General features: G+C 37.5%; 1 protein-coding gene and 1 pseudogene across 5 annotated transcripts; both read left to right on the top strand.

Moving 5' to 3' along the window:
- Positions 1-43,320: 43,320 nt before the first annotated feature.
- On the top strand, positions 43,321-133,508 carry LEPR (leptin receptor). Of its 5 annotated transcripts, XM_043461059.1 has the most exons (21): positions 43,321-43,763; positions 44,076-44,120; positions 54,976-54,984; positions 63,750-63,805; positions 67,379-67,708; positions 69,887-70,010; positions 88,027-88,235; positions 93,353-93,498; positions 97,020-97,164; positions 103,901-104,191; positions 104,350-104,467; positions 107,184-107,383; positions 110,209-110,357; positions 111,444-111,603; positions 111,721-111,803; positions 115,483-115,699; positions 117,425-117,607; positions 119,013-119,108; positions 120,902-121,004; positions 121,866-121,941; positions 130,976-133,508. In XM_043461059.1, exons 4-21 carry the CDS (start codon positions 63,766-63,768, stop codon positions 130,991-130,993), a joined length of 2,688 nt encoding a protein of 895 aa, XP_043316994.1. In that variant the 5' UTR covers positions 43,321-43,763; positions 44,076-44,120; positions 54,976-54,984; positions 63,750-63,765; the 3' UTR covers positions 130,994-133,508. The 5 variants fall into 5 exon arrangements, with proteins under 5 accessions (XP_043316994.1, XP_043316991.1, XP_043316993.1 ...); XM_043461056.1 differs by lacking the exon at positions 54,976-54,984; XM_043461058.1 differs by lacking the exon at positions 54,976-54,984 and having other exon boundaries at positions 63,734-63,805.
- Positions 58,131-58,248, top strand: LOC122437580 (annotated as a pseudogene).
- Positions 133,509-144,179: the final 10,671 nt, after the last annotated feature.

Below are 144,179 nucleotides of genomic sequence, written 5' to 3'. Positions count from 1 at the left end.
CATCTGGTTTGATCCCTAGATTGGGAAGATTCCCTGGAGAAGGGAAAGGTTACCCACTTCTGTATTCTGGCCTGGAGAATTCCATGTACTGTATAGTCCATGGGGTTGCAAACAGTCAGACACAACTGGACAACTTTCACTCATACCCATCCTTATCCCATTCTTTTTTCAAAGTCTGGGTCAAATAGCTTATTCTCCATTAAGAGTCATACACTAATAACAACTGAACATTTATTGAGGAGGCTGTCAACCTCTTCATATCATTTATTTGTCACAGTGCATTATGAGATATTTATATGACTCTTTAGAACACTATTTTATGGGAGTATCAGAAAGATTTAAAGTATCTAAAATTAATTTAAAATATTGAATTCAGTATGCTCAGAATTATTGAGATCTTCATTTAGAATTACCTAGAATCTAATTATCTAGAATCTAAAATGTAAGGTGAAAAAGAAACAGTTCTATATTTGACTGTGCATCAGAATTGTCTTGGAGGGCTTTTCAAAAAGAGAGTTATCTGATATTCTTAAAAATTCCGATTAAAAAACATACAAGCACACAGACATAGAATATAGCACACAAAAAATTCACCCTAAATCCCATCTTCTTTTTTAAAAAAAGCATTTATTTATTTATTTATTTGACTGCTTTGGGTCTCAGTTGCAGCGTGCAGGATCTGTGTTGCATAATGAGGGATCTTCCGTTGAGGGTTTCAGAAGTTGCAGAACATGAGCTCTGGAGCATTTAGGCTTAGTTGCTCTGAGGCATGTGGCATCTTAGTTCCTGGACTAAGGATCAAACTCAAGTTCCCTGCATTGCAAGGTGGATCCTTAACCACTGAACCACCAAGGAAGTCCTCTATCTTCTACTCCCCTCCCCCTCATCTTAGTGATAATCACAAAGAGCACTTGTTGTGTTTCCATTAGGTCTTTCTTTCCTTTGTAATTATAACCGTTTAAACATAATTTGGGGATAAATGTTACCTTATCCTTGAGATCGCCCCTGACTTTCTTATGTTTAAAACTATAACCTACTTTCATTCCTTCTCCATGATGTTTATTTTTTTTATAGAATTTCTCAGTTTCTACTTATTAATGACAATTTAATTCATTTGTTTTTCTCCCCTAAAGTGTCTTACTTCCCACTGGCCCTCTCATCTCTGCCACTAGAATGTCAGCTCCAACAGAGCAGAGAGTTTTGTATGATTTGTTCACTGCAGTATCTACAGCCCCTAGAAGAGTGGCTGGCATGAAGACAGGGCTTAATAGTCTTCGTCAAATGATAGATAGATGAATGAATGAAATTGCCAAATTGTTCTTCAGAAATGCCACGCTATTTCCACTCCTGCAAGAAGTACAAGGCAGTGTCCACGTTAGATATTTTTGTTGGGTAGGACCATGAGGCCTTGCTGGAATCCTTCCTAGGAACTCTGTGGAGAGTATTAGGAGTCAGGAGCTTTGCAATCCTAAAGCAGCTTGCAGTGCCTGGAAACACTTGGCCAACAGCAGGTGAGGGCAATGCCCTGCAGGAGACTACCTGCCCTCAAACAAGTTCAATAGGAATATTTTAAAAACATGCCCAGCCAGCTATTGGTTTCAGCATTTGGGCACATAACTTGTCCACGTAAGTTTGGAAACTTGTTTAGGACTGTGTCCTGGTTCCTTCAGTTTACGTCTTTCTACCACCACCCAGACTGACTAATTTTTGAACTTTGATGAGTAGAGTACTGCTTTCAGTGCTATTTAGTCATTTCCCACGGCTCTCTATCCCTTTAGAATAGCTTTTAGAGTAACTTGGACCATTTTGGGTAGAGTACATTGGATGACTATTTTCGTGCAACTAAGTAAATGGAAGGCTTCTTGGTATTAGTAATGTTCAAAACATGCAATTCACATTCATATTATGCAACTGCAGGTTGTTTTGAAGTCATTCTTTAATTACAGAATTTCCAAATCAGGACCAATATCTGAAAATAGATATTTGGAACTCATTACACAAAAGATCATGAAGGGCTTTTTATAAAAATGAGGAGGGGAAGCAAAATTGAGTGGAAAAGCACCAAGGCTAGGACTCAGGAGATCCGAGTCCCACAGGCATCTCTGCCCATTATTAGCCCTGTAAATCCACCTATTTGGTTGGGAAATGGGGTTCATCCTATTTCACAAGCTTTGTTGTGAGGAACTTTATAGTTTCCCACATGCATATTTTATACATGTGAATCACATGTATATTAGATGTAAAATTATATTACATCTAAAAGGCTGCAAAAATTTTCTTAAACACTGGAGAATGATGGTAGGCCAGTAGAGAAAGAGAATTTGAAGGGTGTTAGAGCTCATTTTCTCAAACTGTTTTGCATAACACACTACTTTGACCCTATGAACGGCAGCCTGCCAGGCTCCTCTGTCCACAGAATTTTCCAGGCAAGAATACTGTAGTGGTTTACCATTTCCTCCTCCAGGGAATCTTCCCAACCCAGGGATCGAGCCCATGTCTCCTGTGTCTCCTGCATTGGCAGGTGAATTCTTTACCACTGAGCCACCTGGGTGGAGATCTCAGACATCATTAAATAGGTGTGAAAAATATTTGGGAATGGAAAGAGGTTAAAAATAAATCTTACAGATCACACATTTGTAATGTCTCCCACCAAGATGAGTCTTTATCCTCTACGTTATCTAAGTCAGGACCTAACCCCATGATGGCAGAATATTCTTTTTGACTAGGTTTGTGCAGAACCTGTCATGAAAACAGTCAGCGACACTCTGGTCTAACCTACCAGAGCTCACGTCTTTTCTTTTTCATCATGTTAGCATAGGTTACACAGCCATCTTCACTTCCCAAAATCAAACTTAACTCTACTCCCTCACTTTGCCTGTAAGAATGCTTTGCTGAAACCCTTCAGGGAGTTTAGGATTTTTCTGAGCAAAAATTATCCATTCTCTGTGCATGGCTCTGCAATAAATCATTCTCTGTTCTGAAACAAAAACAAAACCCTCAAGTCTACTACAACCTACTGTCTACCACAAGAATTCCAGATAGTTGAAATAATTTCAAAGCCAGGAGTCAAAGGAAGATCTATCTGATCCAAAGCTAGTGTACTTGACAATTGTTTAATTGCATACATGGCAAATAGATGGGGAAACAACGGAAACAGTAACAGACTTTATTTTGGGGGGCTGCAGATGGTGACGGCAGCCATGAAATTAAAAGACACTTGCTCCTTGAAAGAAAAGCTATGACTAACCTAGACAGCATATTAAAAAGCAGAGGCATTACTTTACCAACAAAGGTCTGTCTGGTCAAAGCTATGATTTTTCCAGTAGTCATGTATGGATTTGAGAGTTGGACAATAAAGAACGCTGAGCGCCAAAGAGTTGATGCTTTTGAACTGTGGTGTTGGAGAAGACTCTTGAGAGTCCCTTGGACTGCAAGGAGATAAAACCAGTCAATGCTAAAGGAAATCAGTCCTGAATATTCTTTGTAAGGACTGATGCTGAAGCTGAAACTCCAATACTTTGGCCACCTAATACTTTGGCGAAGTATTGGCCACTCCAATACTTTGGCGAAGAACTGACTCATTGGAAAAGACCCTGATACTGGGAAAGATTGAAGGCAGGAGGAGAAGGGGACAACAGAGGATGAGATGGTTGGATGGCATCACCAGCTCCATGGACATGAGTCTGAGTAAGCTCTAGGAGTTGGTGATGGACCGGTTAAGTCTGGAGTGCTGCAGTCCATGGGGTCACAAAGAGTCGGACACGACTGAGTGACTGAACTGATGATATTGATACTTGGGAATAGCTTTTTCCAAAGTGCATTCAGCAAGCATCTAGCCCATGAAATATAAATAGGCTTTATGAAGTGCAGGTGAAAGATACTATGGCCAGATAAATTTAGGATCCACTACGCAAAGCAAAAACAAGTTTGTTTAGTCCAGAATATCTAAGAAATTCCCAAGCTCTTTTAAATATGCTCCATTTTTTCCAAAGGACATCTGTGAAAGTTTGGGTTAATATATAGGAAAGAGTCACTCCCTCTCTATTTACTGTAGATGAAATGTACTTTCCAAATCTTGATGTTGGGCTTAGAGATATGACTTGCTTTGGTCAATGCAATGTTAAGGATATGACTAGAACAAAGATCTTAGATATTCTTGAACAGATCAATTTCTGTCTTTCACTTCTTTCTTTGCCTTGAGGACCTGTCCTGGTTAGCCACTTCTCCAGTATGATGACAAACAGAGGAGATCTGAGCCCAACCAGTCAGTAACTTGGAATGAACTCTTGGTGATCAGAACTTCGAAATAGACCACCCACTGCAGCCTGGTCCAGGTCAGCCTAACTGTTTTTGAACTGCAGGCCTTAAGCAGTTGGACATGATTTAGTGACTGAGCACACACACACAAGGTTCTTTCACCAGGAAACAATGCTCTACATTGTATAGTGACTAAGGAAAATTTGATTTACTAGTATGACTAAAACATTCATACAATATACAAAAGTCTAGTCAATGAATCAATTGGTACAGGGATTAGCTCAATTTGGAGAAGAAGAGTAGGATATTGATAAGAAAACGGACCCAGGAATCTGAAATAGAGTGTGGTATGGAGTAAGTGTTTAGGTGCCCCTGAAATCACTAAGTTAAAACCCTATGTCCCTGATGTGATGGTATGATGGGGTGGAGACTTAGGTAGGTAATTAGTATTTGCTGAGATCATGAGAGTAGAACCTTAGTGAATGGGCTTAGTGTCCTTTTAAGAGTCCTAAGAGAGCTTGATTCTCTGCTGTCTTCCATGTAAGGATACAAGGAGAAGTTGATCGTCTGTTATCCAGAAGGCCCTCACCAGAACCTGACTGTACTGACACCTGATCCCATGCTTCCAGCCTCCAGAACTGCGAAAAATAAATTTTTATTGTTTAAAAGCCACCCACTTTATGGTATTTTGTTACAGTGCCCCAAGCTGACTAAGACAGTGGGAAAAAAAACCTCAGACAGAGAGCATAAGATAAAAGAAACACACACTGAAAGAGCAACATGTTTGCAGGGCCAGTTGAAGACAAATAGAACTTTGTATTAAGGTGCTTGTCCCAGGCCCAGGCCTGCTTCATGGGATTTAAAGACTTATGTTGTTTAATACTGACTTCTTTTAAAGGTTCTCTGTTTCCAGAGGATGCATGATGCAGAGAGTTGCTATAGCTTCATAGGATCTTAGTATGTCGGAATAGGCAGGATTTTGAAGACTCTATCCCAACACCATAATTTTACAAATGAGAAAATTAAGACACAGAGAAGGAAATAAAGCTCAAAACAATAAGGTACGAATTTCTACTTATAAAATAAATTTAAGTACTAGGGATGTAATGTACAACATGACAAATATAAGTGTATATTTGTAATTATGATCAACCTAGATAGCATATTAAAAAGCAGAGACATTACTTTGCCAACAAAGGTCTGTCTGGTCAAGGCTCTGGTTTTTCCAGTGGTCATGTATGCATGTGAGTTGGACTATGAAGAAAGCTGAGCGCTGAAAAATTGATGCTTTTGAACTGTGGTGTTGAAAAGACTCTTGAGAGTGCCTTGGATGGTAAGGAGATCCAACCAGTCCATCCTAAAGGAGATCAGTCCTGGGTGTTCATTGGAAGGACTGATGCTGAAGCTGAAACTACAGTACTTTGGCCACCTCATGAGAAGAGTTGACTCGTTTGAAAAGACCCTGATGCTCAGAGGGATTGGGGCAGGAGGAGAAGAGGACAACAGAGAATGAGATGGGTGGATGGCATCACCAACCTGATGGACATGAGTTCGAGTAAACTCCGGGAGTTGGTGATGGACAGGGAGGCCTGGTGTGCTGAGATTCATGGGGTTGCAAAGAGTCGGACATGACTGAGTGACTGCACTGAACTGACTGAACTGTAGACATATTATTTTTCAGATATGTATCTTTCAAAATAATTCTACAAATAAAACTAATAGAATAAAATATACTAACAAGAAAAAGAAATAGAATTAGAAGGAAAGATGAAATTATAATTAGGAGGAATTTATGATAATTTGTATGGAATACAAATTCATTGCTAAAATTGATTACAAGTTTAGATAAGTTTGGCAAAAATCAATATGTAACAATCTATTGTATTGTATTGTACAATAATCTATTGTATTGTACAATAGCAACAAAAACTTAGAAAATGGGCTGAAATTAAGAGGTACAATTCTATCTACAATAGCAATTTTATACACAAACACACTCCTGGGAACTATAAACAACTACTTACAGCATTTAATTCCTTTATAAAAGAATTGATACAATATTATTTGTCTCATAAAATCACACTGACACCAACTGTTATGGCAAATGTTGTACATAATGTCATATGTTATATTAATGTGTGGGACTTCCCAGGTGGCTCAGTGGTAAAGAAACTGCTTGCCAATGCAGAAGATGTAGGACATGCAGATTTGATCGCTGGGTCAGGAAGAGCCCCTGGAAGAGGAAATGACAACCCATTCTGGTATTCTTGCCTGGGAAATCCCATGGACAAAGGATCCTGGCGGGCTATAGTCCTTGGGGTTGCAAGAGTTGGACAGGACTGAACAACTGTGCATGCATATTAATGTGTAACTTCATCATATATATATATATATTATATCATGCCAGGTCTCCCTGTCCATCACCAACTCCCGGAGTTTACTCAAACTCATCTGCATTGGGTCAGTGATGCCATCCAACCATGTCATCCTCTGTCGTCCCCTTCTCCTCTTGCCTTCAGTCTTTCCCAGCATCGGGGTCTTTTCAAATGAGTCACTTCTTCACATCAGGTGGGCCAAAGTATTGGAGTTTCAGCTTCAACATCAGTCCTTCCAATGAACACCCAGGACTGATCTTCTTTAGGATGGACTGGTTGGATCTCCCTGCAGTTCAAGGGACTCCCAAGAATCTTCCCCAACACCACAGTTCAAAAGCATCAGTTCTTTGGCACTCAGCTTTCTTTATAGTCCAACTCTCACATCCATACATGACCACCAGAAAAACCATAGCCTTGACTAGATGGACCTTCTTTTGGCAAAGTAATGTCTCTGCTTTTTAATATGCTGTCTAGGTTGGTCATGACTTTCCACAGTCCATGAGGTTGCAAAGAGTTGGACATGAATGAGCGACTGAACTGAACTGAACTGATACATATTCACACATATTTTCAAATGTATTTGTGTGTGTGTGTATCTGGCAATTAATTGCATGATTGATGTTCAGAATACACACTATTTCTACAAATCAATGAGGGAAAGACAAAAACCATGAAAATGAAGTCAAACTCATTAGCAATTTGGGGAATGCAAATTAAAACAACAATGAGGTACTAGTTCAGTCTCAAGTTTGGTGTTAAAGATGCCAGGCAGAGGATACACTTGAGGTGGAGCTGTATTCGTTAGTTAGAATACAGAATTAGTTAGAATACTAATTACTAATTAGTAGTTTGTTGAGTTTAAACTCTTGGTTTAAAACTCCTTGGGTTGAAATTCCAGTTCTGTTACTCCCCATCTGTCTTTGAACAATTTACTTAACTCCTAATTCTCAAGGTTCTTATCTATAAAACAGAGAAAAGAAATGAGAAAATGGAGGCAAAGCAGTCAGTACATTGCCTGGCACATAGAAAGAACACTGACTGCATGTTCACTGTTGCATAAATTTTGTAACTAGAGTATTTTGAGTGCTTACTATGGTTCAGGCACCGAACTGGGCTAAGTGCTGTAGGTGTATTATCTTTCTTAATCATCTGTGTCGTGATTATATTCATTTTACAAATGAGGAAATAGGCATGGAATAAGAGATGAGGAAACCAGGACTCAGACTCACATCTGGTGGAACTGAAGTCTGCATGTAAAAGTCTTGGATTTATTGCCTCCCACTGTTGCCATAGGAGAGCATTGCACCTTCGGGGGACGTAGATGATCTCCGAGGTTGCTTACGTAAATCCTTTATTGCCATTGCAGGCACACACACACACACACACACACACACACACACACACAGAGCCTATTTCCCTTTCTGGTTAGAAATTGCGTCATTTTGCATGTTTTCTAAAGAACAGATTAGTGTCAATAGATCCTATAGTGCTTCTATTACCAGTTTGTACAGTCAGCCTACAACATTACTCATAAAAATGTTCTTTTGGAGCCACTGTGGGTCATTGAGAATATCTGTAATTCTGTCTGTACAGAGAGTACCTCAGAGAGGAATGAGGATGGGGAAAAAACATAATTAAGCCTGTTGGGAAGCCCTCTCTATGAGAGAAACTGGAGGTTCAGATGTGGGTATTATGATTTTGAACTCTGTTCCCTGATGCTCTATTTTGGAATCTCAGAGTTGTAAAGGTCCTTAGCCAGCATCTTGTTTCAACTTTTCTCCTCTGCCAGCATCACTTTGACAGTATTCCTGATAGTTATTACCACTTGTGAGAGTTGGGGAGGGAGGTGCAAGCACATGTATTTTTCATTTCAGTTTTTGAACTCCACTAACAGTTATTTCCTGACCTCGAACGTGGAGTAGCTCCTCTTCGGCCCTCTGCACAGCAGCCTCTTCTTGGAGGTGGAGTAGCTCCTCTTGGCTGCCGCCCCTGACCTCCAGCATGGGGTAGTTCCTCTCAGCTGCCGCCCCTGACCTCGGACCATCCTAAAGGAGATCAGTCCTGGGTGTTCGTTGGAAGGACTGATGCTGAAGCTGAAACTCCAGTACTTTGGCCACCTCATGCGAAGAGTTGACACATTGGAAAAGACTCTGATGCTGGGAGGGATTGGGGGCAGAAGGAGAAGGGGACGACCGAGGATGAGATGGCTGGATGGCATCACTGACTCGATGGGCATGGGTTTGGGTAGACTCCAACAGTTGGTGATGGACAGCGAGGCCTGGCGTGCTGCGATTCATGGGGTCGCAAAGAATCGGACACGACTGAGCGACTGAACTGAACTGAACAGTTATTTCATTCTTCTGTCTTTGTTTCTGTAGCTTTCACTTTCTGATGAGTTCTGACTTGTAAAGCAGCATAGAATAAATATGTCTTTTATACATGACATATCTTTAATCTTTGAAGAGAGCAATCAGGTTTCTATCCTGAGGCAGGTTTCCTATGGGAGAAATTGGGTCTCATTTTGTGTTCCAGTATCCCTGGAGGAGGGAATGGCAACCCACTCCAGTGTTCTTTCCTGGAGAATCCCACAGATTGAGGAGCCTGGCAGGCTATAGTCCATGGGATCACAAAGAGTCAGACACAACTGAGAGACTAACACTTTGTGATCTGGTATAACCACAGCATCTAGAATGGTGTGGGAAATAAAGTAGGTACTCATGTCATTTCCTGGTGAATAACTGCATGTTTTTCTACACTAACAGCTTCAAAATCTTGAATAATTCTTCATGAGATATGGCTTCTAAATTTCTCATGGACTTAGTGATCCGTCTATGAACATGGTCTACTTTCTTGAAATCTATTTCTTTGAGTGTGAAACATGACATATGACTATTAACTCTTCCTAAATGTGATCTCTAGGTGGTCATGGACCACATATTATCTGTAGACAGGTAAATGAGTGATTGAATAAATAAATGCTAAGGGTTGCTTTTGGCAGTTATGGGGAAACATTTGACCCCATCACACTTGGCTACAACTGGTTGGAATAATGGTAAATATTTGATTTCATTTGGGCCAATTAGATTCCTCTCCTGGGGATATGGAATAAAAACCTAAATCTAGGGAGAGGACTTGAAAGGTCTAGCACTGAGGCTAGTTACCACCTCATGGAGCAGAACCAGGAGCAACAGTGCAGTTCCACGGGGAGAAACACAATCCAATTGAGAAAGGACCACATAGCTGCCTACAAACCACGTGGCTCCCCAGTGACAGGCTCCAGTTTCCATAAGGGTTGGCTGTCTCCACTTTGTGAGATCTCTGAATCCTTACAGTAATCACTGTCCCACTCTGACAGAGGGACACGCACGCGCGCACACACACACACACACACACACACACACCTACCTTTATTAAAGGTTGCTTAGGTTAGTTCTATTCCTTCCAAACCATCACTGCATAGAACAGTTTATTCAAGCTAATATAACACTAATTCTTTTTTTAAAAATTTTTATTGGAGTATAGCTGACTTACAATGTTGCATTAGTTTCAGGTATATGGCAAAGTGAATGGGTTATATATATACATATGTCCCTCTTTTTAAGATTTTTTTCCCATATAGGTCATTGAAGAGTATTGAGTATAGTTCCCTATGCTATACAGTTGGTCCTCATTAGCTACCAATTTTATGTATAGTAGTATGTATGTGTGCATGCTAAGTCACTCAGTCGTGTCCAACTCTTGGTGACTCCATGGACTGTAGCCTGCCAGGCTCTTCTGTCCATGGGATTCTCCAGGCAGGAATACTGGAGTGGATAACCATTTCCTTTTCCAGGGGATCTTCCCAATCCAGGGATCAAACCCAGGTCTCTTACATTTCCTGTATTGGCAGGTAGGTTCTTTACCACCAGTGCCACCTGGGAAGCCCACGGTAGTGTGTACATGTCAATCCCAATTTCCCAGTTTATTCCTCCCCCTCCGCCCCACTCTGGTAACCATTGTTGTCGTTGTTCAGTCGCTAAGCTGTGTCTGACTTTATGAACCCATGGGCTGCAGCATGCCAGCCTTCCCTGTTCTTTGCTATCTCCCCGAATTTGCTCAAATTTATTTTCATTGAGTCAGTAACCATAGGTTTCTGTAATACTAGTTCTTGAGCCATATTTTGCACACAGATAACTAAAAGGCCCAGGTGTTTTCACTTGAAGTGCTTCTAAAATGACTGTGTATTTGATCATTTGGGAAAGTTTGGTCATTCACCCATTCTTTCAGCAATAGTGTATTAAGTAACTACTATATGCAAATATGGAGAAGGGAATGGCAACCCACTTTAGTATTCTGGCCTGGAGAATCCCATGGACAGAGGAGCCTGACAGGCCAAAGTCCATGGGGTTGCAAAGAGTCGGACACAACTGAGTGACTAACAAACACACATACACACACACACACACATGTGAATATACTCTTTATAGTTCAGCTATTTCCCTGTCGGTTGTCATTTCTTGTTGCTGACAAGGATCGTTGCCTCTAATAATCTTCCCTTTCTATTCACTTCTTATCAGCAGTGGAAAAACAAACAAACAGGTTACCAAATACCAGGATCGCGAGCAGTAACCAGAAGGATAAGAGTTCTTAAGCTCTTAGTGTGGGCATGTACAGGGATAACGCAGTGCTCAAAGTACATGATGTTTACTCGATCTATTTTGGGTACAATGAGAACATTTTGCCTACTTCCTGTTTTTCTCTTAGATTTTGGCTGTTGAAGGTGTAGTAAATAAATAGTGGATAACAGAGGGTTATGTGTGATTATATATATGTGTGTGTGTATGTATATATATTTATTTATGTACAGACACACACACACACACACACACACACACACACACACACACACAGGCTTTCCAGGTAACTCAGTGGTAAAGAACCCACTTGCCAAGGCAGGAGCTGTGGGAGACTGGGGTTGGATCCCTGGGTAGGGAGGATCCCCTGGAGGAGGAAATGGCAACCCACTCCTGTATTCTTGCCTGGAAAATTCCACGGACAGAGGAGTCTGGCAGGCTATAGACCGTGGAGTCAGTTCAGTTCAGTACAGTTGCTCAGTCGTATCTGACTTTTGCGACCCCATGGACTGCAGCACACCAGGCTTCTCTGTCCATCACCAATTCTTGGAGCTTGCTCAAACTCCTTTCTACCAAGTCGGTGATGCCATCCAACCATCTCATCATCTGTCAGTCCCTTCTCCTCCCACCTTCACTCTCTCCCAGCATTAGGGTCTTTTCCAATGAGTCAGTTCTTTGCATCAAGTGGCCAAAGTATTGGAGTTTCAGCTTCATATGTCAGTCTTTCCAATGAATATTCAGGACTGATCTTCTTTAGGATTGACTGGTTTTGTCTCCTTGCAGTCCGAGAGACTCTCAAGAGTCTTCTCCAACACCACAGTTCCAAAGCATCAATTCTTTGGCACTCAAGCTTTCCTTATGGTCCAGCTCTCAATTCATACATGACTACTGGAAAAACCATAACTTTGACTAGACGAACCTTTTTTAGCAAAGTAATGTCTCTGCTTTTTATTATACTATCTAGGTTGGTCATAGCTTGTCTTCCAAGGAGCAAGCACCTTTTAATTTCACGGCTGCAGCCACCATCTGCAGTGATTTGGGAGCCCAAAAAAATAAAGTGTGTCACCGTTTCCGTTGTTTCTCCATCTATTTGCCATGAAGTGATGGGACCAGATGCTACGATCTTAGTTTTCTGAATGTTGAGTTTTAAGCCAAATTTTTCACTCTCCTCTTTCACTTTCATCAAGAGGCTCTTTAGTTTTTTTTTTTGCTTTCTGCCATGAGGGTGGTATCATCTGCATGTCTGAGGTTATTGATATTTCTCCTGGCAATCTTGATTCCAGCTTGTGCTTCATCCAGCCAAGTATTTCGCATGATGTACTCTGCATATAAGTTAAATAACTAAGGTGACAATACACAGCCTTGATGTACTCTTTCCCAGTTTGGAACCAGTATGTTGTTCCATGTCCGGTTCTAACTGCTGCCTCTTGACCCACATACAGATTTCTCAGGAGACAGGTAAGGTGGTCTGGTATTCTCATCTCTTGAAGAATTTTCCACAGTTTGTTGTGATCCACACCATCAAAGGCTTTGGTGTAGTCAATAAAACATAAGTAGATGCTTTTCTGAAATACTCTTGCTTTTTTGATAATCAATGGATGTTGGCAATTTGATCCCACAGCTACAAGCTTGTCAATGTCTTGGGCTTTCCTCATAGCTCAGTTGGTAAAGAATCCACCTGCAATGCAGGAGACCCCAGTTTGATTCCTGGGTTGGGATGATCTGCTGGAGAAGGGATAGGCTACCCACTTCAGTATTCTTGGGCTTCCCTTGTGGCTCAGCTGGTAAAGAATCCACCTGCAATGCGGGAGACCTGGGTTAGACCCCTGGGTTGGAAAGATCCTCTGGAAAAGGGAAAGGCTCCCCACTCTAGTATTCTGGCCTGGAGAATTCCACAGTCCATGGGGTCACAAAGACTCAGACATTACTGTGCAACTGAGCACACACACATGCATGCAGGTAACTACCACTAAGTGCTGTGGCCTATTGCCTATCTCCATATATTAATATATATAAATACATATTTCATATAAATTTCTGGGTAAATACATATACAAAGCTAAGGAAAAACTCAGTAAGGTTTCTATTATACCAGAAATTACCAGTGAGGAAACTTCAGTTACATTTAGGGAAATTAATCTGGTTACATTTATGGACTAGCAGCTGTAGTACTGAAGACTTTTTCCTCTCTGATTGTGCATCATGAATAAAACCGAAGATTAAACTTGGCCCTCCATCTCATTATTTATTTTAGCTGAATTAACCAATACCCATATCCAAGTTGTTTTTCTGAAATTTCAATCTGTATCGGACTCTCTTGGCCCCCATCACTGGTAGATTCAGTTTTAGGGGTAAGAGGGGACGTGAAGAAGAAAACATTTTGTAGTCCAAATGGTAGTGTGGTGTTCAAGTTTGTGCTTGGTTCATCCTCCATTTTCATTAGCAATGAAAGCAGTTAGGTCTCTGGGATAAGAGATTTGAATCCTGCCTTTGTCACCTCTTAGCCATACTGCCTTTCTGAAATTCTATTCCCTTTGCATTTCAGTTTCTTTATATCTAAAATGAGATTAACACTACCAACTTATAGTTGGTAGCAAATAGTAGCAACCCTCAATTGCTGTGAGGGTTAAAAGATTTCATATTTCTAAAATAGTTAGCATACTGCCTGGCACCAGCAAGTCTTGAATAGATCACAAGTGTCCGCAGTCAATGCTCCTAAAGAGAAATATAGAAAACATTGTGTGAGATAGAGGACTGAGAGAAGCATTTCATAAGAGCATGGCACATTTTCTGACAGTTCTTATGTTACTTTAAAAATTCTTAAAAATTTGTCAATGGTCATATAATTTATTCAGAGGCCTATTCTTGGGATAATATGAATTCTCCTATGAGGACTATCCCAGGCTTCTTCTGTGAGAAAAAATTCCCTTGTGCTTCTTAAATTTCTGTTTTCTTGGTAGAGAAACTGTTTTTCCTAATGTACCATGGGTTTTCCCAAAGTTTCTACTTTCAGTCTTAGTAGTTTTAATCTGAGATGTGGCCAGAATGGTATTTACAGGAAAGAGAAAAGAGAGATAGCAGTTCTTAACAATGAACAGTTTGAAGACCCCAGATCATTCTACAATAATCTTTTTGTAGAAAATGGCCCATCCTGTTTATTTTAAATCCTTGGATCTAAGAAAAAAGTTATTACTAGCCAACTGCTAAGTCTTTCAAGGTTGAAATGCTTGTATTTAGGTTTGCACCCTCTTGGATGCAGAGATACTTTGACAACAAATGTCTATATAGTCAAAGCTATGGTTTTTTCAGTAGTCATTTACAGATGTGAGAGTTGGACCGAAGAAGGCTGAGCACCAAAGAACTGAGACTTTCAAATATTGGTGCTAGAAAAGACTGTCAAGGGTCCCTTGGACTGCAAAGAGATCAAAGCAGTCAATCCTAAAGGAAGTCAATCCTGCAAATTCATTGTAAGAACTGATGCTAAAGCTGAAGCTCCAACACTTTGACCACCTGATGTGAAGAACTGACTCATTGGAAAAGACTCTGATGCTGGGAAAGATTGAAGAAGGAGGCAGCAGAGGATGAGATGGTTAGGTAGCATCATTGACTCAATGGACGTGAGTTTGAGCAAACTCCGGAAGATAATGGACGACAGAGGAGCCTGACGTGCTGTAGCTCATGGGATCACAAAGAGTCAGACATGACAGCGACTGAACAAGAGCAATAAAACAACAAACTCTAGGATGACTTGTGTAAGTACTTTCCAACCTCCCCCCTGAGTGAGTTTCCTCAGGTTTAAACTAAGAATCAGAAAGGACTGTGATGATACAGTTGATTTCAGAAGTCTAAATAATTGATCAAGTTCTTGAAATACTGGGCTGAAGTTGTAGAAGAGGCTGAGGAATCTGGACGCCCATCAGTTTTTTTTTTTCCCCCATCAGTTTTTAATAATAAAGATCAAAACAGGGAATTGGATAGACCGGATAATCACAAAGTTACCGTTCCAAGATAAAAACTGTTGACTGAGCAATATACATTTGTACACAGGGGTATGTGATATACTTGTGTTTCCTTACTCCAAATAAGTCTCACTGCTGGTAGTGAGATCAGCCTGGCTTTCATAATTTGCTGCTGCTTGTTCAGATGTTAAGTGGTTAATGTTTGCTAGGTACTTAAAATATCTTTATGGTACTTCCCTGGCAGTTCACATGTTAAGACTCTGTGCTTCCGATGCAGGGTATGTGGGTTCGATCCCTGGTTGGAGAACTATTAATAAGATCCCACATGCCAGCCTGGTGCAGCCAAAAAAAAAAAAAAAAAAAAAACAACAAAATCTCTTTATGGTAAATGGTACAAGCAATTAATTTCCAAGTAACACAGAATGTATCAAGAGAAGACTTTAGAAGAGGTCCCATTTCCTAATGGGCCTGTGTCTGTTTGAGCTTGTAAAAGTTCAGGAAAACCTCAAATTCTCATGTTACTCTGGAGCAAGAAATGCAATTTCTTGGTGAATATTTCACTAAGCAACTCACTTTTGCTATTAATAAGTAATAGACTATTAAGATAACCAAATATCATCCTTTACCTGTCCTTTAGTTTAAGATTTCAAAGAGAACTGTTGTCAGATTTATCAATGTGATTCATTCTCTAACATTTTCTCTGCTAGGAGAGAGTCCCTTTCTTTTCTGATTGATCGCCTAGGGGAATCTCGGGTAAAAAGAACAAGCATCCTTTTTAATAAATAGCCAGATATGACAGTAGGCATATGTAGATCATCTTGCTTATTTTACCATCCCTCAGGATGGGAACATTGTGAGCTGGGAACTTTGAGTTTCAGTTTTACCAGCATTTTACCTTTTAGAAGGTATCTCTTAGGAGCAAAGTCAAATGGATAGCTTCTAAAATTGTGAGATGAGCTATAAGGCCGCATTTCTATTTAATTAGCTTTTTTTTTCTTTTTTTTCTATTTTCTGTTGAGAGAAAAGGAGTGGGATCTAAACTGTCTATTCGTTGATGCATTCAGGTTGCTTAGAATCCTTTTAGGTTAAAAGGATAGGTTCTTAGGGAAGCTATGAACACTGTTTATGGGCACTCGACAAAGTCCAACTAGACAATCTGTAAATTCAATTTCATGTCAATTATAATCTACTTTTATGCTCCTTTCTGTGCTGTTGGTGTTTACCAAGCTCAACAATAGTTTCTACCTTTAATAAGAAAGACTGGCAATAAAATCTTTTCTACTCACAGGTGGAGGTGGGAGACACTATCTTCTTCCTTCCTTCTCAAAGCATCCATACTCCTAATTTCAAAATCATATATTTTTTCCTCCACTTCTAATCTAATATCAAATTATATTGATTTTGTCAGTATTTTTTCTATTTGTTCCCCACTTTCCATTACCGTTGTCGTTATCTTAGCCCAAGCTCTCTTACTTCATTCATTCAATGTTTGCCATTGAATTAGTGCTGAGCCCCTGATGTGCTCAGTCTCCCAGCTGTCCAATTCTGTGACCCTATGGGCTGTAACCCACCAGGCTCCTCTGTTCATGAAATTTTCCAGGGAAGAGTATTGGAGTGGGTTGCCATTTCCTACTCCACGGAATCCTTCTGTCCCAGGGACTGAACCAGGGTCTGTTGTGTCCCCTGCACTGGCAGGGGGATTCTTTACCACTGCACCACCTGGGAAGCCCTGATTAAATTTACTTTGGAAAAAAAAAGTTTACTCTGCATTAATTTATTCATTCAACAATATTTATTATTTATGTACTATGTATTAGGGATCAGCAGATGGAAATACCAGCAATAATCAAGGCGAAACTTTGTCAGGTACAATCTTCTTAACTGAGTTACTGCAAAATCCTTCAAATAGGTTTTTTATGTTGTCTTTCTTCCTACATTACATTAAAAACACTACTGCCAGTTTAATCTTGTATAATGCTTCATTCTGGCTTGCAAGACTGAGTGTGTGGCCCTAGTCTTCTTTCCAGGGTCATCTCATATTATTCTCTTCATTTTCCTACATTTTGGATAAATTCATTCATCTGCTAGGTATGCTACCATCATCCCTGGCCTTTCCTGGTTTCAGCGGCTCCATTGTTTTTTTTCATATGGATTCACCTGCTCTCCCCCTACCCTCCTAACCCTGAATCCCATATGACAAACTCCATTTACTTTTAAAGCTCACTTTGATGATCATTTTCTTCAGGAAGATTTTCCTGATCTTCCTCCTTCCTCTTTAGCTGATCTTTGGGATTTGTTCTCCAGCATTTATTTTTATTACATAGTTACCCAGACTCCCTCTTGACACATTCTGAATTGCTTACCTAACAACATAGAAAGGGAGCTAGACCTGCCCTAAGCAGTTGTTAGCAACTGCCCCAGCATTTTTTCTCTCATTTCTGGTACACTCTTGTTCTCTGCCAATTCTCCTTGGACTCTGCCAGTTCTTTGCCCATCTCTGTCCTCGTTTCTCTGCACTGCCACACCAATTCTGGTTTTTAGGTATTCCTACGTGTTTTTTTTGCATGTGATAATTGATTCTTCTTGGTGGAACTTGAATTAGTTTGTGTGTCATGTTTTTCTTAAAGTGGATATTCATAGGTAGCAGTGGTGGTTTAGTTGCTAAATTGTGTCTTTAGTTGAAGCTTGTGACTCCATGGACTATAGCCCACCAGGCTCTTCTGTCCATGGAATTTTCCAGACAAGAATAATGGAGTAGATTGCCATTTTCTCCTCCAGGGGATCTTCCCAACCCAGGGATTGAATCCATATCTTCTGCATTGCAAGCAGGTTCTTTACTGCTGAGCCACAAGGGAAACACTATTCATGGTAAAGATTCTGCTTTTATTCTAATTCCTTCAAAATCCAATCTTGCCTGGAGCCAAACCAATGCCGACCTTCCACTTTCTATTTCCCCAAGGTGAGGAAGTGGTCAATAAGTTATCTTTTCCTCACACTCATTTTTCTTTTTCTTAATTGTGAGAAAAAGCATGTAACATAAAATTTACCATCTTTATCATTTTAAGTGTACAGTTCAGCAGTGTTAAATATACTCATATTGTTGTGCAACCAATCTTCAGACCCTTCATCTTGCAAACTTTATATTTTTGTATGGCTATTTATTTGCTTGCCTTACCTTGCTTATTAGACCGAAAATTTCTTGAAAACAAGGCTGTGTTACTGATTTTCGTATTCCTTATCAAACTGTCTATTATAATCAATGAATAATTGCTTCATGAAGTTGAATTGACCCAAGTTTTCCCCATGTTCTCATCTAATGTGCTCTCCAAGGAAACTCTGACAAACCCTGCTAACAGATCTGGATTCTGCCATAATGAAATAGAGTGCATCTTGAAAACATTTCCTCTTATGTAAGCCAGGGAGATGAACATCAACAGTCTGAAGTTGGCCTAAGCAGTATTGCATCTGCTTAGGAGGTTTTGCTTTTTGGCTTAACGGTTACAGGGCACTGTTGTTTTTCTTCTGGGAGGTGGGAGAGCTGTTTTATTTATTTTAAGAAGGAAGAAAGCCAGGAACACATAATTGAAAGGAAGTTTCTGTGCTGGCATATTATTATTGTAACTAAGATGGTAACATAAATTGCAACTTCCTTTTGTTTGAAGTGGTTGATGTGAACTGGAGCTTGATGTTTCCTACTCATAAATTTGCCAAGTGACAAATACTTTCATGATCCCCGTTTCCTAAAAAAAAAGTCTCTGAATTTACACTGTATTAGGAATGTGTTTCTTTCCATAGTAGCCTCACAGATTTATACTGTACAGGTCACTCAGGTTCTCCAGACTTAGGGAAATCTGTTATCTCTCTGCTCCCCATCCATATCTCTGAAGGCACTCAGAGGGCTTATGTCTCATAGATAGCTCTACTTTCTGATTTCCTGCTTCTGGAATTCTTTTTCTTGTTTGCATTTTGCTTCTTGTGGTTGTTTTCGATCTTCTATCCAACATGTGCCTCAAAGCGTTCCATTTTCCTTGATTTCTCAAAAATACCACTTATGTAAGACAGCTGTCCAGGAGAGATATTTGAATGGAGAAAGAGATAGCACAGAGGCAGAGGTTACTTTACATAATAATGGTACAAAATTTTTAAAAATCAGATTTAGGTACCTTGTCTTTTAACTTACTTAACCATTTTTCACCACTGGAAATATTCGGGGGACTGACTTCACTCTTCAGTTTCCGGTCTCCTGGAGTATCGCTGATTTCTTTTCTCTGTCTTTATTGCTCATCTCTGGGCCCTAACTCTGCTTCTGCATGTTGGTTCTTGGCATATCACAATCCCTCCCAATTTTGTCCTCTGTTGCATCTTTTCCAAACTTTTATCTATCATGCCCTGGGACTATCATTCCATAATTAGAATGGCAAATAGCTTTTGTTTGTTTTTACTAAAAAGGTAATTATCTTCCTGAAAGGAATTTAGTTTTTTAAAAACCTTTTGTTTTAGAACAGTTTTAGGTCCAAAGGAAAATTACAAAGATAGTACATAGAGTTTCCATGTACCTTGTACCCTGTTTCCTTCATTAATAAGATCTTACATTAGTATGGTTCCTTTGTCACAATTGATACACTGATATTGATACATGATTATAATTAAGTCCATACTTTATTCAAATTTCCTTAATATTTTTCTAGTGTCCCTTTTCTGTTACAGAATACCATCAGGATACCACATTACATTTAATTGTCACGTGTCCTTAGACTTCATAGCTGTGATAGTTTCTAAGACTATTTTTGACGATCTTGCCAGTTAAGAGAAGTACTGGATAAGTATTTTGTAGAATGTGCCTCAATTGAGATTGTGTGATGTTTTTCTCATGATTACACTGGAGGTATGTGTGTTTTGGGGGAAGACCATAAAGGTGAAGCATGATTTTCCAACACATGACTTATCAGTGTGGATGTTGACCCTGATCATTAGGCTGACATAGTTTTTATTAGGTTTCTCCAAAGTGAAATTATTCTCTTTTCCCCCTTTCCATATTGTACTCTTTGGAAGGAAGTTACTATGTGCAGCCTACACTTAAGAAGTGGGGAATTACACACCATCTCTACATAAATTATTAGAGTCCTTTTGCAGGGTAGATTTGTCTCTTCTCCCTCATTGATTTATTTGTTCAATCATTTATTTTTATCAGTATGGACTCATGGATATTTATTTTGTGCTCTGATTTATAATTCAATACTACTTTACTTATTTTGTTGCTTAAAGTTTTCCATTTTTGGCCACCGGGAGCTTTTTTCATTGACTTCTGGGCTCCTGGTTCTCTTTGACTTGCTCCTATCATTGTGGGATTTGTGGTTTATTTGTTTTAGAACTTCTTTACTCTCTGGCACTATAAAATATTCTGGAATGTCTTATACATTTCCCACTCTAGCTCTGGAATTATTCATTTCTCCAAGGATTCTTGGTTCTTTTTAGGTGGTGCAGTGGTAAACAATCCCTCTGTCAATGCAGGAGTTGAAGGAGATGCAGGTTCAATCCTTGGGTTGGGAAGATCCCTTGGAGGAGGAAATGTTAACCCACTCCAGTATTCTTGCCTGGGAAATTCCATGGACAGAGGAACCTGGTGAGCTCCATCGGGTCACAATGAATTGGACATGACTGAGTGACTGGGCTTGCACGCATGCATTAGAAACCAAGATCTAGGTGCCAGGTGTGTTCATTGCTACTGGATTATCATGGCTTCTAGGCCGTTTCAGCTGACAGAGCAAGGAAATATATGTGTGTGTGCCAACATTGTGTATTGCTGTCGATGTTCAGTCGCTAAGTCATGTCCAACTCTGTGATCCCATAAACTGAATCATGCCAGGCTTCCCTGTCCTTCACTATCTCCAAGAGTTTGCTCAAACTCATGTCCCCTGAGTCAGTGATGCGGTCTGACCATCTCATCCTCTGTCTCCCCCTTCTCCTCTTGCCCTCAGTCTTTCCCAGCATCAGAGTCTTTTCCAATGAGTTGGCTCTTCATATTAGATGGCCAAAGTATTGGAACTTCAGCTTCAGCATCAGTCCAGTATACTTATATCTATAATATTTCTGTTTGTATCCACCTATATGTGTATTAAGCTAAACATGAGTTCATACTAATGTCTCCAGCTCTAATCCATTACCACATGGATCATCCTAGTCTTCTCCCCTTTATTGTCTGTTACTTCCCACTCAGACATCGAGAAGCCTGGCTCTCAGCATCTTCTGTATATTTACTTAATTGTTCAGTTTCAGTATGCATGTAGAGTAGACTTCTCTGGTGGCTCAGATAGTAAAGAGTCTGCCTGCAATGCGGGAGACCCAGGTTTGATCCCTGGGTCAGGAAGATCCCCTGGAGAAGGCAATGGCACCGCACTCCAGTACTCTTGCCTGGAAAATCCCATGGATGGAGGAGCCTGGTAGGCTGCAGTCCATGGGGTTGCTAAGAGTTGGACACGACTGAGTGACTTCACTTTCACTTTTCACTTTCATGCATTGGAGAAGGAAATGGCAACTTACTCCAGTGTTCCTGCCTGGAGAATCCCAGGGGCGGTGGAGCCTGGTGGGCTGCCGTCTAAGGGGTCGCACAGAGTCGGACACGACTGAAGCGACTTAGCAGCAGCAGCAGCAGCAACATTCTCCTTAATTCCCTTCAGGGAGATTGTTTCATATGTCTGTAATGTAGTTAGATTGTTTTTGTTCTAAATTTATTTCTGAGATTCCCTAAATGATTTTCTAAGATTTGCATACATAAAGGCTCATTTATCATGCTTAAACTTCTAAGGATTTTGACAAACACATAACACAAATGATATTCACAAGAACAATATTGTGAAGGATAATTTTAATGTCCTAAAAAAGTCCTTGTGCTTCACCTGTTCATTTCTTCCCTCTTTGCCTCTGAATCCTAGGAACTAATGATCTTTTTAATGATCTTTATACTTTCACTTTTTCCAGATGTCATATAATTAGAATATAGTATATAAAATTTTCAGACTGCCTTGTACTGAACAATATACACTTAACATTAATCTATGTTCTTTTCGTGACTTTATAGCTCATTCTTTTTTTACTGTTGAGTAGTATTCTACTGAATGGAGGTACCTATATGATTTTCCTTTTCCCTTAAAGGACTTGTTACAACATTGTTTTGCATCTCCCGTTCTACTGGAGATGAATTCATTCAGTTTTGTTCATTTGAAGTCTTTATTTCTCTTTCACTTTTGAAGTATAATTCCATTGGATATAGAATTCTAGGTTTTTGGTTTTTTATTTTCAACACTGAAATATTTCATTTCATTCTTGGTTGCATGATTTCTGGTGAGAAGTCAGTCTTAACTTTTGTTTCCCTGTCTAGGTAGATTGTTTTTTCTCTTTTGGCTTTTAAAAAAATTTTGTCTTTGTCTTCACTTGTCTGTAGTTTGAATATGATCTGCCCCCCCCCCCACTTTTTTTTTTAAAGAAAAATGTTTTCTTTTTGATATTCACCCCAAGTTTCCTGTGTTTTGGTCTGATGACTTTCATTACTTTTGGAAAATTTTTACCCTTTAGTAATGTCTTCTGTTCCAGTATTTCTTTCTTCTCTATCCCCTATTACAGCTTCACAATTATTACCCTTTTGAAGTTGTCCCACAGAAGATCTCAAATATTCTAGTTTTTCATTCTTTTATCTCTTTGAATTTCGGTTTAGGGAGTTTTTATTGACCTGTATACAAGCTCATTCTTTGCCTGGCTAAGTCTGTTGGTGTGCCCTTTGAAGGCATTCTTCATTTTTATTACAGTGTTTTTGGTTTCTAGCCTTTAAAAAAATTCTTAGAGTTTCCATCTCCCTACTTACATTAGTGACCTCTTACAAGTTTTCTGCTTTTCTTTTTCCTTTATTGCCCTTAATATATTATTCACAGTTGTTTTAAATTCTTCTCTAATAATTTTAAAATTTGTGTCATATCTGAGTCTGGTTCTGATAATTGTTTTCTCTCTTTAGACTGTGTTTTTCTTGCTATTTGTCATGTAATTTTTTTCTTGAACACTGGGCATGTTATATTCAGTTCAGTTCAGTTCGGTCGTTCAGTCATGTCCAACTCTTTGTGACCCCATGAACTGCAGCAGGCCAGGCCTCCCTGTCCATCACCAACTCCCGGAGTCCACCCGAATCCACGTCCATTGAGTCGGTGATGCCATCCACCCATCTCATTCTCTGTCGTCCCCTCCTCCTCCTGCCCTCAATCTTTCCCAGCATCAGGGTCTTTTCAAATGAGTCAGCTCTTCGCATCAGGTGGCCAAAATATTGGAGTTTCAGCTTCAACATCAGTCCCTCCAATGAACACCTAGGACTGATCTCCTTTGGGATGGACTGGTTGGATCTCCTTGCAGTCCAAGGGACTCTCAAGAATCTTCTCCAACACCACAGTTCAAAACATCAATTCTTTGGCACTCAGCTTTCTTTATAGTCCAACTCTCACATCCATACATGACCACTGGAAAAACCATAGCCTTGACTAGACAGACCTTTGTTGACAAAGTAATGGCTCTGCTTTTTCATATGCTGTCTAGGTTGGTCATAACTTTCCTTCCAAAGAGTAAGCGTCTTTTAATTTCATGGCTGGGCAACAGCAACTATAATAAGTAGGCCTTCAGTGTGAGGGTTTATATTGATCTGGCTAATATTTGGGCTGTTTTTATTTATTTATTTAAATTAATTTGGAGGGGGGGCTGTTTTTTATATTTTCCACAGCACCATGTACCAGAAACTTCAAATTCCTCTAGTATTTTCATTTTTGTCTCTACACTCAATTTAGGGCTTCTCTAAACACTGCTTTTCATAAAGAGTGTGCTGTGTAGCCATGCCTCTGTGAGACCAACCATAGACTTGAAGGTTAGTTCATTATATCATAGTTCTTTCACCTTAGAAGGATAACAGCTACATATTTACTGTAGCCGACATATAGTGGTACTGGCTGACACCCTATAGGCAGGTGTTGGTCTGTTTTTCCTGCCCATAGTGAGGCACTCTATGAAGGCTTAGAGAGTTTTTGATACGCTGACACAGCAGCTGATAAAACACTACGTTGGACGAATAGATGCACTTTACGGTAAACAAGATGTGCAGGTGGGCGTGTAACCATGGGAGCCTTAGTTCTTTCACATTTTGTGCCATTCAGAGGCTGCTGGCCTGATGAAGTGATGCAGTGGCCTTGCAAGGGGCAGGGGTGGTGACAGTTTAGAGATGATACTTTGCAAGGATCGAGTGCTATCCTCTGGGATATACCCTGGATAGCCTCCAGTGATCACTGATATAGCCCCTGCACTAATGGCTTCCCGGGTGGCTCAGTGGGTAAAGAACCTGCTTGCAGTTCAAGAGACATGGGTTTGATTCCTGGATCAGGAAGATCCCCTGGAGAAGGAAATGGCAACCCACTCCACTATTCTTGCCTGGGCTATCCCATGGACAGAAGAGTCTGGTGGGCTACAGCCCATGGGGTCACAAGAATTGGACACGACTTGATGACTAAATCACCACCAACCACCACACCACTGTACTAATGATTGTTATATAGTGCTGTGTCTCCAAATGGTAGAAGACATGAGATGCAAAAGATAGAAGCAGGGATTTCCCAGTTTCCTGTCGCTCCCAGTAATTGATTTGGTAAATTTATGCTTTTACAGGGCTAGAGTTCCTGTATGTCATGTGTGGAACAATTTTTCAGCAAATCCCACTAAATGTTATGCTTCAGTTAGCTCTGGCTACTTTAGGCTCCTCCTACCAGGAGACAAGCAACAAAAACAAGACACTGTCCTGGTAGGGATGATTAATGCCTGGAAATGGTGGGACTTTTGATATTGACATCAGGGAAAAATAAATTTAGCACCCAGATAATCCACTAAGTAGTCTTCTGATGCTCTCCTGCCTAAGTTCACAGTAAATGTCAACTGAAATATCCATGGCCTGAGAAGCAAGGGCATGGTAACCAGGGGCTCATACATAAGAATACAAGTCTGGGTCACTCATAAGTTTAGCTACATTGATTAGCAGAGATGCTAGTTGAGTAAAGAAATTGAGAATAAGTAGAGGAGGGTACAGAGAAGGCAATGGCACCCCACTCCAGTACTCTTGCCTGGAAAATCCCATGGACAGAGGAGCCTGGTAGACTGCAGTCCACGGGGTCGCTAAGAGTTGGGCACCACTGAGCGACTTCACTTTCACTTTTCACTTTCATGCACTGGAGAAGGAAATGGCAACCCACTCCAGTGCTCTTGCCTGGAGAATCCCAGGGACAGAGGAGCCTGGTGGGCTGCCGTCTATGGGGTCGAACAGAGTCGGACACGACTGAAGTGACTTAGCAGCAGCAGCAGCAGCAGCAGAGGAGGGTAATGATAAGAATCAGCTGTGGTCCAGAGACCAGCTGCAGTGGTTAGAGCTATAGTTTGTCCCACCACCCTTCATCTTGAAAGTTTTTCCTAAAGAAAGGACTAACCAGAATCCTGGAAGAGTTCTTCCCAGGTGAGGTAAATTTATTACATGAAGCAAATAGATTCAAGCAGCACAATATGTGGATTGTAGTAGATGCTGTGGTACATTGCTCAGATTATACCTTGATAAACAAGACTCTCATCTCTCCAGGTGCCAGGAGTGTTGACATCCCACAGCTAAGTCCAACCTGAAGACTAGACATTGTAGAGAGAAAGCCACTCACCCAAAACTATGCCTCCACCTCAGGAGCAGCCCGCATCCCATGACTGATCACCATGGGCAGTCCCCTCCCCTTGCCTCTGTTAGGGACATCTCATATGGATCATCCCAGCTTCAGAGTTCTTTATGAAGTTGTCTTGGGCATCTGTGGCAGCTGAATTGCCTTTCTTCTTTCCCAGCTGTCTAACCCGGTTTCCCTCCTTGCTTTACAGGTGATGGTCTGTGGATCACTCCCCAGTAAACCGCCTACATGTCAGTCTCCACCTCTGTGTCTATTTCCCAGGAATCTCAGTCTTTAACACACAATGAGGGGACCTGAGAATATATAATGATATTTCATCTTATCTCAGTCTTTTCGTTAATTAGTGAGCTTAAATCTTAAAGGGACAGAATGGTGAGTTGAAGGACAGAAAATCAAGATGATACAGGGAAATGATCAAAGTATCAGAACCTGTGGTAAGAATGAGACAAAAGTAAGAGGACGTTAATCCAACATGGGTCCAGCAGTACTGAGTCCAGACAGATAAAGTATGATGCAGGTCAACCAGGAAATTATTAAGGGTACTGAAAGAGAGTAACAGTGAGGTGAAATATGGACTAGATTGTTGAAAGAAATTTCTGGATTAACTTTACACCAAAACTGAACATGCAAGTGATATCAGCCTGCAATGTCTTGGTGGGTATTTATTTTCCCCAAGGTCTCTGTCTGCCTACTTCTGCTATATAAAGAATTCTAAAGGGGTATAATGGGAAGCCTCTGTTCCATCCTACATTACTGGGGATAGAAAGGGTAAGTCAACTGGTGAGGAAGTGAGTAGTGGGGTTTGGAGAGTTTCTACTTTGTTTGTAGACACTGGAGTGATTTAATCCTTGCTAATATCATGCTTTCTTGGAATGGGGTGAAAAGCTGGCTCGTCAAAGATTCAGGGTCATGCTGTCCATCTTAATAGAGCCAGAAGTGCTTGGAGAAATCAGCAGTGCTTTCTTCTCTGGCACTTGACACTTTAAATGATGGATTGTCTCCCCTACCTTTTTTTTTCCATTTATTTTTATTAGTTGGAGGCTAATTACTTTACAATATTATAGTGGTTTTTGTCATACATTGACATGAATCAGCCATGGATTTACATGTATTCCCCATCCCAATCCCCCCTCCCACTTCCCTCTCCACCCGATTCCTCTGGGTCTTCCCAGGGCACCAGGCCCGAGCACTTGTCTCATGCATCCAGCCTGGGCTGGTGATCTGTTTCACCCTGGATAATATACATGTTTCAATGCTATTCTCTCGAAACACTACCTTTTTAATCTCACTATCATTGTAATCAGTTTCTCCTGCTCTTAGAGTCTTTGTCTGACAACTCAATAGGCTAATAGAAAATGAGATTTATCACATGGGTGTGTTTTGTGTTATTCAGTTTGACTGTAACCTTCAGAGGGCAGGAATCATTTCTGTTTTGTTCATTGTTGATTGTCCAGCCCTGTGCCAGACTTGGCTATGAGGAAGTGGTCAATAAATTCATTATAAGACACAAAGAATTTTAGGCAAGTCATTTAATGTCTAAGATCTTCTGTTTCCACATCTATTGAAGTGGGAGGAAAAGAATTATTTTAACTTCTTCATTATCTATGTGCAGTGTTTTAATATTTGGAAGAAATAATCACATGTAAAATTAATTCTTTTATAAAAAACCTGAATCAAACCATTTAGATTTGAAAGGAAATACCTAGCTCACTCTCGCATGTGGAACAACAATCTCTTCTGTTGTATTCCTGACAAATAGCTATTCAACTTCTCCTTATATAGTTGCAGTGTTTGGCAACCCAGTCTGTTTTAATGAGCTCCCCTGTCAGAGAACTCCAGAGCAGTGATAGATGAGATGTGGTCTTAGGACCAGGAGCATCAGCACAACTTGGGATCTAGTTAGAAATGAAGAATCTTGGATCTCACACCAGGCGTGAATCACAGTCTGCATTTAACAGGATCCCCTGGTGACTCATCTGCACTTTAAAATTTGAAAACTATTGTCCTAAAGTTTTTGTTTACAGTATCCATCTGAAAGTTTATTCTTTATAGTAACCTCTCATTAATCTCAATTTTGTTTCTTGTAATTGTATATGAATTCAGTCTTTTTTATTCCACGTGACAGCTGTTCAAATATTTGAAGGCAGAATCCAAATTGTTCTCTGACTGGACTCTTCTCAGGTTGTGAAGCCTGGGACCCTCTTCCTGTCCCGAGCTATCGCAAAGTACCTTTGTCCCGCAGGATTGTTTGAATGAGAAGATTAGTCTGGAACTGCAGCGTTTGTGAAAGGAATGGCAGGCTACCTCATCTCTTTGCCCTCAAGACTGGAAGAATGCCATCAACAAGAAAGCACATTTGAGCTGATTATTCACACACAAGCTTCAGGGCATGCAAACAGGATGAAACCACTTCTCTTATGAGAACTGATTGTTTCCCACAGATTGTGGCGTTTTCCTAAATTTGCTATCTTTTCAGGGATAGTTCTTCAAGCTCAGTCTTCTCTTTTCTAAACTAAAAACACCCTGTTTATTTAACTACATTTTTTATAACAGGAATGGAATGGAAACTTTTTGAGAGAAGGGATGATGTCTTACTCATATATATATATTTTAATGTTAAGTTAGATCAGTGCTCAGCACATAATATACTATTAAAACATATTTTTAATATACAAAATTAATTAATGAATGGGGGAATGGATGTGATTGTAGGCTTTGATTGCCATCTTTTGAAAACACATTACTCTTTTGAAAACACGTTTACCTGTCACAGAGCGTGGGTTACTCTCTGTGACAAGGTGTGGCATCATGCATTGGGCAGAATACTCCATGTGTGGTGTGATTATTTTAAAGTAGTGGTATTATTAATTCCTTTAATGCTTTGATGAGCTCAGAATAATAATGACAAAAGAAAAGAACTATGTTTAGAACGTCCTAACAGACCCTGACAAAGTTGATTTACCTTATCAACCAGGCGGTGTGTACGTGCACACACTTAGTCATGTCTGACTCTTTGAGACCCCTTGAATGGTAGCCTACCAGACTCCTTTGTCCCTGGAATTTTCCAGGCAAGAATACTGGAGAGGGTTGCCATTTCCTGGTCCAGGGGCTCTTCTTGACCAAGGGATTGAACCTGCATCTCTTGCATCTCCTACATTGGCAGGCAGATTCTTTACCACTGCACCACCTGGGAAGCCATATTAACAAGGTGGAATTTGCTTTAAAGGGCATTTTAAAAGTTTTCCCTTTTGAATCTGAGGGGCTTTTCAAGATTTGGGTTGCTCTCCTGGCTATATAAGCTGTTGAGTGTTTCCCCTTATCTCCTTTCCATCAGGCTTTGCTTCCAGATTCCTCTGACTCTACTGAAACCACTTCCTTCATCTGAAATTACTTCTTTGCTAAGTATTAACTATCAAAAAAACTGGGGAGAGTAGTAAGTGTAGAGCAGATGGGTAAACATAATGATCCAAAAAAGAAGGTGGTGAAATATGACATTTTCTCATGTTGGGTATAATAAAGGGAAAAAACAGAGGAATGTGAAACAGAATGGCTCCTTTGCCATGGCAACAATAAATGCATTTATTATATAAACAGAAGGAGGAAAGGCAATTGTTTGGTCCCTGTGCTTTTCTTTCCTAATCCTGTGGTTCTCTGATTTGGGGTTTAGTTTAGATTCTTAAAAATGGCAGTCAGTTACTTGCAATAACATTGATCATTTCCTTAAATAACCAAGGTGTGCAGGTATACATTTGATTTTAATATTTTACTATTAAAAATAAATAAATCAAGGATTTCTCTAAAAGCTCATCAAAGAATAGCTTGTTTCCTATGTTGTCAGGCACAGAAGAGTGCCTTCTTAAAAGATTCATATCTGTATTTTGATACAATAAACTTACAGTCAGGAATCAATGTACCATTTTCTTCCCGATTCAGCATCATTAGAAAATTGCCTGATTCATTCACATAGGTCTCAAGGTTAAATGGTCACCTGTGAGTGTGTGACAGAGAAACACTAAGTGATTCTATAGTTTAAAAGGGAAACCAATGTGCACTGTGTAGCTGCACTTCATAGATAGTTTGAAAAGGTACTTTCCTTTGCTCTGTCAAAACACACCTGATGTCCTCTGCTACCAGTGGGAAAATGAAAGCTATTAAATGTTTGTGATAGTGAAACATTGTATTTTAGCAGATAGGATAAATGGAGGGGGTGGGGGTAAGGTAGGAAATAGATGGCAAATGAATTGCAATCCAAGAATATAGTACATTTCCCAAAGAGAATGGCTGTGTTTTCACAATGTTCTTCTCTTTCTGGAAGGGGTTGTGCAAAACTGAAAAATGTAGCTAAGTTGTCTGAAGAATTCAAAATTGGAAACATAAGCTATAGGATGTATTGGGGTGTTTCTTACACACCTAAACATAATGTTACCTTATGATCCATAAATTGATTTCTAGGGATTTGCCTAGTTAATTTGAAAATTCAAGTCCACGGACTTCCCTGGCAGTCCAGTGGTTAAGACTTCACCTTCCAGGGAAGAGGGTGTGGGTTTGATCCCTAGTTGGAGAGCTAGGATCTCACATTCCTTGAGCCCAAGTAACCAAAACATAAAACAGAAGCAGTATTGTAACAAATTCAATGAAGACTTTAAAAATGGTCCACATTAAAGAAAGAAAATTCATTCCCTCACAAAAACCTGCCTGTGAAATTTTATAGCAGTTTTATTCATAATCAACAAAATCTACAAATAACCAAGATGTCCTCCTCCAATAGGTAAATGGATAAACAAACTGTGTATGAACATACAGTGAAGTACAATTTGGCAATAAAAAAAGAATGAGATATTAAGTCATACAAGATATGGATGAGAATTAACTGCGTCAAAGAAGTGAAAGAAGTCAATCTGAAAGGGCTATATACTCCATGACTTCACTGACATTCTGGAAGGACAGAACCAAATAAACAATAAACAGGTCAGTCATTACTGGAGTTTTGGGAGGAAGGAAATTTGAATAGGTGAAGTACAGAGGATAATGGTGGTGAAATCATTCTGTGTGATACTGTAATTGTGTTTCCTGACACTATGAGTTTGTCAAAACACATAGAACTCTACAGCACAAAGAGTGAGCCTTAATGTATGTGGATTAAAAAAAAATGTACAAGTTTGAAGAATCTCAGGTGGAATACAGATCATGGCAAAATAATATATTTTATAAATGTATGAATAAAACCTCAGTGTAAGGGTTAGGGGAAAAGTTGACTAACCTAAATAACTTTGGAAAAGAGGAGTTAAAAAAAACAGTTGTGCATGAACACTGTACTCTAGTTGATGAAGTCTTCCCTGGGTGAATGGGTTCACAATTCTGAAACTACTGTAGTTGTATAATGGAATTAAAAAATTAAGTAACTGGATGTCAGATAGTAGGAGCCAGGTTTCTTACTATTGGAGTGAGAATTTATAGGCAAGGAAGGGGAGGAGGCAGGAACCATCCCTATGGATATGGATTAGATTTGGAGACTTAAGTATGAAGTAACTCATGCTTACCTTAACATAGAGATGTTTACATATACATATGGGGACATACACACAGACACACACATGTTTATTTTGATTTTTTTTGTCAGCTGAAATGGCCTAGAAGCAAAGTCATATCTATCACCTATATAATTGATTCTAAGACTAATTTTCCAGTAAAAAGAACCAGGAATCCTTGGAGAAGTGGATGATTATAAGGAAATTTACAAGATGAACTGGGAGCATCTTACAGTGCTATAAAGTATAGAAGTGGTAAAAAAAGAATACCCATAGTAATGGGACTTATCAAGGGGGACAAGAGCCAATGGAAGAATTCCTAATGGCCAAAGATGGAACAATTTGAGCAACAAAATAAATAAAGTAGTATTTGATTATAATCTAGAATATGAAATAAATATCCATGAGTCTGTGCCAATATAAATAAGTGATTAAGTAAATAATTGTGAGAGAATAGACAAATCTCCCATGCAGAATTCCAAATAATTTGCATAGATCCTCTGTTCTTAAGGTGGTGGAACAAATCTCTAGTTATTTAAAAAAAAACTTGTTACTTTGCATTGGAGCATAGCTGATTAACAATGGTCTGATAGTTTCAGGTGGCCAGCAAAGGGCCATAGCCACACACATACATGTATCCATTCTAAAGTTCTCTAATTCTGAAGTGTGGATTGTGCATGTCGACTTTCTCCCTAAGAATGCAGTATGGAAGCAAGGGAAAGGGAAACTTTATAGGGGAGAAATCTGGCCAACCAGGTGCTCAGGACGGTGATAAGTCGTGTTGATAGTAGATACTCTTGGTATGATGTGATGAGAAGAGGCTTTTACTTGTGATCTTCCTCCCCACATAACCTATAACCATGGTCTAAGCACGAGAAAAATATTAGACAGATCTGAATTGAGAGATATTATACAAAATATCTGACAAATACTCCTCATTAGTGTTAAAGACATCAAAAACAAGAAAACTTTGAGAATTTTTCTCAGCCAAGAGGAGCTAACAGAGACATGGTGACTAATTATAATGTCAAACCCTGGATGGAATCCTGGAACAAAAAGGAACATGAATTAAACACTAATGAAATCTGAATGAAGTATGGACATTAGTTAAAATTTGTGTATCAATATTCATTCAGTCACTGTGACAAATGCATCATACTAATGTAAGATGTCAATAGGGAAGAGTGGATATGAGGTATATGGGAACTCTACTATCTTTATAACTTTTCTTTAAATCTAAAACCAAAACAGAACATTTATTTAAAAATTCCTATTCCAAGTTTCACCTTACAATGTTAAATCAGAATATCTGGGATGTGAGCAAAGCATTGGTATTTTATTTTTTTAAGATCCCAAGTGATAACTATATGCAGCACAGTTTGGGAACCTCTAGGGCAGATGTCTCTGAGGCATTGAGGCTATATTTTGGCATTCCTCAATTCATTTAAAATGGTTCAAACTAAATAAAAGTGTTGCTTCTATTTTATAGCTTTGTGAGGCTGAATTTTTAATAATGCATGTGATAAAAATAAAGTACTGGAACAAGTTGCCCATTTGAGCACCACTTGATGCTACACCGTTGACCATGGAGCCACTAATTGACAAATGTATCAAGCATATAATTACAAACAATATTATATCTTAAAATTTCTCTTGTAATTTTCCTGAAATTGAAATAATAAAAAAAATTCACACGTGTACTCTTTCCTCTATCTGGTCTCAATCCCCCTCACCAGAGCATATCATGATGTTCTAGTGGATCCATTTTCCACCTCTTTTTGACCTATTCTGTGCTCCCTGAGGCTGACTCTATGGATTGCAATATGCAGGGTCCCATGCCCTTTGACTTACAGCTGGGTTCACGCAGGATGGAGGAGTGGATAGGGTACTGTATGCCCCATTCTTTCCCTTCCTCATCATAGTTCTAGCAGTGACTGCATTTGTCGTCAGTTCAGTTCCTGTCATCTCCAGCTCTCACTTAACTCTGGAGACACTGTTCCCTTTCCTTAGCCCTTCAGGCCCCAAGGAAGTAATGGTTTCCTGCTGTGGCTAGTCTCTGGGTAACTCACCATCTTTTTTGTTGGGTTTTTAAAAATTTGCCTGCACCTCTATAAATAGTCTCTTCACTGAAATATTTTTAGTTTCACCCTTAGAAAGTGCCATCTGTGCCCTGTCAGAATTGTGATGGAAACAATCAGTGTATCATTGTCTACTCTTGGTACTTGGAAATGACAACCACTCCCTTAAAAAAAAAAAAAAAAAAAAAGTTGAGATAATGGTCTGCCTACTACATTGGCCTTAAACTGTCCTTTATTTTGTGAAGGGATGTGGCTAGGAGAGTACATTATTTTCCCTAAATCTTTACTTGGCAAAGAAAAAGTTGGCAAACATATGCTGGTTCACAACACATTTTTGAAATTTCACTTTTGAAATCCAGAGTGTGGGAACCATTGATCTAAATGAGTATTTGACTTTGAAACATTCAGGGAATTCAGCTGTAACTCATTTTACCACAAGAATCTTACAAATCTAGTGAAAGACGCCAATGTGAAAGTTGTCATGGCAGGCACTCAAGTTACTGGGGTTCAGTTGTTTGTATAACTGATAGTCTCACTCCTGGTAAAGAGGGAAATAACATCAGGGGAAAACAGAAGGAACTATACAAATTGAAGTGGTTATTTTCTGCATCTTTCAGTATTGCGTGTCACTGGAGAACTGATTGGGGAAGGGCTAGAGGAAAAGATATGGGTGCATCTGGAAGTTTTAGCAAGAAGTTGAAGAGACTCTTCCATCATTTGTGCAGTTTTGGTGAGAGTGACCTAGAACTTCTAAATTCACAGATCCAGAAACATCTGATTTTGAACTATTCAAATTCTTTTTTTATTATAAATAATTACAGAGGCTCATTTATAGATGACTCCATTGCTAAGCAACACGTAACTGTTATTAGACGTTTGTGTTTACTGGTGTTTCAAATAAAATGTGTTTCATAATGTCAAGAACAGTCAATTTATAACTGAAACAAAATCTCTGAAGTGCCCTGTTCTTGGTAGAGGAAATAGGGTATATATTTATCACAGTTCAGTCTCCTTGACTTTAGAATTATTCTATGTTGGGAATGAGATATCCCTCTCTGCTTGTTTTATCACATTTAATTTGGACTGCAAAGGCACTGACATATTTGGGGTTTGTTTGTTTGTTTGTTTTCATCTGTCTAAAATTATTCTTTTTTTATTTTAATAGAATTTTTATTTTATTTTAATTAATTTATTTTTAATTGAATGATAATTGCTCTACACAGAATTTTGTTGTTTTCTGTCAAACATCAACATGAATTAGCCATAGGTTTTGTTTTTATACTCATTACTTTCTTTTTCACTTAACACAAGAAAGACAAAGCAATCTTTTAAAATTCATTCTTTCCTTTATATACTTTTAAAAGAGAGTTTTAGAAAGGTCAAATAGCTTCGTCATAGAGAGGAATTTTTTTTTTCTCACACAGCTAAAATCCAGACACAATCTATTGTTTACATAGCATGAAACAAGAATTGGTAAACTCAAGGATTTTCTTTCTCTTTACATTTATACTACTGAAACAAATTAATATAGAAACTTGAAACCTTGGTATATTTTCTCCTGTATCTGGTGGTAAAGACTGATTGATGAAAAGCCTGGTTATGTCAGTAACTATGTTTTCTACCTTGTGGAGAGATTCAGCTGGTAAGAGGGAAGTTACTGATGGTTTCAAGGTTCTTGAAGACCAGCAACATGTCTGCTCTTCCTGTTATTTGACCATTCAATTTTACCTGATTCCATGAAATAAAAACCCCTCCTTTTGGCTATTATGTTGGGTTAGCTAATTATGACTGAATTAGCTCAAGTAAAAAGAGGGAATTAAGGAAAGATCCTAAGGTAGCTCCAGACTTAGAAAATTCATCAGTGGGGCTTCAGGAAGATGAGAGTAGGCACTCATGCAAGCACCCAGAGCCTAGGACCAGGAGTTAGGTACCATATTTACTTTTCCCTCATGTGACTTCTGTGGAGCAATCATTTGATATCGTACCTGCTATGTTTTCTTCCCAGCATTTACCCGTTAACCCTCTTCCATTCACGGACATTTTTATGTCCATTGCCATAGAAGGAGATGGTATAGCAGACTGTGTTTAAGTCCCAGAAACAGAAACCAGGAGCCAATTCAAGTTCTGAGAACCAGGAAAGCTTTCCCAAGTTCGGTTCAGTTCAGTCACTCAGTCATGTCCAACTCTTTGTGACGCCATGAACTGCAGCACGCAAGGCCTCCCTGTCCATCACCAACTGCCGGAGTCCACTCAAACCCATGCCCATCGAGTCAGTGATGCCATCCAACCATCTCATCCTCTGTTGTCCCCTTCTCCTCCTGCCCTCAATCTTTCCCAGCATCAGGGTCTTTTCAAATGAGTCAGCTCTCCGCAGCAGGTGACCAAAGTATTGGAGTTTCAGCTTCAGCATCAGTCCTTCCAATGAACACCCAGGACTGATCTCCTTTAGGATGGACTGGTTGGATCTCCCTGCAGTCCAAGGGACTCTCAAGAGTCTTCCCCAACACCACAGTTCCAAAGCATCAATTCTTCGGTGCTCAGCTTTCTTCACCGTCCAACTCTCACATCCATACATGACCACTGGAAAAACCATAGCCTTGACTAGACAGACCTTTGTTGGCAAAGTAGTGTCTCTGCTTTTTAATATGATGTTTAGGTTGATCATAACTTTCCTTCCAAGGAGTAGGTGTCTTTTAATTTCATTGCTGCAATCACTATGTGCAGTGATTTTGGAGCCCCCCAAAATAAAGTCAGTCACTGTTTCCACTATTTCCCCATCTATTTGCCATGAAGTGATGGGACTGGATGCCATGATCTTAATTTTCTGAATGTTGAGCTTTAAGCCAACTTTCTCACTCTTCTCTTTCACTTTCATCAAGAGGCTTTTCAGTTCTTCACTTTCTGCCATAAGGGTGGTGTCATCTGCATATCTGACTTTATTGATATTTCTCCTGGCAATCTTGATTCCCAAGTTAGGGGGAGAAGAATGCCAAGAGGGAAGAAAGGAAAGCTAAGTTGGTGTACCATGGAGAAAGAGGCCTTGCACCCATAGATGATTCCATCACTAAGCAGCACACAGTGACATTTGTATTTATTGGTGTTTTAATCAAATATTTTTCATCCTATCAAGTACAGTCAATCTATAATTGAAACAAAAATTTTGAAGTATCCTGTGAAGTTTGTATCAGAGGACTGAATCCTATGGGGGAGCGGTAACAGATACTCCCAATGAATCTAGGGGAACTCCAAGAGTTGAGAGAATCACAGAGTAGGAATAACCACTGCCCTTTAACTCCTAGGTAGAGATCGGGATGGAGAGAAGGCCCTAGAGCTATTGGCAACTCGAGGCAGCATGGGGCAGTACATAGGAATAGCTGTATGATGAAGGCAGTCAAACCTACAGCAGCCTTGTAAAGTTCCAACTTGACTCACTTAAGGTATAGGAACAGTAGGATAATTCCTGAGAGTAGCACACAAATGGTTCTGGGCCCTGGAAAGCCTCACCAAGGTACCTACATCCCAGAGAGGTGTTGGTGAGCATCTCAGGGTACTTCAGGAAGGCTTCAAGGGCAAATAAGGAGAGTCATTAATCCTGAAGTGACCTTTGGCATGAACCCATGCAGATCAGCACCTGAAAAACAGACCAGATGAAGAGTCAGATGCCAAATTCAACAGATGACGAGGATCAGTGCCTTTGTTTATCCTGGGCCCTGCTTTCCCTTCCCCTCCACTGTCCCCTGCTTAGAAGTTAAGAAAAAGAAATAGGACCTGGCATTCACTGAGATTTAGTTTCTATCAATTGGTAAAACAGGATTTCACTGAAAAAATTAAGCTCATTGGTGTAAAAAAAAAATTGACATCCTTTCTCAACACCTGCTTATATGGTTTGAAATTCAAATTCTGTCTCCTACTGCAGACTGTGCTTATTCCTATGGTAGAGAGTCTGGCTGCTGGCAACTGCAGCTCACAACCACACAGAGTCATATCTGAGGGGAAAAAGCGCTTCATCTTCCCTTTGACTCCCACCCCAGGGACCCATCCCAGCTTTTATTGGCAAAGCCCCAGGATGACAGCTTTGACTGGCCTTCCTCTAGTCATGGTCCTACCTCAGTGGCCAATTACAGAGCCAGGAGTGTACGATTCTACCATAGATTTGGCTTGGACGACATGCTTCTGTAGCCTCGGAAGCCAGTTTGCTGTAACTGGCAGCCCCAACAGGGTCCACGTGCCTGGAGTCAGGGAGGAGCAGTTCCTCTGCCAAAAGGAAACACTTTGACCAGAAGAAAAGGAGAAGGGGAGGTGGCTGATGAAATAGTGCATATCTTTTATAATCTGTTTGTATTGGGTACCAGTTTGGCATCTGTGTGTGCTCTGTATTCAGATGTGTCCGACTCTTTGTAACCCTCTTGACTGCAGCCTGCTAGGCTCCTCTGTCCATGGGTTTTCCAGGTAAGAATACTGGAGTGGGTTGCCATTTCCTCCTCCAGGGGTATCTTCCTGACCCAGGGATTGAACCCACGCCCTCGTGGACACCCAGGGTGTCACCTGCATTGACTTCTTTACCACTGAGCTACCCGGAAAGCCCTATTAATCTGGTAGGACGATGCTAATAAAGGTTTCCTTAATGCCACATTGGTATGATCAAGGAAAGTAACTAAAATAATGAACAGGATACTTTGTCATTTACAGCCTAATAGTTTGGTGTTAGAACCAGGCCTCTGGGAAAAAAAATAAAGAACCTCCCACAACACTTAGTTTTTTCATTGTAAATTTTGCAACAGTTTAACTATGAGGCTTGGTTTATAGGCCAGCAAACATGCCCTGGTGCTTTTTGCTCTGAAATCCCATTACCCTCTTGCACAGAACAAAGTGCTTTGTGCTATGGGAAAATCATAACACATGTATACCAATCACCGGGCTTCCCAGGTGCCTCAGTGTTAAAGCATCTGGCTGCCAATGAACACAGGGGATGTGGGTTCGATCGTGGGTCAGGAAGATCCCCTGCAGGAGGAAGTGACAACCCACTCCAGTATTCTTGCCTGAAAAAAATTCCATGGATAGATGAGCCTGGTGTTCAGACTGCAGTTCATAGGGTAGCAAAGAACGGATACGACTGAGTGACTGAGCACACATGCTTGTACCAATCATCAGGATTATCAGAAATATTGACCACTTTCTCTTAAGATCCATAGGAACTTAAATCTGAAAAGTATTTCTATGAACATTTCATTCAGCTGCATGATTCTGAAATGATTCTAGTTCATTCACAGCAGCATTTTCAGGCAATGCTGAAATACTGCCAGCACTGTCTGGCAGTAATTTCCCCACATTTATTCTCTTAGTTTACTTGTAGTCTTTCAGATCAAAGAAATAATAATTAATTTGGATTAAGCATGAAATTTGAAGAACTTTGTAATTTCTCTTACACCTTGATGCCCAATTTTGGTAAAGAGGTAAATAGCTAATAAATATGAAGATATAGCATGAAATACTGAACTGATGTAATAAAAGATAAATTCCTTGAGGAAAAGTCATATTTTAGTCCAGGTTCTGCTACTAATTTTAAGGTTGGAATGAAAGAAGTTTTATTCTTGGTAGTAAATTGTAAGCAAATAATCTGACTGATTTACCTTTCAACTCTAATTAGATTCTTGGTCACAGTTCAAAAGCCACTGAGAGGAAATTCCTTGCTGGTCCAGGATTAGGATACCACACTTCCACTGCACTAAGATCCTTCATGCCACAAGGCATGGCCAGAAAACAAACAAACAGAAATGGACGCTGTGAAGCTACTGGGTGTTTAGATAGGCTCAAGAATGTATTGTACAGCATGGAGAATATAGCCAATATTGTGTAATAACTGTAAGTGGAAAGTACCCTTTCAATATTGTGTAAAAAGAAAAAAAATAAGACTAAATAGCTGCTATGACTTCCATTGGTATCGTATACCTTTTTAGGTAGTCAGGAGTAATGCAATTTTCCCTTATTTATGTTGGCAGCATTCTAAAGAGCAAAAAAAAAAAAAAAAAAAAAAAGGGTGGGTGGGGGGGATGTTCCAATAGATTAGGAGCTCATTTAGATGAGTTACAGGTAGGGCCTGCTGGCCAGTAAACCTGGGTTGCCCCAGGCCTTAAGGAGTATCCGAATGACTCTAGTTCCCAGGAATAGATTTCAAAGAATGGATGATTTTACATAGATATTTTCTAATAACTTTTTCCTCTATGAAAGTAACATATGATCATTTTAGGTAACTTAGAAAGGGACAAATAACCAACAAAACAATCTCCTAAATTAGATAATCTAGAGATAGCTACTGGAAACATTTTGGTATATTTCTCATCTTTTTTCCTGTGCCTCTATAATTTAAAATCCACTGAGATTGTGTTATGTATTTAACTCCTATAATATATATGCCATGGAAAGTTAGAATAAAATTCTCTTTGGTATATGGATTTCAAACAGATTTCAAACAGTGCAATAGGTAAATAATCATTGTGAAGTACTTATTCATAAACAAGCTTTTTGTTTTTATTCTTTTAATTATGCAAATGGAAAACTACAAGATTTGCTTCTTATTCTTCAGTCCAATGCATATTAATTGAGTAATTTCTACATCCAAGATAATGTGATAAACACATGGCCGATTAAAAACAGAATCAAAAATTTGTTAAGACACAACTTTGGCTCTCAGGGCATTTTATTTTACACATACAACTAACCACTAGATAAATCAGAGAGTGCTTCATTATAAAAGAGACAAAATAAATTTCCAAACGATCATGGGCCAGAAATAGATGAGTTCCAATTTGGGGGTCTGTTAACTGACCCAGTTAAGTTGGTGTATTGGTCAGTTGATCTTGGTGTATGGTTAAGATTTCAACCAGCAGATGATGACAGTAGGTAATGGTTGAGGGAAAGGTGATGTAGAATGGAGGAAGAACATTCAGTATGGAACAGTATGAACACTCTAAGTTATTTGCTTAGGGTGAAATCAATTCTCTTCCCATTTCCTGTTTTCCAGTAGTGTACAGGTGACTCACACCTGTCTGGTCATCATATTCTAAGTCACTGGCCATCATGACTGGTTCAGATATGGGCTTGTGATCCACATAAGTCAATGAATGAGACTCAGTTTGGCAGATATTAATACACTGATTGATGGTTTATAATTGTAAGAATAGAAGAATAAGAAGGAAACCTAAAGAGGGAAGAGGTGAACCAGGAGAGAGTGGCATCATTGAAATCATTGTTTGTAAAGAGTTTCAAGAAGTGACAGCAAAAGAGACCCAGATGTATGGAACAGTTTTTTGGACTCTGTGGGAGAGGGTGAGGGTATGACGATTTGGGAGAAGGGCATTAAAACATGTATATAATCAAAAAAGAAAAAAAAAGAAGTGATGCATCAGTATAATGAAATTAATAGTTGAAACTATCAACCAAGATACTTGGACAAACCATTTTATTCATTTTAACTATGACTTCAGTTATGATTGTTCCCAGCAGGATTTGTATCTGTGTAAATAGTCATATAATGATTTTTTTTTTTTTAAAGATGAGATAGGTGATCTCGTTATGTTCTTTTTTAAATCAAAGATTTCTTTTTAGGGATTTTTTCCTTCACTTAGGAAAATACTGAATGAGTCAGGGCGTTAATCTGTTTCGCAATAGTAAATCCTATCTTCTTATTATGGAGATGTTTTTCACTGTGGTGATAATTGCTTAGTTGATTGGTAGTGATTTATTTTTACTCATCTATTTATTCAACAAACTCTTTATCAAGCTTCAGATATGCATCAGACATGGTGCCAGAGGAAATGAGATTCAAATGTGTCCCCTAACCTAGACTGTAAGCTCCATAGGAGCTCATGACTCAGAGCTTGCTGCCTTGCAGACATTCAGTATTGAATCACAGTATCAGAAATCCATATATATGGATGTGGGATGTATTTATATATTAATTTAACAAAGGGGAATCTATGCTTGGCTTTCAAATATTGCCTGTGACTCAAACATGAAATAAAGGCTTGGGCCTTTGAACTTCTTTTCCTTACAACAGTTATTCCTCATGAACCCAAGTTTAATGACACTTAATTTTAGCATTTCACAGTACAATAATTCATTATACTTAGTATTGATACAGTTTTAAATGGTGGTCCTCGAATGATACTGTGATACCACAGTAGACAATAATTTTGGTATCTATTAGTTAACTAGTTTTAGTGTGTTGAGTGGTGGCTTCTCCCTAACATATGTCCACATCCTAAACTCCAGTACCTGTGACCTTATTTGGAAAAGGGTCTTTGCTGAGCAAATAGGTAAACACCTGTGTGTGTGTGTATGTGTGTATGCATGACTATGCTGGGTCTTCTAGTTGCTGCACGAGGGCTTCGTTGCTCTAAGACATGTGGGATTTAGTTCCTGGACCAGGGATCGAATTCACATCCCCTGCGTTGGAAGGCGGCTTCTTAACCACTGAACTGCCAGGGAAGTCCCAAGTGAAGATGAGTTGGGATCATCCTGATCATCTGGATGGTTTCCATATCCAAAGACAACTGTCTTCACAGGAGACAGAGAAGAAGACACAGATACAGAGGAGAAGGCCATGTGAAGATGGACAGAGACTGGAGAGATTTAGCTGTAAGCCAATAGAGGTCTGGAGCCACCAGAAGCTGAATGAGCAAAGGAAGGATTCTCTCTTAAGGCTTTGGGAGGAGTATGGACCTGATAACACCCTGACTTTGGACTTCTGGCCTCCAGAACAGTGAATACATTTCTGGTATATTAAGCATCGAGTCTGTGGTCATTTGTTAAGGCAATCCTAGAAAACTAAAATGCTAGTTCATATCAAATAATTTAGGATTCTGTTGTATTGTTTTATTTTGCAACAATTTGGGGAAGCCAGTATCTCTAATTCTTGTTTTCATCCAGTGAAAATGTTTGTCTCCATTAAAGTGACAGTGGTCCTGGGAGGATATTCCTCTCTGGGGAAAGTTCCATTTACAAAGCTCCAGGCGTTGGCCAAGTAAGAGGCTGGGTCTGGGAGCAGGGAGGCATTGCTCCTGGCTCTACCGGTCTCTGGGCTAAGTTGTCTGTGTCTCTGATGATCCTGTGAGGGTGTTATGCAAGTTCATTTCCAGAGACCTTTGAAAATGAGCCATTCACCCAACCTAGAGTAGTCTACTCCCTTTTATTCTTTCTTCCACACTCTGTTGGTTTCCTTCATATACTCATCACAATTGGTAATTAGATGAATACTTGCTTGTCATAGCTTCAAGTTCAAGGAACATGGTAACTGCACTTAGCATGTTGTGCGTCACTCTGTAGGGTCTCAACAAAAAATGTATTAATAAATAAACAAATCAGTGAGTGAACACTTTGAGTGGAGAACAAAAAAGTGCTTATTACTTTGGGGTTGGAATCACACTGGTCAAGGACGGATTTTTTTAAACTTACTACCTCATACGCCATTGAATTTCAAGATTGAAAAGAATCATGTCTTCCTGACAAGCATGACCAAAGTGCTTGGTTGAATCATTCTTGGTGACAGGAAACTCACTACCTGACCACTTCTGATCTTTCCATTTCGCTTTTCTTTCCCACTCCCCTCAGTTATAGGGATCTTTACTGTAGCATTCTGCACACCTCATGTCCAAAGGCCCGGAAGTCTGGAAGTAGGAGGGACAGAGGGAATCCCAACGCCCAGCCCAGGGTCTGAGAGTCGCGGTTCAGTGTCCGCACGGTAGCTGACTGTTGGGTAAAGTAGCGGTGCCACCTTTCTCGTGGGTTTGCCTGGCCTCTAGGCTTCCCTGCGGGCAGGGGTTCCTTCTTTCCAAACTCCTCGCTTTTCCTCCTCGTGCCCGCCGCCAGGGGCAGCCGCATCCCCGCTGCCACCCCCGTCACCTACGCGGCCGCCCTGGCGGCTCGGGGGCCGCTCCTCCGGCCCGGGGAGCGGTGGCGGAGGGCGCTGGGCGCGCAGGCGGCCACCCGGCTCTGCCCCGACCTCTCTCCTCCGACTCCCGCCTCTCCCTCCGCTCCCGCTCGGCCCCTCCTTCCACACTCCGCTGCCTCCTCTCCCCAGAGAGCTTCCCGGCACCTTCCGCGACGACTTTGGAGCCGGCCCACCGCGGAGCCCACGGCCGTCCGAGCGCGAGCCACGCAGGTGTCCGAGCCCCGCGCCGCCGTCATCTTCGCCCCCGCCTGGCTGGGACCTGGGCCTCGAGGTGGGATCCCACCCTCTCTCCGCCCCCCACCGCTCCCTCTTCCTGCACCTGGCCGGGCGAGGAGCCAGGCGCTCGGGCGGCGCGCGCGCGGGCGGCCGGAGCCGCGAGCCACCTGGGGGCCAAGAGGCCGGGGCGGGTCCGGCGGCGTCACCGGAGGGTCGGCGGGGACGCTCGTTCCCCCGGGCAGGCGCCCCGGAGTAACCCTGGGCGAGGAGCATCGGGGCGCGCGGCCGAGGGCATTCGGCCCAGCCTGGGCGCGAACCTGCCCGGCGCCCCCGAAAGGACTTGCCATCCGGCCAACTTCTTTTCCAGGTCTCCTCGCTACTTTGGAAACTGAAGGGACTGCGACGGAAACCAGTAAGCCCTGGGGCCCGGAGGAGGAAAGATTTGTTGGTTTGGATGACAAAAGAAAAAATGTGCTGTAGGGGTGGTTTAGCCCAGAGCTTCTGTTTCCACCATCTAAGCTCTCCCCAAGCATATTAATAGAGCAAAACAAAACGACAAAACCCAATCCCAACCAAAGCACTTATTTAAAGGAACTTGTAGGTGTGAGAAAAAGAGACCCAGCTGAGGAATCACTTTGGAAACCCCAGGTAGGATGAGGCCATGTGAGAAAGTCGTTATTTGGGGTGCTATTTCTAGAACTTGGGTTTGCAAGGACAAGAGGAAACTGGCTCTTTTAAGCCAGAGGGGGTTCATTATATTGAGGGGCTGCCTCGAGTGTCCTCTGTTAACCTTCATTTCCTCAAGTATTAAAGTATGTTGAGACAAATGCTCTTTCAGAGCTCTGGACTGGGAGCCAGAAAATCTGGCTTTTGGTATGATTTATATTTACCCTGACAGCTGTTGTTCATTTAACCTCTTTCGGCCTCCGTTTCCTCATCTGTCAAGTTAGAGGGTTGGATTACAGTTCTGAGGGTCTCTTGATAATATCTAAGAGGTTTCCCAGCTTAAAAATTTATAACTCTCTGACTTTTTAACATTTGCGAACGTTACTAAGTTTATAATTTCATGAAATTAAAAAAAAAATCTGTATTGATCTTGGCATTTTTTTGTAATAGGCACTTATGGTTTATGCGTTTAAGGCTTTTCAACCAAAATTTGAAGAGAAAAACACTTTTTTAGCTTAGAAACATATAGTTTATATGTAATATTTAGATCATCTTTCAGTCTAGCTTAAAGAATCATATTCAACTTGAAGTTAATATTTGCAACACTGCAACAAAAACATGTGGCTTTAGCATAGTACCTATTTACTTTCAGTATGGTATATTTGGAGGAAATAAAAATTGTTTTGGAGGACACCAAAAATTGCAGCTTTCCTGTCAGTTTCTGTTCTTGAACAGTGTTTGTTACTTTTTAGCATGACATTGTGTGCAGAATATTAAAAATTGGTTTCAGAACACTTTAGAGCCTGTCCGAAATTAAGCTCAATAGCATAGATGCCAATTTTAGTAATGGATTTTAGTTGTCTTGGAATGAATCCCAGAAAAATAGCAGAGGTTAACTAAACAGATAAGCTAGAAATTAAGAATTGACACACACACAAAGTTGTACAGGAAGTGTGTACTATAAAGTGTCACTGATATTTTTATTTCCTTTTGATAAAAAGCAGACAACAACCAACTGTTGACTTGTTTTAGCAGACAGAATGTTAGGATAGCTTTTGTTGTTACTTGTAATTCAAAACTATTTGAGGCTTAGCCATCAGTAGTTAGGATAGGTTTATAAATGTCTGTGGCTCTTTTTGGTGGTGTTGATCTAAAATAAAATAACGTGCTCACACCCTGCACATGCTCTTTATTCTGTTTGGAAGAGTGGAATAAATTTGAGGCAGTCTTTTATGAGGGCTTCCCAGGTGGCTCTAGCAATAAAGAACCTGCTTGCCTGTGCAGGAGACATGAGATGATGGGTAGTTCCCTGGGTCAGGAAGATCCCTTGAAGGAGGGCACGGCAACCTACTCCAGTATTCTTGCCTGGAAAATCCCATGGACAGAGGAGCCTGGTGGGCTATAGTTCATAGACTCACAAAGAGTCGGATTTGACTGAAGTGATTTAGTAGGCACCTACTCTTTTATAAACACATTTAAATTTATTTTCCTTGCCTTTTCACCTTTGGACTGGAAGTGCCATCAATTATTCAGGCATTTGTCTTCCATCATAGTCTCTGGTGAAGTAGATGATCATCGCCTTTGAAAGAGATACCCAATGAGTTAAGGAAATTGGTTGTTGAATGAACAGAGAGTAGTAGAACTCAAATATCCTGGCTTCCAGTCTCTTGGAAAACAACTAAAAACAGTGGATGGATCTGCTCACAGTCCAACTCATTCATGGTTTGGGAGAGCCATTCTAGTTGGCAGAAGCTCTACTTCTCTTTTGTAATGAAATTACTGAGAGAAAACAGCCGTGTCTTCAGTTAGATCACTGTTATATAACTAAAAGGTTTGTGTTTGTGAAGGGCAGTATCCCAAGGGGGTCTTAGAAATAGAACTTAAAAAATCTCCAGAGAAAGGAAAGAATTGCCTTGGCAGATACTGTACTGCATTTTTCATACTGAGAGCCAAATGCATACTAAAAAACATGTCCTGTGGAGTTAAAAATGAAGAAAAGGGCTTACTGTCTGCTCTAATTCTTTTAATATTTTTATGTGATTTACAAATTCCATTTTTAATTAAATTACAAATGTTCACCTCCTGGACAGACCTAGTACATATAACCTTTTGGCGTTTCAGTTCAAATTTGGTCTGGTTATAATTTGAAGTGTTCCTCCTCAAGTATTTTTTAAAATTTCTGTAACTCCATAGTGATATTACTTGTTGTCTTTTCACACACATGATCTTATTAATCTGTAAATATTTTGAACTATGACGTATACAGGGAGAAGAGTACATAAAACAAATGTTGGTACTGGTTTACAAATAATATAGCAAATCACTGTAACCAATCAGCTCAGTTGCTCAGTTGTGTCCGACTCTTTGTGACCCCATGAACTGCAGCACGCCAGGCTTCCCTGTCCATCACCAACTCCTGGAGCCTGCTCAACTCATGTCCATTGAGTTGGTGATGCCATCTAGGCATCTCATCCGCTGTCATCCCCTTCTCTTCTTGCCTTCAATCTTTCCCAGCATCAGGGGCTTTTCCAGTGAGTCAGTTCTTGTATCAGGTGGCCAAAGTATTGGAATTTCAGCTTCAGCATCAGTCCTTCCAATGAATTTTCAGGGCTGATTTCCTTTAGGATGGACTGGTTTGTAATTGTAACTGCTTTTTAATTGTAACAGGTAATTCAAGGCAAATACTCATTATTCACCATACAAATAAGAGAACATGCCAATACCCAGAACCTTTTTGCTTGTTCCTTCCTAATCACAATTTTCCTTTTATTTAAAAAATTATATGCACACAGGAGGCATCCTTTCATAGATTCTCTTGCTTAACATCATGTTTTTGAGACAAAGCCATTTCCTCTCCCTTTTAAAGCATTAACTTTTAAAAAGAGATGTCTATATTCCCTATCATTTGATTCCCTTTTCACATTCTCTCTTAAACCTACTTCTGTCACTCTTGCTTTCAGTACTCTGCCCACTGTCACTGGTGACATCACCTTTCCCAAATTCAGTGGTCAGTTGTCACCTTTGATCTTACGTCACCTGTTGGTAGCATTGTCAGTTATCACCGTTTGCTCTTTGTGATATTTCCTTGTTGGCCTCCAGGACACCATGTAGTCTTGATTTTTCCTGCTTCTTCCCTAGCCATTACTTTCTGTCCCCTTTGCTGGTCTCTCTTCTGCTCTCAGAGGTTTTAACCTTAGATTGTCTTCAGCTCTAGTCCTTGGGAGTTCTTTTCTGCCTACACTCTTTGATGATTTCATGCACTCTCTTTATTTGTGCACTGATGACTCCAAAATGATAGGTGAAACTTTGAGTTATCTCCCTGAACTTTAGACTTCTGTGTCTAAAGACTTGCCTGCTCAACATTTCCACTTGGATGTCTAGCAGACATCTCCAGTTCAACATGCTCCAAATGGAATCTTCATCTTACCCAAGCCCTTTCTGCAGCCTTTCCTATCTTCATCCTTCATGTTGTTCAGGCCCAAACCTGGGAGTCATCTTTGATATCTCCCATTCCCTCATATCTTAGATGTACTATGTCAGGAAGTCCTCTTTGGTCTATCTTCAAAATAATTCCTGAATATAGTTACTCTCATCACCTCCATGGCTGCCATCCAAATCTGAGCTGCCATCATGTCCCACATGGATTTTTGTAAGGACTTCCTCACTGGTCTCCCTGCTTTCATCCTTTCCCCTCCATAATCCAGTCTCAAATTGTAATCAGAGCTCTGCTTACAACATGTTGCAGATCATGTCACTTTTTTCCTCCAGAATCTCCAATCTCAAATGTTGCTTAGAATTACCTACAAAGTGCTATCTATTTTTTTCCTCTTCCTTCTATCTATCTGATCTCATTTTCTTTGCTGTTGCTCTTATTCACTCAGTTCCAGCCACACTGGTCTCCTTGCTATTCTTTGAGTATATCAGAGACCATCTTTGCTCTGACTGGGATGCTCTTCTCCCAGATAGCCACGTGACTTAATCTGTTACTTTCACTTCTTTCCAATTTTTGTTCAGTTGTCTCCTTTTCAATGAGGTCTACTCTGGTCATCATATTTTAAATTGCACATCTTACCTTGCAAAACACTTTCCCCTTCCTTAGCTTTTCCTCATGTTCTTACAACATTTAAAAATACTTACTGACTTATTATTAATCATTTTTTTCCTGTCTTATTTTTATTAGAGTGCAGAATTAGAATTTATTAGAATTTATTCACTGTTGTATCCCTAGTACCTGAAACAGAGCCAGCATGTAAGGGGCACTTAGTAACTTTTTTGTTGTTGACTGAATGCTGTTGCTGACAGTGACTGTTCATTTTTATTATTGGATATATTTTGTTTTATGAATATAATACTTTTTATTTTTTACTCATTGTGATTAAGGATATTTGGATCATTTCTACCCTCTCCTTCCCTTTCTCCCTTTTTTCTTTCCTTCTTTCCTTTTTCTTTTTTTCTCCCTTCCTCCCTCCCTGTCCCTCCTCGCTTCCCCCTCTCTCCTCCTTCTGCTTTCTCTCTTCTCCCTCTCTTCTTCCCTCCTTTCCTTCCTTCCCTCCCTCCCTTTCTTTCTTTTACTGTCATAAATAAACCACCTATGATCCTTCTTCTCCAAGTGTCGTGGTGCTTAGATGTAGGAGTTTCTTTTTGTTGTTCAGTTGCTCAGTGCCTCTTTGTGACACCATGGGCTGCAGCATGCAGGCTTCCCTGTCCTTCACTATCTCCTGGAGTTTGCTCAAACTGATGTCTGTTGAGTTGATAATGTCATCAAACCATCTTGTCCTCTGTGTCTTTAGAGTAAAAAACTCCTAGTCAAATTGCTATATCACAGGGCTTGCAGATATCAGCTTTATTAGATAATGCCATACTTTCCCAGCATGTTTCTACCCATTTATATTCCTACTTTCATTCCTCTACATCTCTGCCAAAATTTAGTGTTATCAGAAACTTTAATTTTTGCCCATCTGGTGGGTATGTATTATCTAATTGCCTTTTGTTTCTTTAATTACTAGTGAGATGGAGCCTAGTATCTGTAAAAATAGACTAGGTTATGCTTTGGTAACAAATTATCTCCAAATCTCATTGACTTAATGTGATCAAGATTTACCTGTCATTCAAGTAAAGTTTCCTCTGGTTTAGGACATCTCTCCAGCACAACTAGTTTCAGAAACTTAGAAGTCTAAATTCAGGAAACTGCTATCATTCTGTATCTGGAACATAGGACTTTTCCAGTTGATGTAGTATGAAGAAAATTGTGGATAATCGTGAACTAACTTTAAATGCCTCCATCTAGAAGTGACATGAATGATTTGTACTCACATTTTAGATGCAAAAGAAGTCCTAACTTCAAGGAGACAGGGAAGGTTAATCTTCTGTGCCAAAAGGAAAAATAAAGGCGATTATTGTTATCTATTTTTGTGTTAATGAGATACCCCCAAATTTAGTGGCTTAAAACAACAAATACTTATTATTGATATTTTCAAATACCAAGTGTTGACATATGTGTGGGTCTGTTTCTGAGCTTTGTATTTGTTCTTTTTGTCTCTTTCTGTAATAACCATAGGTTTAAATTGTCTTGCTATCTGGTAAATGGGGGAGTAAATCCTCCCTCTTGGTCCAGTTTTTTCAGGAGTGCTTTAGCATTTCTTGGCCCTTTATCTTTACATATATGTTTTTCAAATCAGCTTATCAAGTTCTAAAAAGTTTGTTAGGAATTTAATGGAGATTCCATTGAGATTGTTTTGAGTCTATAAACAATTAAAAGGAAATTGATACTTTGTAAATATTCAGTTTTAGAATACATGACTGTCTCTCAATATATTTAGATCTTCTCTAACATGACAATATTATAATAATATTATAATAGTATAATTTTTCTCTTAAGAGTCCTTGAACATCTTGTTCTCTTCATTCACAGAAACTGCATATTTTTGAGATTATCTTAAATGGTATCTTTTCAAACAATTCATTGTCTTTTTGCTACTGCTATAGAGAAATAAACTTGACCTCTAAAAGTATTTTAAAAACAATAGCTTTATTGGACTATAATTCATATATCATAAAATTCATCCTTTTATAGTATACAAATCACTGGTTTTTAGTACATGAACACAGTTATGTAACCATCACCACTATTTAATTTTAAAGCGTTATTATCATCCCCAAAAGCAATCCCATACCCCTTAGCAGTCACTCCCTATGCTCCCTTCTCTGATCACTGGAAATTATTGATTTACTTTCTGTGTCTATGGATTGCCTATTCTGGACAGTTTATATGAATAAAATCATAAGGCCTTTAGTGAACAGATTCTTTCACTTAGCATGCTATTTTTAAGATTTATCCATGCTGTATCAGTACTTCATTTATTCATGCTGATCAGTACTTCATTCTTTTTTTTTAATCATAAAAGAATATTTTCTTGGGGTCTACATTAAAAACATGATTCCATGGAAGTGCTTCATTCTTTTTATGGCCAAATAATAAAGACCCTGATGCTGGGAAAGATTGAGGGTGGCAGGAGAAGGGGACAACAGAGGATGAGATGGTGGGATGGCATCACCGACACAATGGACTTGGGTTTGGGTGGACTCTGGGAGTTGGTGATGGACAGGGAGGCCTTGCATGCTGCGGTTCATGGGGTCGCAAAGAGTCGGACACGACTGAGAGACTGAACTGAACTGAACTGAATATTTTATTATATGGATACACCACATTTTGTTCATTCACTCATCAGTTGATGAATATTTGGGTAGTTTCCACTTTTTGACTATTATGAATAGTGCTGTTACTAATATTTGCATATAAGTTTTTGTGTGAACATATGTTTTCATCTCTTGGGTATATACCTAGGAGTGGAATTGCTCAGTCATATGGCAACATGTTTAACATTTGAAAATCTGCCTGTTTTCCAAAGCAGTTTTCAACATTTTATATTCCCACCAGCAGTGTATTAACAGGGGTTTCAATTTCTCCACCTCCTTGTCAACACTTGTTACCATCCAGAATTTTAAGCTATCATAGTGAATGTGAAGTGATACTCATTATGGTTTTGACTGCATTTTCTGATGACTGATGATCTTGAGCATTTTTTTCATGTACTTGTTGGCCATGAAAAGATATTTATATATCTTTTTTGAGAAATATTCTTTGCCTGTGTATTAATTGGATTGCTTGTCTATTTTTGTGGTGGTTATGATAGTTCTTTATATAGTGTATGATCTCTTTTAAGATACAGAATTTCAAATATTTTCTCCCATCCTGTGGGTTTTCTCACTTATTTGAGGTATCCTTTGAAGCCCCAAAGTTCTAAGTTTTAATTAAGTCTAGTTTGTCTATTTTTATACTTAATTTTTGTGTCATATCTAAAAAGCCATTACCTAATTCAGGGTTGAAGAGTTTTACTTTTATGTTTTACTTATAAGAATATTATAGTTTTAGCTTTTATATTTGGGTTTTTGATTACTTTGAATATATAGAATTAAGGAAAGGATCAATTTCTTTCTTTTACATGTGGATATCTACTTGTCATAACACCATTTTTTGAAAGGACCATTCTTTCCTCATATCTAGATGTCTTGTTAAAAACCATTTTGCTAAAAATGTAAAGATTTATTTCTGGACTCTCAGCTTTATTCCATTGCTCTATTTCTGTCCTTTTATGAGATACCACGTTGTCTTGATTCAGTTGAGTTGAGTTCAGTTCAGTTGCTCAGTTGTGTCCGACTCTTTGTGACCCCATCGGCTGCAGCATGCCAGGCTTCCCTGTCCATCATCAACTCCTGGAGCTTGCTCAAATTCATGTCCAGTGAGTCAGTGATGCCATTCAACCATCTCATCCTCTGTCGTCCCCTTCCCCCACCTTCAATCTTTCCCAGCATCAGGGTCTTTTCCAGTGAGTCAGTTCTTCACATCAGGTGGCCAAAGAACTGGAGTTTCAGCCTCAGCATCAGTCCTTCCAATGACTATTCAGAACTGATTTCCTTTAGGATGGACTGGTTGGATCTCCTTGCAGTCCAAGGGACTCTCAAGAGTCTTCTCCAACACCGCAGTTCAAGAGCATCAATTCTTTAGCCCCCAGCTTTCCTGATAGTCCAGCTCTCACATCCATACATGACTACTGGAAAAACCATAGCTTTGACTAGACAGATCTTTGTCAGCAAAGTAATGTCTCTGCTTTTTAATATGCTGCCTAGGTTTGTCATAGCTTTTCTTCCAAGGAGCAAGCGTCTTTTAATTTCATGGCTGCAGTCACCATCTGCAGTGATTTTGGAGCCCAGGAATATAAAGTCTGTCACTGTTTCCATGGTTTCCCCATCTATTTGCTATGAAGTGATGGGACCGGATGCCATGGTTTTAGTTTGATTGTCTTGATTACTGTAGCTTTGAAGCAAATTTTGAAATCAGAACTGAATCCTCCAACTTTGTTCTTCTTTTTCAATATTGTTTTAGCTATTCTCTTGTGAATACATATGAATTTTAGAATCAGCTTGTCAATGTCAATACAAAATGTCACTACAAATTTGAAGGGATTATATTGAACCAAATTTGGAAGTATTACCATCTTAATAAAAGTTCTTTCAGTTTGTGAACATGGGGTGTTTTTCCATTCATTTAGGTATTCTTTAATTTCTTTCAATGATGTTTTATAGTATTCATTGTATAAATAATTGCACTTCTTTTGTTGAAAATGTTCCTAAGTATTTAATTCTTTCTGATGCTATAGGAAATGGAATTGTCTCTTAATTTTATCTCAGATTGTTCATTGCTAATGCACAGAAATAGAAATGATTTTTGTGTATTGATTTTGTATTCTGCAACCTTGCTGAACGTATCCAGAAATAGCAAGGATCTAACAGAAACAGAAGAGGTTAAGAAAAGGTGGCAAGAATGCACAGAACTATACAGAAAAGGTCTTAATGATCTGAACAGCATGATGGTGTGGTCACTCACCTAGAGCCAGACATCCTGGAGTCTGAAGTCAAGTGGGCATTAGGAAATATTACTGTGAACAAAGCTAGTGGAAGTGATGGATTTCTAGATGAGCTATATAAAATTCTAAAAGATGATGCTGTTAAAATGCTACACTCAGTATGTTAACAAATTGGAAAACTCAGCAGAGACCACAGAACTGGAAAAAGTCAGTTTTCATTCTGGTCCCAAAGAAGGGCAATGCCAAAGAATGTTCAAACTGTCACACAGTTGTACTTATTTCACATGCTAACAAGGTAATGCTCAAAATTTTTCAAGCTAAGCTTCAGCAATACATGAACCAATAACTTATAGATGTACAAGCTGGATTTAGAAAAGACAAAGGAACGAGAGAACAAATTGCCAACATCTGTTGGATCATAGAAAAAGCAAGGGAATTCCAGTAAAATATCTACATCTACTTCATGGACTACCTTATAGCCTTTGACTGTGTGGATCACAACAACTGGTTAATTCTGAAAGAGATGGGAATACCAGACCACCTGACTTGGCTCCTGAGAAATCTGTATGCAGGTCAAGAAGCAGCAGTTAGAACTGCACATGGAAAAATGGACTGGTTCAAAATTGGGAAAGGCGTATGTCAAGGCTGCGTATAGTCACCCTGCTTATTTAACTTATATGCAGAGTACATCATGTGAGATGCTGGGCTGGATGAATCACAAACTGAAATTAGGATTGCAAGGAGAAATATTGACAGTGTCAGATATGCAGATGATACCATTCTAATGGCAGAAAGTGAAGAGGAACTAAAGATCCTCTTGAGGGTAAAAGAGGAGAGTGAAAAAGTTGGTTTAAAACTCTACATTCAAAATACTAGGATTGTGGCATCTCGTCCCATCACTTCATGGCAAATAGATGGCGAAAAAGGAGAGGCAGTGACAGATTTTATTTTCTTGGGCTCCAGAATCACTGTGAATGGTGACTGCAGCTATGAAATTAAAAGACACTTGCTCCTTAGAAGAAAAGGTATGACAAATATAGACAGTATATTAAAAAGCATAGACATTACTTTGCAACAAAGATCCATCTAGTCAAAGCTATGGTTTTTCCAGTAGTCGTGTATGGATGTGAGAGTTGGACCATAAAGAAGACTGAGCACTGAAGAATTGGTGCTTTTGAATTATGGTGCTGGAGAAGACTCTTGAGGGTTCCTTGGATAGCAAATAGGTCAAACCAGTCAATCCTAAAGGAAATCAACCCTGAATATTCATTGGAAGGGCTGGTGCTGAAGCTACAGTACATTGGCCACCTGATGCCAAGAGCCAACTCATTGGAAAAGACCCTGATGCTGGGATAGATTGAGGGCAGAAGGTGAAGGGGTGACAAAGGATGAGTTGGTTTGGTGACACAATGGACATGAGTTTGAACAAACTCTGGGAAATAGTGAAGGACAAGAAGCCTAGAATGCTGCAGTTCCTGGGGTTGCAAATAGTCAGACATGACTTAATAATTGAACAACAACAAAAATATTTTTTGTGTGTGAATTCCTTAGTATTTTCTACATATAAGATCATGTCATTTGGGAATAGAGATAGTTTTACTTCTCTCTTTCTAATTTAGATGTTTTCTATTTCTTTTTCTTGCTCAATTGCCCCGGCTGAAACCTCTAATTGAATAGAAAGTACAGGTGAGTAACGTTATCTGATCCTGCTCACTTAGCAAGGAAGTGATCAGTCTTTTACCATTAAGTATGATGTCAGCCAGGGCTTCCTTGGTGGTTGAGTGCTAAAGAATCTGCCTGCCAAGCAGGAGAAGTGGGTTCTATCCCTGGGTCAGGAAGATCCCTTAGAGAAGAAAATGGCAACCCACTCCAGTACTCTTGCCTGTGAAATTCCATGGACAGAAGAGCCTGGTGGGCTACAGCCCATGGGATCGCAAAGAGTTAGTGACTAAGCAACAGCAGCAATAATGATGTTAGCTGTGGGTTATTCACATGCAGCTTTATCAAGTTGGAGAAGTTCTATGTCCTGTTGAATGTTTTTGTCATGAAATAGCATTGGAATTTGTCAAATGCTTTTGCTATTGACTTGTCATGTCTTTTATTGTATTATTATGATTGATCAAACATTGATTTTCATATTTTAAATGAAACTTGCAATTCTGAGGTAAATCATATTTGATTACAGTGTATAATCCTTTTTATACATTGAAGGGTTTGGTTTGCTAGTATTTTTTGCATCTATATTCATCAGAGATATTGGTCTGTAGTCTCTTTTATTGTGATGTCTTTGTCTCGTTTTGGTGTCAGAGTGATACTGGCCTCATATAAGAAGTTGGGAAGTGTTAAAACACTTGGTTTTATGTTTTTCACCAGCAATCTTGATAAATTTTGTAACTAAGTTGAACAATTTACATATACTTTGGAATTGTCCACTTCTGTTGTCATTCATGAGTAATGGCAGTTTTGTTTCTTTCTTTATAATCCTTAATCTTTTCCTACTTCTCTTTCTGCCTTGCGTAGGACCTCAGGTATAATGTTGATTTGAAGCGCTCACAGAATATATCATCTCACATTAAGGATGATGTTTCTTTCTGACTTTGAGTTTTCCTGTCAATACTGCTTTATCTGCGTGAAATTAAGTTTTGAGATGCCTTTTTCATTATCATAAGTTTAAAATGTATTTTGATCTTGATTATATCTTTTTTTGCCCTGTAGATTACCAAAACCAATTTTTCTTATTGTCCTAATATATGGCATTTGTGTAGTTATATTTTTGTTATTTTTTTCCTGCCTTAAAAACACTGTGGACAGAGAATGTGGTCTGTATCTGTATGATTTTAGTCTTTGGATTTGTTTGTAACTTGCCTTATGTCTTTGTACGTGATCAGTTTTTGTAAACACCCCACTGGTGATTAAAAATAATGTGCCAACTACAGTTTGGAGGAGCTGAGTTCAATGTATGTCAAATTTGTTAATGTTTTTGTTCCAATGTCATTTGTTAATACTATTTCAGTCTCATATACCCTCACATATTTATGTTTGCTGTTCTATTTGTTTGTTTCTATACATCAATTGATATAAATTTGTTTTATCAGTTCAAATGCACGCACTTAAAAACTTAACTTTAGCACACAATCATTTTATTATTTAGTCACTAAGTCTTGTTGGAGTCTTTTGCAACCCCATGGACTGTAGCCTGCCAGACTCCTCTGTACATAAGATTTCCCAGGTAAGAATACTGGAGTGGATTGCCATTTCCTTCCCCATCTATTCATTCTTTAAGGAGAAGGTATTAAAAATTTCTACCATATGTGTGGATATCTATTGTTTTCCTTGTGGTAATCTGAGTTTTCACCATGTATCAATGTACTTTGAAGCTACATTGTAATAAGCATATGTTATTTTAAAGTTATACTATATGTATACATTTAAAATTAGTATATATTCCTGCTGAATGGAAGCTTTCATTAACTTGGAGTGATTCTCTTCAGTTATATTTCTGTTTCTATAGGGTATTATTAAGGAGATGTTTAAAAATACATATTTATGTGTTTAACAACCTTTATCAGTAGTTCTGACTTATGGTTATCCTCATGCTTCCTGTTGGCTTTAAAATGAAAACCAGAAATATCCACTCTTGTAACTCTTAAAACCATATTTCTGAGCTTAAACGTGTGATTAAAGTGAGATTTCGTGTTTGTAAGAAATGCCATACACAGAAATGCTGAATTTGTAGTAAAACATCAATGTCAAATTTAAGTGCTATGAACTTGTAAGTTTAAAATCTTTTCCAGATTGCAAACACTCAATATGTCTAAGGTAGGCTATGTGAAATTTTTGTGGATATTGATTCTCACTGAATAAAAGTCAGCAAGTTGCTTGTTATTTCATAGAACTGCTAGGCTAGATTCATCCCACTTATACAATTTTATGGTACCAATAGAGTTTCTTCTGAAGTGAATACAGGCCACTGTCAGTGTGGGACAGTCTTTGCCTGGTTTTGGTGTCTTTAGGTCTAGTGGACTGGGTTAAAGCTATGACTCTGCTTAGCATAGCATGGAGACTTGCTGAGGGGAGAACAGGGTTATGGGAACCATTGTCTGTGCTCTGTGGATGGTCTTTAAGGAGAGAGTCACACATTTGAGAACTGTTTTAGTGAAAATTCCTAGTACCTGTGGTGGTGATGGTTTTAGTCTCTAAGTCGTGTCTTACTCTTTTGTGACCCCATGAACTGTAGCCCGCCAGCCTCCTCTGTCCATGGGATTTCCCAGGCAAGAATACTGGAATGGGTTGCCATTTCCTTCTCTAGGGGGTCTTCCTGACCCAGGGATCAAACCCACATCTCCTCCATTGCAGGCAGATTCTTTACCGCTGAGCCACCAGGGAAACCCCTTCTGGTACCTATCAGTTCAGTCGCTCAGTCGTGTCCGACTCCTTTCAACACCATGGACTGCAGCATGTCAGGCTTCTCTGTCCATCACCAACTCTCAGAGCTTGCCCAAACTCATGTCCATCGAGTCAGTGATGCCATCCAACCATCTCATCCTCTGTCATCCTCATTTCCTCCTGCCTTCAATCTTTCCCAGCATCAAGGTCTTTTCCAAAGAGTCAGTTCTTCACATCAGGTGGCCAAAGTATTGGAGTCTCAGCTTCAGCATCAGTCCTTCCAATGAATTTTCAGGACTGATTTCCTTTAGGATTGACTGGTTGGATCTCTTTGTAGTCCAAGGGACTCTGAAGAGTCTCCTCCAACACCACAGTTCAAAAGCATCCATTCTTGGGCACTCAGCTTTCTTTATAGTCCAACTCTCACATCCATACATGACTACTGGATCACTTCTTGGCCTTTTGGCTAAGATCAAGTGTAGTATCTGGTACCTATGGACCTCTTTAATTCAAACTAGGGTAATATGGACTGGTAAATAAAAATGACCCAGCTGAAGACACTCTAAAGGGGCATTGTGGCATTGATATTAGTTTTAGTCTTTGCCAATTAGAAAATCCAGAAATAGCACAGACTTAAAAATCTGTATATATATATATATGTGTGTGTGTGTGTGTGTGTTTAATAGTGAGTGAGACAGATACAGAGAAAAGGAGGACGGGAGGGAATGAGGAGAAGAGAGAGACTGACTGACTGACTCTACTCTGGGGCTAATAATTTCTATAAAGTTTATGGAAATATATAAGTGCTCTATCTGTTTATGCTAGATAATAGCTAAAGATGTGAGCCAAGTACAGATTATCTGGAGCATCTATAATGGTATTATAATAGGCTTTAAAAATGTGAACTCATGTTTAAGAACAGCTGTTACCAAATAGCTGTTTAGTGAAGGCGTAGGACAACTTAGTTTTTCTCAGAATTATATTTTCTCATTTTACTTTAACTAGCAGCTGTTATTTGGGTGTCTCAACCTAGAAGATAATCAAACAATTGGATTTCTGTATGCACCAACAATATTTCTGAACCAAACTGGTTTCAGCATGAAGGAGATGAAAGAGAAAAAATAGTACACACGCATGTGTGTGTATGTGTTTATGCATAAACACATAGAGAAAACATACTGGCAGATACATAATAAGCACCTGATAATTGTAGTTGCTGTTAGGAGTGGGTTGCTGTGTCCTCCTCCAGGGTATCTTCTCGACCCAGGGATCAAACCCACATCTCTTAAGTCTCCTGTTAACAAACGGGTTCTTTACCACTAGCACCACCTGGGAAGCCCAGTTATATTGTTAAGATGTTATCTGTTAGGATTATGACTACCCAGGAGGTAGCTGAGTATTTTTCTAGTGACCTGGGTATTTTACAGTGACACTGTTGGTTAAAGCTCTGCTTTGGGGAAGAAAAGCTTTTCACACAGGGCAAACGGTATGTAAACATGTTCTTTCTATAAAAAGTAGTCATCTGGAAAAGGGTTTCTTGGTCTGTTGACTAATATTATTCTGAACTTGCAAATCAGTTCTTAACACAGGAGTTCCTATTGTCTTTTACCCATACTTTTGGCTGACCTTTGTTTTAACTTTTCAAAGGTTCTGTAGGAAAACCTTTTTAAAAAATGATACTTATGATATGCTTCATGTTCCTCCTCCTTCTTCAAAGGGCAGTTAAATCCTCACTACTCTCTGGAATCTGTCATGATTTATCCAAATTAAGAGTAATCTTCAGATTCTACTAATTACCACTCTTTCTGGTTGTAATTCTTTAAATCTAAGACATTGTGGATTTCTAAGATATACCACCATTTTTGTAGAAAGGAAAAACTCTGCCTGTTTATTTTACAGTGCTTTCTTATCATTTAGAATTTTAGATTTATACCTACTGAAAGAACTCTTTTAGAATTATTTAGATAAAGATTTTTGTTTATATCATACCACTTTCATAAGGAAAATAAAAGTCAAAAGATATCCATTAAAGAATTCTTTTTCATATTCAGAATCTGGTTTTGCTGAGTCACTTTTCAATGCAGTGTTGTTGATGTCAGTATTTTCTTAAATGGTACCATTCTCTGGTTTATCAAGACTATTTGTGATGTTGAACTTCATAGAAGAGTGATTCACCATGGTTTCTGAGATTTTCTTTTGTTTGTCCATTTTGCAAATTTTATGCTGACTCTATATTGATCTTAGTAAAAGATGTCCACAGAAGGTTTTCAGACAATACTCAGGGCTCATGTTCCTTCCTTCCTTAAAAGGTTTTTAAATAGTCTGTTGACTGAAATATTGATGGCTAAAAATTGTCTAGTCTGTCATTAGGAAAGTGTTCCAGTTTGTATGTATGCAGTCAGTGACAACTAGATCACAGCTGCTACCAAGCCATAAGTGGTTATAAGATGACATTGATTTTAACAAAGATCCTGGTGTCAGAAGTGTTAAAATATTGTGAATCTTAAAAGAAATATGACTCTACTCTCTCCCTTTGTATTTCTTGGAGTTCTACTAATATTCCACTTCTGTGAACCTTTAATTAGCTCCTAGGACTTTGTTAGTAGCTGTTTTCTTTGAAATCCAATAGCACCTTTTAATTTAATTAAAAGGACAAAATAATAAGTTTGCATGAAAATAATCCATGCACACAGTTACAGAAACTTACTGTAATAAAGCACCGCAGTTTACCCCACTCCCTTCACTTTGTTATTCCTGGTTTTGAGAACAACTGACTTGAACCATTTCTGGTTTTAGCTTTTCCTTTGGCTAACTCTGTAAGGCTAAATAATATGCTTATACTGACTTTTTTTCTTTTCATTTATAATCTTTAAATAGATACCATGGTAGGAAGAAATTTATCTTACTAATTTCACCTTTCTCTCTCCTCCATTATAATTATATTAATTTTCTGACATCTTTTATTGGTTACATTTAAATTCCACAACCTTTTTTTGCTTCATTCACTATAGATAGTTTCTCTTAACTCCTTATTTCAAGAGGTTGAGCTATTTCCACCCTTTGCCTTCTCACCATCTCTCCTTTTATAATTATACCACCCCAATTTTTTATACTACTCCAATTTTAACAACTGTACAGTGAGAATATTGATGATATTTATTTTTAATATTTGTAATTAAATCTTTCATTTTTGTCTATTGATTAGGCCAAAAAGTTGAAAAATCAATAAATAGCAGCATTAATGCTTTTAGAACTCTGTAAATATTATTCATCACAGAACCAAGAAGAGTCCTAGAATCATATTTTGCTCAATATGACTCCTAAGCCACCCAATGGAGAATAGTCCTAGAATCAAAGTTAAAGGGATCTTCCTTCTTTCAAGTGGATTAATTCCAGCATTTGCTTAAAATTGTGCCATATTTTATTTCAGTTCATATTTAAATCAGGACTTTTTATAAAGCTTTTTTTCAGCTAGCTCATTTTTTCTTCTTGGGAGAAGATTTATGAGTCTTATTTATTAATTCTTAATTTTCAGTGTTTTACTCACACTCTTTATGTTTTTGGAATCCATTCCATTCTTCGTTTTGAAGTCTATTTTGAACTCATTCTTATTTGGCAGTGACTTCAATTTTAGACTATGACTTTCTTTTTTCCCTTGTGTTATTCTGATTTCTTGCTTTATTTTCAAATTTTTGCAGCTTCAGAATCGTAGAATGTTTTGAGTTGCCTTCCATTCTCACTGTTATCCTGGCCTTTTCCTTTCAGGGGACACCTGTACTCCATCTGCTATCTGGACAGGTCATTCTCAAGACTGCAGAGCCATCAACTGGCTTGTAGTCAAGCTTTTCAGGATCCCGAATCCCCAGTCCTTTCCTGATTTACTTCTCATTTTGCCAGAATACATCATAAAGTTACTTCCGAGAAAGAGATTCACAGGATGTAAATTTTCTAAGTCATTGTGTTATTTAAAATTTATTTGTTTTGTTTGGATACTTTCTTGATTGGCTAATAGAATTTTAAATTGCAAATAATTTTCCATCAGTCATTACTAGATAGTTTCCTGTAATTCAGTGTTTTGAGATGAAACATTTGTTTTAATTAGGTTTCATTGCTTTGGTGATTTTTTTTCTTCTCTAGAAATGCTTCTTTTCTCTCTGCAATTCTTAAATTGTTTAGGAATGGATTTTTGTTTTCCATTCTTTTTTCTTGGAAGTTGCTAGATTTTTTTTTTTTTTTCAGTTTAAAGACTTGTGTCTCATCAGTTCTCGGAAATTTTCTTATATTATTTCACTGATTATTTTCTCTTTAGTCTGTTTTTCTGGAAATGCTATTGGTTGGTTATGAATCACTTGATCTTATTCCCCACCTCCCACCTTGGGGAGGAATTAATTATGCAAATGTGTTTAAATAAAAGAATGGTTATCTTATGTAAGGAAGAACAATATGATCTATTGGTCACTTAACTCAGTGAATCAGTTGAATTAAAGTGAGTCAAATCAATTATTGGACTGAATTACTTAGTCACTAGTCAGCTCAGTCAAAACACTTAGTCTAGTGATATGTATATTTGCAACATACCCTGATTATGACATTGCCTTTGGGTTTATTCTATGAGACAATGTTGTATCAGAAAGAGGTAGCATAAAAAAGCTGGGAGGACTTTGCACACATTTAATAGCATTAGATAGTGAAGATGCCACACAGAATTGGTTTCTAGAAATCCTTAAGATACATTGTGGGATCAAATGTGTAAAGAACCAAAATTCTGGTAAAAAACCAAAATTCTGGTAAAAAATTTGTTTGTCTGACAAACAAATTTACCAGACTACCAAATGGTCATACTCACCATCTTTTTCCTAAGAGTTATTTAAATTGTGAACTAAACAAGCATGTTTTTCTGTTTGCTTGTCACATGCTACTGGTTCTCAGATACAATTTATAAGACATGTTTCTCGCTTAATACTTTATAATATTCTTTGTGATCAAGCTGTGATTTCTGTTTTAAACTAAAGCCTCTCAGAATCATAAGCAGCTTTGAAAGGGATTGTAGGGATTGTTCTTCAGTCTGATGAGGAAGCTGAGATCAAGAATGGTGATGTCCCAAGTCCTACACCTGATTCATCAAAAGAGCCTCAATTGGCATCCAAGACTTCTGATACCTAGTTCAGGGCTTTTTACCTCAGATTAATTTTCATATAGTGAACTGAATCCCAAATATAAGATAATAAAAAAGACTGGAACACCAAAAGCCTTTAATGTTTCCTTATAAATCTAAGCTAAATATGTTTAAATTACACTCTCATTCGATTTCATGACATAGTAGTAAAAATAATCTTATTTGTGGTATATTTCAAATTGGATAGAATTCATGGGAAAGTTTGAAGTCAACCTTATCATCTGCATGTATGAAGCCATCAAACTCTCCTTCAATTACCGATAACTTGCTAATGTTAATATTGTGTGTGAGCTAGGTCACTTCAGTCATGCCCGACTCTGCGACAGGGGTTTCCAAAACCATATTGCAAAAGTTTCTCCTCTTCATTGAAAATAAATATGCAGTTCATTACCTATACTATAATCATTCAGCTTTGTGGTATCACAGTAAAAATAAAGACTTTAGGAAATGAAAGGAATTTAAGAATTGAGTGCGCGCACACACACATACACAAATGAAGTGTGATATTTATGATGTTAGGTGGGCTGTACATATTTAACTGGCATTGTAAGCTTCTTTTGTTTAGCTAAAAATTCAGTCTCATCTATGATACCTGTCCTGGTTTGTCATGTCATGAAGGAACATTGCCATTTTTTTGATTAAGCCATATATGAATGTATTGCTTATGTTTTAACTCTATAAAATAGCACGTGCATAGGAATGAACCTATAACTTACAGTTTTACATTCATGTTAAATGCTGATACTGATCCAGAGTATTATTATTGGATTACAATTTAAAGAATTCTTAATTTTAATCCTTTTCCTTTTATATTTTCCCATAGATGGCTTGTGTATATGTCATTTTTTTTTAATGTGTGTGTACTGGTTTTAGATTTACTGTTTTTTAGGTGTACTTCTCTGAAGATGATTTGTCAAAAGTTCTGTGTGGCTTTGTTACATTGGGGTAAGTTATTTGCTTGTAAAATGTCCATATGTGAGGTAGAGATTTCACCCTTAAAGATGTTGTTTCGTTTAATGGCTGACTAAATTTCCCATTTCCAGTTAGGAATTCTCTTGCCCTTGACTAAAAATGCAAACCAAACAAAAATGGAAGTGTGAAAGTGAAAACTCTTCCCAACCTCCTGTAAACAATGTGATGGGTATCCTTCCAGAAACATACCCGCCCTCCCTCCTCCACACACACTCATATCTCCAGTCACAAAAATAGAATTGGTCTGTCTATTCTGTTTTTTTCCTGCTTAACAGTTTTTCAATTTATTCTCATAGCTTTTCTTGTTAGTGTTAATTAATATACTTATTTGTTTGATGATTGCATAACAATGAACTGTATGAATGTACCTTATATTATAAGCTTATTTGAACAATTCCCATTGTTAGACGTTTCTTTTTCTGTAATAAATAATGCTACATTGAAATTCATGTACATACATCTTTGTGTATTTGGGAGAGTATTTCTATAGATTAATTTTTGAAGAGGAATTTGTATGTTGAGTAGTAAACACAAGTTTGAATTTGATAGGTACTGTGAAATCTCCTCCAAGCTCTTTGCCTTTTGCAGTCTAACATGAGTATATATGTAAGTGGTGGCTCAGACGGTAAAGAATCTGCCTGCCATGCTGAAGACCCAGGTTCGATCCCTGGGTTGTGAAGATCCCTGGAGAAGGGAATGGCTACCCACTCCAATGTTCTTGCCTGGAGAATTCCATGGACAGAGGAACCTGGTGGGCTACAGTCCATGAGGTCACAAAGTGTCGGACACAACTGATTAACACACATTTGATTGCATTCCTGCCAAAGATACGTGTTACCATTCCTTTACTTGGAAATAACGTATAATGACATTTAAATATTTTGATTTTATTTAACAAATGTAGCATTATTAAATTACAAATATATATATATATATCAGATGATCATCAAAACTTTAATTCTCTGTATCTAGGACTGGTTTACTTGGTGATAATATTTAAAATGAATGGCTATCATATAGAATAACAGATTTATTCTAAAATGGAAAAGAAATTTCATTTAAATGGCATTCCCCATTATGATTCTGGTAAACAATGACAAGAAAATGTTATAAGGGGATATTATCAAGGGATTGTGTATGCCTTGGGAATTCCCGCCTTGACTACCACCAGAAGATTATGTTCAAAAATTAAATGTATACTGGTCTTCCTCCTACTTATTGCGGGAATATCCTGCAGAGAAAGCATTCTTTTAAAATCTTGTGTTTTAACTTTTTGTGAAGCATAGCAGGCTTCTGTTTGAAAGTAGTCACACAATGCCAGTAACTTTTGAGTATATAGATATGGTTTTCTCAGGTCCACTTACACTTGGATTTTTTAAAATAGTGAATACCATGGTACTGCATGATCCAAGGTTAGTTGAATCTGCAGATGCAGAGGAGTTGTGTATACAGAGGAACTGTGTATAGGGAGGGCCAACTACAAGTTATATGCAGATTTTCCACTGCTTAGAGGGTCAGTGCCCTGAACCTGCCCATTGTACTATTCTCAATGGTTTCTTACAGCATTCTAGAAATATTTTGATTTTTTAAACTCAAGTCATCTAATTTAGATTGTGTTCCAAGTCTTTGAAATTAAAGTCAGGCTGTCTTTAACAAAACTTCTTTCCCCCCCACCCCAGCAACCATTACCTTTGTATCAACTGGTTCTGAGCATCTCTTTGGTTACTCTAGTCTTTAAAGATGCCCTGAGAAGCTTTCCTATGACTCTTCTATCTTACACATGCTATTGTTTGTTATTGTAGCCATCTGTATAGCTACAGAAAATATCCAGGATAATCCCACTGTTACAAAATTCAGAAAAACTGGACCACAAGGGACTATCAAAGAAAGATAACATTCTCTCTATATTCTCTAATTTTTATTAGGTTCCATGGTAATGTTTTACGTTGGTTTTTCAAAAGGTTTGTGGTTGGTCAAGTTTTGTGAATCAGAAGATGTCTGGGACCTCATTGTATAACATATGACAATACATATCATATGATAACATAAACTTATGCCTTCAGATGAATATTCTGGACTCCTTACCATTTAGGGTTCATTTTTTGGGAAAGAAATATCATTTGCAAAGGAAGCACATAAACAAAATAGAATCATCTTTTAATTAAGCTGATTCAGTAGTTACCATGTGACATTCATTATTACATTTTAATTTTCAAATACTTTGAGGATTTTAGTCTAATTTCAGTTTAGTAAACTGAATCTTCCATGTGCAGCTAGAGAATATAATGTTTTTAATTAGTATTTATTGTTTTGTAAAATGAAAGAAATACCCTAATTTCTTTTTAGTGAGAAGTTCTAATTTCAAAAACACATGTTGGAAGGATTTAGTCCAAAGGATCACAATTGCAGTGACAATTCACTTTTGATGATGTTATGATATCTAATTGTTCAGTGTGGGAAAAATAATATTAGTTCCTGTTAGTCATTTTTGCCTTAATTTTTATATCTGATACATATTTCTATTAATATTTATAGAAAGCTCTAGAAACCAAAGAATCATTACTTGTGTATTTGAATATTTTTACATGTTTTACTTTTGTAATTTAGAATAGCACTTTTGTGACTTGATTTTAAAAATTTCTGTTTTCTTACATTTTAACATTTACCATAGTCATTCAAAGGTCTCACTCTATAGACTCCATGCAAAATTCTTAGAATTCTCATTCTGCATTGCTTTGTATATGAGGCAATACAATTGTTGGATGATTAGAATAACTTGTAAAAGAAAGAATTATGTAGAATTAATTATTTTATTTTCAAACAATTATTTAAAAAAACAAGTATCACTTTTAAGGTTTTCTGTAAGGGTGCAGGTTTATAAAATTGTTCTTAATTTTATGAGTGAGTGTTACATTATCTTTAATCAGCAGTGAATGTTTCCTGTAAGAAGTCTGTCATTGTTCATCAATTATTGGAGGATACTAAGGACATATCTTACGTGATACCATATATCTGGAGAATCATGGGCATATTCAGGAAATCATCCAGCTGTTCTGATGTTGAAGACAAACCCTTTCTAAAATCACTCATTGAAAGTAGTGTTAACATTTTGGCATTATTCTCCTTAAGAAATTTTAAAACATCACCTTAATATTTGCTTATATAATTGCACATCCAGATGCCATTATGCTGGAAGTCCGTTAGAGTAGTTTATTTTTTTTTTGAAAAGGAAATTGAAATATTTAGCTGTAATTTACCTTTGGTAAAATATAAATATGAGTTGTTAGATTAATGGGGAAAGTGAAGTGTGAATTTCCATAAAGGGTTGCTAAAGAGTCAAGTTATCTCTATAAATAAATGTACCCTCTTAAATATAGCTCATTGTTCAGTGGAAGCACAGAGTTATGCATTAGGCACTGATTGAGCACTTAGAAAGTTTAATAATAACTACTGAGTACTACATCATTTAATCTTAGATACTTCCTATTGATATCTTAATCAAAATGATTAATTGCTTTTTTCTGTGTCTTTTAAATGTCCTAACAGAATTTATTTATGTAATAACTGCATTTAACTTGGCATATCCAATTACTCCCTGGAAATTTAAGTTGTCTTGCATGCCATCAAATACAACATATGACTTCCTCTTTCCTCCTGGAATCTCAAAGAACACTTCAAATTTGAATGGACGTTATGAGGCAGTTGTTGAAACTAAGCTTAATTCAAGTGGTACCTACTTATCTAACTTATCATCCAGAACAACTTTCCACTGTTGCTTTTGGAGTGAGGAAGATAAAAACTGCTCTGTATATGCAGACGACATTGAAGGGAAGGCATTTGTTACAACAGTAAATTCTTTAGTTTTTCAACAAACAGGTAAGTATTTTAATGTTCCAAGCATTAGTTGTTACTTAACTATATTGGATAAAATATTTTCATTCTTTGAAACTTGTGTGAAATAGATGTCTCTGGATGTGATTCTGAGCAAATATTACCATTTTATATTAGTAATAAAATGAGAATTATCATGTGACCCAACTAATAAGTCCCCAGTTTTATGTCCCGTGAAAATAAAAATGTAAATGAGGGAATTTTTTAACATTAAGATATATTTTTATAGTCTTCTAAATTTGCTTTAAAATAAAAAAGTATATCTTATTCTTCTTAAATAGATAAAATATCAAATGGCAGACAATCCTGTTGAATTAATTAAATTCTAAAGCAAGTAAGGAATCTCAGTAGCCAATGCATATATTTTAAATCACTTTTTTTTGTTGTTTAAGTGTAATGCATACTGAATGTAGCTAATGTAATTAATAATTTTGCATCTGGAAATATAAACAACAAAATTATCTCCCAAGCCTTCTGGAAGAGCTAAATAGAACAGAGACAATTGACTGCGCACCATAAACATCTATAATATGAAAATAAAGGCATACATCAATATAGTACTTCTATGTAGGGTTCATCAGAATTTCTCAACCTCAAAATTTTTGACATCGTGGGCCAGGTAATTCTTGGTTATGGGGGACTGTTTTGTGTGTTATGCCAATGGCTCAGTGGTAAAGAATCCCCCTGCAATGCAGGGGACACAGGAGCCATGGATTTGATCCCTGGGTTGGGAAGATTCCCTGGAGAAGGAAATGACAACCAACTCCAGTATTCTTGCCTGGAGAATCCTACGGACAGAGGAGCCTGGCGGGCTACAGTCCATAGGGTTGCAAACAGTCGGACATGACTGAGCTGCTGAGCTCAAGCCCAGGATGTTTAGAAGCATCCCTGGCCTCTACCCAGTTGATGCCTGTAACACTCACTCTGCAGTGGTGACAATCAAAACGGATCTCCAAACTTTGCTGCATGTCCCTTGGAGTGCCAAAGCACCACTGGTTAGATGGAAGAAATACTTAGTTTGTTGAGATCAGGTTAGGAGTAAGGATAAAGCATAACTGGGCAATAAAATCAGAGTTTTAAAACAAGTCAGAAGTAATACTTCCTAGTGTCTCTGTCTTTAGGCATTCAATTTTAAATGAAGCACTTTTTTAATTTGTAAGGGAGCTTAACTTCACCATTCCAATGATTGTTGGAGATATTAAGAATGGACTTAAAATGTGAAGGTCCTTGTGACTAGCCTTGAAATGATCCAGAAATGTTAGTACTTTTCTCAGTTATCAAGTGAAATGATTATGATGCTGCAGATTTTAATTTATGTGTAGATCACAGAGTTGGACACAACTGAAGCGACTTAGCAGCAGCAGCAGCAGCAGCAAGGGCTATTAACTAGTTAGTTTAGTGAGTTTAACTTTGTGTAACTAAAGTTACTAGGTTAAGTGGTGGTTACTGAGGATTTCCATGTAATTTTCTGCCACATGGGCTATTTACTTCATAAGGCTCAACTTATGCAGAGTCACTACTAGCTAGAAATTCTCCAAATGGGGAAATATGTTAGTATTGCTTAAGATACTTTTGGTGTTGTATTAAATTAGTCATAATTTTTAGCTGTTGCTGTGCATGCTTTCTAAATTACAAATCACCAATAGTTTATCATTGTCAGGTGAATTTTTCAGTATACAGTGAAATATACTCTCATTATTTGTATGTGGGGCCTATAATATTACAATAACAAAAATTTAAGATGTGCATCATATTGGTGATTCCAGTGTGAATCACCATGCTTTCCTGCTAATGCAGACACAGAAATGCTACACTCAATTTGCTGTACTTTGATAGTTCATGTTCTCTTGTCTCTTGGAAAGTGGGGATGAACTGAGCGAGGTGAGTTTTGGGGTCTTCTGTCCTACATAAGTGGTTCAAGATTTAAAAAAATTTGAGAAGCAATAATTGAATTTAATTCTCTTACTTTATGAAGAAGGAAACTGAAGGCCAAAGGGACTAAATGGGCACAGACATATGACCAATTAGAGCTTGTTCTTTTTCTCTCAGAATGGACAGTGGTAGTTGTATCAGAACACTGGTAAATTTAATTTAGCCCTTCCCTTTCATTGGGCTGTTCAGAATGTTTTTTTTCAGATTTAATTTAGTTTATTTTTAATTCAGGTGCAAACTGGAACATACAGTGCTGGATGAAAGAGGACTTGAAATTATTCATCTGTTATATTGAGTCATTGTTTAAGAATCCTTTCAAGAATTATGACCTTAAGGTCCATCTTTTATATGTTCTGTAAGTACCAAATAAATAAATTTGGACATTCCCATGACACAATTTTTTTCTGAAATACAAGAGCTTCCATATACAGAAGTAGATTACAAAAGGTCTCCTATCCCTATATTTGCTTTTATATCAGTGTACATTTCTATGTTTTTTGCACAACTTTCTGCTCCATCAGGTTTTCTCTTTTCTCCTCATATTGGTTCAGGTAGCAAGACATTGTAGATGTGGATGGGCATATATTTGCAAAGAAGTGTAAACTCAATTCAGGAGTCTTAGGTATTTGACTGAAGAAAGGGGGAAAGTTTATATTTATTTTTCTGGTAGATTTTCCTTCATATTTGATCTTTTTATTGCCTTGAAAATGTATGTGCTTAATATATGTTTGTGCTAGGTAGAGAGCCACAACAGTGGTTTTGAACAGCCATACTTACAATTCTTACAGTAAATAGGCCATTCAATTTTTTCTAATAATTCCAGTGATAATACCTACCACTCCTATTTGAATTAAAATAAAATTATTTGGCTGTGCTGCATGGCATGTGGGATGTTAGTTCTGCAACCAGGGACTGAACCTTCAGCCCATGCAGTGGAAACATGGAGTCTTAACCACTGGACATCCAGGGAAGTCCTTGAATTTTAAATCTTTAAAATTCTTTCTCATTTGTTGTTACTCACCTCCCTCAGTTCTGCTGTTATTGAGGTGCTATAAATAAGGGGTAAATTGGGACCTCCTTGGTGGTCCAGTAGTTAAGACTCTGTGCTCCAGTGCAAGTGGCATGGGTTCGAGCCCTGATCAGAGAACAGAATGGTGCATCCTAGAAAAAAAAAAAATTAAGGGGCAATGTGCTAGAAACTGTCCATATAAAGATGAATAGAGACAGAAAGCAGAATGATGGCTGCTGGGGACTAGAGGAGGGGTAATGAAGCATTCTTGTTTAAATGGGTATAGAGTTTCAGTTTGGGAAGATGACAAATGTTCTGAAGTTGAATGGTAAAAGATGGTTACTCAACAGTGTGAATGTTCTTAGTGTCACTGAATTTTGTACACTTAAAATGTGTACACTTAAAATGTTGTGTACATTTTACCACAGTAAAAAAATTTAAAGAACACAGATGTCAAAAAAAGGATGTATTCAGACACTTTACTAAATGTGTGTTTTACTTCAACTTTTTAAAATAACTGGGATAGTGGATTTATATATTTCTTCTCACTATTTTGCCATATGTTGTCCTATGTATTTATAGACGCCATAGTTGGATAGATCTGTGTTCATAACTGTTACATCTTCTTGATATACTTTCCCATTAACCTTACACAACACTATTCTTTGTTTCGCCTCATGCTTTTAATTTTGAAATTGTATTTGTCTTATATTTAAAAAAAGAATAGTTATAGTCTCTGCTCTTGAGCCATTCATAGGTTAGTGATTTGGACAGGTATGCACAAATATGTCTCAAAATAGGGTTTGAATTTTAGTGATTACTGATGTGGGAGCACAGGACTGATGTGAGAGCCTCAGGTGGGGAAGTCTACTGTACTGGTGGGAAAAGAGAGGGGTGAAGGTTTCCCTGGGAAGGAGACAGCTGCGTTGAGATTTCAAGGATGAGTGAGCTGATAACCAAATATGAAAAATTTCTGGTGTAAAGGTAAATAAGACAAATTTTAGAAGAACCAAAGCTACTATCATCCTTATTTTTCTACTGATTATCAGACTGTAGTTAATACTTACAACTTACGTTAAACTGCTGGACTGATTTTTTCTTTTGGCCCTGCCACGTGGCTTGCAGGATCTTAGTTCCCTGCCCAGGGAGCAGACCAGCGCCCTCTGCAGTGGAAGTGCTGGTCTCTAACCACTGGGCCGCCAGGGGATTCCCCGAACTAATTTTTAAAGTCACTCTAGGGGTCGCGAAGAGTCAGACAGGACTGAGCCACTTCACTTTCACTTTTCACTTTTACTCATCGGAGAAGGAAATGGCAGCCCACTCCAGTGTTCTTGCCTGGAGAATCCCAGGGACGGGGGAGCCTGGTGGGCTGCCATCTAGGGGGTCGCACAGAGTCGGACACGGCTGAAGCGACGCAGCAGCAGCAGCAGCAGGAGGAGAACAGATAAGAGTCCCCCTGCTGTCTCATCTGGACATTGAGCGTGATAATTTTCACCTTTGATGCTGGTCACTAGATAAGTCTAGAAGGCCCTGCAAACCCCGGCTGCTTTAATGAGTGCGGTTCTCATTGGGGCCAGTGTCTTGAATGGGAGTATCTGATTGGTGAGAATGTGCTATATCTATCTGCCAGTGTTTCAGCCTAACAGAAGAGGAGCTTTTCCAGGCAGATGCTGGGGGCAGCTAGTAGGTAAATGTCCACAACAGAAATGACTGGACTGCAAATCTCGAGAGGCCCAAGAAGCCTAGCTGAGTAGTGAAATGGGGAAGGTGGAGGAGTAATGGGCAATGCACAGCCAAAGAACATCTAAAGAATGGGAAAGAATGAGCTTGCTTTTAGTTTATAGAAAATGACCCAGCAGAGAGAGAAATATTGAAGATATGGTAGAAGGTGACACATTGAATATTGTGACAGAGAGTGAATAGTTGAATAAGCAAGTTCCAGAAAAAGAGCACAGATGAAGGGTTGGTCTTAAAGCAAAGGAGACTCACTGCAACTTCTGGGTCTTGAGCGAAGAAAGGAAGCACTGTGGTTGATGAGGATATATTTGACCTCTGGGGCATAAAGTTTCCTGCTTTATTTAACCAAAACACATTTTAGCTCAGAGAAACTAATTACAATGAAGTACATTTTTGTGATGGTCTGAATACTTTGGTGGTGATCAAAATCTCACTAGGTGCCATTCGAGAGAATTTCAAATATTATCAGTGAGGTAGGGTAATGTGCCCAGTTTGATAGCTCTATGACCATGTGTAAGGATTTATATTTTATAATGTGTAGGTCACAGTTATGTCTGGAGGTCTGTACTTTATGAGAAAGATATTATATATGAATATATAAGAGCATTTCAAAATTGCATAGTAAATTAGCGATAGCTGAGATTTTGAACTTTAGTCAGTTAAGTGATCTTTGGTCTGTTCATCTAAATGGACCCAGAAAAATGAGAAAATTATAATATTAAATAGATTTTTCAACTTGCTCATATGATGAATTTAGTAGATTCTTTCAACTTTCTTTTATTTTGAACTCAGGTTTTTAAAAATATCAATATAGGAAAACCTGTCCTAATTGCATACCATTTGAGAAATGTCTTGGTTTTTTTTTCTTTCCACTTATTAAAAGAAATAATTTTTATTATTTTTGGCCATACCACGTGGTGTGTGGGATCTTTATTCACCAGCCGAGGATTGAACCCTGGTCCCCTGCAGTGGATGTGTGGAGTCTTAACCACTGGACTGCCAGGGAATTCCCATTTGCCACTTTATTTGTACTCTTTACTGTATAATTTGGTTAGTATGTCCATTTTACCAACTCTCATATGCTGTTTCTGGCTTGAATGCTATTTTTGTGTACATCTTTGGGCAATACATCTCCAAATAATTTAAATAAGACTCTTCAGCTCAGGAGGAAGAACTGGCCAATATAACAGATGAAACCTCTATGGAATAGGAAATCTATAATGATGATTACTATGGAAAATTTTTTCATCCAAATCACCTCCCCAAGGCACTAGAGAATTCACAAGAGAACTCTTTCAAATGCTTCCATGTGTAAATATATTTTTAAAGGGAACTAAAATCTATTGTTTAAAAGGAATTTAAAGCCTTATAAATATGTCCCTTAAGGAAAAGCATTGTTTGAACTCAGATATTAATGTTTGTCAGAGAATCCAAAGGAGAGCTACAACAGATATTTGCTATTTTGAAATTTTCTCTTAAACCTAGAAAGGAAATCATCTTCTTCCTTTGTGAAGTGCCTATGAGTACATCAGACACTAAACTGAGTATAGGGAACAGCGTTAAGCAATTCAGACTCAACCCTTGCCCTCTTGGACCTAACAGTAAAGATAAAGAACATAAAGTTTGAAAATGCTGTGATGTAATACATATGGGGACTTGCAGAAACATATGCTAGGTGTATCTGTTTAGATTATAAAGGAGGGAGAGAAGAATAAACCAGAGAGAATGAAGAGCATTTGCAAAAAAACACAGTCAAATAAAGATATGTGAGAACTTGAAATTCCCAAATGTGTGGCTGGGAAGCTGGGGAATGATGAGAAATCAAGGTGGATAAGTAAGCAAGGGTCATGAGGGAGTTTGGGCTTTTGTAACTGCTAACACCTAGTTTACCTTGTCTCTTCAGAATCACTCTTGTCAGCATTCTTGGTGATTTCAGCACCCACCTGGATGGTCTTCAGTTTCTTGAAAGCTTTATTTTGACTCTTCTTGTTTTCACCACATCTAGTTCACCCCTTCTCATGGATCTTGCCACTGATGATAAGCTGAATCTTTTTTATAATTTCAGTTTCAAGGATCCTACTCTGACCATTTCCCCCCAATCCCTCATATTAGGCCTACTCCCTTTATTACCTCAACCTCCTTCAGTCTAAGCCAAAGTGTTTCTGCTATAATTCTCTCATAAGATCACACTTGGGGAATCTTACTAGGGTTTACTCCGTTAGATAAAAGCCCATAGATCCCTTAGAATTAAGCTCTTCCCTGCCTTCCCGTTGATTTTTACTCAGAAGCCATTTCTTAGTTTTAACATTGTTTGCCAACTGGAGAGGCTGAGAATTTCACAACTCTCAAGTACTATTAATAGTTCTTTTGTCTAACAGCCCTTTCTCAAGGATTATCTCTCCTCTTGCAGCAAGAAGGAACAAGAGGCAATTTCAACACTTGTTTGGAAATGCCTGGAGAGAGATCACCAGTTCAGTGGACACCCTCTATTCTGTCCACAGAACTGCAGATGTGTTACGTAGCTTTCGGCCACAACATAAGGAAGATCCCATTTCCTCCAGTCTCCAGTCACATATTCCCCACTTCCTTTCATGACCACTGGCAGTGTCCTTAAAATGTAGATTTCTGCCAATAGTCTGTTCAAGGTATTTCAGGCTTTCTCCACATGCTTCTCCAAATACTTCCAGCCTCTGTCCATCACCTAGTTCGAAAGCCACACCCACATTTTTAGGTATTATAGAAGCACCCCACTTCCAGGTACTGGTATCTTTCTTGGCTATCTATACCATATAATAAATTACCCCAAATTTAGTGGCCTAAAACAAAAATCATTCATCATTTCATAGCTTCTATGGGTCTGGAACCAAGCTGTAACATCTGGAGACATCTGCCTCAATGTCTTTCACAGACTGCCATGCAGATGTCAGCTAGGACTGCAGTTATTTTAAGGTTCAATTTTAGGAGGATCTGTTTGCAAGCTCACTCCCTCGGCTTCCAAGTTCCTCATGGACCACTGGTCAGCAAGCCTTTGTCTCTCCCTGGCTTCGACAGGAGGCCTCCCTCAGTTCTTTGTCTCATGGATTCTCCTAGAGCGCATCACACTATGGCAGCTGGCTTCCCTTAGAGAGAGCCTGAGAAACTCACTGATGATCTTGCTTCTGGTTTTCACTGGGAAAACAGGAGTGGGGGTGCGAGTTCAAGGTCACATTTTTGCTTTTCTCACCAAAATCTAACAGCCTGCTGATGTCTGTGCCTGTGCAGTTTTCCTAGTCATCTTTAACTGCTAATGTGTTCCAATATAAAATGAACCCTTTCTTCTGTGTTTTGAGTCCCATCCCCTGTTGTCACTCAAGGAATTTGTTCTTGCAATTATTTCCTCTCGTTCCTGCATCATCAAGTTTTCCTCTCAGCCAATACATATGCTGCAATACCTCTCATTTACTTTTGAATTTATGTTTTAATTGGAGTATAACTACTTTACAATGTTAGTTTCTGTTGTACAGCAATGTGAATAAACTCAAATTATAAATATATCTCCTCCCTCTTAAGCCTTCCTCCCACCTCCCCATCGCACCCCTTTAGGTCATAACAGAGCACCGAGCTGAGCTCCCTGCCATATAGCAGCTTCACCCTAGCTATCTCTTTTACACGATAGTGCATTTATGTCAGTGCCGCTCTCTCAATTCATCCTACCCCCTCCTTCCCCTCCTGTGTCGACAAGTCCATTTTCTACATCTGTCTCTATTCCTGCCCTATGTATGTTCATCAGTACCATTTTTCTAGATTCCATATATATGCATTAATATACAATATTTATTTTTCTGTCTTTGACATACTTCACCCTGTATGACAGACTCTAGCTTCATCGAAATCATTACAAATGACTCAATTTCATTCCTTTTAATGGCTGAGCAATGTTCAATTACATAAATGTGGTATATGTATTATATATACTAAACCAAATCAATAACTCCCATTTAAAACATAGATTTCCTTAATCACAAATTTCCAACAAGTAATTACCCAGTTTCACTACTGCTTTTAAAGAAAACCAAGTTTTGAACTATGTAAATACAATTTTCAGAAGTTAATACAAAAAGGTCAACAAAAGTGGCTTCTGGCCATGAGGGAATAATATATTCTGGAATTACTCCTCCATTATAAATAATTAGAAAACCTGATAAAAGAAGAAACATCTATTTTCAGATACTGGACAAAGTCAAAACAGAACAGTGATTCCTGAGAGAAGGAAACAAAGCAAGTTCTATATTATTCATGTTTTCTGGGCTGGAGGCAACTTCCAGGACATGGTACAAGGTGGGAGAACTCAAACAGAAACCTACAATATTGCTGAACTGAGGAGACAAGAGAGAAGAGTTCAGAGTAAAATGGGGCTTGATTAATGGAGCAGAATACTCAAAGCAGAGAGGTACAGAAGAATTAGCATTCAGTTCAGTTCAGTTCAGTCACTCAGTCAAGTCTGACTCTTTGCAATGCTATGGACTGCAGCACGCCAGGCCTCCCTATTCATTACCAGCTCCCAGAGTTTACTCAAACTCATGTCCATTGAGTCGGTTATGCCATTCAACCATCTCATCCTCTGTTGTCCCCTTCTCCTCCTACCTTCAATCTTTCCCAGCATCAGAGTCTTCTCAAGTGAGTCAGTTCTTCACATTAGGTGGCCTAAGTATTGGAGTTTCAGCTTCAACATCAGTCCTTCCAATGAGCATTCAGGATTGATCTCTTTTAGGATGGACTGTTTGGATCTCCTTGCAGTCCAAGGGACTCTCAAGAGTCTTCTCCAACACCACAGTTCAAAAGCATCAATTCTTCAGCACTCAGCTTTCTTTATAGTCCAACCCTCACATCCACTTTCAGCCATAAGGGTGGTGTCATTTGCATATCTGAGGTTATTGATATTTCTCCTGGCAATCTTGATACCAGGTTGTGCTTCATCCAGCCCAGCATTTCTCATGATGTACTCTGCATATAAGTTAAATAAGCAAGGTAACAATATACAGCCTTGGTGTACTCCATTCCCTATCTGGAACCAATCTGTTGTTCCATGTCCAGTTCTAACTGTTGCTTCCTGACCTGTATAGATTTCTCAAGAGGCAGGTCAGGTGATCTGGTATGCTCATCTGTCTCTTTCAGAATTTTCCACAGTTTGTGGTGATTCACACGGTCAAAGGTTTGGCAAAGTCAATAAAGCAGAAATAGATGTTTTTCTGGAACTCTCTTGTTTTTTTGATAATCCAATGGGTGTTGGCAATTTGATCTCTGGTTCCTCTGCCTTTTCTAAAACCAACTTGAACATCTAGAAGTTCACGGTTCATGTATTGTTGAAGCCTGGTTTGAAGAATTTTGAGCATTACTTTACTAGCATGTGCAATTTGAGCATTCTTTGGGATTGCCTTTCTTTGGGAATTAGCATTGGGGTTGCCTTGATTCTTTGTCTAAATACCAGTCCATCCATGATCTTGGGAAAGAAAACTTCTTGAAAAAGAAGTTACTAGAACTGTAAGCTAAGGAATTCCCAGAAGTCACAAAGGGCCAGGAGTAATTAGTTTCTTATAAAGATATTTGGAGAGTTCTTGTTAAAAGGCAAAGGAGAAAAGGAAAGATATACCCACTTGAATGTAGAGTTTCAAAGAATAGCAAGGAGTAATAAGAAAGCCTTCCTCAGTGATCCATGCGAAGAAATAGAGGAAAACAATAGAATGGGAAAGATTAGAGATCTCTTATAGAAAATTAGAGATAGCAAGGGAACATTTCATGGAAAGATGGGCACAATAAAGGACAGAAATGGCATGGACCTAACAGAAGCAGAAGATATTGAGAATAGGTGGCAAGAATACACAGAAGAACTATACAAAAAAGATCTTCATGACCCGGATAACCATGATGGTGTGACCACTCACCTCAAGCCAGACATCCTGGAATGTGAAGTCAAGTGGGCCTTAGGAAGAATCACTATGCACAAAACTAGTGGAGGTAATGAAAGTCCAGTTGAGCTATTTCAAATCCTAAAAGATGATGCTGTGAAAGTGATGCACTTAATATGTCAGCCAATTTGTAAAACTCAGCAGTGGCCACAGGACTGTAAAATGTCAGTTTTCATTTGAATCCCAAAGACGGGCAATGCGAAAGAATGTTCAAACTACCGCACAATCGAACTCATCTTATGTGCTAGCAAAGTAATGCTCAGAATTCTCCAAGCCAGGCTTCAACAATACATGAACCATGAACTTTCAGATGTTCAAGCTGATTTTAGAAAAGGCAGAGGAACCAGAGATTAAATTGCCAATATCTGTTGAATCATTGAAAAAGTAAGAGAATTCCAGAAAAATATCTACTTCTGCTTCATTGATTATGCCAAAGTCTTTGACTGTGTTCAAAGTTCAGTTCAGGCTCTCAGTCGTGTCCAACTCTTTGTGACCCCATGAATCACAGCACGCTAGGCCTCCCTGTCCATCACCAACTCCTGGAAGTTACCCAAACTCATGCCCATCGAGTTGGTGACGCCATCCAGCCATCTCATCCTCTGTCATCCCCTTCTCCTCCTGCCCCCATCCCTCCCAGCATTAGGGTCTTCTCCAATGAGTCAGCTCTTCGCATGAGGTGGCCAAAGTACTGGAGTTTCAGCTTCATCGTCAGTCCTTCCAATGAACACCCAGGACTGATCTCCTTTAGGATGGACTGGTTGGATCTCCTTGCAGTCCAACGGAATCTCAAGAGTCTGCTCCAACACCACAGTCCAAAACCATCAATTTTTCGGCGCTCAACTTTCTTCATAGTCCAACTCTCACATCTATACATGACCACTAGAAAAACCATAGCCTTGACTAGACCCCCTTTTTGGCAAAGTAATGTCTCTGCTTTTCAATATGCTATCTAGGTTGGTCATAACTTTCCTTCCAAGGAGTAAGCGTCTTTTAACTTCATGGCTGCAGTCACCATCTGCAGTGATTTTGGAGTCCCCCAAAATAAAGTCTGACACTGTTTCCACTGTTTCCCCATCTATTTCCCATGAAGTGATGGGACCAGATGCCATGATCTTAGTTTTCTGAATGTTTAGCTTTAAGCCAACTTTTTCATTCTCCTCTTTCACTTTCACCAAGAGGCTTTTTAGTTCCTCTTCACTTTCTGTCATAAGGGTGGTGTCATCTGCATATCTAAGGTTATTGATATTTCTCCCGGCAATCTTGATTCCAGCTTGTGCTTCTTCCAGCCCAGCATTTCTCATGATGTACTCTGCATAAAGTTAAATAAGCAGGGTGACAATATACAGCCTTGACGAACTCCTTTTCCTATTTGGAACCAGTCTGTTGTTCCATGTCCAGTTCTAACTGTTGCTTCCTGACCTGCATACGGGTTTCTCAAGAGGTAGGTCAGGTGGTCTGGTATTCCCATCTCTTGAAGAATTTTCTACAGTTTATTGTGATCCACATAGTCAAAGGCTTTGGCATAGTCAATAAAGCAGAAATAGATGTTTTTCTGGAACTCTCTTGCTTTTTTGATGATCCAGCAGATGTTGGCAATTTGATCTCTGGTTCCTCTCCCTTTCTAAAACCAGCTTGAACATCTGGAAGTTCACAGTTCACATATTGCTGAAGCCTGGCTTGGAGAATTTTGAGCATTACTTTACTGTGTAGATCACAGCAAACTGGCAAATTCTTCAAAAGATGGGAATACCAGACCACCTTACCTGCCTCCTGAGAGATCTGTGTGCAGGTCAAGAAGTAACAGTTAGACCCAGACATGGAAGAACGGACTGGTTCCATATTGGGAAAGGAGTATGTCAAGGCTGTATATTGTCACCCTGCTTATTTAATTTATATGCAGAGTACATCATGCGAAATGCCAGGTTGGATGAAGCACGAGCTGGAATCAAGATTGCCAGGAGAAATATCAATAACCTCAGATACACAGATGACACCACCCTTATAGCAGAAATGAAGAAGAACTAAAGAACTTCTTGATGAAAGTGAAAGAAGAGAGTGAACAAGCTGGTTTAAAACTCAATATTCAAAAAACCAAGATCATGGCATCTGGTTGCATCACTTCACAACAAATTGATGGGGAAGCAATGGAAACAGTGACAAACTTTATTTCTTGGGCTCCACAATCACTGCAGATGGTGACTGCAGCCATGAAATTAAAAGATGCTTGCTCCTTGGAAGAAAAGCTATGACAAACCTAGATAGCATATTAAAAAGCAGAGACATTACTTTGCCGACAAAGGTCTGTCTAGTCAAAGCTGTAGTTTTTCCAGTAGTCATGTATGGATGTGAGAGTTGGACCATAAACAAGGCTGAGTGCTGAAGATTTGGTGCCTTTGAATTGTGGTGCTGGAGAAGCTCTTGAGAGTCCCTTGGACAGCAAGGAGATCCAACCAGTCAATTCTAAAGGAAATCAACCCTGAATACTCACTGGAAGTACTGATGCTGAAGCTGAAGCTCCAATACTTTGTCCACCTGTTGTGAAGAGCCGACTCATTGGAAAAGACCCTTAGGCTGGCAAAGATTGAGGGCAGGCAGAGAAAGCAGGCAACAGAAAATGAGATGGTTAGATGGCATCACCGACTTAATAGACATGAGTTTGAACAAACTCCAGGAGATAGTGAAGGACAGAGTAGCCTGGTGTGCTGCAGTCCATGGGGTCACAAAGAATTGGACATGACTTAGTCAGTGAACAACAAACAACTTTTTCTAGAAGTGAGAAATCTTGCCTCCTTTTCCAACAATATATTACCCTAGTTGTTTAGTCCTAAAATACACACAAAGTAATTTTGGAATAGCTAAGTTGCCAACATCCGCTGGATCATCAAAAAAGCAGGAGAGTTCCAGAAAAACATCTATTTCTGCTTTATTGACTATGCCAAAGCCTTTGACTATGTGGATCACCACAAACTGTGGAAAATTCTTCAAGAGATGGGAATACCAGACCACCTGACCTGCCTCTAGAGAAACCTATATTCAGGTCAGGAAGCAACAGTTAGAACTGGACATGGACAACAGACTGGTTCCAAATAGGAAAAGGAGTTCGTCAAGGCTGTATATTGTTACCCTGCTTATTTAACTTTTATGCAGAGTACATCATGAGAAATGCTGGGCTGGAAGAAGCACAAGCTGGAATCAAGATTGCCGGGAGAAATATCAATAAATCACCTTAGATATGCAGATGACACCACCCTTATGACAGAAAGTGAAGAGGAACTAAAAAGCCTCTTGGTGAAAGTGAAAGAGGAGAGTGAAAAAGTTGGCTTAAAGCTAAACATTCAGAAAACTAAGATCATGGCATCTGGTCCCATCACTTCATGGGAAATAGATGGGGAAACAGTGGAAACAGTGTCAGACTTTATTTTGGGGGACTCCAAAATCACTGCAGATGGTGACTGCAGCCATGAAGTTAAAAGACGCTTACTCCTTGGAAGGAAAGTTATGACCAACCTAGATAGCATATTGAAAAGCAGAGACATTACTTTGCCAAAAAGGGGGTCTAGTCAAGGCTATGGTTTTTCCGGTGGTCATGTATGGATGTGAGAGTTGGATGTGAAGAAAGCTGAGAACCGATGAATTGATGGTTTTGAACTGTGGTGTTGGAGAAGACTCTTGAGAGTCCCTTGGACTGCAAGGAGATCCAACCAGTCCATCCTAAAGGATATCAGTCCTGGGTGTTCATTGGAAGGACTGATGCTTATGCTGAAACTCCAGTACTTTGGCCACCTCATGCGAAGAGTTGACTCATTGGAAAAGATCCTGATGCTGGGAGGGATTGGGGGCAGGAGGAGAAGGGGATGACAGAGGATGAGATGGCTGGATGGCGTCACCAACTCAATGGGCATGAGTTTGCGTAAACTCCGGAAGTTGGTGATGGACAGGGAGGCCTGGCGTGCTGCGATTCATGGGGTCACAAAGAGTTGGACACGACTGAGCAACTGAACTGAAGCCATACTGCTGTAGGAAACAAGCAGGGTAACCAGAGTACAGTTTTGTGTTGACTCATTTTGTCTTTGCTAATGACAAAGATTACATGATCGAAATACTGTCTAGTTAACTAGGATATCCCCTCACCTTCTACTTCATGTGGTTATGTTGTTAACTTGATATGTATTTAGATCCCTTTGCTTTTGTTTGTATTCCTTTTTTATTTTTTTCTCCCTCCATCTCATCCTTGTTGATTTTCCATTTGTTTGGTAATATCGTACAACTGAGAAGTACTTTGTTTTATACAGAATGCTTCTTAAATTTGTCTCCTTGATGAAATTTGTCAGCTTCTCACCTGGACCTAATTCATGAGGTCTGGGCTGGGTTTGCATTTCTATCAAGTTACAGATGATGCTAATATTATTGGCTTGGGAACCATATTATGAGAGCCTCTGATCTATAACACTTACTAAACACAGATTCCTTGGACCCAGATATGCTGAATTCCATGGAGGGTCCAGGAATCTAGTTTTAACGAGGCTCCAGGTGATTTTTATGATGAAACTAGTCTGGGATGCTAAACTGTTTTTTGAAATTCCTTGTGATGGGTAAAGTAGATTTTTGGGAGTAACATTTGTATAGGTTACCAGTCTGAGATTTAAAATGTGACTTGATTAAATTATTCACAAAACTAATGCTAAATTTTCCAATTCATTTTATGGTTCGCCGACTATGTTTTGCTCTCAGTTTATGTCACAGTAAAGAGCACTCATTTGGTGTTACTCCCATAATAATTCAGTGTAGATCTTTCTCAGAGAAGTTTTAAAATATTCATAGAAAAATTTTGGGGGGAATAAGTAACATGACCAAAGTCAGAGGATAGGATGTGCTTTCTATAAACCACTGTGAGTAAAAGGTGAAATTTCAGTACTAATTATATATCTAGCTTCTGAGTAGAAATACTGCCCTAATTGTGAAATTTGCAAGGAAACCAAATTTAAAATTTATTTGACAACTTTTTTATTATTTTCATTTGCAAGTGTAGTTTATTCATATATAGAGGGATTAAATAAATAGTGGCACTAAATTTATGTATGTGAGTACTGGCAATGCATAAAATATTTTGCTGCATAAACATTTTTCAAGAATGTCAGAAATTCTTAAGTTTTGATTATTTTAAGCCAATTGTATTGCTTGCTTATTTTAAAAATTTGATCCCCATTTTGATTTACACTACTTTGAAATTTTGATAATTTAAAAGTAGTATTATCAAAATTTTAAAGTACCTTTTAAAACTCTGTTTTCTTGTTTGAAATGATTTTATTTATTTATTTATTTTATTTTTGGCTGTGCTGGGTCTTTGCTGCTATGTGTGGGCTTTCTCTAGCTGTGGTGAGTGGAGGCTTCTGTTGTTGTAGGTCACGGGCTCTAGAGCATGAGGGCTTCAGTAGTTGTGGCTCACGGGCTTAGTTGCCCCATGGGATGTAGAATCTTCCCAGGTCAGGGATTGAACCCATGTCCCCTACATTGGCAGGTGTATTCTTAACCACTGGGCCACCAGGGAAGTCCTTCAAATATCATTTGATGTAAGTAAATACTTAAAACTTTAAAAAATCTTTTGGAAGATAAAAGAAGTTCTTATGTTTACTTTGAGACGTAACAAGGCTGTATAGTCCAGGTTTCACACAAACTTGGAAAAACTTCTACTCTAATAAATGTGAGAAATATCTAATGTTTTCCTCAAGGAAAAAATAATTCAAAATAATTCTGTAATTTTCTAATTTTTGATTTTTGAAATATTAACAATTCAGATTATATTTATTCTTTAGTTGTGGCCATTAAAATCTTTATTAATCCCTTAAGTAAAATGATAATGGTAACAGTGAACTTAACTTGTGATTATAAGGCATCTTGGATGTAATGAATTGAGTACTGAACATGGAAGCATGAGACTTAAGATGAATTCCAGTCCATGTTCTCTCTGAGCCTCAGTTTTTTTACTTGTAAAATAGGTGATATGAGTTCCCTCATAAAGTGGTTTGAAAAATTGATGTAGATAGTGATCCTCAAGGTGTTTTGTGTGCTTTATCAGTTCAGTTCAGTTCAGTATATTATGCTAAATAGTGAAATTTGATGATATATTTAATGTGGTTTCTATATTTTTGAGTCCTTTTTTCATCAAGTAGTCACCAGTTCAGTTCAGTCGCCCAGTCGAGTCTGACTCTTTGTGGCCCCATGGACTGCAGCACACCAGGCCTCCCTGTCCATCACCAGCTCCTGGAGTTTACTCAAACTCATGTCCATTAAGTCCATGATGCCATCCAACCATCTCATTCTCTGTCATCCCCTTCTCCTCCCATCTTTAATCTTTCCCAGCATCAAGGTCTTTTCAAATGAATGAGGTGGCCAAAGTATTGGAGTTTCAGCTTCAACATCAGTCCTTCCAGTGAATATTCAGGACTGATTTCCTTTAGGATGGACTGGTTGGATCTCCTTGCAGTCCAAGGGACTCTCAAGAGTCTCCTCCAACACCACAGTTCAAAAGCATCTGTTTTTCAGCACTCAGGTTTCTTTATAGTCCAACTCTCACATCCATACATGACCACTGGAAAAACCATAGCCTTGACTAGACCCCCTTTTTGGCAAAGTAATGTCTCTTCTTTTTAATATGCTGTCTAGGTTGGTCAAAACTTTTCTTCTAAGGAGTAAACGTCTTTTAACTTCATGGGTGTAGTCTCCATCTGCAGTGATTTTGGAGTCCCAAAAAATAAAGTCTGACACTGTTTCCACTGTTTCCCCATCTATTTCCCATGAAGTGATGGGACCAGATGCCATGATCTTAGTTTTCTGAATGTTGAGCTTTAAGACAACTTTTTCATTCTCCTCTTTCACTTTCATCAAGAGGTTCTTTAGTTCTTCTTCACTTTCTGCCATAAGGGTGGTGTCATCTGCATGTCTGAGGTTATTGATATTTCTCCCGGCAATCTTGATTCCAGCTTGTGCTTCCTCCAGTCCAGCATGTCTCATGATGTACTCTGCATAGAAGTTAAATAAGCAGGGTGACAATATACAGCCTTGATGTACTCCTTTTCCTATTTGGAACCAGTCTATTGTTCCATGTCCAGTTCTAACTGTTGCTTCCTGACCTGCAGACAGATTTCTCAAGAGGTAGGTCAGGTGGTCTGGTATACTGGTAGTTACCAGCAGGGAGTGCAAAATGTTTTTGGCCTATAGCTGGGATAGAAAATCTTTTTTCTTAAAGGTGAAGATAATAAATATTTTAGGCTTTACTCTCTGTATCACAACCTTGTAGTCATAGCTACTAATGAATGAGTTAGTTAATGAATGAGCCTGACTGTGTTTATGGACACTGAAATGTGAATTTTATATAATTTCCATGATTGTGGGATATTCTTCCTTCTTTTTTAAAACCAGTAGATAATGTAAGAAATGCTTCTTAGCTCATAGGCTGTACAAAAGCAATTGTATTTGGCTTGTGGGATACAGTTTCCTCACCCCTGAGTTTCATGATGGGTTATCTGTTGGAGTGAGTTGGGAAATTACCGTGTGGAGATTTTTACTAAAAACCCTACAAATTATGAAATACTATGATATATATTGTGTAGTACATGTACTCTATAATACATAATCATTATATATCATTATTATGAATATATACTATGCATATTTTTGTGTATACTGAAATTATAAAGTACATGAAAATGAGATTGATTAAATAGAACACAGCAGTGAAATGGTAGAGAAACCACAGAGTTAATCTCTTTAGGAATCAGCCCTATTTTACAAATATCAACTGTATTTAGAAAAATATGGCATTGGTGAGACCATCTAAAGTAAGAGTATAATTCTAACTTTTCTTTTTGTTTTAAAAAAGAAAAAAATCACCAGAATTTCCTCTTAAAAATTATTAGTGGGGAATATGTTTTCTGTTCAGTTCTTTTTTGCCTTAAAATTCGGAAGTTTTTCAGTCAAAGCATAATACAAGCTGCAAGCCTATTTCTGACATAAAATACTGCATTTATTTAATTTGTTCCATACTCTTGATAAAAGCTTTTATTTTAATATTTGAAAAACACATAGAAGCCATGGTGTGATATTTTTAAAAATCACATTTTATTGGAATTGTTTAAAGGTTTAGGTGAAGTTGAAAGTGCTAAGTCATTCTACCTTCAATTCGAAATGGAATTTTGAGTGTATAGCATTTTGAAGTTTTGAAAAACACTTTTTTTGGCACAGTATTTTATTTTAAGGTAAAATTTACATATAATAAAATGCACCTTAAATATAAGGTTGATGAATTTTGAGAAGTATGTTCACCTTTGTAACCAGTATCTTAATCAAATACTTTGCATTTCTCTAATAATTAATGATGTTGAGCCTCTTTTCATGTGTTTTTTGGCCATCTCTATGTCTTCATTGGTGAAATGTCTGTTTATATCTTCTGCCCATTTTTTGATTGACCCTTTTGTTATCTTTTTATCTTTCATAGTATCTTTTGAAGAACAGAAGTTTTTAATGTTGATAAAAATCCAATTATCAATTTGTCATTTTGTAACTCATGCTTTTGTGTTGCATCTAAGAAATTATTACTTAAAACAAAGTCACAAATTTTTTCCCCACAGTTTCTTCTGATTCATAGCTTTAAATTCTGCATTTAGATTAATGATCTATTTTGAATTAATTTTTGAATCTTATGTGAGGTGTGGATTAAAGTTGAATTTTTGTGTGAAGGGGGGCATATAGATATCCCACTGTTTCAGCACAATTTATTGAAAAGATTACTCTTTCTCCACAGAATTGCTTTTGTACCTTTGTAGAAAATTAATTGTCCATATAGGTGTTGGTTTCTTTTGTTCCATTAATCTATTTTTTTCTCTTTACATTCATACTCCTTTGGCTTGATTATTGTAGCTTATTAGCTGTGATTTCTTGTTTTATTATTTTAGCGGTGGCTTTAGGATTTAGAATATAGGTCTTTAACTTAATATAGTCGAACTTATGTTATACCTCCAACTGACATTTCATCACTACATGTATAATGGAAGAAAGTAATAGCTGTATACTTACATATCTCCCCTTTTGCCAAGTTTGGTATTAATGTCATACATTTTATTTCTACCTATGTTATAAACCCCACACTTTATGGTTATTATTTTTGCTTTAATTAGTCAATAAATATTTATCCTTTAAGTTAAATTTCATTTCTTTGTGTGGAACCAGACTTCTATTTACTGTCATTTTCTTTTTGTCCGAAAGACTTCCTTCAGCATTTTTTTTCTCTAAAGGAAGTTTTTGCAAGTTTGATTAATGATAAATTCTTTCCATTTTGGTGTGTCTGTAAAAAGCCTTTATTACATGTTTATTTTGAAAGATATTTGTCTTGAATATGGGATTTAAAAATCACAATTTTTCTTTCAGAACTTCACTGTTGCCTCATTGTCTTCTTGCTTATATTATTTCTAACTTGATTTATTGATTCTAACTTATATTGATTGCTAACTTGCTTTAACCCTTATCTTTGTGTCTCTGCTATAATGTAGCTTTTTTCCCCCAGAAGCTCTTTAGGCTGGGTGTGCAAAACACTTTACCTCAATTTGGATTTTGTGTCCTACATTTTAAATATATCTAGTGCTTTCACATCTATGTTAATACATAGCTCTTCTTTTCTCATGTAGGCTTGACATGCTAGAAGAATCACCTCTGCTCCCCCAGACAGACGGTTTTCAGATTGTTCAGTGCAACTGCAGTGTTCATGAGTATTGTGAATGTCGTGTGCCCGTGCCGACAGCCAAACTCAATAGCACCCTTCTTATGTATTTGAAAATCACATCTGGTGGAGTCGTTTTTCCCTCACCTCCAATGTCAGCTCAGCCCATTAATGTTGGTAAGTTGTGCCTAAGAAAGATAATATCTTTAAACATCAGTCATATAAACAGGTTGAAAATTGTTTACAAGATGTTTCATTAGCATATCTCGTTTTGACCGACACTGTAAGGATGATAAATGTAGTCTTCAGTTCAGTTCAGTTAAGGTCAGTCACTCAGTCATATCCGACTCTTTGCGACTCCATGAATCACAGCATGCCAGGCCTCCCTGTCCATCACCAACTCCCGGAGTCTACCCAAACCCATGCCCATCGAGTCGGTGATGCCATCCAACCATCTCATCCTCTGTCGTCCCCTTCTCCTCCTGCCCCCAATCCTTCCCAACATCAGGGTCTTTTCCAATGAGTCAACTCTTCGCATGAGGTGGCCAAAGTACTGGAGTTTCAGCTTCAGCATCAGTCCTTCCAATGAACACCCAGGACTGATCTTCTTTAGGATGGACTGGTTGGATCTCCTTGCAGTCCAAGGGACTCTCAAGAGTCTTCTCCAACACCACAGTTCAAAAGCATCAATTCTTCAGCACTCAGCTTTCTTTACAGTCCAACTCTCCCATCCATACATGACCACTGGAAAAACCATAGCTTTGACTAGATGGACCTTTGTTGACAAAGTAATGCCTCTGCTTTTAAATATGCTATCCAGGTTGGTCATAACTTTCCTTCCAAGGAGTAAGCATCTTTTAATTTCATGGCTGCAGTCACCATCTGCAGTGATTTTGTAGTCTTAGGGGGGTATTAAAAGCAGCTTCTAGAATGATTTAACAACAGTATAGGTATTTCTGCAATTGTAACAAATTCATTTTGAAACCAGTTTGATTTCTTTAAATCCTAGGTCAGTCTAATGGATATGTTTTGTTTGGTTATTACTTTTTCACATCTCAGATAACTATTTCTGAAAATAATTAAAAGCTCTTTTTTACCTGACTTTATGCCTTCAATAAATATTTTTTAGAGACTCATGGGTATTAGTCACTGCTCTAGGAGCTGGGGGAAACAATGGTGAGTGAGACAAAGCGCCTGCCTCACAGAACAGGGGTAGACAATATTGGGCAGAGAGAAATAATAAAAACATAAGCAAACTAATTGGCTGTACAAATCTGACTAGAAGAAAAACTTATGTAATAGACAAGTGCCCACATTATTAGTGCAAAGATTCCCCAGATTTCTTTGATCAACTTGAATATATAATTATAAATATTCAGTGTATTCAGTTACATTATTCAATGTGAATAATATAGATGAATGTTAAATTATTAACTCATTAACTCAGTTTTGTGTGTATGTGTTAAATTATATGTTACATATGATACATAATTTAATAGTGTTACTGTTTTACATTATTGCAAATTCTTTATGTGCTTCTCTGCATCATTGTTTTTGCCATCACTGGAACCAGTTTTTCAGATATCTGACACCATATTCTTTAGAACTTCATCCTCACTTCTCTTTAAATACTAAGGGTATAGCATTTTTTGAATCTACATATGATATCATTTTCAACATTAGGACTTTTAAATAACTTGTCCTTTAGGGATATATTTGTGATTTCCACGTGATTACTATGATATCCAAGCAATTCAGTCATGATATTATACCATAGGGAAAAAACAAAAAAAATCTATAAAATGTCATCATTTTCTCTTTTTTAAAACCAGTTCTATCAGGTGGTTTTTTAGAAGTATTTAGAGCCAACATTGAATTAAATTGTTTTTAAAAGTAAGGTAGTTAAGACAAGGTGCTGTAATAGACTTTATAAGAGACTTTAAAAAATTTGTCTTCTTTCAGGTAATTTTGGGAAAAAAATCTCTTTTTTTTTTTTGTATTTGGGTATATGTGATTTAGATCTCAAAATTGAAAGAAATAAAATAAGACAAGTTGTACGATAGAGAATGTCAGGTGTAGGGGTCTATTATTTCAGCTGTGGAAGTCCTCTTTTAGGAAATAGCATTTAAACTCAAAGAAAAAGAGATAACTATGCAAAAATCCAGAACAAAAGGTGCTCTGAGCAGGAAGAATAGCACTCACAAAATTCCTGGCATAGAATGAGCCCAGAATTTGGAAGAACCAAAAAAGACAGGAGCCTTTTGCTTGGAGTAACTAAGGTAGGAGAACATTCAGAGATGTCGTTAGAGAGTCATCTGCATCCAGGTCATACCACAGGCTGTGGTTACAAAGTTTGGATTTTATTCTAATTGCAGTGGAAGCTTTTGTACCAGGAGAGTGATGTGATCAGATGTGTGTGTTTGTGTGTGTGTGTGGGCACATGCAAGCACACATGCATGCTCGTGCACATGTTTAAAATGTATGCTATATTGAAGAAGTGAATTGATGGGGAAGGGAAAAAGGATACTTGCAAGAATGGAAGCAGAGGACTCAGATAGGCAGCTGCCAGAGTTGTCCAGTTGGCTTAGGGTTGTTGCAATGGAGATGTAAAGAAATGTTCAGGCTTGGGATCTGTTAGGAGATGGTGCTTCCCTCATACTCAGTTGGTAAAGAAGCCGCCTGCAGTGCAGGAGACCCCAGTTCAATTACTGGGTTGGGAAGATCCACTGGAGAAGGGATAGGCTACCCACTGCAGTATTCTTGGGCTTCCCTTGTGGCTCAGCTGGTAAAGAATCCGCCTGCAATGTGGGAGACCTGGGTTCCATCCCTGGGTTGGGAAGATCCCCTGGAGAAGGGAAAGGCTAGCCACTCCAGTATTGTGGCCTGGAGAATTCCATGGACTGTATAGTCCATGAGATTGCAAAGAGTCGGACACAACTGAGCGACTTTCACTTTCACTTTTCAGGAGATGGTGCAGACTAAGTGGATTGGGTATGAAGTGTGAAGGACAGAGAGGAGTCAAGGATGACACTTAGGCTTGGTGTGAGCCTAGGATGACACTTAGGACCTGGTTAGTAGCAGAATAGTGTTACCAAATGGGGATATTGGAGATAATTAAGTGTGTGACTAATTATATTTGAGATGCTTATTAGAAATCAAAGAGACGTTGAATAGGTAGTTAGATATTTGATTCTAGAGTTAAGGGGAGATACACATTTGGGAGTCTCTAGCGTCAGATGTTTATGGGATTGTATGAGGTCACGCATTTAGAGTCCAGTGAGAGAAAGACTGAGAAAGATTGAGAGGCAGTCAGAGAGAAGAGGAGTAAAGGAATGTGACAGCTGGAAACCAGGTGGACAAAGTATTTCTACTTGTCCGCTACTCACAGAATAAGCAGTTGGCACACTGCTGAGAGATGGAGTAAAATGTATCAGACAGTTGACGCTGGATTCAGCGAAGAGTAGTAACCTTGGTAAGAGTGGTTTCAGTGGACTGGCAAGAAGGAAGACCTGATCAGAATAGGTTGCTTAAGAAAGTGGGATGCAAAATGGAGAGTAAGTAATGCCAGCTCTTTGGAGGAATTTTCCCCTGAAAGAAGCCAGTATGTGTGGTCTGGGACTGAGTACCTAGGGGATCCAGGGAAAGGTTTATTTTTAGATTTCTAATACAAAGGCATATGTGTATGCATATAAGAACTGTAAAATAGTTTATAATTTTATGATTTCACTTCTGTTTGGTGTCTCTTTTTTTTCTATCTTTTGGGTCATGAATTTCACCTGTTACTTCTAGACTTTAGAGCTTAGCCATTCCTGCTTTAAAGTAACTAAAATTTGTAGTATGTCGCAGAGAGTAAAACTTCATTAATTTTGACTTGAGGAAAAGGAAAAAACTATGACTGAATTCTTGAAATTATGGAATGTGGAAAATATTAATGTGCCATTATTTTTTGAAAATAAAATACATGTCAGTAAATATTTCAATGTAATGATGATGTCTATGTTTATGAGTAATTCTTGTTAATCGTAAAAATCTTGAAAGCATAGAGATGCACACAGAAGAAAAATACATCATTTATTTTCTACTATTTTTACATTTTTTCTGTTTTAATGCATATTAACACATATCCTTTTATTTGTTCAAATTTTAATGAATTCAAGTATATATGTTGCTTAATGGGCTTCCCTTTAAGCCCATTAAGATGGCTTGGATGGTAAAGAATCTGCTGCAGTGTAGGAGACCCAGTTCAATCCCTGGGTTGGGAAGATCCCCTGGAGAAGGGAATGACTACCCAATCCAGTATTCTGGCCTGGAGAATTCCATGGACTGTATAGTCCATGGGGTCGCAAAGAGTCGGACATGACTGAGCGACTAACACTTTCACTTTCACATTGTTTAATAAACTTTCAAAACTAGCAATATTAAACTTTTTCAACATTCTTCTCTAATATGATTTTAATGACTATAAATATGACTATAAATTACTCTTAAGGGTATGAACTGTTACTTGTTCAATCAGTTCTTTATTGTAAGATGTTTGTGTTGTTTCTACAGATGATTTAAAGTTTGTTGTATGTTTTAAATTGTATGTTTTAAACTCCACAGCCATAAGTCTCCACATGTGTATTTACACAAATGCATATACATACATAAAACACATAGACATATAAACTCAGAAATTAGATGCTAAGTTAAATACACCATTAGGATAAGAACTCTATCTCCATTTCTGGTGACAAGCCAAGTCCTGCTAATACTGTGTTTACTGCATGTAAATTGTGTATGCTATGGGTTATTTGAGTAGGTATGTCTCGATTTGTTGAATTTGAAAATTAATGTTTACTGTTTTACGTACAGATTTACATGAATCTGCATGCGTATATGCATTGATTTTTGCATGCAAAATTTATATGCATTTCCAAGTAGTGCTCTGCAAATGCTTGTTCTCCTTGTCATTCACTAAAACAGTGGGTTTCATCAGGGGAGGCTTCAAATAAGTGTGGGAAAAGCTAGGTTCAAAGTTAAAGTTAAGCAGGGCTTTTTTATAGCAGGAATTCACACTTGTCAAAATAACATCATTTTCTGATTTATAGTTTTTACCAGGTAGGGAGAAGGAAACGAAAATATATGGATTGCTGTGGTAAGGTATAGTAGTAGAATATCTTGGTTCTGTAATTAGCCTTTGGATAAGGACTCCTTAGTTTAAAGTATAGGATATGCTAAAAATTCATTTTGACTTCATTTCATGATTATCATGAAAATAACTTGACTTAAAAGTGTTCTCTTTTTTCCTTAAGTGAAGCCTGATCCACCATTAGGTTTGCATATGGAAATCACAGACACGGGTAGTTTAAAGATTTCATGGTCCAGCCCAACACTGGTACCATTTCAACTTCAATATCAAGTGAAATATTCAGAGAATTCTACAAAAAATATGAGAAAAGTAAGTATATTTTAGTAAATAAAATGAAAAGTTGAGAAGCAATTAAAGAAAAGGTGAGATGCCCTCCAAGTCCCATAGAGAATGCCTCTGCATATCAAATGTGTATACTGTTTTTGAGGCGATTCAGTCATACTTCAGTATCGTACCACTGGCTTTCACTCAAGATCAGCAAAAGAAATGAGCATGTACACAAAATTTCTGTATCTTCTATAAAATTATTTTAGAAAAGCTCTTCAGTGTTACTAAATATCTCTTGCATGTGGATCCATGTTATATTTTGATAAGCATGACAAATTTTTCCTAGAATTTACTGCCAGAAAAAGTTCCTTTTCTAAAAGCTTATGTATACTAGATTAATTCTCTTTTTTCCCCCCTCACTCTCCTTCTCTGTCTCGTTAACCAGACACACACACACACACACATGACTAATGACTACAAGAAGTCCAGATACAGAACTATTGAATTCATAATCATAGTATTTTCACTTAAAGACCTTCTCAGGTTTTGATTTTACATGCCGTCCTTATTTTTCTTATTACTCAATATATTTGTTTATATGCAGTCCATGCATTTGTACAGTATAGTCTGTCAAACCTTTTTTTCAGAAAGTGTTGTGCACCCACTAGGTGTCAAGGAACTCAGGATACACTAGTAGAACAGGATGAGGGAAGCTTGGAAGTGCAAGTGGAGATGTAATATTAATTAGAGGAGGGGGAAGATCTCTTTAAGAAAGTGATATTTGAGCAGGGATTTGAAGGAGGTGGTGATGCAGGGAAATTAGGGTCTAAATAGAGGAAATAGCAATTTAGAGGACCTTAGTTGGATGGGAAGTTGGAGGTCAGGGCAGTGAGTGAGATTAAGAGCAGTAGTGGAGGGGTAGGAGAGAAGGAGGAGTCGTGAAGAGCCTCATGGGTCATAACTTTGGCATTTTAATTTGTAAAACTAATTGTTATATAACTTAGAGGTAAAAACTTGTCTTTTTAGATCTGGGCTAATTTTCTAAGACTTGTAGTTTAGTCACTTAGTTGTGTCCGACTCTTTGCGACCCCATGGACTGCAGCATGCCAGGCTTCCCTGTCCATCATCAGCTCCTGGAGCTTGCTCAAATACATGTCCATCAAGTCGGTGGTGCCATCCAACCATCTCATCCTCTATCATCCTCGTCTCCTCCTGCCTTCAGTCTTTCCCAGCATCAGGTTATTTTCCAGTGAGTCAGTTCTTTGTATCAGGTGGCCAAAGTATTGGAGTTTTAGCTTCAGCATCAGTCCTTTCAATGAATATTCAGGACTGATTTTCTTTATGATTGACTGATTTGATCTCCTTGCAGTCCAAGGAACTCTCGAGTCTTCCCCCACACTTCAGTTCAAAAGCATCAATTCTTCGGCACTTAGCTTTCTTTATAGTCCAACTCTCACATCCATGTATGACTACTGGAAAAACCATAGCTTTGACTAGATGGACGTTTGTCTGCAACGTAATGTCTCTCCTTTTCAATATGCTGTCTAGGTTGGTCATAGCTTTTCTTCCAAGGAGCAAGTGTCTTTTAATTTCATGGCTACAGTCACCATCTGCAGTGATTTGGAGCCCCCCAAAATAAAGTCTCTTACTGTTTCCATTGTTTCCCCATCTATTTGCCATGAAGTGATGGGACCAGATGCCATGATTTTAGTTTTCTGAATGTTGAGCTTTAAGCCAACTTTTTCACTCTTCTCTTTCACTTTCATCAAAAGGCTTGTTTGTTCTTCTTTGCCTTCTGCCATAAGGGTGGTGTCATCTGTGTATCTGATGTTATTGATATTTCTCCTGGCAATCTTGATTCCAACTTGTGCTTCTTCCAGCACTGCATTTTGCATGATGTACTCTGCACATAAGTTAAATAAGCAGGGTGACAGTATACAGCCTTGACATACTCTTTTCCCTATTTGGAACCAGTCTGTTGTTCTACATCTAGTTCTAACTGTTGCTTATTGACCTGCATACAGATTTCTCAGGAAGCAGGTCAGGTGGTCTGTTATTCCCAACTCTTGAAGAATTTTCCAGTTTGTTGTGATCCACACAGTCAAAGGCTTTGGCATAGTCAATAAAGCAGATTTTTTTGGAACTCTCTTTCTTTTTTGATGATCCATAAGATGTTGGCAATTTGATCACTGGTTCCTTTGCCCTTTCTGAATCTACCTTGAACATCTGGGAGTTCATGGTTGACGTACTGTTGAAGCCTGGCTTGGAGAATTTTGAGCATTACTTTGCTAGCGTGTGAGATGAGTGCAATTGTGCGGTAGTTTGAACATCCTTTGGCATTGCCCTTCTTTAGGATTGGAATGAAAATTGACCTTTTCCAGTCTTTTTCCAGCAGTGGCCACTGCTGAGTTTTCCAAATTTGCTGGCATATTGAATGTAGCACTTTAATAGCATCATCTTTTAGGATTTGAAATAGCTCAACTAGAGTTCCATCACTTCCACTAGCCTTGTTCGTAGTGATGCTTCCTAATACCACTTGACTTCTGGATTTTAAATATAGGCAATCTGATATTGTTTAATGTATTGCTGAGGCTTTTTGCCATTTTTGGTCTGTGTTGCCCCACAGTCGAATGGGCCAGGAAGTTCAATAGCTTCGGAATACCTCATTGGTTGTTTTATGAAGTTACGTCTCTTATATGTTTTCACTCTGGTTTGTAAACTGTATTTTGATTGACTGTAGCTGATCATCATGGAGAAGGAAATGGCAACCCTCCGCAGTATTCTTGCCTAGAGAATTCCATGGACAGAGGAGCCTGGCAGGCTCTAGTCCATGGAGTTGCAAAGAGTCGGACACGACTGAGCAATTAACCCACACAGCTGATCATCAGACCAGGGTTCTTAAAATTATTCATGCCCTCCTTCCGTGCCCCATTGCTCTAGGAAGGTTTATAGCTCTCTGCCTACCCTGTACATCATCTTTTTTTTTTTTTAATATTTACTTATTTTTTCGGCTGTGTCAGGTCTTAACTGTAGCACGCAGGATCTTTGCTGTGTCAATTGGGATCTTTCATTGTGCTATGTGGGTTTAGTTGCTCCATGGGATGTGGGATGTTAGTTCCCCAACCAAGGATCAGACCTGTGTCCCCTGCATTGCAGGCAAGTTCTTAACCACTGGATGATCAAGGATGTCCCTCTGTGCATTGTAGTCTATTAATATCTTGTATATTATTGATGTCAGCAAAGGCGTGAAGCTTCCCACTGATTTTAGCTGTTCCTCTCCAAGTTTGAAAAGTCAATATTCATTATCATTCAGTTAAAAATATATGCTGATTATCACTGTGATTTTTTTCCCTTGAACTTACAGGCTTTTAAAAATACTGTTGACTAATGTCAGTCAAACGTTTGTTACTGGGTTATTGATCTCTGTTAAATTCCACTGTGTCCAGCTAACTCCTCTGTAAGATTTTAATTCTTTGAAGTTTGTAGAGACCTGCTTGTAATCAATTTTGGCAAAGGTTTCACATCAACCTGATGCTCTGATGTTTTCAAATGATATTTAACAGGCTGATGAGATTGTCTCAGCTACATCTCTGCTAGTAGACAATGTGCTTCCTGGGTCTTCATATGACGTGCAGGTGAGGAGCAAGAGATTGGATGGCCTAGGACTCTGGAGTGACTGGAGCGCCCTTCTTACCTTTACTACACAAGGTAGGTTTTGTAGGAGTCACTTCTGTTCATAGGGGAGTATGATTCCCGAATTGCCTTTGGCATATTATACTTGTCTTAAATTTTGTGGTGGTAAACCAAAAGGAGGAACACTGTTTTAACTTCTAATTTAAATTTTGAACAAGGTAATCCTTTAGTGAAAATTTGTGTGAGAGTTCCCTCATTTATGCTCATCCGTAACAGTATCTTGCTGAATTACTCTTTCTTACTCAAAAGACAGAGTTGATATAAAAGTTCCAAATATACAAATTCAGAACACTGCTTGTTCTTATGTTTCCTGAATTTACACTTGAAAATCAGATGTATTTATTTGGTATAAGTTTTAAATATTAAAGTTTTATTTGAATATTATATATGTTATATAATTAAGCAATTCTTATCACTCCAGATGCTTGCTTTTCAAAGCGTTTACTTTCAGTTTTCATATTTTTAAAATAATCTTTAATGTCAGAAAAACTGCAGTTTATTCACAGCTTCCTCATGGAGTTGAGGTGCAATGTTTTACATAGAGGCCCAGGAGTCTAATGGTGGTAAGCCCTGGCACAAGCCAGGCTGTGAATGTAGGAAGGCAGTTCATAGTTCTTTGACTAGTTTTCAGTCTATCAAATTTTCAAAATTATTCCCACTCAAACTCGCTCAGGTTGATAGTAGATATACGGAGAAAGCAAGTACCATGTAAAACACTAAACCATGTAAACACGTAGAACACTAAGCAGGCTTATTTATCAATTGCTTACTAGTTAAAACTCATTGATTGTTGAAGAGTAAGTATCAGTAGTAGTTTAAACGCACTGACTTTGGAGTCTGACAGAATTTTGTCAGAGTCCTGCCCATCCCCCTTATTTGGAAAGTTTCTTAACCTCCCTATACCTCAATTTCCTCATCTATAGAATAAGGAATTTTTATATGGATAGAATGAAATGATGCACATAAAGTGTGCTTACTGCAGTGCCTGACTCTTAGTAAGCACTTGTGAAATAGTGGATCACAGTTGATAAATATCAAGCTTGTAAATTGACAAACTCAATATTCAGAATCTCAAAGTCTAATGAAACTTAGAGGCTGACATGATACATACCTAATTGCTTAGCACAAATAACACTGTGAGAAGAGCTAAAGTAAGTGCTAAGCATTAGAAGGGATTAATTCTCACTGGAAAAGTCAGGAACCATGAGTGAACAGACTTAGAAGGCAGGAATTTCTTATCTCTATTCCTCAAATAATTATTGAGTATCACAATGTATGTAATAGGATGCTGAAAATTGAACTTTTGTTCTATCTTGAATTGTATATCACTGACTAATAGGTCTTAATGACCAGCTGTGAAATACATAGAGTGGAATGAATTAACAGCATCAAATTTCAGTGAATGTCCCGTGGAGGTTTTTATATAGTGGGATTGGGTGAAGTGGGTGGTGGGGTGGGTAGATGACAGGGGAGGCGGAGGCAGCAGCCCCTGCTCCCATTCTGAATGGCCCATAACTTGTACCTTTATTTTGCTGTCTGGTGAAATGTTTCTCTTCCACAAGAAAATGGCTTCATTCTTTGCTGTTTTTCTTCTTAATAAGATCTGAGAACCTACCCTCGCTGAAGAAAAGGGAAATTCTGAAAGAATCATGATTGTTTTAAAGTTTTCTGATGTTCAAGTTATACGTTTATACCTTCCTAGCATAATGATTCTTAGCAAAGTTATGTATTCAGTTGGATTAAATGAAATATTTGATCCAGAATAATTTAATAACTACTTGTATCACATTTCATATAAGGTTTTGTTTTGGGTTGTTCAACTGAGGTTCTTAGACCTTTCAATGGACATATTTTTAGTTCTATTTTGCTTTATACAAAACCCTTTTATACTTCTATTTCTTTCCGAGTTCATATCAGTATCTGTAGGATTAAATTTACTTAGTTTACTAAGATGTTGTATCATATTTTGCTTTCATAATAAACCAGGTATTTTAATATATACTATAAAACACATATGTACACATGTATATGCCCTTCCATAGGCAAATATTATGGGATTTGTTTACACGAAGGTGATAAAGGTATGTTTTGTTGAAAACAAGGATTGCCAATTTATTTGCTTGTGCAGTTTCCAGTAATTGTTGTTCTTCAGTCACTAAGTCATGTCTGACTCTTTGTGACTCCAGGGACTGCAGCACTCCAGGCTTCCCTGTCCTTCACTATCTACCAGAGTTTGCTCAAATTCATTGAGTTAGTGTTCATTGAGTGTTCATTGAGTTAGTGATGCTATCCAGTCCTCTCATCCTCTGCCACCTGCTTCTCCTTTTGCTTTCATTCTTTCCCAGCATCTTTTCCAGTGAATCAGCTATTCTCATCAGGTGGTCAAAGTATTGGAGCTTCAACTTCAACATCAGTCCTTCCAATGAGTATTCAGGGTTAAATGATTTCCTTTAGGATTTACTGGTTTTATCTTCTTCCTGTCCAAGGGACTCTCAAGAGTCTTCTCCAGCACCACAGTTCAAAAACATCAATTCTTTGGTGCTCAGCCTTCTTGATGGTCCAACTCTCACATCTGTACATGACTATGGAAAAATTATAGCTTTGATTATATGGACCTTTGTCGATGAAGTGATGTCTTTGCTTTTTAATATGCTGTCTAGGTTTGTCATAGTTTTCTTTCCAAGGAACAAGCATCTTTTAATTTCTTGGCTGCAGTCACCATCCGCAGTGATTTTGGAGACCAAGAAACAATATTACCATTAATAGCCAGCCTTTTACTTATTCAACACAGATGTGTCCTTTTAGTGACTGTAGACATTCCAAACAGAAAAACCTGAAAATGAGGAACGAATGCAGACAGTGAGTAAACAACTACCTCAAAGGCCAGAATTTGTTGATATAGCAGTGGATGTGAGGTTAAGCTTACTAATGTAACCAACTTGGATAGCTCAGATGCCATGAGTGATACCATGTGATAATCAAGGGAAAGACAGAAACTTGTCAAATAGAAACTAGATTACGACACCGGTAGAGGGGAGGAGAGCTTATATTCTTTAGCATCTCCCAAGCATATTTTTCTATTCCAGTATGATCTGCTGTAATGATGTAACATGTATTAAATCACAAATAAAAGGTAGAAGTAGATTGAGAACTCCTTCTTGAATAATAATAATATTGACAATTATAGGGTGCTTCCTGTGTTTCATGCACTTTGTGCTTTGCACATACTAACATTTTATCCTTTCAATGACCTGTGGGATAAGTACTGTTATCCCTCTTTTATAAACAAAGAAGTTGAGAATTAGATAGGGTTAAGTACTTGCAACAGTTGATACAATTACAAAATAGCCTAACTCCAAAGTTCATGTTTATAACCACTAGTAAGGCAATTAAGTGCATAATGTATAATTATACAAGATTTCTGGTAGCCCTAAAAATTGACCCTCAAAGCTAGTAAGCAGTAAATTTAATTATATAGAGCATTTTATTGGAACACCCCATTTCCTTCATGATTCCTGGTAAATGAGGTTTTAGCATTGCGTAGGTTTTTTGGTTTAGGTTTGCTGAGTTATGCTGGCTGCAATGTCTGCACTTCATAGTGCTGACTACACTTGAGGCTCATTTCCTGAAAGCTGTGCAACAGCAAAATATGTCTCCAAACTCAGGGACTTCCCATTCCTGTGTAAAGAGATTCGGATCCTTCTCCCTTAAGTCTAGCTACCATTGTTCACTGTCCAGCAAACAGAAACATTCCATGAGATTGAGGCGTTAATTTGTTTAGAATGTGTTAGCACACCTGTTTTATTATTTCCAAACACTTATAACAAAGGTTACTTGATGTAAATATTGCTGCAGGCAAAATACTAATTCTCAGGACCTTTGTAACTGCTACATTTTATTCATTAATGCATTTAAGCTGTACCTACCAAGTGTGTAGTTAATGAAGCATTGACTATTCCTAGTCAAAGAATTCTTATGGATTCTTTTTTTTTTTAAATAATTCATTCATTTTTAATTATCATTGAAAAATGGTTAATATGTCACTTGTTAGTAAGGCAGAAATCACCAGGTTTTTAGTTTAGGCCTCCTGTTATTATCACAGATTTCTTTTTTTTCTTTCATTCTTTTTTTTTTTTTTCATTTATTTTTATTAGTTGGAGGCTAATTACTTCACAACATTGCAGTGGGTTTTGTCATACATTGACATGAATCAGCCATGGAGTTACATGTATTCCCCATCCTGATCCCCCCTCCCACCTCCCTCTCCACCCAATTCCTCTGGGTCTTCCCAGTGCACCAGGCCCGAGCACTTGTCTCATGCATCCCACCTGGGCTGGTGATCAGTTTCACCATAGATAATATACATGCAGTTCTCTCGAAACATCCCACCCTCGCCTTCTAAAGTCTGTTCTGTACATCTGTGTCTCTTTTTCTGTTTTGCATATAGGGTTATCATTACCATCTTTCTAAATTCCATATATATGAGTTAGTATGCTGTAATGTTCTTTATCTTTCTGGCTTACTTCACTCTGTATAATGGGCTCCAGTTTCACTTATGGATTCTTTTAAAGTGAATTTAATAGGTTCTTTCTCTATAGCTGCTGGGAGATGCTTTTCAAGGAAAACCCAAGACTTACCAGAACTTATGAATATTGCAGTTTACATACTAAAAACAACTTTAGAAGTGCTGAATTCCTGTAGTAACTTTATTAACTGCATTCTTGTTGCTGTGAAGGAAGAGGAGAAACAGATATTAGATAATATCTACATTTCTTGTGCAGCTCTTATACCAGGTTAGAGAAAATACTTTTTTCTTAAAGAAAAATAGGTAATCTGCTCCAAGAATTAAAAAATCTATTTTATGGAGCTATGATAAAGACACGCATTTTAAAATAATTTATCTAAAATGTTTGATTCATGATTTATGTTCTTTTGAGTAATTTACTAATATTTGTCAATAGAATTTCCTTTTTAAATAGAATTCATTAATGTAGATCCTGTAAAGGTATTGATATTTGGTCATGAGAAGAAAATCATTGTTGTCTTAATTAACAAACTGTTGTGTAGTAGTATCTCACATGAGAGTAAAAGATAGATATATTTATATTATTTTGAAAATTAAATAGTCAACACATATCAATTTCAATACACTTGTTCAATGTAAATTTTATAGATCATCAGGTTTTTAATAACTTGTTTTTTAAGCTATGTTAGCATTTAATTACATGAAAATGCTGTGGCTTTAATTCTGTTTCTCAATTAAGTCTTACTTAGGCTTCAACTTCAAAGTGAAATGCTTTGAGTTTTTTATTATCTTTCAAATTAAAGCTTCAATTTAATTTTGGAAATCTTATTTGTACTCTTTTTTAAAAAAACTGAATTGAGACTTTTGAGGCAGTTGGTAATGAGGTGTGTGGTAAGTGAGTAATCACCAGTGAAGCCTGAGTGCCACCCTAGGTGAGATTCATAAATATAAGGGCTAACTTCTGTCCAGTAATTTCATGCTATGAAGTTTTTTCCTGTTTATACTTGACTGTAGACATAGCAAATGCAAATATCTTCTATGGATTGTAGATATTAAGACATTGGAGTTTAACATGCTATTACAGAAAAGAGAAAAATAATAAGAACTAATCAAAGTTTTTGGATTTGTTTTGAGGGTAATTCAAAGGATATATATGGACACAGATATTCATATTCCATCAGCATAAAATAGCTTACCTTAAATTTTACAACTGAAATATCCTGTTTTCATAATGCACTATGGCAGAAATAATTTCTTCCTGTGTAAACATTCATTTACTTCTTTTCTGTTTCTAATTAAAGAAAAGAGAGACTTAACTATGGCTTCCCAGGTGGTGCAGTGGTAAAGAATCCACCTGCCAATGCAGGAGACATGGGTTTGATTCCTGGATCGGGAATATAAGTGGCATCCCCTACTCCAGTACTCTTGCCTGGAGAATTCCATGGATAAAGGAGCCTGCAACAGTCTGTTGGGTCACAGAGCTGGAGACGACTGAGCACACAAAGAGAAAGAAAATGTTTCCAATAATAGGAGACTGAGATAGCACTAGGGAATAGTGTATAGACGTTAAAAATAATATTTTAGGGAAATATCGATTCCCCTTGTCCTCAACCACACGACACTGGCACTAAATAACTTAAAATGATGTTACAGAACAGTATTTGCAGTTTTGCCTGCCTTATTTACTGGTGTATCATTGAGTTTTCATTTCCTAACAAGTTTTCTTATTTAAAGCTATTTCTCTACTTGCTTACTTGAAATTTTCATGTATTCCAATGAGAGAAGGGCTATCACCATTTCTTCTTCAGGATTTTGCTTTGTAGGGATTTGATTTGAAAACTTGCCGAAGGTTCACTGATTCTGAAAGCAGAGTCTGATGGAAGACATGCCATGGTAGAATTAGACTATATTTCATCTTCACTAATTTTCTGCCTATCAACAAGTGACAGTTATTCACTAAAACATATTTTATAATGAATAAATCTCTGTTCTTAGAAAATTCTGAAGACATTTATGGACACTAAAGTCATTTGAGAAGGAGAATGCTTGGGATGCTTACTAACTATACATGAATGGGCACTACAGTTCTGCAGTCTCCCAGCACACTCATTTTATTTAGGGCAGTATAATCCTGAATGCCTGGTGAATCCTTTTTACGTGGTATCAGTTACTTACGTGATGGTTTCTTTCTTGATCTTATATCATATCTTTCTTTCCCCATTACAGATGTCATATACTTTCCACCTAAAATTCTGACAACGGTTGGGTCTAATGTTTCTTTTCACTGTATCTATAAAAATGAAAAGAAGATCGTTTCCTCAAAAAAGATTGTTTGGTGGTTGAATTTAGCTGAGAAAATTCCTCAAAGCCAGTATGATGTTGTGGATGATCATATTGGCAAAGTTACTTTTCCCAACTTGAATGCAACCAAACCCCGAGGAAAGTTCACCTATGATGCAGTGTACTGCTGCAATGAGCAAGAGTGCCACCATCGCTATGCTGAGTTATATGTGATTGGTAAGAATCCCAGCTTGTCTTCTTTTTTTCCATGAGATACATTTTTATTATGGACTCTATCTTAGAGTCCCATTGAAGATGCTAAGGAAATTTTATTTTCATTAAAAAATGTTTTGGTGTTTTTGCTTTATAGTAATATTTTAATATGTTTTAAATAGATGTCAATATCAATATATCATGTGAAACTGATGGGTACTTAACTAAAATGACTTGCAGATGGTCACCCAATGCAATCCAATCACTTGCAGGAAGCAATTTGCAGCTGAGGTATCATAGGTATGTATTATTTTTGTTATTTTATTTTTCTGTGGATATGGTGAGATAAACATTTCTTATAAAAATGTCATGATAGTGATAGTCTTGTAGGTTTATTCCTGAAAGAGGAAAGTAGAATATACTTAATTGGGAAATTTTGGGGGAGTTAAATAAATTGGTGATTCTTGAAAAAATTCACACACAAAAAGTTGTAATTTGTTTTTACTTCAGATTATTTTTTCTGATGATCAGTTAATTCTCCACAATTGCTTTTAATGTGGAAAAATAATTAATATGTAGTTAATGAATGAAATCCCCAAAACTAATGTCTATACATTTTTAATTTGACTTGGAGAATTGACTAGAGGAAAATATGAAGGATTATAGAAGCCTCATATCATTTGCTGAAGATTAAGGTTTTAGGAAAAATTGGAGGTAGTGGCACAGAGATTGTGAGAGACAATATGAGTGGTTTTTATAAATAGGTAAGATTATTTTTTTAATTGAACAGTAGTTGATTTACAGTGTTGTGCTAGGTTCAGGTGTGCTGCAAAATGATTCAGTTATGCATATATATATATGTGTGTGTGTGTGTGTATATGTATTCTTTTTCAGATTCTTCTCATTATAGGTTATTATAAGATACTGAATGTAGTTCTCTGTGCTACATAGTAAATCCTTGTTGTTTATCTATTTTATAAACAGTAGTATGTGTCTGTTAATCTCAAACTCCTAAATTATTTATTTCTTCCCTCCTTTCCCCTTTGGTAACCATAACTTTGTTTACTTCACAGTGCTTAAACTATTCTAGTAAAGAGTGATTTCATTTGTTTTTTACCCTTCTCTGTTTTAAAAAGAATTCAAGTTCATTGTCTTCCTATAATATTCTCCTTCTCTTTGTAAATGCTTTTATCTAAAATGTGTTGATTAGGATAAGAATGACATATTTTCATTTTTATAATACTCTTTAGTAATTTTCAAGAGTGTGTACTACTCTTAAACACCCTGTCTCCATTTGTATCAGGACTTTCAGTTTTATAGCTTGTGCTCATTCATTCTTAAAATCTAAAGTTTCTACTTGAAAAACAAACACATTTTCTCAAATAATGTGTTCTGATCTATTCCTACTGCTACCAATCTATTCTTACATAGTATTAGAAAAAACGGGGCAATTTCTGCATCTCTCATGTGAGAATAATAGCTGTCTTCATCTTACTTGATATGAGTACTTTAAAATCGATAGGATGTTCACTGTATACCACATTACTTTTGTAATCTCTTTACTTTCTTTCCATGACATTTTCAGTGGTGTGTGTGGATGACTGTTCTCTAAGCATTTTGAGTCATTTATCTTTCCTAGTATTTTCAGAAGAACCCTGAAACTAGCTGCATATGCTTGGTCGAGTTTTTAAACCTCTCTAAGCTTCATTTTCCTAATCTGTACAATGGAACGAATAATAGGACTTGAAGGGTTTCTGTGAGAATTAATAATATTTTATTTAATTATAATTAAGTGATATGATTTCTTCTGGTAAACATTCAATAAATGTTTGTATCTATCATAATGATAGTGATGCTAATCTTTGAATTCCAGGTGGACTGCTAATGTGCTTCTGTACAAGATGATGACTCCTCATCCCACTGTTTCATCTAACCTCACCCATCACAGTCTTGCACATAAACACACACATACACAAACTCACACATGGTTGTAATTTTGAGGAAATAGGAAGAAAAAGGTGTCACAAAAAATGGAAAATAAGGGACAGAAAAATATAGATATTCCATTTTCATGTAACCTCTTTACTCCCATTCCTAAGGAAATAGTAACTGCTACTTTTAGCACTTAACTACTATATTTAAAGCAAATAATGGCAGAAGAGTTATTTCAAAGAAGAGGTGAAATGCTTTATATTCTGTAAGGTATAGTGTTGATTGGGATGTAGTGATAAAAATATTTTCTTAATTTTCTTCTCTGAGAAAATAAGTGATATGCCTGACTGTATGCCTGCGTGCTCATTCATGTCCGACTCTTTGCAACCCCATGAACTGTAGCCCACCAGGCTCCTCTCTCCATGGGGTTCTTCAGGCAAGAATACTGGAGTGGGTGCCATTTCCTTTTCCAGGGTATTTTTCCAACTCAGGGGTTGAACCCATGTCTCCTCTGCACTGGCAGGTGAATTCTTTACCACTGGGTCACTTGGGAAGCTCATCTGACTATACGATCCATACATAAGTCAAGAATTGGTATTATTTTAATTATATTGCTTTAAACTAGAATATATTAGGGCCATGTCAATTAAGATATAATTTACTATCAATTATGTTTTCAATTTGTGGTAGAATTTAAAGTGCAAGGAATTTACCTTCCTTTCCATCTCAGGAATGTCCCATTATAATTTATGATATTTATTTTAAATATTCGATCACTGAGCTATATTGGCATAGCTTCCAAAGTGGTGTAAGTCCTATCTCTAATTGGATCCTTCTCTCCTTATTAGAAAATTGTCATTTACTTCAATTGCATACCCACTTACTGTCAAGTGAAATATTTAATAAGCGTTTTCTATTTTTATGGAAAGATTGTAATTGCTGGGAATTCAAAAATGCCTTTCCAGTAAGAACAACTACTTTTAGATGGAGCAAAAACTGTCTATTTTAAATAAGAAGTCTTCTCAGATATCTTATTGCTTTCATCATTGTTGTATACTTATTGGTTGTTTTTGTATCTTTTAAGGAGCAGCCTTTACTGTTCTGATGTTCCATCTATTCATCCTGTATCTGAACCCAAAGATTGCCACTTGCAGAGAGATGGTTTTTATGAATGCATATTTCAGCCAATCTTTCTATTATCTGGCTATACAATGTGGATTAGAATTAATCACACGTTGGGCTCACTGGACTCTCCACCAACTTGTGTCATTCCTGATTCTGTGGGTATGTCAAAAACTATATGTATGTCTTCATTTTTATTAGCAGATTTGGATTCAGACTGATTCAGGGTGACAGTTGAAATTTGCTACTTTCTGATCACACTAGATTAAAAAATTATTTCCCTATTTGCAGTGGGATTGAAAAGACAATCAGCCTTAGACAATTTTACAATTTTTATTTTACTTGTAGCACAATTTTTAGCAATAGGAATATGTTTAGCACATTAATTTGCTGAGTTATATCAGTTACTGGGTTTGAAATTTGGTACTAATATTATTCTAAGTAATACACTATTTTACGTTTTTTTCTCAATATATATATGACAACATCTGATGTTTTTAATCTAAAAGTTTAATTTGGATATTCTGATGGTTTTTGAAATCTGAGTAGTCATAACTCAAGGCTTTAATTTGTAAGGCTGGGTAGAAAGCAGAAGGATTCAAAATAACTCAAGTGAAATAAAGAGAAAATAATCAAGATGATGACATCCATCATAGTATTTTAAAAAGATATTTTAATTTCAAAGGACAAAGAGAACCCTTGGAAATTTTGGTATATCGCTCCAAGTATCACTGTGAAATCTTTGAAAAATGGCCCACTTATGATTGTCCGGCAAACACAGAAGAGTATCTTTTGATGCAGCATACTATTTTGTTGGGAAATTATACCAAAAATTAATATTAGTCCATTGTATTTTCAGATAATTAATACATATCTGACTTCAAATCTAAATTTTGTTAGATATAGGATGAAATTGTCATAATCAAAAAAAATTTTCTTTCAATATGAAGTCCCAATTAATTGATCTGCCCTCTTCAGGCCTCTCACTAGTTTGGTTCCATTTTAAGTGATTTTATTGTAAGGAGTACTTCTCTGATACTAAATATCCTAGGATAGCAAAGAATTCTTCTACACCCCTTTCCACAAACATGCACAGATACACCCTCACATCTATTATGTGACAACTGCAGCTTGGATTCAGTTTGATATCTGAACAATTTTTGCTGTTACTCTTTTCAGTACTAATATAAGGCATTTAAATTGGACTTATATTGCCTACTAAATATTAGAAGACACTGTGAAAATTCAACTTTGGGAATGACAGCTCCTCATTTTACTAGCTTTGTTAACTTGGGCTAGTTGCTTAAATGCTCTGAGACTATTTAATCATCTATAAAATGTGGAAAACTCCTTCTATTTCCCTAAGGTCGGTATTCTGGGGATCACATGAACTATTGTACTTCAAATCATTCCTTGTACAAACTAGGCATTCGTGGAATATATAGATGTGATGTCCATATGATTCAGTTAAGTGCAATCACAGATTTAATGCCTTAGGGTCTTTTGGAAGCTCATACTTCTTTTCTTGAGGAGGAATTATTAATACCTTTTCAAAAGGTAAAAAATTTGTCATCATACTTGTTGGTGAAGAATGTCTTCTTGGCATTTGAGGAATTGAGTAAGCATGAGATATTGAGTAATAATAAAACAAAGTTTAGGAGTTTTGGTTATCCACAGTCTGAAGAAGTATTGTTGATGAAGTCTGAAGCTTCGAAGGTTGACACTATTGTGGTTATGCTTTGAGATATTAGTTCCCAAATACACTGAGTTTGAGTATTGTCTTTTGCTATTTTTTTAAAAAGCTCTTGCCATCTGGTCCTCTTTGCCTCTGTTTCTACCTTAAGAAACCTTGAAATGTTGGGAGTAACTTGGAGGCACACATGAATCTTTAGCACACCCCTGGCAAATCACTGGCATAATATCACCTGTCGAGCCTAAATATAAAATGTCTTGGGAATGTATACAGAGATCCAAGCCCCCTTGGCCACCAGAGTCAAGAGATCAAAAGCTATCCCTGAATGGCAGCCACAAAAAACAAATAAGGAAGCAGATGAAAAGCCAGACACTTGTAAGAGTGTCCCTCTGAGAGACACTGGTGCTCTGGGGTGGCGTAATAAGAGCACAAAGACAGCCCCTGCCTTCTGGGGTCCCTGGAAAAGTTTACAGTTAGCCCTTAGCTGTGTGTTTAAACAAAACCCTGCCCTTCAGGTTGCAAGTATGATAATAAATTAGAGGTTTCCTTCACAAAAAGACTGAAAAAAAAAAAAGCTTACTTTCCTCAGACTGTGAGAACCAAGGCTTTACTCTGCAAGACTACCTCTGACCTTAACTAGAAATACCTTTTAACAAACAGTAGAAAAGTTTGAAACCACATGTGTGGAAATGGATGCACTGTATAGTTTTTTGCTTTTAGTTAAAGTTCTATATAGAACAGAGTTTGCTATTAAATTTTTTATGTGTTCAGTATGGTATCTTTTGCATGCAGAGACAATAGCTCCATTTCCAATCAGGTCTTACTATTAATGTGCAGAATGACATGGACAATGAATTGACCTTTTTTCAATCAATAGCTCTATTTGCAAAATAGACATAATCTCTTTCTTACGTATCACATAAAGTTATAGGGGATAAAATTAGACAATGAATAAGAAAATTATGAGAAAGAGATGTTGCTTTATAAATAGAAGGTATGGAAGATTATTGTTGCTAAGTCGTGTCTGATTATTTATGATCCTATGGACTGTAACCTGCCAGGCTCCTCTGTCCATGGCATTTCTTAGGCAAGAATACTGAACTGGGTTGCCATTTCCTTCTCCAGGGTATCTTCCTGACCCAGGGATCAAACTCACATCTCCTGCTTGGCAGGTGGACTCTTTACCACTGAGCCTCCTGGGAAGCCCAGTGGAAGATTATAAAATCATAATAACATTTAAAAACATTGTTACTGTTTAAATTACTGTTACATAATACTTTAAATTTTTTTCCAGTGAAACCACTGCCTCCATCCAGTGTGAAAGCAGAAATTACTGTAAAAATTGGATTATTGAAAATATCTTGGGAAAAGCCAGTCTTTCCAGAGAATAATCTTCAGTTCCAGATTCGCTATGGTTTAAGTGGAAAACAAGTACAATGGAAGGTATTTTTTACCTGGAAATTTCTTCAACTTGCCTCACTAAATATTATTTCTTATAACTGTTTAAGAATTTTATTGCATAAGCTTTATTTTACTGGCATAAAAATACATCCTCCTGTGTTCTGTAGTTCTTTTTGTTAAATTTTTGTTGTTGTTCAGTCACTCAGTCATGTCCAACTCTTTGCGATCCCACTGACTACAGCACAACAGGCTTCCCTGTCTTCCACTATCTCCCAGTTTGCCTAAGTTCTATCCATTGAGCTGCTAACCCTTTCAACGAATGAAATGTCCTGTGATTGATCATTTCCCAAGGTGTGTTTTATAAAACATTGATCCCATAAAATGTTTCTTGAACAAAGATCACATTAAATAAAGTTTACAAACCTTGCATCACTACATGTCCCTAGTGTAGCATCATGATACTTTGCATGTTAAAGGTTTGGAGAAGTCCTGAATTTAAGAGACATTTGTGACTTTATTTCATACTGTTTCTCAAACTCATTTTACTAAGGAATGTTTTTCCCTCTAACACACATATTCAATGGAACACATTTTGGAAGCTGCTTTTATCAAACAACGAGAATGACACCACAGTGGCAAGTGAATATATGATACCTTTTTGTTTTGGTTTTCTGACAGCAGCCTGCAAAACCTAGAAATAACAGGAGCTCCTGTTATATCTAGATCACAGTGATTTCAGCTGAATGTGACAGTTTACCTACTTACTAAAGAGACTGAATATCAGATAGGCCCTATATAGTAGGCCCTATCTAACCACTAGGTTAAAATTATTAAAAGTCAGTGGACAGAGGTTAGCAATAGGGTAAGAGGGTGATTGGGAAGTGAGGTTGCAAGAGAGCTCTTGTCCTAGTCTTGTCATGAGATGGAAATAACAAGATGGCTGAGGCAATCCTTAACTTGAAGGAACTCACATTGCGAGCCTAGTAAATTTCTAAAGTCAGAAAACACAAAGTCAGTTCTCTCTTAGCTTTGGAATAGTGTTAGAGTTTAAAATAAAATGCAGCTCAGGGTCTTTTAGCTACATGTGTGTTAATAATGATCAGTCTAATGATTTGACTTGTTTTACAGATGTTTGAGGTATATGATGCAAAACTAAAATCTACCAGTCTCCCAGTGCCAGACCTCTGTGCAGTCTACACTGTCCAGGTGCGCTGTAAGAGGCTAGATGGGCTGGGATATTGGAGTAATTGGAGCACCCCAGCCCACACAGTTGTCATGGATGTGAAAGGTCTGTAGGGATTTTGTGAATGTGCCTTAAAAATGCCTACGTGTGTGCTTCAAATATGACTGAAAGATAATCCTTCCAAGATCATATGTAAGACATAGGCTCCTTGTCTTTTTGCAGTTCCTATCAGAGGACCTGAATTTTGGAGAATAATTAGTGAAGACACCACTAAAAAAGAGAGAAATGTCACTTTGCTTTGGAAGGTATTCCTGATTTTCATGTTATTTAAACTTTTACTTTTATATCTTGACAGATTTGCTTCGTTGTAAAAAGATTTACTCAATAATACCATCTTTTGTAAACTTTGCAATCCCACATTTATTTCCGTTTGAAGATGTTGATTATGGAGAGCCGAGATGTAGAGTGAAGGAAGCACTGATCTGGAGTTTGGAGACTTTAATTCTGTTTTTTGTTGACATGGTGTAGTTAATCAGTGTTATTTTGACAGTCACTTAGACCTTTCACCCTCAGTTTCCTCGTCTCTATCAACATAAGATTGGACTGGATAATATCTAGTGTTCGTTCAAGTCCAAAAAATTCCATTAGTGTTTAATCCTAACCTGAGTAAACGTGGCCTTCCCTACATACCTCAAGGACATTGAGATTGTTCTTTCTGTATGATGGCAAATATACAGCAGATATTTCTAAAAACAATGAGTATAGAACTTAGCAATTTTGAAAGCATTCTTTCTCCCAAATGAATTGACTTCTGTCCCAAGTGAATGTATTTACTTTTGTTAGAATTTTCAGGGGATACAAACATTCAATCCTTACGAACATCATTGGTCATTAGGGAAATCCATACTGGAACAACAATGAGATACGCTACATACTTTTTAGAATGGTTAAAATCCAAAAAACTCACATAAATTGTTGACTAGAATGTGAAGCAACAGGAACTTTTATGCTGGCGGTAATGCAAAATTGTACAACCACTTTGGAATATAGTTTGATAGATTCTTATTAAAAAAACTTTGGTACTTTCATATAATGGAATAATGTGTGTGTGTGCTAAGTCGCTACAGTCCTGTCTGACTCTTTGTAACCCTATGGACTGTAGCCCACCAGGCTCCTCTCTTCATGGGATTCTGTGGGAAAGAATGAGTTGAGTGGGTTGCCGTGCCCTCCTCCAGGGGATCTTCCTGACTCAGGGGTCAAACCTGCATTTCTTACCATTGACAGGCGGTTTCTTTACCACTAGTGCTGCCTGGGAATAATATTCAGTGATAAAAAGAATATAAAGCCACAGAAGGAATGGATGAGTCTTAAATGAATGTTGCTAAGTGCTAGAAGCCTGTGTAAAGGGCTACATTATGATTCCACTTAGATGACATTCAAGAAAAGATAGATGTAACTATAGAGACAGCAAAAAGATCAATGGTTTCCAGGTGTTTGGTTGATAGGGAAAGGTTTGAATGGGTGAAGAACAGGGGATTTTTTATGATGGTGAAACTATTTGGTATAATATTGTCCTAGTGAGTACATAGCCTTATGTATTTCTCAAAATTCATAAATCCTTATAAAAAGAAAACCTTAATGTATGCAAATTAAAGATAAATTGTTAGGAGGTTGGAGAATCCTAGGATGGAGTTCAGACTGCAACAAGAGAATCTAACTGTACTACAAGTATATGAAACCACCTTACTGAAGGAGTTGGGCAAAAAAGGTCCAGGCCTAGGGAAGCTTTTTAATGAGTAGATTCTCAAGAATAAAGTCAAAAGGAACTGTACACAACCATTGTATTCTAGTTGGTAAGTCATTTTTCTCACAAGGTATGGGTTAACAGTTTTGGTGTTATTAGATATATACATTGGAATTGAACAACCAAGTATTGGATGATGGGTAGTAAGAAGGACTCAAGTTCGTTACTGTTGAATTGATTATAGATAAGCAAAGAATGATCCATGTGGTAATGGATTAGGGTATGAACTCATGTTTAGCTTACTGTGGATACAGATAGATTCACTTAGAAATTTTCAGTGGGAAGAACCTCCAACCAAGAATACTCTACCCAGCAAGACTCTTGTTCAGATTTAATGGAGAAATCAAAAGCTTTCCAGGCAAGCAAAAGTTCAGAGAATTCAGCACTATCAAGTCAGCTTTATAACAAATGATAAAAGAGGTTCTCTAGGCAGGAAACACAAGTGAAGGAAAAGACCTACACAAAATAAACCCTAAATAATTAAGAAAATGGTAATAGATCATACATATCAATAATTACCTTAATGTAAATGGATTAAATGCACCAACCAAAAGATATAAACTGGCTGGGCGGATGAAAACATATGCATGCATGCACTTCCACTTACCATATCCCTCTACTTAACCCCCTAAATTATATGTAATTATTTTATATTGTTAGGTTAATTATGTTTCCATTACAGCTTGTAATTATAGTTCTCTTTTATCTTTTGTCTGGCTATTGATTGAGAAATTTTCATAGATATGTGTGTATATAGATATAGTACACACACATGCATTTCCTTAATCTGTCAACTGAGAAAGCCATATTCTGGTAGTAGCAACATTCTCAGACTTGTTTCTAATACTGTTCTCCAATAAAGAAACTAAGGCTCTGTGAAAAAATGCTTGGTAATAGGTCTGGGGCAGGAAATAAACAAGATGAGCCTAGAGCAACTTGCAGGACTAGAAAGTAAGGAAGTTTATCATCAATTTTACTTGAGGGTTTCAAAAGTAAACATTTGTATATGAAAACTGACAGATTGTTTAAAAACAAAATGCAACATTTGTATGATTTTTCATTTATTTCTTGCTGTGCTGTGCTTAATTGCTTAGTGGTGTCCAACTCTTTGTGACCCCGTGGACTGTAGCCTGCCAGGCTCCTCTGTCCATGGGGATTATCCAGGCAAGGAGTGGGTTGCCATGCCTTCCTCCAGGGGACCTTCCCAACCCAGGGATTGAACCCAGGTCTCCCGTGTTTCAGACGAATACTTTACCATCCGAGCCACCAGGGAAGCCCTTATTTCTTGCAGTGGCTGCTAATATCTTCTCACCACCTACCCAGCTTCTTCTAAGACTTGCAGCGCTATAGTTATGTGTGTTTGTATTTATGTTTCTCAATTTCTCACTTAGAAGAAGAATCTCAATGACAAAAAAAATGAGAAGCACTGCTCTAGTCTGTTGCATAGTGACAAGCTTTCTAAAGGTTGACAGGGTATTAGTAGCACTTAAATCTTACCTGAAACAGGTGAAGGTGATGGGGAAAGTGGGATGTATTGTTATGCTGTGTAGGATGGGAGGATAGAATTGTACTAAGAATGTATTTTACACTGGCATCTTGGTGACCTGGTATGATTTTTTTAACTATAGGACAGACGTTCTGGGGTGCCTTGTACACTGTCCTGATGCTGTCTATGACTTGTAGTGTCAGCATGTCATGGGAAGAAAAAAAATGACCAGTCTTACTAAGATTAATAGAAGTGGTGATTGATTTCATTTTAGCTCTTTCTCATTGCTGCTTTACAGAAACAGAGGGTTATTCCTTTTTTTTTTTTTTGCTTTTTAGATGAAGAAACTCTCAACTCCCTATTAGTCTTTCTTTTCTCTAAAATTAGAGTTAAACTTCTTGGTAGAAAAGTATCCTATTTATATCCATACTTCATTATCTTCAAATGATTTATTCTCTGAGTCCTAAAGAAAAAAAAACATAAGGAGAAAACAAGTTTCTGATGTTTCATAGTCACCCAGACAGCTTCAGGGAGACTGTCAGAGCAGCCCACACCTCAGCCTTGAATTCATCAGGGCTTGCTCTGGTCTGGCCCCTGCCTACCAATGGGAAATGTTTAATCAGAGTTCTAGGAGCTCGGCTGGTATAAAAAGCACTGTAGCCCTTCAACTAATCAACTTTTGTGTTTACTGTAGCCCCTGATGAAAAATGACTCGTTGTGCAGTGTAAGAAGATACGTGGTAAAACATCATACTTCCCACAATGGAACGTGGTCGGAAGATGTGGGAAATCACACTAAACTCACTTTCCTTTGGACAGAGCAAGCACATTCTGTTACGGTTCTGGCCATCAATTCAATTGGTGCTTCTTCTGCAAATTTTAATTTAACATTCTCATGGTCTATCAGCAAAGGTAAGAAAAGGTATCGGGTATTAAACCTGTGCTCCTTTTAATATTTAATCTTTGCAAACCCCTCCCATTCTAAATGATCTTCCAAGAAGCCTATGATTCTGTGAATCAGTCTCTTTTTTTACCTTTTATCTCTGCTTTGTCTAAAAAATAATGTAAGAGTATATCCCGATTATGTGATGTGGTCCTTGGCTTTTCACGTGGTAGAACATGGTAGAACATTGTTGAAATCATACTATAATAAATGTGAATGTTCTGATAAATCTAATACTTAAAACTTCTGAGCCAGTGCAGGTTGTAGGTGAATAAATCTCTCTCTCTCTCTTTATATATGTATATACATATGCATATAATGTGTCCATATATATACACACACACATATTACTAGATAAAATACACGTGTGTGTCATATATACTACATATATGTATGTGACATATAACATACATATAACATTAGATAGGTGCAAGTAATTGCTTAGATTTGAAAATAACTTGTATTTTATTTAATATGTGATGAACCCTCTTTTATTAATGTTTATATATTTGATTAATCAAGGAATTAATAACCACTCTATATAGGAGCTTGTAGCTTGTATGGTATATTCAAAGTACAATTTTTAATGAAAAATTCAAATTTCACTTTCCCTCTACTAATCATGTACCTTCCTGAAATATTTGCTTATTGCTTTACATAGATGTGTCCTATCCTTTTTTTTAAATCTCAGAATACTTTCTACCTTTTCTAGAGTATTTTATATCCTATCTTATATTGTGATTACTTGTGTACATATAGTGTAAACTTTACATAAGTTTCACAGCATTTGCACTGTATTTTGCTCTAAAATTTTCAATCAGTATGTTCTGTTAATAGAATTATTTGTTTAATGCTGCACCATGCTAGGTGGTAGAAATGCCAATGTGGGTAAAATTATAATGGTCTCACAGAGTTCAATAGATGAGACAGATTTTAATCAAATAATCATATAAGTTAATGCCTGTTTACAAACTGAGATGTATGTTCCTAGGAAAGAAATATAATTTCATAAAATAAAAAAAAATAGGAGCCTAAACCAGTATTGAGGGTCAGAGAAGTTTTCTTGAGGATGTGGTATAGGAATTGAACTTCCATGAAAGGTGGGAAGAAGAGCTCCCCTGAGAAGAGGAACTGTCTGACCAAAAATCCTGCAATCCAGGAGAGGACACGAAGGAGGATCGCCAGGGACGTGTGTGTGTGTGTGCGCACGTGCTCAGAAAAGCCTACAGATGTGCTGAGACATGGCCCTTAGGGCATTGTAGGCATGATGAAAATTTTGTCCTCACTTGTGGAAGTCTGGAGGCTTTGAAGTGGGACTCTGTGCAGAGGGTGTTAAAATGATTAGTTTTGTGCTTTGAAAGCATGATTCCATCAGTGGGAGAGAACAGTTGGGGGGAATTAGGATAATTAATAGGCTTGTACATTACTACAGAAGAGAACATCTTATGACCATATCCAAAAATCTCTTTTTTGGATTTTAGGTCAAATATTATTTATCAATAGCATGTATTTCCACATCTCTCTGCTTATATAACTTCTGTGATACAAAAATAATTGCCATGTTTTATATTTATTTGTGTAAATATCTGCCTTCTCTTCCTTCTTCCTTTTTTACTAGGTTGTAAACTCTAAAGGCAGTTTGGAGATTTTCATTAATGTTGAAGTTAAAAGTAAATTTCCTTCTTTCCCCTCAGTAAATACCGTGCAGTCACTCAGCGCTTACCCCTTAAACAGCACTTGTGTAATTCTTTCCTGGACGCTCTCACCCAGTGATTACAACCTGATGTATTTTATTCTTGAGTGGAAAATTCTTAATGAAGACAGTGAAATTAAATGGCTTAGAATCCCTTCCTCTGTTAAGAAGTATTATGTCCACGGTAAGCTTGCTGTATTTTGATAAGTTTTTCCTATGGGTTAATATGACCCTACAGATTATTAATTCAAATAACACAGTTAATGAAAAATTCAAAAATATAGATAATGCATCTTACTACCTTTAATTCTGTCACCTTGTCACCAGCATTTAATTCTATTTCATTGGTTTTTCACTTAAATATATATAGTTGTAATCATATTGTATCATTTATAACTTTTCTTCTGGTTGGTTCCTTTGATATATCAAAAGCATGTTTCTATTTTATCCCCAATCCTTTAACCATTATTAATGATTATATAGCATTTTACTACAAAATATACTTAAACCATTTATTTATTTGAGAACATTTATGTTGCTTCCAGTTTAATCTTTTTTTAAAAAAATGAGTTTTAATGGCTTTTGATATCTACTGCCATATTGTTTTCCCAAATTATATACCAACTTATGATGCCACTAGCAATGAGTAGGAGGGCCAGGCTGAAGGTCTGATTAATAATTTCCCAAAAGTAGACCAGTTACCCTGTAAGGTGATTAAAGTACAAAATGTGAGTGCATAGTACAGAATCTCCAAGTCTGAGGAAGCTTTAAGCAGGTAAGCTGAGGATTGCCATAGTACTATTTACAATGTCATCCCAAAGGCTCATACTTTTCATTCCAAAGACCCTAGAGTTTAGCACCAGAGTAAAGAGAAACAAATGACTGATGGAGAACTAAATTCAGTTCATTATTACCATTGTCCAGGTGGTTATTCTGTGCTTCAAAGGGATTTATCTCTCATGGAGTAATATTTGTGTGTCATTAGCATTTGTGAAAATGATAGATCACCAATAGATCCATTTTGAGCTTTGCTATGGAGATGGCCATCTTCCATAGATCTAGACACTTGGATATGTACAAAGATTCCTGGTCTCCATTCCCAAGTTCTTTACATAGGATCTCCTAAGACTTTAATCTCCCAACTCCCTTGAATAGGGAAGCTGAGTAAACTGAATTCCTATGGAAAGGGAATATTGCTGGCTTTGATCTTGTGGGAAAAGAGGGAGAGCAGATTGTCCTGGAAAGGGAAATGGAACAGCTCATACACCCCGAACTTGAACAAACTGACTGTCGCTGGAACATGCCTTTGAAAAATTGCAATTTTCTATCTCTGGGTAAGATTTTTAAAACATTATTTGGAGAATTATTGGTGTTACTAGGAGAATTTAGAGTGCTCAGATTGTTTTTGAAACTCCCCAGTTATATTTCAGTCCATAGATAGCAGTCATCAGTTTTTAATCCAGTTTCAATCCATAAAACATCAGTTTTATGAGCATGAAAATATGAGTCACTTAAAACTTTTATGTAGATTTCACTCATTAATATTAATTCAGTAGGGATGACTCTTTAAAATATTTTTTTCTCCTCAGATCATTTTATCCCCATTGAGAAGTATCAGTTCAGTCTTTACCCAATATTTATGGAAGGAGTAGGGAAACCGAAGATAATTAATAGTTTTGCTCAAGGTAAAAATTTTTACTTTTAGTTTCCTTTTACACAGATATGTGGCTTCTTTCTTAGTTAGCAATAATGCTGCCATCTGATTATTCTGTTTCTGATGGAATCATGGAAGAACCCAGAGTCTTCTATAGATGTGTAATGGGTGACTGTGTTAAGGGTATATGGTCCCATGGTGTCATTAAGAATAATCAGGCATGATATTGTGCTCTTATACTGGTAAGTAACACTTTCAGTCTCAAATTGGGTAGAAAGTTGATTGTTGTTTGGTCGCTAAGTTGTCTCCAACTCTTTGCAACCCCATGGACTACATCATGCCAGGCTTCCCTGTCCTTCACTATCTCCCAAAGTTTGCTCAAACTCATGTCCATTGAGTCAGTGATGCCATTCAATCATCTCATCCTGTTACCCGCTTCTTCTCTTGCTGTCAGTCTTTCCCAGCGTCAGAGTCTTTTCCAGTGAGTCTGCTCTTCACATCAGAAAATTGATGGAAACAAAAATGGAAATATCCATCTATGCCACAAAATATATCATCATAAAGGTTAATTGAAAAAATATTAATTCGCTGCACAATTAATATAAACATACCTACCCCAAACAATAAGCTTTGACATACTTACGGAGTCTTTAAATTTTCATCATCTTCTAAAGGAAAATTTTTCTGAAAATAAAACTGGAGAGACAGTTATAGAAAAAAGTTCACTGGGTGTCATATTTCTGATTCATCTTACTGTACTTGGAGCGGGAACACTTTGATTTTACTATTATTTTTCAAGTTGTTTTAAAATCTAAGTGACCCAATAAAGAAGTTTCAAGAGAGAAATATTTTACTTGGTTTTAGAAGTAAAATAATTATATAACTTCATTCATGTATTGTTCAACAAATATATATTGAACACTGTTCTAAGCATTGGGGATTGAATATTGAACATCAATCTGTGCCCTACATGGAGCTTAAACTCCAGTACTCCAATGACAGATGATAAACAAATAATATAGTGTCATATAGAAATAAGTATATGAAATACAAATAAACGTAAAATGAAGAGAGAGAGTTAAAATGTGGTGCTTTAGTGTGTGTGTTAGTCGCTCAGTCATGTCCTACTCTTTGTGACCCCATGGACTTTAGCTCACGAGGCTTCTCTGTCCATGGAATTTTCTAGGCAAGAATACTGGAGTGGGTTGCCATTTCCTTCTCCAAGGGATCGTCCCAATTCAGGAATTGAATCCAGGTCTACCCACACTGCAGGCATATTCTTTATTGTCTGAGCAGTAATGATGGCCAAAAATGATGGTCTTTTTCTCTAAGAAGGTGATAAGTCCTGCAAGGACCAAGGGGAAGAACATTTGAGCAAGGGGACAGCAAGTGCAAAGACCCTGAAGAGTGAGCATGCTTGGTGGTCCAAGAAGCAACAAAGAAGTCAATGTGTCTGAAGTGAGCAAGATAGAAATCAATGGGTCTTGTAGATTGCCTTCTCCAGAAGCAGATGACTGAAGCAGAGAGCCATTATAACAACTTTAATTAACACTTTGACTCATATAATTGAAAAGTGATCAGATGGAGAGAGCTGGCAAATAAATACTTTTGAGAAAATGTTTTGCTACATTATGAGAAGCATAATTCTGAGCAAAATAGTAATTATTTTATGATCAAAACTATACTTAACGTCTTTCTGATTTTTGTATCTTTAAAGGTCATTCAGATTTATGATGAAATCAGAAAAAGGTCTGTTATGATTTTTGATACAGAAAGATATTACTTCCTCAAGATTCTGAGTTGTGTGAATTTTTTCTTTTTTAGATGATGAAAAACACCAGCATGATGCAGATCTATATGTAATCGTGCCAATAATAATTTCCTCCTCAATCTTATTGCTTGGAACATTGTCAGTATCACATCAAAGGTATTGTATATGGTGTTAAAAATCTCGAACATGTTTAAACCACTTTAAACCCAAATCAGAAACACTAAAATATGCTACATATTTTATATGTATTCAGTATACAATAAGATGGCATAAGAAGAAAAAGGATTGCTTATTTCAGGAATCCACACTGCATTTTGCTAGCACACATAAGCCTCAGGGAAGAAATTAGATTTTTAACAAATGTATATACATTCATGCATTCATGAAATAACAAGCTTATAACAGAAAAGCCTAGGCAGCATATTCTTAGAGGTGACAGGAATGACTTTCAGAATTGTAAATCTAGGTTGAGGACTTTTAGTTGCAAAGATTTATTTGGAACAGTCAATTCACTTATGGTTAGTAGGCATCCTGCTTCTTAAATTTTAGCACTGTGGGGCTCCATTCTGTCTCATTTGAACTGCTTGAATGGTTCTTTATGTGCCCCATCACTCTGTTCTGAGAGGTCCAGACCATTGAGGTTATTTCACACATGGCAAATCTCTACAGAAATTTTTGTCTTCTGGCAATGAAGAGGGAAAAGTGATTTTAGAATCTGAATTTATCTTCCAATCAAGTGAGCTGATGGGGCATGTGCAAAGTATTTAGCACAGGGCTAGGCATACAGTTTTCAATAAATGTTAGCTGTTTTTTATTATTATTATTATAGTGGTCATTAACTTTGGTTTAGACAGAAAGTTGATAGAAATTCTTCCTTGGATAGCATATGAAAGTAAAATTGATCCTACTGTGGCATAAACAGTCTGGTAGACTTAGTGTCTAGTTGTTTGCTTATTAACCGTTAACGTTTTCAATGTGAATGTTCTCTAATTCTAATGCCTTGTTTATCCTTTGTAGAATGAAAAAGTTGTTTTGGGAAGATGTTCCAAACCCCAAGAACTGTTCCTGGGCACAAGGACTTAATTTTCAGAAGGTCTTTTTTTCTATTTTTTTTTAACCTAAGTATATAATATTTCATTTTAGATGCTGTATACCTTTTAGAACTTCAAACATTTTTAAGGTTCAAAACTTTTTTTTAAGGATAAGGTTTAAATTTTATTTTATTCAATTCATCTTAATATGAATCTGTCTAATTTTTTATTTATTTTCATGAATAGGAAGATGCAGAGATTTGAAGACAGGACAAAACAAAATTCAATAGGAAGTTTATCATCTGAATTAACAATATACATACCTTTCTTCTGTGTCACAATATGTCATAAAACAAATATTAGAATGTTAGGTCAAATCTGATGGAGAACAAATATTTATACGTACTTTTTGGGTATAAATTGATTGTCCTTTGGAAAAGGCTGGAATCAATATTTTTAACCCATATAATTACCTTCATAATTACTTGGATCAATTACAAACTACATAATCCTTTCCTAAAACACTGCAATCTGAGAAATGCAATTATTATAGTAAAGCTTACATTTTGAAGATAGTCCCTTGCAAGCTCCTTATGAAACAATTAGTCAACTCTAATAAGATAATTTGCACTTATGTCTATTATAGATTTTCTCAGAAAACTCTAGAATTTAGCAAATATATCATTAACTTCCCAAGTTTTCCTTGAAGCAGGGTTGGCTTTCTACCTATAAAACTGGGAAAATAGAATTCAGTTTCATGGCAAAATATCTAAATGATGTTTTGAACAATAATCATATGTGGGTTATTCAGTCTCAGTAATTGTGTCATCGTAGTCACTGTTACAAGTCTTCAGTGGCTTCTTTTTTAGCTACAAGATCAAGTACAGTCTGTTTAAGCTGGTTCTCAATGACTTCTCTCTACAATCTGTTATCAACTTATGTCCATTTTTCCTGTCCACGGGCCTTAGTCATGCTGACTCTATTTCTCTCACCTCTATAGACCCCTCTATGTCAGTGAAGAGTTTGCTTTAAGCTCTTTCCCCAAACCTTCTGTGAACCAATGTAGTTCAGAAGAAATTCTGCCCCCTCTAAGTTTTCAGAGCATTTTATTATTTATTGTGAGGAGTGTTCTGAGTTCTAGGGCTGTTTTTTAAGACCACATATATTATTGAGCTCCTCCTGCTAAATGCAAAATACTAAAGTCAAGATTCACAAAATGCTGATATCTTATAGTTTGTCAATTTATTTATGTGCAGATCATTGAGATACATATTCTTACATTCATTAAGATTTTTATTTCAATTCTTGGTATCTTGGTTTCCTCTCCTGTAAAATGAAGTTTAATAGAATTTACCTCATTGAGTTTTTTCAAGGAGTAAAGAAGATGATACTTCAAATAGTAGTATCTCAATAAATTATCATTATATTGCATATTTACATGTTTTACATTGTTTCTTTCAAGTACCCCACAGAATAAGTATTAGCATCTCCATTTATAGAGAAAAAAACCCTAAAACTTATACTGGTTAGGTAGCTTGTTTTAGAGTCTGACTTAGTTTACTAATTTGTCTAATTTTTAAGCCTATTCTATTAGTAATTGTTCTCTCTGGCTTTCCTTTTTTTGACCATGACCCTTGGTGAGAAATATGCTTTACCTTGCAACCTAGTAAATGTATAGATGTAAATAATATGCATTTGCAGTGCCCTCTATCTTCAAGATTTTATTTCATTTGAAAAATACTGGTTACAACCCTCTAACTTCATTCACATGCTAATGAATATGATTTGCAATAACAAAATCACTGCCCTACAGTTTACCAATGAACAAATGAGTGAACAAAATAAGTAATATTGTGGGCAAAACAATGCAAGCAACTAAATTGTAATCTTTCAGTGGAAGAGACAGTGTTTCATCTTCAGACATGGTAGCACTGTAGTTTCACATGTTTACATGCATACATTATCTTTACAGAAACTTCACTTTGCCTGACTCTAACCAGCCCCACACCCATACACTTCTCAGCTATGCCCTTACTATAAGCCACAGAATCGCCTTTCATTAAAACAGTCCTGATGATTTTTCAATTAGTAAAATATTTATTCCTCTTCTTTCTCTTCCATTATGAATTCTTACAGTGACATTTATTGTAGTGTTAGTGACATTTCAGCCATGTATATTTATTTGTCATTCATTCATTCCTTTGTTCAACAAGCACATAATAAGAATGAGTATTTACATGTAAGTCTAGGATGTTGCTAGGCTCTGGGAAAACAATTTTTAAGATATTGTTCTTACCATCTAGGCAGTGACAGGGAGGTCATAGAGGAATGACTGGTTAAAAGCAGTATAGAATGAACTTGTCTTCTTTTCTCTCTCTAAAATTGTTTATTCATTTAAAATTCAATCATTAATTCATTCCATGCATTTACTCAAGGGATATTTATTGAATAGTTATCCTAATGCCAGTCACTCATCTAGGCCCTGGGGTTAAAATGGTGGGAAAATAAAAACTCTTGGAGTGTAAAGTCTATGGGAAAGATAAGATTAATCAGTTTATAACTGAAATAACTATATGTGTTATATATAATATATATTATGATAGTATTACAAACACTAATAATGATAAACGTGTTGTGAAATAAAGGGACCCAGTGTGCTGAGTGTATTGTGTGCGATGGGGGTGGTGAGTGAGTGAACGTAAGAAAGTGACAGTTAAGCTAAGATCTGGAAGATGAACAGTGATCCAGTAGGATTTGTGGTGGAGGGTGAGAGCCCAGGCAAGTCCGCCCGTGAAAACAAAGCCCAGTGGTAGGAAGGACCTTTGCACATTCACAAACTGAAAATAGGTAGGTTAAAAGACAAAGTAAAAAGGAGACTATTTTCTTAAATACCAAGTTTTTTTCCTTCTTTGAATATGAGAGGAGTTTTGTAAAAAAAATCGAAGTACTTATCTAACTAAAAATGTAAACACTTCACCGTGTCCATATATATAAATTCTGGGAATAATCGTCTTACTGTCTCAGAGAAGCTGAAACACTTAGTCTTCAAAATGGTAAGCTCTGAAATCTCTATGAACCACCAGGAATAATGGCTTCTAAGTGTTTACCAGGGCAGGGAAATGGTCGGCCCACCTCAGCAAAATGTAGTTTGGCCCTGCATCAAGTTTTCCCATTTTCCAGAAAATGCTGGACACAAAAAAATGGAGACTGAGTCAGTGACTCTAAGCCACATGCTACCCCACTGCGTCATGTAGCTCGCTAAGGAGGAGGGTCATGCCACAGCAGATTATCTGGCAGACGTGTGCAATAGACAGAAATACCACCGCATGTCCCCAAGTTCTGGTAAACTGAGAAAGTGTAAAGAATTTCTAAGTAGGGTGGGGGAATGATACTATTTGTAAGATGGATTTTTTTTTTTACTTTTGCAAATATTAGACTTTAAAATCTTGTAAGATATTCTTTAAGCACAACTAGCCCTCAAGGTGCTCAGTTTATTACTTGGCTTAACAGGTACTCAGTTAGGAATAGATCAGTTTTTGGAATGTATCAGGAATATTTGAAGAGTAAAGAAGAATGTAATTTCAAAGGTTTTACTGATGATAAAAATCTAATCTGCTAAAAATCAATAACTTTTAAAAATCTCACCTTCTACTTTAATCTCCTAACTAAAAGTACTTTTTTGGGGACAAATAATACAATATAATTCACATTATATTTCTAAAGAGGACAAGACAATTTACTATCTGCTCCAAACTTTCATATTCATATTATTTTATTTAATTTGGTCATAGACCTAATAGCTTTATATTTTCTGATTACAAAACTGAGGTGCAGAGTGATGCAGCAGCTTGTCTTGATCAGACAGCCTGTAGGTGTAAAACCTTGGTTAAACTCAGGTTTATTGTACTCATTGATACCCTTCCCATCAAGTCCTTATTAACAATGGATTGCTTAATATACTTAATGCCACTAAATTATGCACTTAAAAATAGTTGAAATAATAAATTTTATGTATATCTTAACACAAAAAAATTGGCAAAGAATCTGAATAGACATTTCTGCAAAGAAGATGTACAAATAGCCAATAAGGAAAAATGAATATATGGTCAATGTGATTAGGAAAAGATTAGGAAAATGTAAACCAAAAACACGAGATAGCACTTTATACTAGCTAGGACTGTTATAATAAAAACCACAGGTAATAAGTTGGTGAGAATGTGGAGAAATTGGAACTTTCCTGTACTGCCAACTTGAACGTTAAAATGGTGCAGCCATTTGCTGTTAATTTTTCTGGCAGATCACCCTTTTATTTCTAAAAATAAGATATTTCTGCCATTATGAGATGTAAGTATTTAGCGATTTCTGGCTGTAATGAGGATTTACTTACTATATACATACTTTTTTGCCCCTTCTTTACCCATGCTATTACCATATCATATTGTTAATCACTTTTTTTTCAGTTCCTTCAGTCATCAGTCTATAATCTCAGAACAGTCTTCTAAAACTCCATTTGTTGTTCCATGAAATACAGACTGTTTCTTAGAACCCCCCCCCTTTATTAAAATAAAATAAAGACATTAGCACTCTTACCTTTCCCTCCATTTCTCTCCACTTCCCAATCTTGGTCAACTGTAACTTTACATTTTCACTTAAGTCAGGGTAGATAACATGTTCTGTGCTATAATTTGTCTGTGAGTTAATTTTAAAAAGTAAAAACCCAATAAACTGTATTTTAATTGTTATGAGTTCATAAATATTGTTCCTTGCAGAACTAAGTAATATAATGTGATTATATTACCACATTTCGTGGTTCCAATGACACAAAATAGTTAAAAAAGGTATGTTAGAAACACTCCACCCTGTTAACCTGAATTTTGCCAAATTTTAGTTGGCTTCATTTTTCATTTTTATGTTTTGTTTTGTGTTTGTTTTGCTTTTTCTAGAGCTTCTAATTGCTTCTTAATTTTTTTTTTTAACCTTCTTTGTGAGGTATGTGTATGTGCATCTTCACTGGAGATCTGTTCCCCAGGCACTCTGTCCAGGAAATCCTCTATCCTCCTACTGTGATCTGGATTAGGCCTTTTCTAACATTACTACAAGCCATCCCTCTGAATTTTCCCTTAACTGGTTTCTAGTAGGGGCTTCCCTGATAGCTCAGTTGGTAAAGAATCCACCTGCAATGCAGGAGACCCTGGTTTCATTCTGGTGTCAGGAAGATCCCTAAAGAAGGGAAAAGTGATTTCTAGTGGAAACTGTTCTCTAGACTTTTTTCTTCCTCTTTTTGATTAACTACTTCCTTACATAACCTGCCAGGAAATACTGTATAAGTTGAAGTCTCTCCAAGCCTGAAATTCTTTTTATTGTGCCTTCCTTTATTGATATTTTGGTGGAATAGCAAGTTCCAGGTTGACAAGCCTTTCCAATAAAACTTTGAGACAATTCCTGCCTTATCCTCTAGCATCTGGTATCACTTCTGAGAAGTCTAGTGCTACTCTGATTTTTACTCCTCACTGGTATCATGCAGTTTTCCTGCTTTTAATATATTATCCCTGTTATTGATGTTCTAAAATTTTAGTGGTAGGTCTAAACGTATTTAGGAAGATTCTTTTTCATTTAGCTTTGTTCTTGTTTGAAGACACTTTTGATTCCAATCTCCTGTCAATTCTAAGAAATGATATTATTTCTTTGATAACTTCCTCTCCTCTTATTTCGTTGGATGTCATTCTAGAATATGTGTTAGGTGGATGTTGGACCCTCTGCAAAGATCTCTACTTCTTATCTCTTCTCTAATATGTCCTGTTTCTTTGTCTTTTTTTTTAATGTTTGAGACCTGCCATACCCTGTTCCTTCAGTGCTTCTATTGAACGTTTGCTCTTTATAGTTGTAAATTTCCAGCTATTCATTTTCAGTGTATCCTGTTCTGACTTTATGCATGCAATATTTTCTTACTAGAAATGCCGATTTAGAGGATCATCCCTTGTTTTAAAAATTCTCTTTTCTTTTATTCCTTGAACTCTCTGTGTCTGCTAGGATCATATTCTCCTCCTGTTTATCTTGGCTTTTTAAAAAATCTCACACTTTCCAGACATATGTGGTAACCCTTTGTTTTTCTTTCATGTTTAAGAAAGGGATTGCTGCCCTGAATGGGTTAGAAAGGGCTCTTCTAGATGAGGAAAGACATGCTCATAGACACCAATACTCCTCAACTGCTAGATTCCTCCCCAGATAATTTTTCAACTACTTTTAAGAACAAATCTTCAATTTGAGTTTGGGGAGTATGAAGCCTTTTCCATGTGTAGTAGAGGGAGTAGAAGAGCCCCATTCCATATAAAGAATTTCCTGTTTTCAGACAAAGGTCTCATTTCTTCCTGTGTTTTTACCTGCCTTTTTTCACCCTTCCCCCCATCTCCATTATATCAGGTCAGTCAGTTCAGGCGTTTGCTCGTGTCCAACTCTTCGCAATCCCATGTACTTCAGCACTCAGGGCTTCCCTGTCTGTCACCAACTCCTGGAGCTTGCTCAAACTCATGTCCATTGAGTCAGTGATGCCATCCAACCATCTCATCCTCTGTCACCCCCTTCTCCTCCTGCCTTCAATCCTTCCCAACATCAGGGTCTTTTCCAGTGAGTCAGTTCTTTGCATCAGGTGGCCAAAGTATTGGAGCTTCAGCTTCAACATCAGTCCTTCCAATGAATATTCAGGACTCATTTCCTTTAGGATTGACTGGTTTGATCTCTTTGTAGTCCAAGGAACTCTCAAGAGTCTTCTCCAATACCACAGTTCAAAAGTATCAATTCTTCAGCGCTCAGCTTTCTTTATGGTCCAACTCTCACATCCATACATGACTATTGGAAAAACCATAGCTTTGACTAGATGGACCTTTGTTGGCAAAGTAATGTCTTTGCTTTTTAATATGCTGTCTAGGTTAGTCATAGCTTTTCTTCCAAGGAGCAAGCGTCTTTTAATTTCATGGCTGCAGTTACCATCTGCAGTGATTTTGGAGCCCAAGAAAATAAAGTCTGTCACTGTTTCCATGGTTTCCCCATCCATTTGCCATGAAGTGATGGGACTGGATACCATGATCTTTGTTTTTTTGAATGTTTCATTTTAAGCCAGCTTTTTCACTCTCCTCTTTCACTTTCATCAAGAGGCTTGTTAGTTCTTCTTTGCTTTCTGCCATAAGGGTGGTGTCATCTGCATATCTGAGGTTATTGATATATGGTCTCCACTATATGCAACAGGAAAAAATGTCTTTCTCTTCAGCTAGGGCTTCCCTGGTGGCTCAGCTGGTAAAGAATCCGTCTGCAATGCAGGAGACCTGGGTTCGATCCCTGGATTGGGAAGATCCCCTGGAGAAGGGAAAGGCTAGCTGCTCCAGTATTCTGGCCTGGAAAATTCCATGGACTGTATAGTCCACGAGGTCTCAAAGAGTCGGACAGGACTGAGTGACTTTCACTTTCACTTTCCTCCCATCTCCACTATATGCAACAGGGCAAACTGTCATTCTCTTCAGCTATAGCCCACCTTGGAGGTATTCCAGTCTGCAGCTCATCTCCTTTGGTCTATGCTCCTCCACTTGTTTTCCATCTATTAGAAATTTGAAATCTCATTCCCTCTTAACCTTCTCAGATTATCTGATTTGATTTATTCATACACTTTCATTCTAACAGAGCCTCTATAGAGATAAGAAAGAAACATGCAAGCTCAAACAGCCATCTTGAACCACAATACTTTCCTACACCATTTCTCACAATACTTTAAAAACCAGAATCTTTAACAGCATTGAAATCAATTATACTTCAATAAAATAAATGAAACAAATCAAAATCTTTTTAAAAGTTCTGAAATAGGATAAAAAAATTTTTAAACAATGGTTGAAATTCTTGTTGTAGGAAAATGTATTGCAGTAAGTCAATAGCCTTGTTTTTCTTCTAATTCAAAGCTTTTTTAAACCTCTTTCTTTAGCATTTTGTCTAATCTGTTAGTTTCTTCCTCTAAATCCAAACCATCTACATTTGAGGTGTGTGTGTGTGATCTAACCCTGCTTCTTTGTTGTCTACATTTATGTCTATTTCCATGAAGTGTACTCCCACTTAACAACCTGAATACTTTGGCATGTTTAAACTAAAATCAAATGGATTTTTTTCTTTTGAGTCAAAGACTATCATAGATTCCACCACCTGTTCTAGTTCTCAAAAGAAGCAGCTTAGCAACCCATAAACTCCTAATACCGTTCTCATGGATCTGAGGCAGATTGTCCCTGAAATTGCTAGAACAGCCTTGCAGAAGTGTGAAAGAGCTGATGTAGTTTCCTAAAATATGATTTCTATTTTCTCTATTTTCTTGTCCTTCTTAATATCTATATATGTGCCCTTGGGTCATAATGAACCAGAAGAGATGATAAATTAATCAGCTCAAATCTATCACAGCAAATAGAAAAAGCAAAAGAAAGAACATGTTCTCCTCCCTACTTGTGTTTAAAATATCTTTTCATCTTCCATTGCATTTTAGACATTGTTGGATTAGAAAAACATTCAGAGTCCTCCCTCTAGTTAGCTGTGCAACTTTAAGCCTTGATAGTTTTGTCTATAAAAAAGGGAGAAATGTGGACCAGATGAAAGTTCTTAGAACTTTTTTCTAGATTAAAAAAACCATGATAATTCTATTCTTCTTTACTATTTCAATTCTTCTCTATTTTAATTGAAAAAATTATTTTCAGAAATCTACTACTTTACTCTTTCTTGTTCCAAATTCTCTAATATTTGCTGTAGTTCCTCCACTTGCTTTTAATTTTCCCAGCTCTTTGTTCTTCTTTGCTTTTACTTATTCTATTATTCCTCTATAGATTTTCTTTTCTGGGATTGCTAAGGCTATCCTTAGAATGTGATGTTAAGGCATGCCTTAAGAAAATGATAGAGACCACCTTAGTTCAAAATGTTATCTTTTCGTAAAAACGTGCATTACTGTAGTTTAACACAAGAATTTATGATCCACTACCCATGCCTGACAGAGCATCTTTTTGATTTCTTTTATCTTTTGCTTTCTGAATGGTTTTTTATTTTGCTTCCTTATTTTGTTTTATTTTATCTGAACAGAGAACGGACATTCTTTGAAGTCTAATCATGATCACTACCGATGAACCTAATCTGCCAGCTTCCCAACATTCTATAGAGTATTAGAAGATTTTTACATTTTGAAGAAGGGGAGACAATCTAAAAAAAATTGGTGAAACTATTGAGAACTAAAATATGGTGGATTATGTTCATTTAGAACTTAAAACAGATGGGTAAATTTGGAGTTCAAGACATTGATCTCAGTCCAGTTCAGTTTGGATGTATGATTACTTCTCAGGTCATCTCCAAAGTAGTATTTATGATATCTGGCTTTTGATTTGTCCTTTGGTCATAAAACATTAAAAAATATGACTGTTGCTCTCAGCACATATCTATTAGATATCATCAAATTTATAATAGACAGTGCTGTAACCACAGCTTCTGACACATAACTTGGCAAATACAATGACTCTAAATATAAAATGTAGCAAAAGTTTTTAGTTTACATCTTATGTCCAAAAATTTCCATTTTATATCCTTTTATAGACACTTCAGCCTATAAATTGAACCATTTGGGTATTCTTTATAATGTCTTAGAGCTCTTATATTTATCTAACTCTGATCCATATGGGAATTTTCATTTTAGCCTTGAAAATGACCTAAATGCTAACTTCCATTTCAGTTCAAAGACAGTTTGTTCTGGTCGAAGGCCAGTAGAAGTTACAGTTCATCTTGGGATGACCTGACATATCCAGGTCAGATTGACCAGATAAGAAAACACATCAGCTTCCAATTCGGCATCTTTGTGAAATTCTTGACTAAATTTAATTTATTTACACTGAACCACCCCAAACTTCTAGCAGGCAGGGAAATGGGCAGTGATGCAAAAAGGGAGACTCTCTAAAGCTTTTAGAAATAGCTCAAAGCAAACCCAGGACTTTCCTTCTTGAAAAAAAAGACCACCACTAATGCTAGTGGTGAATTACCTTGTGTGCCTTGCTGCTCACATTCAAAATAAACCAAAGCCTCTGTTTGATTAACCCAAATAATATTTAAATTTAGGATACATATACATTACTTATATTTAGATTTCATTCACAGTTTTATTTGAATGTTAAAAAACCTAAAAATCAGGAAGAAAGTGTCCTTTCCCCACTTCATTGACTTTTAATAGATGTCATTGGAATGTAAAATTGAAGTGTGAAAATATGAAAGGATATTAATTCCTTCTAGCTGAGTACATATTTAATATGCTCTCAGACTGTTCTAAAATCTTGAAATGTTAGATGCATATGGTAATTGAAATGATTTTTTAGTACACATACTCTTAATAAATGTCTGTGACCCATTGATAAAATATACTTTAATAATATATGGATATGTGTTTGTTGTTGTTGTCTTCCATTATTAGTGAACTCTTTCATCAAATGCATTTGAAGAAGTAAATTGTTTGGTGTAACAGATTAATTACCGATTATGAAGTTTTAGAGGGCATGAAATATGTCAAACATGTCATTTGAAGAACATCTGTGAGTTTGCATGCTATGTGCCATTCTTATTTTTGTTTTCAATGTTAATAGTATGCAGTTTCTTTATTTGTAGATCTTAATTTCTTGGTTCATTTAAATTTTAAGAAAATCAATACATATATAGTAGTAACCTTAATAAAAAATAAAATGAGCAAAAAAAATTTGAAGGAAATTATATAAATTTAATTATATATTTCTCTCAGAAAGAAAACAGGAAGAGAAATAGCTTTCTCTTTACACATTATGTTCATATAATAACAGAAAACTGTGTATTAATACAGTATTTGTTTTTATGTAGTATTTTAGTCTCTGTATAAATCTATTCCATTATATTTGGTATATTTATTCCTTTATGGTTATAATCAAGCATATATTTCATTGAGTTCAACATTATGTTAAATGAATTGTATTTTTATATGGAATATATTTGCCATTATGAATGTTGATTATATTGTTATTTCAAGCAATATATCTGAATTCATTCTACTAGTTTAAGAATTATAAAATTCAAAATTTTAATTATATGTATAGCATAAAATTGAACACATTTTCTGTAGTACTTCATTTAGCTGTGTTAATTTTTCAATCTGCTGTGTCTACAGTTTTATTTTGCATTTATTTTTTTCAATATGTTTACATTGTATGAGTTGAGCTTTTTTGCACATAGATGCTTGCTTGTAGCTGCTTAGCAGGGTTTGTTGTTGTAATGTAACCACTGTTCTTATAAAAATATGATGTGCATTTGTTTTGTATCTTTGTCTTCATTCCACATGTCCTTTAGTTTGTATTTTTATGTGAAGTTATTTATAAGGAATGGTTATTTAAAAGTCTGTGATCATCTCTTTCACCTTAATTGTTTTTAGCAAATAGGTATTCTTAGTTTTTATTTTCTGATAGTCATAAATAGATTTTTAGTATGATGTAAGGTAGATAAGATCACATACAGTCTCCTTCATATCATATATTATGTCATGGAGTAGTTATTTTAGCTATCTGTAGCCAAGTTGTATTGCTCCTTTGATTTTTAAAAAAAATTTATTTATTCATTTTTGTCTATGCTGTGTCTTGATTGTTGTGTGGGCTTTTCTCTAGTTGTGGTGAGCAGGGGTTGTGCTAGGATTTCTCTTTACCGTGGCTTCTCTTGTTGCAGAGCATGGGCTGTAGGGTGAGCGGGCTTCAGTAGTTGCAATAGTTGTGGCTCCCGGGGTCTAGAGCTCAGGCTCAATAGTTGTGGCCCATGGGCTTAGCCGCTCCATGGCACGTGGGATCTCTCTGGATCAGGGATGGAACCTGTGTCTCCTGAATTGGCACGTGGATTCTTTACCACTGAACCACTAAGGAAGCCCCACTCATTTGATTTTGTATCAATTTATCTTTTAAACTTGATGTAAGAGATTTCAGTTTGTGGAAGTGTAATTTGCTATACAAAATTAGAAATTCTTCTAGAGATAACACTTTCTAATTTCAGTGTCCTCAGTCACATCTGACTCTTTGAAACCTCATGGACTATAGCCCATCAGGCTCCTATGTCCATGGCATTTTCCAGGCATGAATACTAGATCCCCTTCTCCAGGGGATCTTCCTGACCCAGGAATCAAATCCACGTCTATTGTGTCTCCTGCACTGACAGGCAGATTCTTTACCACCAGCACCACCTGTGAAGCCTTTGAGAGCTATGCACTTTCAGATACTATTTAATGTATTCCTTGTACAAAGCTATGAGATAAATATTGAACACAATTTTACAGATGAGGAAATTGAAAGGCAGAGAGGTTAATACTACCTGTCCCTTATGATTTTTGATCTATTTATTTCAGTCCAAAAATCAGTTAGTTTGTGGTTTATGATTTAACCACAATTAGTATGTGGTTTATATGGTTATGATTAGTTTGTGATTTATGTCCTTTCATATAAACTTTCACACTTCCATTTCTTTTGTGATATCATAGTGAAGCAAAACAAAAATCAATACAATTGAGGATTAAAATGTGTCTTTTCTTTTAGCCAGAAACATTTGAGCATCTTTTTATCAAGCACACAGAATCAGCGACCTTTGGTCCTCTTCTTTTGGAGCCTGAAACCATTTCAGAAGATATCAGTGTTGATACATCATGGAAAAATAAAGATGAGATGGTGCCAACAACTACAGATGCTCTACTTTTGACGACTCCAGATCTTGAGAAGGGTTCCATTTGTATTAGTGACCAATGCAGCAGTGCTCAATTCTCTGAGGCTGAGAGCACAGACATAACCTGTGAGGATGAAAGCAGGAGACAGCCCTCTGTTAAGTATGCCACCCTGCTCAGCAACTCTAAGTCAGGTGAAACTGAGGAGGAGCAAGAGCTTATAAATAGCTCAGTTAGCAAATGCTTCTTGAGCAACAGTTCTCCACCAAAGGATTCTTCTTCTAAGAGATCATGGGAAATAGAAACCCAGGCATTTTTTATATTGTCAGATCAGCATCCCAATATAATTTCACCACACCTTCCATTCTCAGAAGGCCTGGATGAACTTTTGAAACTTGAGGGAAATTTCCCTGAGGAAAATAATAATGAAAGGCCTGTCTATTATTTAGGAGTCACTTCAATGAAAAAGAGAGAGAGTGATGTGTTTTTGACCAATGAGTCAAGAGTGTTGTCCCCATTCCCAGCCCACTGTTTATTCACTGACATCAGGATCCTCCAGGACAGTTGCTCACACCTTGTAGAAAATAACTTCAACTTAGGAACTTCTGGTCAGAAGACTTTTGTATCTTACATGCCTCAATTTCAGACTTGTTCCACTCAGACTCAGAAAATAATGGAAAACAAGATGTGTGACCTAACTGTCTAATTTCATTCCAGAAACATCTAAGATTTATGATGTAATTGAGTCATGTGAAGGTTAATACATTTCACCATTGCTTAGTAGAGTAAAAAAGAAAACAGAGTCAAATTTGAAAATGATTGTTCCAGAACTAATGGTAGCTTACTCACTCAAGTAATACAGAGAGAGAGTGTGAGAAAGCCTTCAAGAGCCTAACGATGTAGACTGACTCTTCTAATGATTTTGGTAATCAGCTAGTGTGACGGTCTCTAGTGACTTTTGTCTAGCTAGCCATAAACCCAACAGTACTATTTTTGGGGACATCAAACCCATGTAGAAGGAGCTAATCATCTGAATTACATTCACATCTGAAAGACTTGACACTAACACTTGTGGAAATGTAAAAAAAGCGTGTGGTTATTTTACCTTGAGTTGTCTTTATTGTGTGCTCAATTACACACACACACACACACACACGCAATCATACCCAATAGGCATCCTTGTGCATTTTAAAAGTACATGATGTGTTTGTATTTTGTGATATTAGACTGTGTGATTTGAAAGTGTTTTTAGTTAACAGACTTACCTTGAGCACTTACTCTGTGATCCACACTCTGCTAAATGTTGCAGATAAATACAGGATATTGCCCTGGGCTAGGGGATATACTTGTGAAGATACACAGGAAATCAGTCTTTATGTACCAAAATTAAGATCTGTACCATAGAATGAGACTACCTATTAGAATGATGATACCCACAAGTATTTTGATAGCAACACGTATTTATGAAAATATACTGTCTGCCTTAACTTTTCTTTGGCTGCCCTGATAGGTCAGTTGGTAAAGAATCTGCCTGCAAAGCAGGAGACCCCAGTTTGATTCCTGGGTTGGAAAGATCCACTAAGAAGGGATAGGCTACCCACTCCAGTATTTTTGGGCTTCCCTTGTGGCTCAGCTGGTAAAGAATCTGCCTGCAATGCGGGACACCTGGGTTTGATACGTGGGTTGGGAAGATCCCCTGGAGAAGGGAAAGGCTACCCACTCCAGTATTCTGGCCTGGAGAATTCATGGACTGTATAATCCATGGGGTCGCAAAGAGTTGGACACGACTGAGTGACTTTCACTTTACTAACTCTTCTTTATAAAGATGTTGACATGCTCACCTTCTGATACAGTTAGATAGTTAAATATTACTGTATGTGACTCTGGAGTCCTTGTCTTCCTCATTCCCACTTGCATATACACTATTTTTTTCTCATTTACTGAGCATTCTCCCTACATATAAACCAACCACTATGCTAATAATACTTTCCTTGCTGCTGTGCTGTGCTTAGTCACTTAGTCGTGTCCTACTCCTTGTGATCCCATGGACTGCATCGTACCAGGCTCTTCCGTCCAAGGGCATTCCTGAGGCAAAAATACTGGAGTGGGTTGCCATACTTTCCACCAGGGGATCTTCGCAATCCAGAGGTCAAACAAAGGTCTCCCACATTGCAGGCGGATTCTTTACCAGCTGAGCTAACAGGGAAGCCCCAATACTTTTTCCTTACTTTAGGTAAACTAATTATCGAAATAATTGTATGAAACATATTCTACTATTGCATTCCTTTTAAAGATTAGAAGATTAAGTAATCTTCCCCAAGATCACAGAGTTAGTGGAATTCAGTTATAAACCCAGAACTTTTTAAGCTAGTGATTATGCTTTTAACCCATACCTTACATTGTCATCCGTTAAAAAAAAAAGATCTGCCTGTTATCTAATAAAATTTCTTTAGTAGAATTCAGACTTAAATTGAAGAAAGTAGGGAAAACCACTAGACCATTCAGGTATGACCTAAATCAAATCCCTTATGATTATACAATGGAAGTGACAAATAGATTCAAGGGATTAGATCTGATAAAGTGCCTGAAGAACTATGGATGGAGGTTCATGACATTGTACAGGAGGCAGTGATCAAGACCATCCCCAAGGAAAAAAAAAAGTGGAAAAAGGCAAAATGGTTCCTGAGGAGGCCTTAAAAATAGCTGTGAAAAGAAGAGATGTGAAAGGCAAAGGAGAAAAGGAAAGATATACCCATATGAATGAACAAGGAGAGATAAGAAAGCCTTCCTCAGTGATCAATGCAAAGAAATAGAGGGAAACAATAGAATGGACTAGAGATCTCTTCAAGAAAATTAGAGATACCAAGGGAACATTTCATGCAAAGATGGGCACAATAAAGGACAGAAATGGTATGGACCTAACAGAAGCAGAAGATATTAAGAACAGGTGGCAAGAATACACAGAAGAACTATACAAAAGAGATCTTCATGACCCAGATAACCACAATGGTGTGATCACTCACCTAGAGCCAAACATCCTCGATTGTGAAGTCAAGTGGGCCTTGGGAAGCATTACTACAAACAAAGCTATTGGAGGTGATGGAATTCCAGTTGAGCTATTTCAAATCCTGAAAGATGATACTGTGAAAGTGCTGCACTTTTATGTCAGCCAATTTGTAAAACTCAGCAGTGGCCACAGGACTGGAAAAAGTCAGTTTTCAACCAGTCCCTAAGAAGGGCAATGCCAAAGAATGTTCAAACTACCACACAATTGCACTTATCTCCCGTGCTAGCAAAGTAATGCTCAAAGTTCTTCAAGCCAGGCTTCAACAGTATGTGAACCATGAACTTTCAGATGTTCAAGCTGGATTTAGAAAAGGCAGAGGAACCAGAGATCAAATTGCCAACATCCGTTGGATCATCGAAAATGTGAGAGAGTTCCAGAAAACCATCTACTTCTGCTTTATGAATTACGCCAAAGCCTTCAACTGTGTAGATCACAACAAACTGTGGAAAATTCTTCAAGAGATGGGAATACCAGACCACCTGACCTGCCTCCTGAGAAATCTGTATGCAGGTCAGGAAGCAACAGTTAGAACTGGACATGGGACAACAGACTGGTTCCAAGTAGGAAAAGGAGTATGTTAAGACTGTATATTGTCATCCTGCTTATTTAACTTCTATGCAGAGTACATCATGCGAAATGCCAGGCTGAGTGAATCACAATCTGGGATCAAGATTGCCCAAAGAAATATCTATAACCTCAGATATGCAGATGGTACCACCCTTATGGCAGAAAGTGAAGAGGAACTGAAGAGCCTCTTGATGAAAGTGAAAGAGGAGAGTGAAAAAGCTGGCTTAAAACTCAGTATTCAAAAAACTAAGATCATGGCATCTTGTCCCATTACTTCATGGCAAATAGATGGGGAAACAATGGAAACAGTGACAAGCTTTATTTTCTTGGGCTCTAAAATCACTGCAGATGTTGATTGTAGCCATGAAATTAAAAGACGCTTGCTCCTTGGAAGGAAAGCTATGACTAACCTAGACAGCATATTAAAAAGCAGAGACATTACTTTGCCATCAAAGTTCCGTCTAGTCAAAGCTATGGTTTTTCCAGTAATCATGTATGGATGTGAGAGTTGGACTGTAAAGAAAGCTGAGTGCTGAAGAATTGATGTTTTTGAACTGTGGTGTTGGAGAAGACTCTTGAGAGTCCCTTGGACTGCAAGGAGATCCAACTAGTCAATCCTGAAGGAAATCATTCCTGAATATTCATTGGAAGTACTGATGTTGAAGCTGAAACTCCAATACTTTGGCCAACTGATGCGAAGAACTGACTCACTGGAAAAGACCCTCATGCTGGGGAAGATTGAAAGCAGGAGGAGAAGGGGACAACAGAGGATGAGATGGTTGGATGGCATCACTGACTCGATGGACGTGTGTCTGAGCAAGCTCCGGGAACTGGTGATGGACAGGGAAGCCTGGCGTGGTGCAGTCCATGGAATTGCAGAGTCGAGCAAAGAGACACGACTGAGCAACTGCACTGAACTGAATTGTTAATACTGGATAAAAATTAAGTGAGAATTACACAGATGTTGTCTTTGCCTTTAAAGACTTTAATGTTTATTTTTTATTCCAGTTCTTGGTATGGCAAAAAAATCCCAAGAAAACATATTGAGCAATAAACTAAGAAACCTGCAGAGACAGTTGTTCAATGGCAGTAAGAATTTCCAGATTATCAGTATCATCAAAATAAATACTTCAGTCCTCAAAAATTTCCCCATGGGCAACATCACTGTAAGTGAAAGTCATTCAGTCGTGTCCGACTCTTTGTGATCCCATAAACTATACAGTCCATGGAATTCTCCAGTCCAGAATACTGGAGTGGGTAGCCTATCCCTTCTCCAGTGGATCTTCCCAACCCAGGAATTGAACTGGGGTCTCCTGCGTTGCAGGTGGATTCTTTACCAGCTGAGCTACCAGGGAAGCCCTGGTAGTCCATGTCTAGTCCATGGGGTCACAAAGAGTCAGACACAATTGAGCAACTTTCCCTTTCAAACATCACTAGTTTCGTACTTAAACTGAGAAAGGATTCTGCTGATTTACTATTACTGAAAATAAAATTCTACCCCCTTCTCTATTCCGGTTGTGGCCATATGAAATGAATGGTTCTAAAAAGTGACAAAGATCTCAGACCCCAATTGATATTTTTTCACACATTTCATGATCATTTGCCAACCTGTAATCAATAAAGCTGTTTCATGCCATAAGTACTGTTGAGATATCTCAGGATCTCACATACTCAACCAGTGACTCTTACGAGAGAAAGGTAGAGGGCCTGTATCAACTCACTGAATGAGTAATTCTGTACAAAGATAAAGAGAGAACATTTTTTTCAATGATTTTTAATTGGTTTACAGTTTCAGGAACAGAATTATTACACATGTGGAAATTTTGGTAAAATTAACCATTATTTTTAATGCTTCTCATATAATATATATATATATTAAAATTAAATTTTGCCCCATTCTGCATGTAAATAGAGATTAAACACCAATCAAGTCTCCTGAGACATGACATCCTCTCATTCTCCTGTGGTTTGGGACCCAGAACAACAAGAAAGAGAAACTGATAAATGTTCCAGTCAGCCTGAGGCTTTGCCATGTGTGTATGTACGCTGTAGTGAATTCAGAAGTCCCAGGACCACTGGGGTGCTGTAGGTCTGAGTTAAAGGGACTTGGTGACAGCACATTAGCCTGAGATCACTGATTCCATTCTGATGCAGCGTCAGTTCCCCAAACAAAAACACTTTAGAAATTGAAACTCCAAGGGAGCCTCCTTAATCGAGAGTGTCCAACGGGTGCAGTTTGGCCTATTGTTATATATAGATTTAGATTAGATCATATTTACATATGGGAAAGAATCTGCCTGCCAATGCAGGAGCTGCAAAAGATGAGGATTCGATCTAGGTCAGGTAGATTCCCTGGAGTAGGAACTGGCAACCCACGCCAGTATTCTCACCTGGAGAACTCCATGGACAGAGGAGCCTGGCAGGTTACAGTCCATGGGGTTGCAAAAAGTCAGACATGACTGAAGCCCAGCATGTTATATATGCTACATATAACATGTTATATATGTTATATATATATGCTATATATAACATGTTATATATGCTGTATATAACATGTTATATATGCTATATATAACATGTTATATATATGTGGATTGTAGATTGTACTACGTGTGCTATGTCACCTGTTGCTTTAGCACCACGTGGGAAGCCCAGATTATAGATTAGATCATATTTATTGTCAAGGCTCTAATTTTCATTTTCAAAAGTTCATTTCACTCTACATATTACTGTATATTATTGGGTCTTTATGAAAATTACCATTCAGATGAAAATTTTTAATGTGTATTTGTTTGATTAGATATTCTCTTTTTCTTTGCAAACATTCTGTAAAAAGAATTTTTAAGGGAGAGAGAAGCTGAAGTATAGGTTTGGACTTTTAAACTTAGGATAGATCTCAAATTTTGAGTATTTCATTTCAGGGCCTAAAATTTCAACACAAGCTATGAATCTGTCTCTGAATCTGAACTTCATGAAAATAAACCCAAAAATTAATAATTTGAGCTAACAGATTAAACAGTTTTGTTTGAAGATAAATCATCTGTCAAGGTTAATGAGATTATAGATCTCCTAGGTTAAAACCCCTAAAAACAGAGAAGGGAAAAAAGACGAGGTATACTTACAAGTATGAATCGTGCATGAGCTCAGTTGCTGTCATGTCTGACTCTCTGCGACCCCATGGACTGTAGTCCACCAAGCTCCTCTGTCCGTGGAATTCTCTAGGCAAGAATACTGGAGCAGGTTGCCATTTCCTTCTCCAGGGGATCTTTCTGACCCAGGGATCAAACCTGAGTCTCCTGCATTGACAGGCGGGTTCTTTGTCACTAGCGCCACCTGGGAAGCCCAATGAGTATGAGTGAGTGCTAAGTCACTTCAGTCGTGTCCGGCCCTGTGTGACCCCTTGGACTGCAGCCTACCAGGCTCCTCTGTCCATGAGATTATCCAGGCAACAATACTGGAGTGGGTTGCCATTTCCTCCTCCAGGGAATCTTTCCAACCCCGTGTCTCTTGTGTCTCCTGCATTGGCAGGCAGGTTCTTTACCACTAGCGCCACCTGGGAAGCCCCAATCAGAATGAGTACAAGCTTCCTATTGGAGCCCTCTGTTCTCATTTAGAGGTTACACGGTGGCAAGAGGAATAGGAACAGAGGTCTTTTATTTTTAAACCTAGTCTCCAGTAGTAAAAAGACGGATGAAATTCCCAAACCAGTGGGTGATCCTGGACCGAGAATAATGTTTTATGACAGTAAGCATGACATTCTTATACCTCCTCTTATTCATTTCCAATAAAATCAACTCCCTCTTTCCAAATATCAAACATATGGTTATATTCTCTTAGGAATATCCATTTTAACTTCTCAAAAATTGAGTGGGAAGGTAAACTTCCTCCACAAATTGATACCAGATCCAAAGTTACTTTGGTTGCACAGTATAGAGATGAGGCAGTAAGAGTTGTGCCCACGGGGCTCATGCGGGCTTTGGCAACATGCTAAATGAATTGAGACATATTGCAACCATATGTCAGGTAAACATGGCTAAAAAAAAGATGTCTCCAGATTATCTCCTGTAGTTTTTAAAAGATACATGCTCTACTTGTCATCTTTCAAGGGTCATCTTGATAGTTACAGACTCTTCTAAAGTATTTACTATTGAGAAAACACATTCTCAAATTTTAAAACACAAGATTAAAATTGTCCACTCTATTATGTTGAGAAGAATCACATTGGAGGAAAAAATTAAACATAGTCACCAAAAATGTGAAGAACTGTTTGTAAAAGGAGACTAGGTAAGTCAGTAGTTTTACTCCTTCTTGAACAATTGTTTAAAACAAAAAAGTGTTCCTGCACCTCACTATGATGTTGGGCAAGCAGCTTACAACACAAAAGACTAAATTAAAACAAATATTGTTGCATACATTTGTATGAACATCAAGAAATGATTTCCATGGGTTTTTATATTGAATGAATTATTTTTATACAAAGTTTATCAATCAATATTGTGGAAAGATGCTGATGTCTGTTTTTCAAAATTAAATATACTTAAGATGTATGGCATTAAATTCGATTTTGTCAGGATCTTTGATAGGATATTTTAAATAACATCTCCATTCAAAATGTTTGAACTGAGAAATAATTTGGGAGATATTTAATTTTATAGTGCAATACTTATATTGTAGATATTGTACTTGTAAAATTTGTCATTAAGTATTTGGCATGCAGTTAACACTTTCTCTTTATTTACAGTTGGTATGTTAATAAATGTCATAAGCATAAGTGCTGAGATATGCATCACTAGTTGTTCTATACAATTTAATTGTCCTATTTCACCTTTTTGTCCCTAAATTCATAAAGAAAGATGTATAAATTCTGATGACTGTGAATTTTTCATCACTGTGAATCATAGTGTTGAAATTGATATGAGATCAAATATGAAAAATGGAAAGTGAAAATACAATTCTTATGATTTAAGTTATTTTAGGATTATTTTATCTGTTACATGATTACTACTTTCAGCAAAATTTGGAAAATATGAAGAAATAATCCTTGTAGTTTATGTGAATAGGTAATATATTATTTTTATTCATTGTTAACATTTGTACTTTTAAAATTCTTACCAACATATTTTGCCTTTGGAAGGGATTTGAAAACATTTCAGATCTAAGCATCTCTCTTTATGGTTATTCTCTCTGTATTCTCAATATAACCCCCACACCAAATTCTTGCTGGCATTATAGCCACTTACAAGAAAAATTACTCATTTTAAGCAGCAAGAGCTCTTTAGTTTGCCTCTTTATTTCCTTAGGAAATCTTAATGTACAGTGATTTGTAACATTAGTTTCATCACTTAGCTTTCTGGCAATTTGAGTTTGGGTCTAGTATTTGGGTTACTATTCATATATGTTCTCTTTCTTGCTTAATTTTAAAATGTAAATAAAACAAACACATACAAAACATTTCAAACAGTACAGAGAATTACAAAATAAAAAGTGTCGTCTCCTTCCACTCCCAGTCTTTATTTTCTATTCCTCAAAATAACCTGTTATTATTTTACCACATACTTTCAAAATTTTATATAATTGGGATCATATTCTGCTTGCTGTTATAAAATTACCCTTTTCCTTAACATTTCTTGGTGATATTTCCATATAAGCTCAAACATACTTCATTATTTTAATGTTTGTTTAGTATTCCATTATATCAAAATACAATTATTTAAGTAAACAGTTCAAAATTGGTGAACATTTAGGTTGTTTCTTTTACTTTTGGGGGCAACATTGAAGTGAGCATTCTTTTTTTTTGTTAAAAAAAAGATTTATTTATTTGGCTGTGTTGGGTCTTAGTTGCTCCATGGCATGTGGGGTCTTAGTTCCCCAACCAGGGATTGAACCTGCATCCCTGCATTACAAGGCAGACTCTCAATCACTGGACCACCAGGGAAGTCCCTGAAGTGAGCATTCTT

The sequence above is a fragment of the Cervus canadensis genome, chromosome 2 (assembly GCF_019320065.1).
Source record: "Cervus canadensis isolate Bull #8, Minnesota chromosome 2, ASM1932006v1, whole genome shotgun sequence".
Taxonomy (NCBI): domain Eukaryota; kingdom Metazoa; phylum Chordata; class Mammalia; order Artiodactyla; family Cervidae; genus Cervus; species Cervus canadensis.
This window is presented reverse-complemented; position numbering and strand designations above follow the sequence as displayed.

Coding starts and splice junctions, on each gene's coding strand:
- LEPR (XM_043461056.1), top strand. CDS start 63,766: ATGATTTGTCAAAAGTTCTGTGTGGCTTTGTTACATTGGG. Junction 88,236..93,352: donor AGCTCAGCCCATTAATGTTG/GTAAGTTGTGCC, acceptor TTTTTCCTTAAG/TGAAGCCTGATCCACCATTA. Junction 117,608..119,012: donor TAAGAAGTATTATGTCCACG/GTAAGCTTGCTG, acceptor TTTTCTCCTCAG/ATCATTTTATCCCCATTGAG.